This window comes from Megalops cyprinoides, chromosome 2 (assembly GCF_013368585.1).
Source record: "Megalops cyprinoides isolate fMegCyp1 chromosome 2, fMegCyp1.pri, whole genome shotgun sequence".
NCBI lineage: Eukaryota > Metazoa > Chordata > Actinopteri > Elopiformes > Megalopidae > Megalops > Megalops cyprinoides.
In genome coordinates, this window is record NC_050584.1 from 57,349,277 (window position 1) to 57,481,482 (window position 132,206).

Genomic DNA, 132,206 nt, shown 5'->3' on the forward strand with positions numbered 1-132,206 from the left:
AGCTGGGAACAGTCAGCTCAAACAGCTGCTTCACACTGATTGCTACAGAGACAGAGGAAGAACACTTACCTTCCCAAATGACCCCCTCTCCACATACACACAAACACATGCACGCACACATGCACACACAGAAGCCCTCCTATGTTAACACACACATCGCACACTCCCCTCCAAACCACATACAGATTAACACTTCACCTGTCCTACAAAAGTTGCTTTGGACAAACTTCTCACTAGCCTACACACATTTTAATTAACAGACTATTTTAAGCACAGTAATTGCATGATGTGATGATCACGCTCATCTTTGATAAGATATATGCACATATGAAACAAAACACAGAGACCAACCACGACAAACCGTTAACTATCTATCAAGAAGCTGTATGTTTTCATGTTACAAATGCCTTTTTTGCTGTTGTTTGTGACATAGGCTTACACACACTTGACCCCATTGTCAACTATATTTTTTTGTCAAATCAAACGAGAGCCAAGTGTGAACTTCTGGGGATCTAGTGACAAGAAGAAGGTTAAGTGGGTAATTAAACAGTTGCTGAAGTGGCAGATTGGTATAATTCACCATATTCATAATCACACATAGTTCACAAAAAAAAAATCATATTCAGCACACATATGCTGTCATAATGTCTTAGGTACCATTTATCAAAACCATTGTTGAATACAATCCTAATTTTTGTAAAAATGTGTCTAGTGTTAGTCAATTAGAACAGACTGTTGGACTTGTCTGATGCCCTAGTTTAATGTTCATGGGAACAAGTGCAGGATGTGTGATCTGAATTCAGCTGGATGTGTACAGACCAGGTGTTGTGCTTTTAATTTTTCAATTCAATTCAATTCATTTTTATTTGTATAGCGCTTTTTACAACACAAGTTGTCACAAAGCAGCTTTACATTGTTCCCAGGCCTGAGACCCCCTGAGAGCAAGCCTAAGGCAACAGTGGCAAGGAAAAACTCCCTATCAGGAAGAAACCTTGAGCAGAACCGGGCTCATGGGGGGGCCCCATCTGCTTCTGGCCTTTTACTACACAATGTAGTAAGTGCATTGACACCACATACATATAAATATACATATAAATCTACACACACATTTTCCCTTAAATATATTCCCTTTGGTCCTTATTTAAAACTACACCAGTACATGTACTGTACAATGCTCTTTATGGCTTGAGTATCTATTCATGCTGTTAAGTCATTTTGCATGGATGCATCAATACATCATATTATGCAGGCTATAGATCACCCTACCCTCATGGTGAATTAGTTTGTTCTGTTGTAATCTGCACTACTGAACCCGACATGCTTAAAATTCACTCATTCCTTCTTTTGAGCCTTGTATGAGAAAACTCGTATTCTGATTAATAAGGTGACTGTGAGTGACCATCAGCATTTGTGTATTTCCTTTTTTTCTGACAATGTGGCTTCATTCCTTTGGTGTGTGGAGTGAAACAAGCCCAAAATAAAAGGCATCAAAGGAAACAGACAGAGAATGTAGCACTACACAGTTTTACATAAAGTACCTTCAACTCCTACAGCTGATATCAACCTGCAAGTTATGAAACAAATACACAGACACACACACTTATACAGACACTCACACACTTTGAAGCATTATTCAACTGTGTTAAGTTCCAACTTTAAAGTCCATCTGGAAATGCAATAAAAACCCCAGCAACCTACCAGTACATTCCTTCTATGTTCATCTTTTCAAAATAGGATGAATGGAATGTTTATTCCTCTCTGTGGTTGTTGCCAAATAACTTGAGAGATAAATGGGGATTCATACAACATTTGAAAGGGAGATAACAATGTCTTAGAGAGCCACGCTAATGGTTATAACTTATGCAACAGCTCTCAGACATGTGGCAGTTATTGTCTGCTATATTTGAGGATCCACAGATAGGGGACTTCTTACATCAGGACACAATAAAATTAACTACATGAGTGAATCAGCTGTCAATGTTCTGATACAGTACAGAATGAAAAATATGAAATTTGTTGATAAACCAGGTGACTTTTTTCTACTTACACGCCACTAGAATAGCTCCCTGTAGTAATATTACAGAGCAGTAGGTCAATATTTTCAAAGTGGAAATGTAGATCTAATCTTCACATGCTGCTCACAGCAAGCAGTAAGTGATTGGATGGAAAAGGCTTTCCAGACAGTGCTTATCTGAGATATAAAAGTGCTGCAGCTTCATCGTCATTAATTTACATCAGACAAAACAATAATTTTCTAGTACTTATAACGCATACTGCGGTCATTAGTAGTCTATTTTGCATCACTGTTGTTTTTTAAACATAGAATGTTATGTTTGCTGTGTAGATATGCATAAAACAAAATCAAGAAGACAATTCCAGCAAACAGTTCCAACACCTATGGCTATGTTTTGTTTGTAGTGGTAGTAGCTCTTCAGTACTAGTAGTGGTTGTGGGTTCTCTTCTTGCAGGTTCAGCAAACATGACTGCTCATGACACTCGTCGTTGTAGCTATTTATTCAGATAATTACTTGTGTTTATTATTTCCCTACAGTTATTGTGACTAAAAGGGCCATGGCAGTACATTTTAATGTATTAAGAAAATTAAAACGATAATAAACACATTTCTGTGGATGCTTAAAAATGAATGCTTACTGGCGTATTTAATGATTTCACCGAGGAAAACAGTACAGTAATAAGGGCGATTAAATCGTCTTAAACTCACGTCACAATTCTTGAGCAGCTTTCCAAAATCTTCAGAAACGCTCAACGCAGATAAGGATCGATCGTTAAAACAACGTGTACGTATTTTGTTGTGCGCCGGGTGTCAGTCCTTTTTCCGTGCTGATAGGATATGTAGTTTTTTAGGAGAAATCTAAAATGAATTCACTGACTGTGAACACTACGAGTACCATGATGCAGCAGTGCTTCCTCTCTCTAGGAAGTTTGCCGAACGTGAAAAGCAACGTGAGTTCTTGAACTGAGGAAGGGGTGTCAGTAAAGCAAAAAAAATGTCCCATCTCACAAAGAAAAGGAAGTTAGATAAAAGTATTCAGGATAACTTATATTTCGATAGTTATGCTGATGTGACCATCCACGAAGAAATGATCGCAGACAGTGTGCGCACGAATACGTACAGAACGGGAATTTTGCGGAACAGTAGCACCATTCAGGGAAAAGTCGTTCTGGATGTTGGCGCAGGAACAGGGGTCCTCAGCATATTTTGTGTGCAAGCTGGAGCAAAAAAGGTGTACGCAGTTGAAGCAAGTTCAATCGCGGATCAAGCAACTGAAATAGTCAAACTGAATGGTATGGAAGACAGAATTGAAATCATTAAAGGTACGTTGGAGACAATCGATCTGCCAGAGCCCGTGGATGTCATTGTCAGTGAATGGATGGGGTACGCTCTGCTCCATGAATCTATGCTGAACTCTGTGCTTTTTGCGCGCGACAAATGGTTAAAACCTGGAGGCCTCATTTTACCCAATAAGGCAGAACTTTACATTGCACCAATAAATGATTTGGTGGTGGAGGATCGGTTAAATTTCTGGAGTACAGTGAAAGACCAGTACGGTGTGGACATGTCCTGTATGTCTGACTTTGCCAGAAAGTGCATCATGAACAACGATATCACCGTAAACTTAGTGACGGTAGAGGATGTGCTGTCCCACCCTTCCAAATTCGCCCAGTTAGATCTCCACACGGTGACGGAGGAGCAACTGAAACGCGTGCAAGGTAACTTCAGGTGCGAGTGTTTCGGTTCCTCCACTGTGAACGCCCTCTGCGTGTGGTTTACGGTGACTTTCCCGGGAGAAGAGAAACCCCTCGTCCTATCAACCTCCCCGTTCAACCCGGAGACTCACTGGAAGCAGGCAGTGTTGTATCTACACGAGCCTGTAGATGTGATTCAGGACACGAAGATCGAAGGAGAGATAACCATGTACCCGTCTGAGGAGAGCTCCAGACATATATGCATCCACGTGGACTACAGTATAGGAGACCTCAAAAAGAAATCCAAGACTTTTTCAATCCCTGACGGCTATACAGATGCTCAGTGAATAGTATTTTCAAAAGTGTTTTTACTCTAAATATCCATTTAAATGATGGATGGATGTGTATTGTAAAACGTTTGACAATGCAGCATTGCCCCATTAAAGAGTTATTGAACAGCAGATGATTTGGTACATTATGTTCATGAGATAGGCCTTGTGGTTATTTTTATTATTCGATACCGTGTTGGTAACTATGGTTATTGTTGTAAAAGTGTGCAATGTAAAGAAAGCGTAGATTTTCAGATTGCTAGGTTAACACTTAAACAGTTGCCTGTGCTATTTTGCCGAGAAGCCTGCTCTCTCACAATGTCATATTGTGGCCTAATTTACAGGGTATTAAAAATAATCTATCTTGTGCAATGCATTTCAGTAATGGGTTTCCATTCAATATGCACTGTCTAATGGATACCCTAAATGTTTTGTTTCTCAGACAAGTCAACAAGCTTACCTTATAGAGAAGCCATATTTTATTTAACTCTTCGTGGCACATTATAAATGTTGTCATATTAGCATATTAACTTTACCACACAGCTTGTTAACATTACTATTTAATGGATACTTTAAAGATTTTTCAGACAGTTGTGAAGAAAACAACAATCTTGCCTTATTAAAAAGCCATATTTTATTTTACTCTTTATCTCATTTCAGAAATGCTTTCATAACAGTGTGCTATCAATTGTGGCATAGTGAAGTGCATTATTGCACAATGGTGCCGAACCTGATACTCTTGAACTGTAGTGAGTAAAATGTTACTGCTAAAAACTATCAGTCACTTGTTAACATGAAGTTATACACTTACATTTTATGTACTGGCCATTGGAAGAGGCATTTGGTTCAAAATGAAACTGAAAAAATAAACATACATCTTTTTCTTGTGATAACTGATTCATATTTGCATGGAGTGGCATTTTAACTTGCAAGGGGGATTCACACAGTGAAGGCTGCCATCAATGTGCAAAATAAAGAACATTTAAATAATACAAGGTAGGAGTCAGCTCAATGTATTTGGGGTAAGAATCATAAGGCTCAGATTCTTTGCAGCTCAGTATTATTTAATTTTAGGGACAGCATGTATACAGTATGTCGCTATATTTTGTGTGTCCATAAGGAACATTTTTAGTAGACTGTCCATCATTGAAACAGCATTCCAAAAACAACAACACTGATTTTCCGTACTAAATCCTAAGTAGTGCATTTCAGTTTTCATTTGTCTATATTAAGTCAAGTAAGGGCAGATAGGGGATTTCCATTCCTCTCGGGGAAATTACTGAAATGCTGTTGTTCAAGTAGAACTGTTGGGTGCAGTGTGACACACCATTATTGGTGTACTCAGATTTTTAACATTTATACAGGGCTTGAATTAGCTCTCTGTACATACTGATTCCTCTTAGAGGTTTCTTTGTGAGACTGTCCCTGAATGTCCTGCCAGTTCAAAGCCTGTTCTCATTCAGTGTTGCCCTAGTTATCACACTTTTATATAAACATTTCATAAACATTGTATGCATTATCTGTTTGTTTGGAATGTTTTATTTATCCTGAAGCATGACTTACTGGCAAGTTTTAAGATGGATGAATTTCAGCGGTGTTGCCACAGGTGAGTGGTGGAGGGCACGTGAGACCCACAGATTTAATCGAAGTGTCAAGTAGAATATTAGCTTCAAGCAAGTACCGAACTGCGTGCTGGACTTCCTCATGTAATGAGTCTTTTACCTCAGTTAAATGTTAAACTAATTATCATTCAAGGTTTGGCTGGTTTTTAATCCTTTTTAAAAAGAATAGAAATTGCATTGAAACCCTGAAATGGGATTATTTGGCTTGTATTGCATAGTAATTGTGTGAAAATCAATTCTGCCATGCATCTGTTGAAACTTATACAAGGTTCATCTTAGAGTGAAGGTACATCTGACAAGAAGATTAATGTTAAACTTAAAGGTGCAAAGTGGGAGAGCCATTCATCCCTTGAGGACTAGCACGTAGATATATTTAATGCTGCTTCTCCCTCAGTGTTTTGTATGCAAAGTACAAATAACACAAAAAAGTCATCTACTGGTTTAAAGTACAGCTGTTGCACAAACAGGAGCGGAGAACAAATGATTGAAACATTGTAATAATGCGCATTTTCCCTTTTTTCTTTTTTTTTCTGGAGGGATAAGTTGTCACTCCAGCTAATATTTTATTGTTTCTTGTGGAAATTTTTACTCGTTGTGCAGATATTTGAAGACTTTTCAGAAATAGCTTGCTGCTGTCTCCGCATACTTAGGGCTTAGAGCAGAAGCTGATCATGAATTTGAGTAGATTCCCCACTCAATAGGGGCAGAGAAGTCTCTCAAAGCCTCTTAGAGCTGTCATAATAGTGGTTTCACCAGGCTTTTAGTCTGAGCCAGCAGAGTCGGTGAGGACAATGCCACAACAGACTTCTTTCTCATGTGATGAACCAGTTCCAGGTCAGCCAAGATCCACATGAAATAAATTCCAAATGTGATGATTGTTTCACTTACACAACAATAATTTCAACCAGGCTTCAGACTGCTGAAAATGTTTCTACTGGGGATGAGTTTGGAGACATGAGGGAGAAGGGACGGATTATTTGACGTGGACCTTGTCATCAGAGAGCTCCCACCTGGCAAAACGGCGAAGGGGAGCGACACATGTTTGCCCATGCATCAGTGGGCGGGGCATGAGAGGCTACCACGAGCAGGCAGGCCCAGGTATCTGTGGTGGCAGGAGGTGACAGAGGCAATGAAGAACTGAAAGAGTTGAATTATGGGACATGTAAGTCACCTAGATAGTGGCATCCACAAGCACATACATAATATCATATAAACATATGAACAGTCTGAATGTTTGGAATCCAAAAGTGAAGAAAATGTTGAACTGCATCCAGTACTGTGCATTTTTAAGCACAGACATAAAAGCCAACTGGTGGGATTTATAGCATTCATAACACTTAATGGTTTGATCTTGATATATTGGTAGATGAGTTCTGCCCTGTCCAAATCCCTGCTGCCTGTCTGATTGAATGGCAAAATACCATATCAGATTTGCCCTGTGCAGTGATGATGTACAGTAAGTATGACAAGAGTTATCATATGCTGCCAGACAGTTATAGTATCCAGTATGCTTTGTAGAGAGCACACTGGATGACAAATCGACAAACTGTTATTGTCAAGGCTTAATTTAGAAGACAAATTCACTGTGCTATAGTTTGGTAATTTTTGCAGAGGCAAGCTATCATTATTATCATTAATAATGTTAGTGGCATTTTAAACGGCAGATTTATTTGTTGGATTCACTTCTCAAGATTAACTTAAAATGCTTAAACTTTTCACAGTCCACAAGCACTGTGATGCACATACAGTACAGGAAGATATTGACATATGCATAAAAATACTACAAACTGAGAACTGATCTCTTTCTGATGTTAGTCTTATCATACATTTCAATCTAACATTGAATGCAGGGACATTTTATTAAACTTTGTGCTGAAACATTGAGTTGCCTTCTTCCTATGTATTTCTGTTATACTACATAAATACATTATGATGCTATAAAAAATAATGTTCATACCTGACACAATTTATGGCAGGCCCAAATTTTTCATTTACTGTAATTAAGTGACTGCAGTCTACTGATCTATTATGTACTGCTCAAATAGTTACTTATCTGTTCTAATTGATACAACAAATTCAACTTGAGACCAACCCTGTTACAAACTTGATTCAGTTTTCATACATATATCAGACCAATGATTGGTCAACAGACAGAGTTTCATTAATATTCTGTCCAGTTTTTTAACAATATTGTATGCAAGTTGAGTTGTTGGAGCAAATAGTATGGACGGACAACAAAGTAGGACAGTTGTTACTGGTGCAGAAAAGTAGATTCCAGCTCATTCCCAGAACATGCACAATCTGCACACAAGCCCAAAACATAATCAGCCAGAGGCAGGCAAGTCTGCCAGTGCTAGGTACAAATCCATAAACTGTGTGGGCCCCGTTATAATCCCTTTTCAATCATGCACTTTTTGGATTATTGTTCTATGTATTTCTTCTCATGCATTGTTTTGCTTAATATGGTATTTCAATTTCGGAAAGTCCGGTTATGGGTTTCAGGCACCTGGATGACAATCAAAGGCCCTTACAGCGCTGATTGACGTGAGTAGCTTGCGCTTACTCACAGAGTGAAAATAAACTTCAAATATGAATGCATTTCTTTGAGGAGGAGAAAGGTAGGTAAGAATATGTTTCCTTCATCTAAACGTTGCCTTGATTTCTTGCCAGATGGTAGCAATATGTAGTCAAATTGACCTAAAACGACTGTGTACCCTTTTCAGGGAGGCTTTGAGACAGTTTTGTGCAAAAACAGCAGTCAGCATCAGTTTCGTAATCCTCAATAGGTATATTACAGTAAACAAAGAAAGCTGTGGATGACTAACAGCAGACAGCAGGCCCACGTGACTGCCGGCCCATGTCAGTGGCAGTGCCAGGTATTGAACTTCTTCATAGATTTTTAGATGCATGGCTCTGCTGAGTGCAAAACAGTAAGCAGCCGTGGTGCTGAAGCCTCTCAGTCAATGGGAGAGGTGGTGATTCGGAATCGTCGCATGTGCGGTGCATTGCATTATGCTATTGACCTTGTTGCCAGATGCTCTGATCCAGGGTGACCTGCACATCTTGTGTTTCATGAATTATCCGTTAATACAGTTGAATATTTACTGAGGCAATTCAGGTGAGGTGCTTTGCTCAAGGGTACAACTGTAGCAACCTGCCTGGGATTCAAACCTGAAAGATCCTTCACATGAGTTCACTTTCCTTGCAGCTAATTGGCATTGCTGGCGCAGTTAAGAAATATTTCATGACATTTATTTGCTCTACAGTATTGGGAGATTAGCAGCCTTCGGCAAGTATTTAATCATGCATTTGATAAATAAGTAAAGGCATTTGATTAACAATTAGTAAACTGTAACTCTTACATCTGAAATTGTTCATATTGGCTATGTGAGGCAGTGTAGTACAGTGGTAAGGAGCACAGCTTCTGGATAAGAGTGTCTGCTAAACGATAATACTGTAATGTGTAGACCTGATGTCACTGTGGAGGCATGAGACATGCAAAAGGTATCCAGCAGATGTGATTAAAATGGAGTCAGGTGGATTGCAATCTCAGGAAAACCATCTCATTGACAGATGAGCTATTGTGGTTTGACCCTGTAAGTCTTCCCACTAAGAAACTATGCTCTCTTTCAATGAAACAGATTCTGTGGAGCCCAAACAGTAATTATTCAGTCTGAAATATAAAATCACTCACATTTCGCATTTCTAAGATGTTTCTAAGATGTTTAAATAAACTGATTCTCTTCTGAAAGGGGAGACTCCATTAATACAATATACCTCTGCCAGTGGCTACGTCTGATATTAATTACACAATAGCAACAACAATAATAATTTTATTGTTATTATTATTGCACTTTAATGTGAAAAACTGGTTTGAATGAATTAATAGAGGATACATATATTTAACTAAAATAAAGTGCTGAAGAGCCAAAATGGTTATGCAAATTGAATAGTGAAAACTGCAAGTGCAACTGCGAGCAAAAACTTCTAATAAAACAGGAATGTCCAGATCATGACAAAAGAAGTTATTTTAGGGGAAACCATGCTTGTTGAGAGCGTACATTACCCTTGGGCTGGCAGTGGGTCCAGGCCAGGATGCTTTTCATCCTGGTGATCATTGGTTCAGATTGGGTTATGGAGGGAAAACAGACAGCCGATGTTTGACCACACGCTGTGTGCTAAACCGGACATGCTACACAGGGCTGGTCATACAGTAGCTCATTTAGGGAGAGACAAACGAGATGGCATTATAAAAGGGAATATTACCCTGTACATCCCCATGCACATCCCCATAGGCTCACACCAAACACTTTTGTTTTACCTGATCCTAATCTATTCGGTCTTAGGTTGGCCATGAGGGGAAGAGAGGTATTCCTTGATATTCCAGGGAGCTCCCTATTTCTCCCAGTCACTTCCATTAGATCAACAGAGACTGACAGTTCTCACTGGGGATCAGCCATGGGAGCTCTTTATCACCAGCCTTTTCATAACTTTGACAAGTCTTACTAAAGACTGGTTAGGGAAACTCCCGGGCTGTCACCCATTTTTATAAGATCAAAGGGTCCTGTCAAGGAACAGTCAATCTCCCTCACCCACCATTATTTCTGCACAAGACAGTGAAGAGATACATGTTTTTTAGCATGCATTTAAAATTACACTGTGGGTGACTGGGATGCATTTGCCAAGTACTCTTATTTACATATTCATCTGTAATCAAAAAAGTTAAATAACTACTGTTTCTGTCTGTTTATCTATTTTGTATCTGTTTTTACATTGTCTACTTCGGGAATGTACAAAACTAGATCTAATTGGATCTAAACGTTTGGATGCAATCAGTATTCATAATACATTTTGCTTTCATTTTCTCCAATTAGCCTTATAAAGAGGGCACGTTTTCTACAGATATATTCTTCGGTAATCCGCTCCTACCATCGTACCGTTTTCACTCAGTTAAATAAATTTAAATTTCACTTTACAGACGGAACTGTGATGTCATGTCAAGTTGTTCAGAATTTTAAACAAAATCACTTGTTTCTTCGTCGGAAGAGGTACTATAAGTTGAAAAGGGACAGCATTCTTGTTATTTCCAGCTCGCGAACGGTAAGAAGTTTAATTGTGGGAAGTGATAGTTCATTAGCATAATATTTATTTATAGTACAATTCACTCCGATTTTAAAAAGTAGGGTGGCGTAGTTTATGAAACAAAGAGGATCAAGGTGGGAAAGGCACTTTCTCTGGGTCTAAAGTGATACCAGACTACTATACTACCGAACTTAGAGTGAAAAACGTAAATATTATGACGTTAGTTTGAGTATATTGCAGTTCTATGGCTGCATTTAAAGCGCATTCATGATGACTAAGACCTACGGCCATCGTCAGATCCGCTGAACACAACTGAGGCTGTCGAGCAGGGAAATTATGTGGAGGTGTCCAGGTTCTGAAATTGAACTTAACCTTCCTAACTACTACCAAAGTAACGGACAATCACGACTACGTTAAATTGTATGTAAAGCGCCATAGATGCACACACGCACAAGTGGTTTACAATGTCCCCATCGAAATGTATACATTTTACAGCTGATTTACTTGGTTTCATTAATATTAGAAAGATCCATTTAATCAGAGAAAAAAATTCCACAGACTAAAGTTTCCAGATACTTCCCTGTTAAAATGAATAAAACAGAAACAAAACATCACGCTAAACTGTCGATGCAGATATTGAGAACCGGGCATGAAGCCCCAGTCATATCTGTTAAGTTGATTTGGCTGACTTTATAATGGACAGGCCAGATTGGAATGAGAACTCAATGACGTGATCTTTACGCGTAGTCAGAAGACTCGCTTGGAGTGCCCCTATTTTATTTACAACTTTATGCAAAGTTAAAACCCAGGTGGGCTGATTTTGTTCTCATGTGATATTTTATTGTGTATGAATTTTGCAACATACGCGCTTTCCAGCATATTGTGCTTCGGTGCGCGAGCGTGAATGTTCGCGTGCGTGCGTATATTCCTCGGGCGCGTGCAACCTTACCTGTGTGTAGGAGAGGGGGACAGATGTGAGATCCCACCTCGCCAAGTTTAATTGTGTTCATTATAGGTTTTAAACGCGTACTTTTATTCTTCCTTTTTGTGCCCTAGACGTCAGGTGACTGCTGCACGCGAGATTATTACTACAATAAATCGTAATTCTAGAACTAAACTAATCAACATGTACGATGAATGATGTATTACATCGACATTATTACTAAAATATCATTCCAATTTACCGACCCTTTGCTACAGCCCCGTTACATATTTAGTTATAATAAGGTTAAATATATGTGACCTGAACGATGGAGTTGTCTGCTTACAAGCGTACCCAGCTATTACCATCCGTTGCATATTTGTAGGTTCAATCGCTCTGTGTGCATACAGAGTGCATTTACTGGATCACATTTTAAAATGCATTTCACCGGTCAGGACCAGAGAGTCAGTGCTGTCTTCCAAAGCGAATATTAAGCCGAAATTAAACTGGCTGCCTGTCTGCATCAGCCTGCCATTGCATTTGTTTGCCTTGTTGTTTCACCCACTGAAGTGGCGTTTGTGCCTTCGATCATTGCACTCTCGGAGAGCCGAAGAGAGAGCTGGTCGCTCCGGAGCCGGTCTCCTTGACCGCCGTCTATAAAGATGCCCCGCTTTATGTCCGGAACCGGCACGTGCTCGAGCTCGTCACATTCTTCTTTCGATTGTGATAGAATGACGCCTTGAAAGGACAGGTGAGGTCCAGAAGACTTTTCCCGCGATGCGTACCCTTGACACAAACTTTGATGTCATAACTCACAGAAAACCTATTACTACAGTGGTAATATGAAGAATTTGTAAATACGGAGAACTTCATTTAATTTGACAGGATTTATCTGGAGTTTAGCGTGTTGTACTTGTAGTCGATACTTTTATAATGACAGGTTCAATGTTTTTAACTCTGTACCATTGTATTGATTGTGCTAAATGATGTTACATACTTGCTGATGTTTAATGTCTGCAAACTAACTGAGGCAATATGCTCGCCATGTACCGTCCTCTCCGTCCATTAAGCAGCTGATGGATGTCGCTGCATTTACAGAGTGGGTGCTTTGCAATCAAGCGCTTTTAGTGGACTGTGGATTCTTGTGTTGTTATCCTCAGTGTATTTCCTTATTTTCCAGTGCTAGACTAGAATTTATACAAAAGACCACAGGGTCCTTGGATTCGTGCGCTGTTGATTAATCACGTGCCTTACAAGTACATTCCAGATGCTACTAAGTGGGTTTTCATATGCAAAGTTTTGCTTATGCGAACTGCACTGAGGCTGTAGGTTATCATTTTCTATCCATGTACTAAATACCTTCTATATATCGACAATTTTGTTTTCCGAATTTGCACGCCCTAACTGCTAAACAAACTCTTTGCGGTCACTGGCAAGATTGACAGGGTCAATTCAGGTTTCTTCCTACTGGACTTTTGATGATTTGCAATTCGCCTTCGGAACAGCGAAAGAACTTCATCTCTTATGAAAAATACACTATAGCTTTTTTAAAAAAATCTGATGTCAAAGTAGAAATTTCAGGCCTGCAAGTTAGAGAATTGTCTTTCTGTATGTGCCTCTGAAATTTTCTCCGTTGAAGACTTTTATGTAACAGTTTCTAATATTCCAGTTTTATTCTGTTACGTGTGCGTGTCGCTCTTTAATATCGTCAGTCAGTGGTGACCTCTCCCCAAGAGATATTACTGTAAATTGAGAAATTGACTGTTCGTTTGCAACAAATGTGTTTTATCTTCGTTTGTGTTCTACTCAAGATAAACATATTGGATCCTGACCTTGATGCTGCAGGGTTAATTCCGTGTTCATTGCTTTTGATACACTTGTATAGCCTACTTTTTATACAACTTACACAGTTTTAATACAAAATATGAAAATAAAGGGAAACTTCCATGTATTTTGTCAAAATAAGCGGTATGTCATAACTGGTTAATGCCTGAAAATTGTGTTTATCCTACATTAGCTGTTTTGTATTTCTGTGTAAACTGTCCAAAACATTGGCGGGGATGTCTCTGTTGACCATTTTATCGTTGTAACATCTGGTCTGGTAGGAATTCTAGCGCTCGCCGTCACACAGATGCTTAAACCGGGGGGGGGGGGGGGGGGGGGGGGGTTGTTGTCCTTCATGGGATAGTCATCAGTCCTGGATTTACTGACAGGCGATTGATCGAATTTTAATATCATCTGGGTCCTCCCGAAGGCTAAAATGACAGTGTGAAAGAGTACTGCGGAAATGGCTCCCCAATACCAATCAGTTGTTTCGGTTGTTGTCAGTGATGAGTAGGCCCTAATTGCCCAAATTCGGTCTACAGTTGGAAATCTTTTATGCAGTGCGCACTCTTTATATGTAACGGAACCAATAGGAGCAGTAATGATTCAAATAAAACAGCGCTGACCCAGCATCATGGCAGAAGTACTGACTTTTTTTTACTGGTTTCCAGGAGCATCAGCTTCATTTGCGATTTCGTTGCGATATACACTGACGAATGTACAGCAGTGTGTGTGTGTGTGTGTGTGTGTGTGTGTGTGTGTGTGTGTGTGCCCGCGCTCTCACCCCTCCGTGCGTGCGTGCGAGCCTATGCTCCTTGTGAGTATCTGCAAAGACGCAGGTGTTAATTATGGAAGAACCATTAACTGTGCAATGTCTTAGGGAATTTAAGGGGTGACGATCTGTCCACATCCAATTACACTCTCTACCAGAGATCGATTCATTTAGACATACGTTTCATTTTCCCTAAAATAAAGCTAAGTTTGAGTTTACCGAAGATAGTATGTGCAACACATATGTTCATCATATTCTCTTTGATATTATCCTCCCAAATGTTAATTCTATTCTTTACTCGACAAGTATCCAATGTACGAGGTTTCATCACAATCCACACACTTTACGTTTAAAACTCGTATTTACATACCGCAATAGATCATTGGAGTTGATAAAGCAGTGTTAGGTAAGGGCTACCTTTAGGACCCTGCGGATCACGCAAGTATTGAGGCAGAAGACTGCTTGCAATCCCTGTATTAGCTCGCATTTGGAGAAGATTGCTTATCTCCCATACATCTCTCCGTACAGTGTTAGGTTGTGGTAACTGTAGCTTGTATTTCCTGTGCTATCTCATTTGTCCTCTAAGTTTAAGTTCCAATGAGATAACGTAAAGACCGGTGTTGAACCCAGAGGATGCTCTAAAGAAATCAGGTCTGGAAGAATCTTTGTGCAGTGTGTTTCATCAAATGGACTCTCCAAATGTGTGTCTGTCAGCCCATCTACGATGAACACTAACACCTCGCGCTGAGTAGAGGAATGCGTGGAGGAAACGTGTTGAGAAAACTGTAGAGGATATTCTCGGGACGGGGGCTAATTGGCGCGATTCTCGTCCCACCTGAGTGTCTGAAACGAGTTCATATAGCCTCACGGGAAGAAAAAACATTTGCGATCTCAGGAGTTTTATTGCCTTGGTTTTGGATATGGGGAGTGACATAACGGAGATTGCTTGAAAATCAGGGGGAAGAGCACACCACGATTTAAAGTTTTACAAGAGCTTTTTGGGGGGACATGTACAATGCTGGCAATAGCATGTGGCAAGTAGAGGATTGTTGAGCAGAATCGCAAGGAACGTACTGTCGAAATTCTCCCTTTCTTCTGCCTTCGCGCTGACCCTGCGCTCCGGACAGTGATTCGGAAGTCATTTATTTTGAAGTGGTTGAAATCTCCTCCCTGATCCCGTTTCCAAGCTAGCTAGAGGGGGCACGCGGCAATTCAACGAAGATTGACATGCGTTGAGTAACAGCTTAAATCTCTTCATTTAGTCAGCTCATTAAACTCGCGCATCATCAACTTTTTGCATCCCATTTTCCCCGAACTCATCACATTGAGATTAACCCACGCATCTTAAAGAGGATCCAGTGGTCATTCCGGAACTTGTTGAACACTCACTAAGGCTGGACCTCCGTTCCGCGAACACAGAGGGAATCTCAAAATTGTAAGTTGGTGTTATATATATATATTTTTTCATCCGTTTTTAATTTGCACATTGTGTGTACCGGTGTTTATTCAGGGGGAACTCAGACGCTGGCTTTGGTTTAAATTAATGGTTAATACGCATAAATGAAAAAATACGGTTTAATTGTATGCTGCTTGTGGGGCGTTTTCCGCTAGAACTGGAGTTTTATGTTTTGTTTCAGTAATGTTTCCCGTTTCATGTTAATTCGGTTAACTCTGTGACAGGACTTCAGCTCTGTTTCTGACTGTTGAAAATGCATATTTTAAGGAGCAGTTTAAAAAGCTAGCGCGGTGTTTCTTTCGAGGACCATACACATTTAAGTTAATAGAATACCGGGTTTCTTCAGGATACAGTACAATTTAGAAGGGCACATTATATGAGAGAATTTTGCAGCGCCCTCTCGTGGGGTGATAGAAGCATTTTCTATTTTATATTTTGGTTATGCATATTTCTTTAATTAACATAATGACGAGAGCGCGAGAAACGTTATATGCAATTATATGTTGCGTCAGCAATACATAATTGAACTTTGAGGAGCACTTTCACTGACGAAATCTGACGAAAACGGACGTATCCATACTCTTGTAAAGCCTCTATTATAGCTATACTATGGGCATCATATGATTGGACTACAGTACATTGGCCGATGTGGTTCATGGTATTATTTGTTTCTGGATTTTGGGTTTCATTAATACAGAGTGATTCTCTCGGTATCACTATGTATCAAGGAGTTATAATGCTGGCTGTCTTTTTCGAGGCAATTATAACTCCGGCATTGATGCATTTAGAATAAAACTTTGTCCTTGAATATACACTGTTTGCACGTATCTACTTAGATGTATAGACACGGGACCCCCATCTTTTTCCGAAAGGTGATTTCCGATTGTATGAGGAATTTACACGGCAGTTCCATGACAGTTGGAGGGAAAAGAAAAGGTGGTTCATTCACTGTTTAACTGGAAGCTTCTGAACTGGGAACACACTGTATGCATAGGACGTTACCAGACCAACGTAGAGGACTATGCTCATCGATACTTTGAATAAATCTAATTGAGGTGCAATAACGTGATAGTAGTAATAGTACAGCTGCTCATCTTTGGTTTACACGCGTTCCTGTTATGCATGTCATAGATTTATGTAAAGTTTTTTTTTTTTTTCCTAAAAAATCAATATATCAGTTAATGACTCTGAATTAACAGGAAAAGTGCAGAATTAATTACAAAAATAAGCGTTCCTGAAAAAACGGTGTGATCAGGTTCGTTGTATATCACTGTTTACCATTGGTGCCCTGCCCATGAATAAGTCTTCACAGTCTCGTTGTGGTTACAGGGAATTGCATTTGATATCCATCTATCTTTTACAGTCATTACAACCACGATGATGCTTTGAACATATACATTCAGAGTCACAATTTCACTGAGGATGATTGTGGTAGTAGTGGTAATTGCTACTAATAACACTACCAGTTACCACTGTTGGAATACTCTTCATTGTTGATATGCTTATTTGTTTTGTTGTTTTTTTTTCTTTTCAAAAGACAATAAAAGGTCCATGATATTCACATTAGAATGTGATTTTGAATTAATCCATGTAACCGCCTCCAATGTGTTCACCAGGAATTCTTCAGTTTATGATTTTTGAATCACACCATGATGAAGTTTTCAATACTCCTGACTTGCCATAATGGTAAGCCTTGATTTATGAGGTAGTCCTTTATTTTATTTTATTTTAGCCTATTTTATTTTATTTTATTGTTCTGAACGCAAGACGGTTGATTTTCACCGAGAAGCCGACGTGAACATTCCGAGCCGCATGGCGTATGCCGTGAAAGCGGAATAACATGGTAGCCTTTTAGGAAAAAGTGTTTTAAATAATGTATAAACTTTTCCTATGTCGCGGGGAAGTGTCTGACTGGTGGCAGAGTGCCTTGGAGAGAAGAGAGAAGGAGGGAGCCTTTTTCCCGGTGTCTCTTCCCGTTCGTAGGCGTGCTTTTCTGTGTCAGTACGAAACAGCCACCCCCACCCTCCCCTGAGCGGAGTGAGCCGACAGAAAACGGTATCATAAGAGTCACCCTGTCAAAAGGGCTGGTCCCTTGCACACAAACTGCATGTGGCAGCCTCCAAATCGTGCGAGGCGCGAGTCAGAGCGCAGCTGCGGGGCGATTTGAGCGTTCCTTGGCAGCTGCGCTGAGGGGAACGCTCTATTCAGAGGTTCAGGACTTGTCTGGCTCTTACAGTCAGATTGTGTCAGGAAAGGGCTGCCATATTCGGAGTCACTGTGTGGCAAGAAACGAGTCTCTGCTTTGATTTAGTGGTCATCGTCAGCAAGACTAAATCACTGACACGGTTGTTACAGCCATATCCATTCCAATCAGTAATATAAACGTGATATATATAGACAGAGAGAGAGAGAGAGGTGGGGATAGACAGATATAGTTAGTAATGTCTTACATTGGTGACTTATTAATTCAAGGGAAGAAATTCATAGTATGATGTTTGTACAGTGCTATACTTCACAGTGTTATGGAGATGTTTGATATGACCACCACATATTTTGAGTGCATCCTGTTGGTCGAAGCATGACCATTCACGACGTGTGTATTTAAGGCCTCCAACCCTTAGGGATTCATTAAAGGCTCTCCCAGGCACCATATGAGTACAGAATGCTTGGGGCGGCTCCCCAGCATTACCCTGCCTTAACCTTTGGTTGTAAGCCACCTAAAGCAGCAAACAGCTTGTATGCATCACTGGCTGTGTGGAGAAAGAGGGTGATAGGGAGAGGATGGAGTGAGACAGGGAGAGATGGAGAGAATGAGAGAGGAAAAAGTGGGAGAGAAAGAGTAGAGGGGAAAAAGAAAGACAAAATGAGGAAATCTGAAAAGAAGTAGGAAAACAGGTTGGTTGTGAGAGAGAGAGGGAGAGCAGATTGTGAGGGTAAAAGAGGGAAGACAAATGGAGAGGGAGAGAGAAATGGAGGAGTAAGGGATAAAGTAAACAGGGTATATAAACAGATGTTTTTTTTTTTTTTTTGGAGCGTCTCAAGTGGTAGTAACTAATGCTAGCCAGGCATATCTGTCTGCTGAGTTTTAAACACTCTTCCATGCTCGAGTGACCTGGGGGAAGAAATAGAAGTGGACACAAGGGGGTGTTTCAGAACTTAAGAGAGGAGGGGAAAAAAAAATTCTTGTCCTGCAGTGCTTTCGTCCAGGTCATATATAGAGCCTGTGAAACATTTATGGCCTTTAATATAAAATGTGCTCACACATCATCTCATTGGTGGAATCCTAACCCAAAAATATATTCCCATCTATGCAGCCTGGGTCAGTGGGCAGAAAGCACACCGTGTACCTAGACCTTTGTGCTGAATCATTTGCATAATACATTAATATTAAAAGAGGCCACAGACTAAGAGGAATAGAGTTATTATTCAGAGCTGGATGTGATTGTGCATAGCAGTATCCTTCACTCCAAAACCATCCAACCCAATTCATTTCACCTTTCTGGCAGAGAATGTAACACCTTTACGGGCCACGCTGAATGAACGTTGAATGAACATGTAGTATTGTCTTTTTGTTAGTTCAACTAACAGTTGTTCAAGAGACGGTGCTCAGTGTAACTTAGATCCATAAATTTACCCCTTTTTTGCGTACCTATTAGTCTGACCCCTGTTAGCTTTGATCGATGGCAGAGGAAGCTTCTCGTTGCGGTTCGCGCAGGCTCTAAATTGACATGCAAGGGGGGGCCACATTGCCTCCGCCGTGACACCGAAATCCGGGGGCACAATAACGAGATAGTGGACTCGTGTCTAAATTGTAAAGGTGATAATGACCCAGTGCCTGTGATCTTTAATATGCCCCCGTCCTTATCTACACCTGGATCAGTGTACGCTCATTATGCTTATCTCTCCCCTCTCTTAAGCAGGCCTACCCAGAACAGCTTCCACCGAGCTGTGACGTTCTTCAGCGCATTAATATTATGTCTGGTATGTAATGGGAGACTATTAATCACATCGAGTCCTATGGCAAGAGTTCTCCTCCGTAATTGGCTCCCCCGTACCTGGAATGTCTCCTTGGCTGACGCGCCGGCATTTAACAGGGGCAAGTCCCCTCCGTTCCTTTCCCTCCATTCCCATATTCAGTGTGGTGGATCCAATCAAGGTCTCCATCCATAACTGCTGATAATGGTCATTTTGATGGATGTGACGGATTTTAATAGAATGCCATTAGACTTTCAGATTGATAAAAATATCCCTTTTCTGCCGTGGGTGTATTCATGAGCACTCTTCCATAAGGTTATATGTGTAACCCATACCAAGAGGTTGTTATTATATATATATGTTTTATACACACACACACATATGTGTATGTATAAAACACAATGCATAATACGTAGGAAGCTGGGAGGAATTTGAATTTGTTTCACATTCTCCAGATGAGGGAAGCCTAAGTTATGCTCTGCTGAGATTAATAAAATATGCACTGTTGATTTGTTTCCCATAAATAGTTACAGCATGTGAAGGAGTTAAGAAAGGCTGTATCTGTTCCCAAGCCCCGTACAGTTTTCTTTTCACAGGAGTACCTACCTTCATCTAATGAAATATTTTTTTTCCACATATGACTAAGTGCCACCACAGCAGACTCGTTTTTTTTTAACAAGTGTAATTAATCCATCCAGCTCATTGAACATTTCAAAACTTGTTTCTCTAATTTTAGTCAAAGCTTGTTCTTTGCTCATTTTTTCCTGTTTAGTTTCTTTAATGTAGTTCCACACATGCAATGTTGGAAGAAACGGCTAAATTCTATGCACAATGCAGATGATGGTCGTGGGCAAAGAAGCTGCCACTGGTGTTTCAGAGAGTAATTGATTACTTTGGAGTCAGTGTGCCTGGTCAGCAGTGCTATTGCCTTCACTTACTGATTAACCAGAGATCTTGTAGCAGCCATCAAAACTTAACTTGTTTATTTTTTTCCCCTGGTAACATTGTAAATCTGCTTCTTGTTCACTGGAAATATTGACAGGGTGTTTGTGTGAAGATATTTTATGTGGATGAAGCACAAGCCATAAGCACATTTTTTGAGCTATATATGGGGAGATCACAGTGGATGTATGGTTAAGGTGGCTGTTGAAGTTCTAACTCTTTATGCAAGCATTTGTGCAGAATTAATTTGTTACCTTGAATTGTGGGGATTTTCAAACTGGTGCTTTGTTCAGTATTTTAATATTTATTTGTATGTGCATTTGTGTGACATGTCTCTGAGAGCATGGTCTCACACAAGGATGTTAAGTGAGCTGTGCAATACTTTAAATAGATCATTTGACTTTTCCTGTTTTTATGTAATATCTTCTATTTCCCTGAGGTATACTGGTAGCATCTCTAAACACAGACTGATTTCTTGCCTCTTTGCAGAATTCAGAAAGAAATATCAGACAACAGAGTAAAAAAGGCATAAATAAGGAAAGGCACAGAAACAAATACAGTTGTTTAAAATGAAGCCAATCCATCCCTTTGAAATGCTGAGGACATTCATTGCATGTTCTAGCTGTGTCCTTGTACTTAACACAGACTGAAGTCTGTGGGCCTTATGATTCCTGTCCCTGCCCATTCAAATTATGGAACAACAGCTTCTACCATGTGCCTCAAAGAATTCCAAACATTTCACAAGGATCTTAAAAAATCCAACTGGCTATACTCAAAGCAATCTACAAGAGAGACTGGGTGAAAAATTAACTGAAGTGCTTTTTAGCTATTTCACAGGGTCTGATGAAAGCTAATTGCTAACTGATGAAAGCTTATTGGAGAACAGCTACAGTGTCAGTGATGATCAGACTGGTGTCTAATGTCTTTCAGTGCCTTGAATTCAACTCAGTAATAATAGGAAATTGAGACAAAGCCTAACATTGTGTCACTGGAACCATGTAAAGGCATAACTTAGTGAAATGTTTTGACCAAGAAGTTCCAGTGTTGAAGTCACTCCATTTTATTACATTCTATCTGTATATCAAGCCATTTTTGTGAATGAGCTCAATTTTCAATTTAAGATGCATTCAAAACTTTTATGTTGTAGTGTTTGGTAAGCACTGTATGGTTTGCATTTTAGGCTAGATAAAAGGAACTCCTCTATGGTCTTACAGGACCTCACATGTGGTTAGAGAAAGTGGAATTGGAGGTTGTAAGTCAGCTGGATCTTGTGCCATGTCTCTTTAATCTATTTTGTTTATAATCATGGCATTTAAAACACAGTGGGGTTCTTGCAAATTAATTACATGTTGTGGACATGAATACCCGAATGCGTAACATACCATCTGTGCATTTTTATTCTTATTCATCCTTTATTTACCCAGGAAGGTCAATTTAGGACTCATTACTCATCTCTCTTTTAGACTGACGAACTGGAGAAACAGGTAGGATAGGGAATGTGAGGGGTTGTGTAGCCAATCAGCTGTAGGGGGGATGATAAAATAGACAGATTGAGAGAGCCAGTTTGGGCCTTTGGCCAAGACACTGGGGTTAACACCCGTACTCTTTTGATAAGCACCATTGAATCTTTAATTATCACAGTGAGTCAAGGCCTCTGTGAAACATCTCATCTGAAAGAGAAATGTACAATTGGTGTTGGATTTTACCTCTTGAAGCTGAGAGGAGTGCATACACATTAAAGAAGTAGAGTTTTAGAGGAGGCTTCAGTTGTGTCTAGGTTTGTATGTATGTGTTTGTATGTGTCTGTGTGGGATGGGTGGGGGTCAAGGTATAGGGGGAGTACAAAAAAAAACAAATAATGTCATAAAAAAATTATACTTGCATGCCACTTTCCTGGAGGAACGTGGATATATGATATTTCTCTGTGATGTACACAAGACACCTGCCTGGGACAGCCTTACACACCTTCCCTCATTACCTTCTGTCTGCTAATTCTCACTCACTGTCAAACATTATCCCCCACCTCTGCAAGATATTCATCTCCTCTTATTGTTTCTTACAGAGCACGGGCGCAAGGTGAAAAATGATGACTGACGGGACGCGAATCTGAGACGGCTGTCACTCGTCACCCGGGCCGAGCAGGCGATTCATCAGCGTGTCATAGGCTGTCTCTCAAGGCCCTGCACTCTCCGCCCCCTCTCCCGTTATCGCCTCAGCAGCCGGGGACCTCTCGACCCGTCTGCCGAGACCGGAGAACTTTGGAGACAAGACGTAGCGCGGTCCTTAGCCAGAGCTAGCAGCCTCCCTAAAAAAAAAAAAGCAGCTGACACAGAGCTGGCATGCCGGCACGGTTCCAAAGCTCTCCGCTCAACAGAAGTTGGATTATTTTATAAGCTCGCCCCGGCTTCTCTCTCTCTCTTTTATTCGGGGAGGGGGGTAACGCATTCATAGAGCCGTTTAAGAGAGGGCACACAAAGGAAGCAGCGATGCGTCTGCCGGTGCTGTTGACACTGCAGGCCGTGTGGGCCAGCCTGTGTCACGCCATGCAGCACTACCCGGCCGCCTGGGGACACTACGACGTCTGCAAGTCACAGGTCTACACCGAGGAAGGCCTGACCTGGGATTACATGGCTTGCCAGCCGGAGGCAGCCGATATGACCAAATATCTGAAAGTGACGCTCGACCCTCCCAACATCACATGCGGAGACCCGCCCGAGACCTATTGCGCCTTGGTAAGTCTTGAATCTTCTCAAGATGTCAGGAGGCTCACCTCTGCTTGCCTTTGACTGTGTGGTGTTCCGTTGCACATGATCTTCAAAGCACTTTTAAGGTTTCAGAAACACTTAAGTGCTCACTTTACACAACATCTTCCTTCTTTCTCTCTCTCTTACAGACAAACACACACACACATGCACATACACACACATGAACATACAGACACACACTACTACGAATATGCAATGAATACAGAATAATTCTTAAATTGATCTCACTTTATTTGTATTAATTTGTAAAAATATGGGACTGATTTTCATTTAATATGCACCCATGAGAGGATGAGCTTGGGTGTAGATTGGACTGGGTAAAGGGTTTTGTTAAGTGTGTACCAAGATAAACATCCTATGTACCTTCAAGTTTTAACTGTAGCCAGAATAGCAATACTATGTCTGTGCGAAAGACCAACCTTAAGTCAAAGTTAGAGAATTTCATTTAAGCCAAAATAACATCAAAGTCATTCCAATGGAATTAATCCTATGTCTCCTTTAAAGATGAAGTGTTGCTTATGATGTCCTGCTATGGCTGCAACAACAGCAGTCATAAGACATGTATATACAGTATGGAAGATAGCCCTGTTTTACTTGAAGAGTGCATTCATAAACACGGTGTGGTGAATTACTAGAATTAGAACAGTGCCAGTAAGCATAAATAGGGAAATCCACTTGAAGCTGAGACTGTGTCGAGACAAAAGCTCCTTATTTTTGAAAAAGGGGTCAAAAGGGTCAAGTATTTCATTTCAAACTCTTCTGAATTTAGGCTTTGTACATCAGTGAAAATCACTGTTGGTTCTCAGCATTAAGTGACACAAAGACAAGAAAGAGGAATAGGTTTATGGTTGTGTGTACTGTTCCATCAAAGATTTTATCAGGACAAATGTGCTTTTAAAAATTTCAAGAGCTTTTTAGATAAATAGAGGAGGCTCCAAGAAAGTAGTTACTTGAAGAATAAAAATAGACAGCTACCATCAGTAGAGAGAGACACAGGGATGAAAATATGGAGAGTGACAGAGGGGCTAATATCTCATGTACAGGGGCTTTGAAAAGTGAATTATTCAATATGTTTGTAGCTAATGTGTTTTATTCATAGGATACATTATTCAGCCTTGCATCTCAGGAGCACTTTGAAAATTGCTGACTCTGTGATAGATTCTCAAGGTCAGGTAAAGGGCGAACTGGTATTTTTGAGGGTCAGCGCCACACATGGGTTCTTCCTCTTGGTCTCCAGGGACACTGAACATCAGATTGGTTAATCTGACCTGAAGCCGGTGTCTTTATTGGTTGGGGAAAAGTCATCCCAGTTGTCTTATAAATGAGAACCTTTTTTGACTGACAACGGAAAGGAAATTTTAGTCTTCCATCACTCACTTCTTCCCCAGTGGGCCAGTTAATTTCTTCAGTAGTACAAAATGATGTTGTTGTTATTGCTACATTGCTATTAGCACTATTTGTGTCTGTAAACACTACAACTTTTATTTCAGTATCCGCTGATATTAAACATGTATGCGCTTCCTACAGTGTTCTATGAGGTTGTGGAACTTCTTAGGTGGGGGATTTTAGAGTATTGCTTCATCTGCTCTACTTGCTTCAGATCTTGAGGTTCATTTTTGTGGATGGTTTTCTTTAGTTCAAATGACCACTAATTAACAACATTGATTTTGTGGTCAGTCTTGTGTGTTGATTTGGACATATGTGTGTGGGTATCTATATAAAAAGGAGTAAAACTTAAGATCAGTGTATAACCTGCAAGGGCATCCCACCTCTAACCTACCTGTTAAATACTAATGAAGAACCTGCTACCTTTATTTTATTTCTTTTTTATATTCTAAGAAGCAGCAAAGCTGAAACAAAGAACCATAAACTTCTCTTTTTCAGTCATTGATTTTTTTTTCTTTTTTACCCAAGTTCTCAGCAGAATAGATCAATTTTTGAGCAATTAACTGTGAAATGGCAACTAAAACAATACCAATATCCTGATTATGTCAATAACACTTTTATCATAAGTACTAAAATTATTTATTCAGGCAATTACCAAGTCCTTATGCCATGCCCTATCCGAGAATTCAATCCTTTTGAATTGATTTCTGTCCAGTGAGGCTAAGGGGGAAGCATCTCTTTATGCGGCTTCCCGTTACTTCCTGTGGTTGAGGCAGTGTCAGAAATCACTGCCGATGGACAGACAGAAAGACTGATCTCAGGTCAGCAATAAATCTCATTATCTCCGTCTCAGGCCTACAGCCGTTACACATGATAAAAATGGCACTGCATCACATGTGCAGAAAAGCCTCCCAGTTCTGTTGTGGATGACCGTTGCACAAACAGGATCATGTTTGGCTCTTAACAGTTTCCCTCCACGGTGTTAGTTTCCTTTCAGTTTGTTAGCTGCCCTTCTCAATAGCCACAACAGTTAAGTAATTACGCCGCATGGGGCTGGTGGAAGTGCCAATTAAGCCTCACAGTCAGGGGCCAGGGTGTCACGCAGGTTCAAACGTGCACCAGGCTTTCACCTGCAATCCACAGCTCGTAGACAGCTTTCACGGTGCCTACAAAGCAATAGAAATATTGGCAAATATTTTGATTTGTGGTTCAGCCTTTATGTTACACGAAGCTGACCAGGATTTCTTTATTTTAGTTATTCTTAAATAGACAGCTATATTTTAATCTCTTACTATTTTACATTTGACAAAGATGTAACCTCTCCCATGGCAACTCTGGAGATTGGATGTATTTGCTGTGAGAACCACAGTCACTTTGGTGTCCCTGCCCCCCCATGAGCAACAGAATGACCCAACCCACTGGGTCAATAAATGTAGATCGGCGGTTTGGAGGAAGAATCCCGTCTGATCGGATCCGATTCCAAGACCACCTGGGAATCTGAGGCAGAGGGGCATGTGAGGTGCTTCAGCTTTGTAAACCTCACGGATTAGCAGAGGTGTGGTCCCTGCAAAAATCATCTGCGGTTTTCATCTGCAGGCTGCCGCGGCTTCAGCGCCGACCCTGTAAGAGAGCTCCCAAGTCGGAAGCGCTTGTTTGTGTGACTGTACAGTTTTATGGCGGAGAAGTGCTGATGACGGGCGAAACGTGAGCCCCTGAGTGCTGCTATGGATTTCATAGCCAATCAAAACTAAATTAGGAAACAAAGAGATTATTAAAAAGTCCTCGGCGCACCCGGCACTCGCATAATATTATGAGACAGTCATTAAACGGGTTCCGCGGAGACTTGGATGATCGCTAACGCAACATGTTCTTAATTACGGGTTCATCTTACCATGTGGGGACACGCTGTGCCTCCCCTTTGCATGTAATGTGATTTAGATTGTTCCCCTCATTTAATTTTTTAAGCATCTAATACCAAGAATCAGAGGATTTGAGCTCTGTATGTATGAGGTTTTAAAAAATGTAAGTGTAAAAATTGTCCTTGGGTCCTTCAGTAATTCCATGAAACAGTATGGGGGGTGTGCAGATGCTGTGAGTTCTCCTTTCAAGGATTCACTGGGGAAGGAATCCAAAATTTGGGATTTTCTCAGTATAACCAGGGTCACTCCTCAGAACAATATTTCAGCCTGTTTATTAGTCATGGCTTTGTAAATAACACAAAAAAGAACACTCATTGTTCGGGTGCTTTTTCATATTTTGATATTTCATTCTGACCTTTTATAATGCCATCCCCTGATAATATTACACTGCACTCTGACTGGTATAAAATATTTCAACTCATCAGACCATACTTGAAGAACAGCTATTCCTCAAGAGGTTCTGAGTTGACATTTGAGTGAAATTAGTCTGCTTTTAGCAACAATACAGCTTGTTTCATATTTAAATATGCATTTCGATGCAGGAATAAAGATAGTTGTTTTCAGATATAGTGTTTTTTCAGACAAACAAATGGTGACATTTCATTTTAATCAAATAGTTTATTCATATTGTATTCATGTGGAAATGTACCAAATAAGCTACCAAGCAGCTTTTTCAAAACTGCTGATTTTTCAGAATAAGAGTGGACTCCAGAAAATATTTGCATTTTAACAGTATTGAAAGCTAGTTATGTATTCAATGGAAGTGCTGAACATAAGATTGCTATAAAACGTACATTATTATGTCTTATCTCATGGTCACTGTTTTTGTGGAACTGAATAAACGAACTTAGGGTTGATGAAAAGCTCAGCTGAGGCATCAGCCTTTTCATCAACTGTATTCCACTCTAAAACATCAAGTGAACGTATGGTTTTCCTTACATTCACCGGATTTTTTAGGTGAATGAAGGACAACCGTTAACAAGCTAACAATCTACCAGCCACCACAGAGGAATGTTAGGATGGTGTTGTTGTCCTGCTCATATGAAAAAGAAGACGGTGCTGATCTTCCATGTTATTCATTTACCACTGTATATATTTAGGCAGAAATCAGGACAGAAGCTTTTCTTGGAATTCCACATTCACAAAGAATGTATACAGTGTGTCTGTGTTGTATATAATGCATGCAACTGATTGTCCAACATACATCTGAGACGTATCTGTATCTATGACTGGTGTATCCCCTGCTATCAGCAGCGTGAAATACATCAGACAATTTAAGAAAGGGAACCCCCGTGAGTGATATCAAACAAATAAAGCTGTTGATGGTGGCAATGCAGCTCGTGGTCTCTGCGAAGGGGGTGCTGCTCTGTGTTTAAGTGGTAGGGCTGAGAGGTGAAGACTGCATAAGCGCAAGGCAATAGTCTGGTATTTCTTTCTTTCTTTTTTTTTTTTTTATAAAAGCTCCATTTTGAGCGCAAACTCTGTTGCCCATCTGCTCTGCCAGGTGCTGAGGAAACCCATTAACAAGGTGACAGGAAATTTCCACATTTTAATTTTAATGGCATGTCCTCACCCGGCCATGCGTGGCCACACAACCCCAGCGTCAGGCGGTGACACGGAGCTGCCAGGGCCGCGTCACACCAGAGAGATTCCTGCCACAGGCCGCCTCGCTCCACTGAAACACGGAAAGGTGCCTGCCAGGCCCCGCCAGATTGGCTGCCGGTGACATCACAGTGATGGTTTACAGGACATGCTCATTACAGAGTCCTTCCGCAGTCATTATGAGGCACACGTTATTAGCCTTTACAATAGAACGCCGGTTGGCAGAAACGTACTCAGCAACATAGATGGTTTTCGGGAATTGTGTCATATCAGGGCCTGTGTGACGCTAACTGAGCATTCAAATTTATCAGCTCCGCCACGCTGACAGGAAGTTGTTTTTCTAACATTCCTGCCGTGCGTGTCGAGCAGATATCCATCAGGGCATGGACTGGGTGCCATGCAATATATTCTGCTACAATAAGATAAGAGAGTAGTTCCTCAATTCAGTGTCCCATGATGTCCTCCAACGTGTTTTCATCAGTGTTTTTGTCCTTACTGAAATACAAGGAGATAGATATGGATGGCAGAATCAAACAGCGGAAAGAACCATTATCTTTACACATGTTGCCCTTTTTTTTCAAGGTGGAACAATATATTTGAACTTGAAATGGCAGCAAACATGAGAAGAACTGCCCTCACACAGCGCTTTTGTCCTCACCCTACATATACCTGGGGGTATATCTAATGCACAGGGGGCAGGATAGACATCCCGTGTCCAAACACTAAATCCTGTCATATTTTTGTGCAGAATTGTATTGCCTCCTAGAGCCTGACCATCACAAGACAACTCAAATGATCTCCACTTAATATTCACTATCTTGCGTAATGAAACGATGCAATTACAACAAAGCATGAAAAATATAATATTATTAAATACCACCTCTGCCCCGGATACTGTCTTCTAATTTGCATCTAGAGTTAGTTGAAATTGATTGAATAATAATGCTTTAGGTTTACAGGCTCTGAAAAAAAGGCAGGACCCAAGTGCTCTGCCATCATTATTTTTCCAATACTCCCTAATGGTGCCTTGAAGTAACTGTGACTCCTCAACCGGAAACTGATCTCCAATTACTATTATGAAGCAATCATATCGGCTTTACTCTAATGCTTAACAAATTATTCCCATTGCCACTCTAGTCACATGACACAGAGGCAGTGTATCACAAACCACTTTGCTGCCAGTTTTATTTCTGTGACACAGGAGATATTTAATGTATTTCATTTGACTAAGGTTTTTTTTTTCTCCCCTCCCTCTCTCGCTTGCTCACTTTAATACAGAATGAACCTAAATCCCCCTCCTGGTAATAGGGCTTTTGTTACATTTCACAGTTCATCACGCATGGAAAATTATTGGTTGAAACCTCTTCTGTGTACGGCTTCTAAGAATAGCTGTAATACAGTAGTAGCACTTCTAAAACAGGGCTTAGGGATTCATTGCTCTTAATTGCTGTTATTGCCTCTGGGCGTCCATCTCCTCCTGTAACAGTGCTATTATACTTTACCGCATCGGACAGAGACAAGCAATCTATCTGGATGCTTGTCAGCAAGAAAATGAATATGTCATATGTCTTACGTAACATAGCAGAATAAAAAACACACACACATAGGCACACATTTTACTGGAGGGTGGGTGACAAATTGGCAAAAGGACCATTTGATTTATTTTGGGCACCATGTTAATTCGCTCATGAAGAGATTAATACTTGCATTTTAAATAGAGATGTTGCTGATGGCATACTTCATTTAGATCAATGAGCTGAGGTCAGCGAGTGTGTTTGAGGAGACATGGTTGGGGTGCCACTCTGTGGGGATGGGATGTTTGTGTGTGTGCGTGTGTGTGTGTGTGTTTGTGTGGGGGGGGTTCAGCGAGTTCTTTGATTCTTCATTGGACCACGCATCGCTCGATCTCAGTCGCATTAACTACCCATTGGCGAAACGGCACAGGAGGAAAGATTAATGATTGTGTGTGGTTGCAGGATGTCAAAACAAACCCATTTACTAAATGGAGACAGAGAAAAACGTCTGGGTCACTTCGTCCAAGTGAAGGGAGGATCTTATTGATAAACAAATTGATTGCCTTAAATGGGCAATGGACTACAACTTGCTTGCCATGCCTGACTGAGGCAAATTCGAAAAGTAGAAATAACGAATTAACACAAGGCAGGCTGTATTTCTCCAGCCAACGAAGGGTAGAGGAATGAATGAGTCTGTTCATTTTGCAAGGCGGGGGCTGGGGTAGGGGAAAGAGAAAGTGAGCTCCCTCTGAGGAAGTGGGAGATTTAAAAGGCTGAAGAAGTCTTTCTTGGGAAGTTTGCTCGCTCTTGGCCTGCAGGCCCTCTCCGTTCCCTCAGCGGCTTCAGAGGGGAGTGAGAAAGCTCCTGCCTGATGCTGCCAGTCCTCAGACAGCCCGGGATTACAGTGACTGACAGTTCAAAAATACAGTGATCTGTTGTGTCTGGCCTGTGGAGTGCTGGGGAAATTTTAAATCAATAACAGTGCTATCGGAACTTGGAATCAAATGCAAAATAATTCCCTGGACTTCCTGTGCATAATGACATTTGCTCCTTTGATGAATTGCTAATGTGTTTTTATTATTATTATTATTATTATTACTGACATAAACTGTAACTGTAGGAGCTAAATGGAGGCCAAAACAGTGATTCTCTTCTATCAAGTCCTATTAAAGATGCAATTGTAAAATATTAGCATAATATATTACATATAATGATACATATATTTTTATAATGTATTATGCTTAGACATTTTAGAGTGTAAAACCGGACAAAAGAAGATAGATAGAGCACAGAACAGAACTGGACGCAAAGGTGGTGAGCAGAATTTTTGTCATGACTCAGTTATTGGAGAAGTGAGGCTTCATGAATCCCAGAATGGGTGGAGCTACCACATTCTGCCAGCTGCCAGTCCCTTACTTGTTTGAATGAATTGGACAGCAGAACACTTTGATTGGTTCAGACAAGTGAGCCACTGGTAAGGCACAGTAGCCCCGCCCACTCTGTGGTTCACGGAGTATTATTCTTCCATAGTCATAGTCACGAGGAAACTAGTACTGCACTTCTCTCAGCACATGTCAGTTATAGCTTAATCACACTGCGTTGGGTCCTGTCTCATCTTGTGTTCCAGTATGTGGGAGAAAGGCGCTGTATGATGTTCAGGACTGGTTTCATTGATTTGCACCTGTACTGAGAATGATACAAACATCCTTTAAACGCTCAGCTCTCTCTGTTTGAATTCCTGTATTGTAAAAGCTGCAGTAGTCGTCTTTGCCATGTGCATTTTTATTGTTACTGATAAAAACAAATTCAATGCCAAATAGGCATTATTGAGTGGAAGCACAGTAATTTAAAGCTGATATATTTTCCACTGGCTTTTTCCATGTGGATTTATAGGTTTCTGGTCACTCCTGTCAATCATTGAGTCATCACAGCTCTCAGACATAACATTTCATTATCACTGTCCATTAAAGATGGAGGAAAAATCAATTCAGTTATGTATTGCGATTCTTTTATGCGGCAATTCATGTATTGCAACACTGACTCCAAAATTGATTTTTTTATTCACTTTTAATTTATGTTTGAATTCGAGGTGGTGAAATGTTGCCGGTCCTCTATAATCCTACAGATGGTGCGCTCTAAACTATTCACACATTGGCAGACAGCACAGTATTCCAGGAGTGGTAGGACTCCCATGAAAGCCAAAGTTCCTCCATACATTCGATTTAACCCCTTCGCATGTACGGCCACACCGGTGTGATTTGCTGTTTAGCGCATATGCCAAAAACAGTGCGATTAGAACACTATATTTGAAAATTTCTAGCTAATTTTAGCTTTGAGGAAACAGCGATTTAACGTTAAAAATATAGCAACTGCTAACTGAAAATTATGAGAAGCTTAATAATGCTAATGAAAACATAACAAACCATGTAACGTAACATGCGCGCTACATAACATAAAAATAAGTTACGTGCGAAAGGGTTAAACGAGTGAATTATTTGCTAACTTTGTTTAGAAATAACAATTATGTCAGATGACATACCAGGGATACATGTTGCTCCTCCACAGTTTAAATCAAATGTATAGAGGAACTTTGGCTTACATAATTTAAGTGGTAAAGGGGAGTTGGACATGAGCCATGTTGTATGCAAACTGTGTCACGCTGAAGTTAAGTATTGTGGTAATGTGACTAACATATGGGCCCATATGTTTCTTTGAGATGGTTTCTCAGCACCATCCTGAGTTAGACAAGCCAGCGGAGAATGCTAAACCTGTTGCTAGCAGCCAACAACGAACGCTGGACACAAGTTTGAACAAGATTCCTAGCAGTTCAGATAAGGCAAAGCGCATCACAACGTCAGTTGCTCATTTTATATGCAAAGATCTGAGGCCATACGGTTTAGTGGAAAATACAGGTTTTCGTAATGATTTACACTTTAGAGCCAAGGTACATCATACCATCAAGACGCTTTTTTCTGACACAGCCTTACCCAACATCTACAACGAGATGAAGTCACAAGTTAAGGAATCACTGAGTAAAGCTGAATGAGTTGCTTTGACATGCGATGCATGGAAAAAAAATAATGTTATAAGGAGTAGGCTACATTTAATTACTCGTGTTCAATTCAGTTGTGCAGCTGTTGAATAAAGCTTTCAAGGTATAAAGCTTTAGAGGTATGACTCAACTTTTTTTACATGGTTCAAGGTTTTAAAATCATAACAAAAAATTGGAAAAAATTGTAATGTCGAATCAGGATATTTATAGAATCGCGATACTTACAGAATCGCAATACAAATCAAATCGGCACCTAGGTATCATGATAATATCGTATTGGGCAGTCCCTGGTGATTCCCATCCCTACTGTCCATGTGTATTTGCACTAATAAACAAATATACCATTTGATTTTTGTCTTACGATGGAAAAAAACATGGACCAATGGGTATAATGTAGAGGTCAGCCAAGTGGAGCACTTATGCAACACATCAAAGAGCCAAAACATTATGACCACTCACAGGGGAACTGAATAACGTTGATCATCTCCAAACAAGGGCACATGTCAAGGTGGGTAGATTAGATGGTAAGCGAACGATCAGTTCTTGTACTCAACATGTTGGATACAGGAGAAATGGGCAGGAGTAAAGACCTTAGCGAAATTGACAAGGGCCAAATTGTTATGGCCAGACGACTGGGTCAGAGCATCTCTGAAATGGCAAGGCTTGTGGGGTGCTCCCAGACAGCAGTGGTGAGTACCTACCGACAGTAGTCCGAGGAGGGACAAAACATAAACAGGCAACAGGGTGTTGGGCGCCCAAGGCTCATCAATGTGCGAGGACAACGAAGGCTACCCCTTTTGGTCTGAACAGACAGAAGGTCTACTGTGGCACAACTCACAGTGCATTGCACCCTGCTGCATATGGGGCTGCGTAGCTGCAGACCGGTCAGAGTGCCCGTGATGACCCCTGTCCACTGTCAAAAGCGTCTACAATGGGCACGTGAGTGTCGGAACTGGACCTTGGAGCGGTGGAAGAAGATCACCTGGTCCGATGAGTCCCATTTTCTTTTAGCTCACGTGGATGGCCGTGTACATGTGCGCCATTTACCTGGGGAACTGATGGCACCAGGATGCACTGTGGGAAGACGACAAGCCGGTGGAGGGAGTGTGATGCTTTGGGCAATGTTCTGCTGGGAAACCCTGGGTCCGGCCATTCATGTGGACGTCAGTTTGACATGTGCCACCTACCTAAACATCATTGCAGACCAGGTACACCCCTTCATGGCAATGGTATTCCCTGATGGCGGTGGCCTCTTTCAGCAGGATAATGCGCCCTGCCACACTGCACACATTGTTCGGGAATAGTTTCATGAAACATGATGAAGTGTGCAAGGTGCTGCCCTGGCCTCCAGATTCTGCAGATCTCAATCTGATTGAGCATCTGTGGGATGTGCTGGACCGACAAGTCCGATCCACGGCAGCTCCACCTCGCAACATGACTTGAAGGATCTGCTGCTAATGTTTTGGTACCAGATACCACAGGACACCTTCAGGGGTCTTTTAGAGTGTATGCCTCGGCGGGTAGGAGCTGTTTTGGCGGCACACGGAGGACCAACAGCTGTGATCATAATGTTTTATCGGTGTATGTAAGTGCAACATTGATCATCTCGATTGATATTTCTTTGCTCTGCCATTGTCCTTATCTAGGGCTATGTGAATTGCTCACATTGGTAAGTACCTTGCTCAAGGATACAATTTTAGTTCCTCACTGCAGATTTGAACCCTCACCCATCTGGTTCACTACCATCATAGGTCAGTGAGAGTTTATCTCCTTTCCACTCAGCTCAGTAAAATATGGTGATGTTAATTTAGAGTGTGGTGAGAGAGCTGTACTCGACTGGAGAGGGCTCAGTAATAAACCAGAGAAAGTGCAGTGGCAAGAGGAATCACTGGTCAGCACCCAAATAACTTAAATACATTTTGTTGTTTAATTAAAGAGACAATATAAGAGGCTCTCATTAATGCTAATTTGAATATAAATTTTCATTTACTGCATAAGTGAAACCACCTCAAGGCCAATATAGAGGCCCCCAAGAGCTTTCCCTTAATTAGTAAGACTCACTGATTAAGTGAGTTCGTTGGAGGGGAAAGGGGGAAAAAAATAGGCAGAAAAAATGAAACTGCCAAGGTGTAGTTACAGACCTGCTGCCCGCTGATTGGGATGTTTAACAATTTATGAGCGGCGACCGAACCTCATCTATAAACGGAGACCGCTTGAGGATGGACTGCAGTGTCTGCAGGTCTGAGTTCTGGAGGCCGAGGAGTAACACGTCCGCCATTTGAACCAACAGACTTAATCTTGTTAGTCCTCAGGATATAAAGTCTGTGTTTTCTTTTAATTAGCAGTCACTTTTATAAATTAAATTAACGGAGGCTCTAAATCAGCTTCCCCAGACTGAGGCGTTGCTCTGTTTTCTGATTGGGTGGAAAGTTTTTTCCGCATGACTGACTGACCTGTATTGTGGCAGCACTTCCCCCACCTTCTACGAAATTGCATCTGTCTTGCAAAGGTGGCGCTGGGAAGCTGAATTTGCTGAATATAATGCAGTCCCATTTTCAGTGTTTTGGTATGAAATGCGTTATGTCCTATATTTTCCCTCTACCTATTAATGCATTAAAGTCAAGTGATTTTGTTGCACAAATCTGATACTGTGGGGCAAATAAGATATTGTGGGATGTGGTTCCTCTTGAAACCCCCTCTAATTGTGATAGGAATGCATTTAATCTGTGCTCACAGAAAGCACTGTTGTCCCACATGACAGACATTGAAGGAGTGAATTACTGCCTCTGAATTTCACCTGCCTTCTCCCTTCACAATGGGCTTCACATCTCATTATGAGATTTCTTTGAGCTGTTATATCAGCTTACATTTTCACTATCCACCCCTGCTTTTTCAGCCAAAATGCTTCTGAAAACCTGGGTGACTGGGAAAAAGTAAAGTGTGCAAATTTCCATTGTAAACCCATTGTAGACTCAGGTCTGTGCAGAAGTGAGGCTCTTCCTGCAAGCTTTTATCTCATTTTGCATGAATAAATATTTTGAAAAGCTCTCTCTCTCTCTCTATCATACACACACACACACACACACACACACACACACACACACATACAGTGTTATTCTCTCTTTGCTATAAACCAGAATTGCCAGTCATGCCTACTTTACTTGAACACTCCAGAGAGACATGACATCGTTCAAGGGTGTTCACGCTTCTCAATGTGGGTTAATTTTCAAATAGGGTTAATTTACTCTCACTAAAGAGACTGTCACATGATGCCACTACTGAGTGAAAATCTAATGTGGACCCCTCCTTAGACAATAGTGTTTATTTCCTTTTAGATATGACGTAGGAATCACTGAAGTCGTTTTCTTTATTCTCTATTTAATGAATTACACCCTAACAACATTTCTAATTGGTTCTTCTAACGCAGATTTTTTTTCCCACAAGCCATTCCTCCTGTGTACTTTCAGAAGATGGAAAGCGTTTTGTGTACAGCATGTCCATGTATAGTAATGCAGTGCAATCTGCTCATTTTACATGGAGTGTTTTCTGACCCTTGGGCCTTCATTAGAGTTCCACTGGAGAGATGTGAGTGTGGCACAGGCAATTACTGTGAAATAAGTACAGAAGGGAAGCTAAAGGAAGAAAATCATTTAATGGCTCTAATCAAAATTTAATTTTGAAAGTCTTGATGTTGTTTTCCTGTCTACTTCTCTGGGCCTGGTCTGGGTGCACTTGAAATGTTTCTCAGACACTTGTAAAGTAAAATTAGTCTGTTTATGAGTCTTTATTTTTATTGATTGATCGTGAAATTTAGATGACACCATTAGCACATGCATCAGCTTGCCTTGTAGTGTGTCTTGTGGTGATGGTTTATGACTTATTGTGGTTGAAATGGCTGCCATAAAGTGTTTAACAGGGAACATGTACTTATACTGCTTCTGAATCCTGCTTCTAGTTTATATTGGGCTAAGCTCAATTACTGTAACTAAGCTTTTAAGTATGTGCTTTTGATTTACTTCTTCAGCCTGGAGTGTACTGTATATAAATGGGTACATTTCTTAAACTGTTCTCTTTAAATTTGTAGTTTTTAAATATTTTATTCAACCAATAGTACCATATTAAAGACAAAGTCAAAGGGACAGTGTTGTGAAGGAGCAGCTATGGCAACACTAGTTAGTGATGTTATCCTTTCCAAAAATGCACCTCTCAATGTACAGTATTAGAGGTTATGCTGTATATGTTTGACATCTGATAGACAGTCCCTTTCAATGAAGTGTACTCATTTTGTGGAAAATTTAAAAGCAGTATAGCTTACTGATTCTGTTCAGCTGTTTGTGTTGCATTTTGGTTTGTGGAAGATAAAGAGCCATAATTGCAAAACGTCCTTTGATAACCGATCAGTAGAAAACACATTATATTACCGTAGTGTGTTTTGGCATAAAAACGGATGACTGTTAAATTTCATCTGTCATGTCTTTTGCAAAATATTCACGATAATGTGACATAATATTCTTATTAGGCCCTACTTAAAACAGAACAGATTCACAGTTATCCTTTATTGTTACACTATGTGGTTATTTCTTTGATTTAAATGTCTGAAGAGCTCTGCAGCAGAAGAGGGATTTCATGTTAATAAAACCCCGTCGTAAAAGGAAGCAAGGATTTATGACTGCCCTTGTCATCCCCTCAACACATCAGACAGAACAATCATCAGTTCTTACTTTTAATAAATTATTGTTTCTGGTGGTTGGAATAATAAGAGATGCACATTTGTAAATTAGGAGTTTTTTTTTTTTTTTCGGGGCGTAGATATACCTCATGTTTCTCATGCCTTGCAAATTCAAAATGTAAATATTGTAGGATTACGATAGCTAACTCCAGACTTTGACTTTTTAATTGCTTGCGAGGAAAAAAAAAGTATTTAGATTAATTATTCTCTGTGTGCAATTTGTTGGATATATTATTAATGACATACTAGCAATAGACTCTGCAGCCATTAGTAGCACCTCGTGTTTTGGTGATAAAACTGACCTCAGGCATATGGGAGCTGCCCTTGAGTGTAAGCTGCTGGTACTGTTTCCATGTGGTTTTTTTTTTACTCTTCTCACATAACGCATCCAGTTAATCTTTTGTGTTTGTATTTTTTTTTTTTTAATATGCAGGAGCGCTTCCTAAATTAGAAACTCTGAAATGACGCTTTTGAGTCCAAAGAGAGGCCTATATTAAGAATTATTTCCCAAGGTCCTCTTCAGATGTACTGAGGCCTACTGAGGTGATAACAATGTCCAAGTATACTATACCTTCCACATGTGTTCTTACCCTGATTAAATAGGGACAAAAATATGAGAAAAATTATGTAGTGGGTATTTTCCTCATTTTTAATGGTATATTTTAATATTCATACCATTTCACAGTCTGTTGCAACCTCTGTAATAGACCCTCATATTTAAGATATTTATAATCTGAACTTTGTCTTTCGTCTATAAACTGGCAGTCAGTAAAGCTATAAAAGAACAGGAAAAAAAGGTCACCTAGAATTTATGTCTACATGAACAGCATGCTGACAACCCCACAGTCAGTACATTAGAATGCATTCCGCAATATCACTTTTGAATTTAATCCTATACTGATGAGTAACATATACTACTGTGCACCATATTTCTGTTTCACAGAAATTCTAGGTTTATTTCACTCATAAGTAAACAGTTAACAGATGTGTCCTATTCTGTAAGCTGGAAGGGCAATCTTACTTGTCTCTGCAATGAGTGGGTAATTGTTTGGCTGGGCAAGACTCGGATTCAATCCCTGGCATGTTACTGTGGATGACACAAACTTTCAGAATCAGGGCAAGATGTTTTCTGCTGGTGTTAAAGTTTGATTATGACATTGTGACATTTTGTAGACCTGTGAAATGTAAGTGGCAAGGTGACATCTTCAGTTCATTTTGGTATTTGACTTCTTACCCCCTCTTAAGTTGTTGGGTTGTTTTTTGTAGGGTAATATTGCCAACCATTGATGAAATTCACATGTCTGCCCATCATTAACAATACACATTTAAATAATACATTTTTAACTGAATTACATTTTTCATGAGTATGATTTTGTAGTTTTATGTAGGAGCTTGATGACATTTATGTTTCCTGTAGTGTACTTGTAGTAAATATTTATTGTATCGGGGTATTCCTAAAAAAAGTCTAATTATTCCATTCACAGCATGCAAATATATTCACCAGTATCACTCGGTATTAAGTGTAGCATAGTGGTTAAGGAGCAGGACTCGTAACCGAAAGGTTGCCGGTTCGATCCCCGCTGGGACACTGCTGCTGTACCCTTGGGCAAGGTACTTAACCCATAGTTGCCTCAGTAAATATCCAGCTGTATAAATGGATAACATTGTAAAGAACTGTAACCTATGTACGTTGCTTTGGATAAAAGCGTCTGTTAAATGAATAAATGTATTAACCCAGAAAGTACTTTCATACAATCTGCTGGTAGACTGTCATTTACTTTCTCAACACTTGTAACTTGTGACATTTCATTGGAAAAAATTTCTAGAACTACAGTTTCTAGAATTGACTCTTAATTTAGCATTGTTGGATATTTCTTTTCACAGCTGACAGAATATTACGACTCTGAAACCGCCATGAAACCAGAGTCCTTAATGATAGTTAATGCTGCTGTCTGTAAGATGTAATTCTGTGGATTTTTGTAATTCTTTTGAACTTTGTTCTGCTTTCGGAGAATGGATGAAAGTGAAACCAAGTGCCAAAGCACCATGTGGTGCTGGAACAGCTTACTCAGGAGGAAGATAAGTACAGTCTCCAAGCTGCTGTGGAATATAATTGACAGGCATTGCAGGCAAAAGGATCTCAGATGAAAGTTTTGTTAGAGTTTCTGTGCGGAAATCTGCCTGTTCTTTCAGTTTAAGCAGATACTTCTTTTTGTATCATTATTTCATATTATCCTCTTCATTATTACAAATAATTGATGATAATACAGGGCATTGCATGGGAATCAGATTCTTTAAATGAATGGCCTAATGGGCCTATACATTTCATCTCGCTAAAATACTGTTGAGTAAGCATCCTGAGTGTGGCTGTTTGGTGATGACCTCCAACCATGAAATGCTTGATTAATAAAGCTGTCTGAGTTCATTAGTCTAATGTTTAAGTCAGTCTGTTTAACAGTAAAATTAACTGAGCCGTAACTACCATAGCGGTAGAGATCAGTACTTAGCTACAGAGCGTGTTTTAGACCCTGCAATAACACAGCAATGCTGTGCAGATACTTTCGATGACTTGGGTTAAGGGTTAAGGCTGATTAATATTTATTTAATTAATATTTATTAAACAAAAAAATTTTAAATTAAAAATTTAAATTAAAAATTAAAAAAAGAAAGAATCTGTACCTGATGGTTGGTCTGGTGCTACACTTTTTGGTGCAATGTAGAATATGTACTGACAGCTGGTCTGGTCAGTTTCGCGTTATAAAACTGTGACAGAAATGAGTGACAAAAACAACCCTGTTGTCTGCTTTAGTGGATGGACTATGTCCTGCTGTGTTGGGAGAGAGAAACACCCAGCCAAAGAAATGCTGGCACAAGAGGTTTGGAGGCATGGTAAGAGGTTTCTTTTGCACTTGGTCACGAAGCTGTATGACTGAAGTGGTGTCTGTCATGTCAGTAAAATTCATATGTGTTTTCTACGTTTATAAAATAAAGATCAGAGGAGAGTAACAGTGCTCCCAACCCAAAGAAACAAATAACAAATTATTTTAGACAGACACCAGACACAACTCCATCCCAGCCAAGGCCATGTTTTGCCCTTGACGCTTTTAAGAAATGCCCATGGCCATTGCAGTTAGCATCAGCTGTCATTGAGTTTTCATATTAAGGGGGATGGAATTGAGCTACTGCCTGTTCCCCCATATGTGCCTTATCGGTCCTTATTTTCCAGCCACCACAACATAGTCATGTTGCCTTTTTCGCTATTGGTTGTAGTATAAATTAAATGTATCCTGGAAAAACTTGATAACCTACATTTTTTAAAATATATATATATGTCATTTATTTCCATTCAGCCAGTTCTGACATCTGATTACTTTTTAACATAGTTTATCATTTCCATTCTATTGCAAAAATGTATAATGCAATAATGAAAATGGGCTGAATCACAATCTTTCATGAGATTCAACAACCAAAGTTTTTTTTAAGTTCCCCAAATAGAATTTGTAAGAGCTATTTTTACAGAGAACTCCCCCCAAAATGTAAAAGGAATGAATAATGAATGTGTAGAAAGAGCACTGGATTTGAAACAGGGAGTTCTGATTCAGTAGATGTGTCTAGAAAGAAAACATTTTTGCAGTAGCCTAAGACCAAGATCGTAAGCACTCTGTATTGGACTTCTGTTTTCCGCATATACAGATGATGAGGGTAACGGGCTGTTTAATGGTGTGTACAATACTATTTTAGGTATATCAGTACATGATGTACATATCATTAAATATTAATACACTAAAAGAAAAGGTTTTAGTACATTTCCTCACTTTGCTGTATTTCTTACAATTAATTCAAACAGTGGATGCTTTCACCTGTCTGTTGCATTTGACAGAGAGCTGCCGTCTTTCAAAGAGCACAACTTAAAAAGAATCCGAAAAAAATGGTGATTATTTATTTATTTGCTTCTTTGTATAATTTTCTTTTTGCATCGAATGTCGTTATGGGTGATGCTTGGATCACACGGTGACAAGGCATGAAAATCAGGTAATGAGTCTAATCTTGGCAAAGGTGAGGAAACGGATCATAATTACACATTGTCAGTGTCTCGGTGGCGGAGGATATGACGGGACACTCGGGGTATATGAGACGAAAGGGCGCTCGTTGTTCAGGAAGAGCGACCTTTGCTACGTTTTTTCCCCCTCTCATTTCGATCTTAGGTTTTCATTTCTCTTCATCTCAAAGCTCATTGAGATCTGTGTCAGATTGTATCCCCTGCCTCTGACCCAGACAGTTACATAATAAGTGTTTATCCTCTAATTATCTTTTTTTGTTGTTTGTTTGTTTGAAAGTCCTTTAAAGTTCCATGCCAGCACCACACAGAAGAAGAGAATTCTCTTCAGTATCCTTCCGATATCTTCAGGCAAGAGTGTATTTGCTTATCACCAAAAACAGCATTACCTCTCCTCACAACTGTATACAAAAGCAATTAAAGTGATTCAGAAATAAAATCGCATTATGATTTGTCACAGGTAATAATAAACAGACAGTGTGTGCGTTGCAATTTTTTTATAGAATAGCTCACGGCATACATTTCATTTTTATAGTAAGCTTCAGCTAATGAATATTTAATATTGTGTACTTGAGGCCCCCACGAAATGCACAAGATATGGTGACTGGCAGCTACAAAACATCTTCAATAAAGCCCATCCGGACGTCTGGCAGCCTCCAGCCTGAAAATTAAAAATCCACCAGATAATAACTCCGTTATTGATTGTGACAGCTGTCACGGAGTCAGCTCTGGTTTTTAATTAATAAAGATGAATGCTCTGAATACCTATCAAAATTAGTTTTGATAGTTCTTTTTTTTAGTCTTTTGGATTGTACAAGGAGTGCTTCAAAACGTCTGACCATAAGCTCTTTCTTTTGGGAAATGTCACAGTACATTAATCCTTCTTGTCCAAAAATGTATTGTGTCCTTTAACTTCTGTTGTTGGTTTTCTTGACCCATGTACTGGCAAGACATTTCATGCTGGGTGGTCAGCAACATACAAGCTGTCCTATACTGTTCTGTAGATCAGCGCTGTGTTCAGGCTGTGGTCACTGTTCTGTACTTCAGCACTGTGTTGAGGCTGTGTCACTCCTGTAATTCAGTGCTGTGTTTAGGTTGTCTCACTGTACTGAAATATCAGTAACATGGCCAATGGAGATATTGCTTCATTCTAGTTAATTCCCTGAGGTTTAAGCAATACTGTAGAGCAGCGTTTCCTAAACCTCTCCTGGACGACCCCTTGTCCTGCATGTTTGAGATCTCTCCCTGCTCCAACACAGCTGATTTAAATGATCAGTTTGTTATTAAGCAGCTTCAGGAGTTCATAACGAGTTGATCATTTGAATCTGCTGTAGAGAGAATTGAAAATATGGTTTATCAAGGTACATAAGTATACAAAGTACAAGTATACAAAAAGTACAGGTACAAGTATACAAAACCCCTACATTTAGATATCCATAGTACTGCATTAACAATTTGGTTGTACAAAAGGCATCTGTCATTAACATAATCAGCAATAGCTTTATGCTCAAATGATTTGATTTATTTAGTCACAGAGATCATTTTGAAATTTTGTGTAAAATATAAATGAATAAATAGAGTGACATTGTGTATAACAACAAACAAAACCAACCAGACAGACACCCATCCTCCACCTTCCACCCCCCTCCCTCCCTCAAAAGTAATCAATCTCTGTAGGTAGTAAACTGAATACTTCATTCAGTCTGCAGGCATTTAAAGACAGAATAGCATTTAAAATTGTGTGGAATGTATGGCCTTGGGCTGCTCTTTCATTGTGATCTCCATGAGCACAGAACTTATTGACCCGTATTAACAATTAACTGCATTTATTAGATATTTCCATCCTTTACTTTTAATTATAGAGCAAACTTTTATGTTTAACAAATTTAGCAGTCTAAAGCACATAATTAAAACACACTTCTAGAACACTCAAATATTAACTTGTGCTTTGGTTGAAAAAAATAAAATCAGGTCTTTGATCTTAAAAGTGAATGCCGTCTTATGTTGTAGCCATTAAATTACAATTTGAGATGAAAGGAAATCAGAGGTTAGAAATAAATCATGAGGTACTTTCAGGAGATTTTTCTGTTTTAATGCACTTTTCAGAATTGCATTCAGATTACTTTCAGAACTGCATTTTTTTGCCAAAACTTCACAGGTATTGGCTGTTTTCAGCATGCTTTCATATGTTTAGGCAGGTGTAGTGAATTCACACAAATGCCTTATACATTTTCAATTGTATTAATACTTTAGTATCAACAGAAAACACAAATGTCACTACCTAAGATATACTTTCTTACTTTGAGATCTAGTATGTACAGTGAGATATGAATCATCACTACTTACTTAATCATTCTGTACTTTTTTATTACACAGTTACTGAGTATTTAACTCTAATTACTAGTGGTAATTCCTAACAAAGACTTAGAATGTTTAGAATGAATAGCATAAAGGTAGACATTAAGCTGGATAAAGGACATGACATCACATATCTAGATACTGCATCATTATAATTGCACACTGGTATGTTGATGAACAGGTAGTATTATCAGTGGAGTGGTATTAAATTAGGTTTATAGTGCGGTGGAGTCAGTATGAACTGCCACTGCATGAAATGTGAACTAATCATCAATAAGGTAATGCCAAAAATGTAATCAACTAGAAAATGTAATCAACTGGCAGACCTAGAAATAAGCATCAAAGCCACCCTCCCAACAATTACACAATTGAGTCTAAATAGCATTCTTGTCTGCTGTGGGCTCCGGCGAAACCATACCTTCAATTGCGTTGACTTCAAGCTCAGGAGGGGAACAGGCTGTTAACAAGGGTCACAACCTTTTTACTCAGACCTTTCTGAGCTGACTGTAGGCTGACAGGGCCTGACAAGACCGCCGCTGCTAAGTGGATAAATGTCAGTGCATCTAGAGGAATCATCGCAGCTGTGGAAGGGCCTACCAGGGAGCGTGGGGCAAATGGCAGCCTTCTCGGGGGAGAAGGCTGGAGTCGGGGTGTCCCAAACAAAATCCAGCAAACTGTCTGATTAGGCCCTCTCTATCCACAGAGAGTGGGTGCAGCGCAAAACCCAAACACTGTCAGTCATAAATATTTCTCCAGCTCCAGTCTCTCCTCTCCCTCCCTCCCTCTCTCTCCCCCTCTCTCCCATACTCTTCTTTCCGAGTCCCTGGAGCGCACACTCTGAACCTTGGTTACTAGGGCATGCAGCAGCAGCCTGCCAGGGAGATCTGAGCCTTCTGAAACTAATCAGATGCTCTGGAATTCCTCCGCTCGTTACACGGAGCATTTCACATTCAGAGGAAATAAAAAAGATCATAAACTCAGATCATCACTCATGATCCGGGGAGGAAACTCTCTTCCCAGTCGGGGCCCGTTTTTTTACAGCGATAGGGGCTCCGGTTTTGGGCAGACTACCGGTCTCCCTTACCCCCCTCACAATCATACACGTAGATCTATGTTAAAAATAAAGAGAATGTTGGTTTAACTTGCGGAAATACTACTGACAGCCACTCTGTATTCAATGAAAAATGATTTGTGTGCTGTTATTCCCTTCATGATTACCAACAATGAAAGTGAATAGGGGAATATGTAAAAAAGGAATCTTGTATTGTTCAGGAATTTAGCATAGCACTGTATGGATACCCTTATAAAAGACCAGCTGACTATCAATCAGTACATTTGGTTCAAATGCTCCATGTGTGCATTTTCGTACTGGTATGATGGCCCTCAGGTATACTGTAGATTGATGAAGTCCGTCTTTTGTCATGAAATAGAGTGAATGCTTTCTTTTGTTTGGTGGGTCAAATGCATGCCTTTGCATGCAAAGTGATCTTCTCAGAAAAGCGGAATGATGTAGCGATAAGTGACAGGTAGATAAATAATGGATTCTGAAATTCATTCCCTTCAACATTACATTCCCCAGCCATGGAGAGAAACCTTGTAAACAAGGACAAAAGCATGCCCAACCACATCACTGTTTCTAATTAAACACCGCAGGTAAACTAGGACTACAGGAAGTCTTCACATTTTTGAACACCCTTTAAACTTCTAAGATAGTTGAAGGACAAATGATTGCACCTCTTTACAGTGGTGTAAAACATGTTTCTTATTCATTATGAAGTATGTATTGCATATAAATGCAAGAATGCATTGATGAGTCATCAAAATGTATACCCAGAGAGCAGTTCACCTTTTTCATTTACTTCCATAAAGTGATACCTTTTATGGAAATATACCTAAAATGAGTTGCAATGACATTTACTGTTTTGCTCTGAGAACAATAAGCATCGGTCCACTCCACCTCAGGTAGCTCTTGGTGATCATATAATCAGGATTAACTGGTTATAAGTATGCTGCAACTTGTTTCCGTCACCATTATGCTGAGTTTCCAGTGAGGAAAGGGAACTGGAACTTTCAGCTTTTGTTTTTATAGGATCTGCGAAATGCTTCCTGTTCTGCTGCATTGTGAGAGTGAGACCAATGCATTGTGGGTTTTCACCAAGTCTCACAACATGGTAAATTACCATGGATCTCTTTTTCTACAGTCTGTGTAGGTTCAAATGTAGCTCACGTATTACTTTACACTGTGCTTTATGTGCTCTTTTTAAAAATTGTTTTCGGTGTTGTCTTCGTATCGTATCATTGATCCCATTTCCGCCTAGTGTCTTTCATCTTGTAAAAAAGCCCTGCCTTGGCCCAGCCTTGGACTTAATAATGTTACAAAGGCCTTGTTCTCTTGATAGGTGTGGGATATTGATTCCTTTCTACAGTTTTCTTTTTTATGATCACTAGACTTGACAATAACAATTTAAATAACCTCAACATCTCCGCCCAGTCACCTCTCTGACTAATGGTGTGATTTACTGAGATGCTTATGCAATTGTCAAAGTCACCTGGACATATCATGGTCAGTCATGAATGACCAATTAATCAAACAGATGCCAAAACTTTTAATAGATAACCAATTTTTTTTTTTCAAATACAATTAAATAGTTAATAGTTGTTTTTTTCAATGTCAGTTGTACTTTTTAAATATATGACTCAATAGACTCAGGCATTTTGATATCCCGCCTCTAATTATCAGTAGTTATGCGGTTCACTGGAATCTCCTGATTGAATTACAGCTATGCGCTGCCATATTTTCATTAAATAATAGAAGTGGAGGGGGTCTTGGCAAGGCTGCTTCAGCTCACTGCCAGCGGCTGCTTCTCTCTGTCTGGGACCCTGTACAGAGTCAGCTGGAGAGGACTGAGAATCATTCCTCATCCTCCTGTTCTCTCTGGAGTCCCTGGAGTCCCATCCACAAATACTGATCTGTGATTGTGTGTGTATGTAAGAGAGAGAGAGAGAGAGAGACAGAGAGACAGAAAGTGTGAGAAAGAGATAGAAGGAGACAGTGTGTTTGTTTTTGTTTATGTGTTGTGAAAGAGTGTGTGAGAATGTTTGCGTGCACCCAATGTGCATGTGTAACCTGTGTGTATGTGTCTGTCTCCCGTGTGTGCAAGAGTGGATGTGTGTGTGTGTGTGTGGGTGTGTGTGTGTGTGTGTGCATGTGTGTGTGTGCATGTGTGTGTGCATGCGTGTGTGTGTGTATATGTTTAAAATACCCGAGGTTGGATTTTATGGTCTTCTGCGGAAAGGCAAGGCTATTAATCTGCCCTTAAATGCTGCTTCCAGTTGTTCCGAAGCTCACATTTACATATACTATATGAGCGAGAACACAAAAACCACAGTTACAGGATTACAGCCTTTATAGCAGCAATCAACATATATTATTAATTTGGGCTGACCTGGCACGCTGCCCATTTGCTGCAGTGGATGAAATGTGTTTTGATGCTTGTCATTATCCTAATGTATCCAGTTGCTGAAATTGGAGTGAAGGAATCCGGGGACCAAGATACATCATCACCACCAGCTGGGAAAGTGAAGCAGCCAGAACCGGGCGATATTATTAGAATCCTAGATCATGCCTGATTAGAAAGCACTCCGCCCCTTGTGCACAAACATTCATGCACTTTTCATGCACATCCCGCACTCACACACATACACAATATGCCATTAAACCACTGTCTGTTTTTTTTTTTTTTTCTTACAATAAAAGCTTGTTCTTGTTGCTTGTCCCGTGAGTTAAAAAATTCAGACACTGCATTCGTGGAGATCTGTGATTAGCGTAGCATCACAGCTCTGTTGGCATATGTGAATACCATGTTAATATGGTGGAGCACGTTGGTATTGTCTGTGCAAGTACTTCATGGTCTGCAGTCGGGCCTGATAAAATGACTCAGAGAGGGAGAGGGAACCGAATATATTTGTTTCTTCAGGTTAGAGGCATCTTTTGTGGGTGGGTAGCCCTGGGAGAGGCAAACAGTTTAAAGCCACAGACTCGCTGTACACTTCGGTCACTGCTGTCAGCTCCATCGATCTCAGGCGGGAGAGTGTCAGCCTGAGCTGAAAACCAAGCACCATGCACAAGCTGGAGGCCTCCATATAGGAGACTGGGGAACAGGAAGGGGAACGCGATAGTTTACAGTTCGTCTGAAAGCATACGTCTCATTTATTCACAGCGAGCTGTGCTTTTCTGTGGATTTTCAAATTTAGCTTTGTAGCGCATGATTTACCTGTCAGATGTGTAAGATACAGAACACAACCCAAAGAAACCTTTGCTTATGGAGCATTTTTCTTGCTATGTTCTTTTTCCTCTCTCTCAAGAACATTACCATAGCACATTTAGGTAATGTTAATGAGAGAGAGGAAAGACAGTCACACAGTAAGAAAAATCTTTACATCCACATTCACACTTACCATAAAATATAACTGGGCTTTCTAATCTAATTCTGATATTTTGGCTCACAAGTGGTCTTAGATAGCCAACTTATATCCATAGCTATTAGCCATTAACTTCTAGCTATTAACTTCACTTTAGTGGCAGGCAGGTAACAATCCGTTTACACACCTACATCATATTGGATGTCAAACACACACCACATCACACAGTTGTGTCACAAAATAAAAACATGATTCCTAAAAGTATCAACGGATGTCTATTGCCGTTTGTAGAAATAAATATAGACTACTATCACAGTTCAATAAATAAATCTTCTTTCTGATTTTTCCTCTGCCCCGACTGTGAAAACAGATTTTCAGACTACGGCCCACAGAAGCCAGCAATAACACAAGAGTTTACCATGTTACACCATCTGTAGGTCCTATTTTATGCACTATAATTATTTTTCCCTTGGAAGGACCCCGTGGGGAGGATGCTTGGAGGGAGCTTGTGAGCTGCTGATTAAGGACCAATACAATAGGGTCTCCTTGACACAACGCTTACTGCACTCTCACGAGGGGCAGAGCTCAATGCTGAACAATCTGACACAGGCGCGGAACCAACACAACCAATGTGTCAGAGGTGCTAATGAAGGCCTTGAGCTCTCCTCCATCCAGATGACATCCATCAAGTCCAGCGGCGCGCCAATGTATTTCTGGACTCCAGTTCTGCCGGGCTTAGAGTTTCACTGGAAGTCGAGTTACAATACCGCTGCTCTATGCTTTGCGTCTGTCAAGCCGTCCAGCCACGATGTATAAAATGATACGTCCAGCTGAGATGCTGTGTCATGTGTTTAATTAAATATGAATATCAAGGAGGGCGGAGACACACAATGATTTTTTTCATGAGCCATAATGAAACAGTATGTTCATGTGTGAGTCTCAGCAGAGCTAGTGCATTCGCTCTGGGTGGTACACTGATTGGTGAGGACAAACCGTCATGTTTTTCATGTCACGTCATCAGATGGCCTCGAATGCTTGTGCTCTTACTTTTCTAAAGTAAAAAACAGCTAAGCACAATCAGGATCTTTCCAGAAAGGCTTTCAGCACAGAATGAAAATTTTGCTCCAGCATCTGCATGTGTTATTATAACTGCAAAGTGACTCCCTGGTCTGTGTTTAAAAAGGCCAAATATTAAAAAATCGAAGTCATCTTAACACGTTGTCATGGATTGGGGTTCAAAGCAATTCAAGACAGTTTCTCAAATTAACTTAATTTTAAAACTAATCCCTCTGGAATCACTCAAGTGTGGGCTCCATGTCCTTTGTAAAAACGGTTAAGCAGCGGCCGCCTCTGTCTAATCCATTTTTAAATGGATTGCTCTTCAAATACACAATCACTTTATCGCTTTCATTTTGAAAGCCCTTTTGGAGAAACCAATGCTGTCTTAACAACTCAAAAAAGGAACGATCAGTTCAAGACTCACATTTTTTCAGTGATGTCTCATTAGCTGGGTTCCACGACTTAATTCACCAGTATCAGAGTACTTGATTCATCTTTTATTTTTATGGAGTGGAGCTGATTAGAGAAACAGTTCCCCGTAGCCTTTTTAAGATTTTTAATGGCTGTTCATCAAGAAGAGAGACAATCAGCCCTCCAAGTGCTCTCTCCTCCCTTTGAGGACTTTGATTGTGCAGATGCAGAGTCAACAGTTGTGTGAAAGAATATTCCAACTAACACATGTTTTCATAATGTTGCTGTAACACTAGACTGTTGTTACATTTTGGCACCACTGCAGCGTCATGAAAACCGTATGACTTGGCTTGAAACTTCGTTTGGAAATAGATATCAAGTAAGCTGTGATTTTACCCCATTGGTTCCCTGTGCTAAAACGCACCAGGCAGGCATTTTGACTGCTCAGGCTACTTTTAAAATGGACAAATAAAAACTTATTGTTCTTGAGTGTAAATGCTTTAAATGCTGACAAAAAACAGCATGTTTCAAGCTCAAGTCAGTATGCCCATGTGTTGTACATACAGAATACAAAGGTTTGGAGATTTTTCCCTATTCAAAGTGTGTGTGTGTGTGTGTGTGTGTGTGGGAGGGAGGTGTCTGTGTGTGTGTCCTCATTCTTCCAGTCTTGGAGAGACAAGGACTGAAGTCGGGCACAAGCTCTATTCCCCAAAGTCATCTGTCAATCACACTTCAGATTTATCTGCAAAAAAATAGGTGAAAAATCCCCTGTGGAATGGCCAAAGAGGACCCCCTGACATCTGACAGCAGCACCAGGACTAGAATTTCAAGTGATATATTTGCACTCTAAATGCCAAAATATGTGCTAGTTGTTATTACTCTAAAAAAAAGAGTAGATAGAGAGGTAAACTGGATTTTTTGTCAACCTAATTTTGTCTATGCAAAAAAAAAGGATGACATAGAGTGTGGCTGATCTTTTGACACCTCCACCCCCACCCTGATCTAACTGTGAAGATAATGAAATTAGGCTAAATTTACACCAAACCAGATGTACACATTGGATAATAAAGATGCTGGTTGTTAATTAAAGAGCTGTTATAGATCTATGCTTGCTCAATGAAGTATAATTAAGACATAGCAATGTGACATGTACATCTAAGCCTTGATGTATTGCAGATTACATGAGGGGCCTGATTTATCAAGGTCTTTATACCAAAGGACAATTTACATGTCAGGCAACGTGCATATACACATACTGAACGAAGCATTTTGTAAGCTTTTTAATCACAGGACATTCTGTGATTTAATTGCAGGGCATTCCTGCACCAGAAAAAATGTGCAAAATTGAATTAGAAAAATTGAAAGACTAATGTTATAAAATATAATAAACTTAATCATACCAGGAATAGAAGCAGCTATATTCTGTTTCAGTTCCAAAAGGCAGATGTAAACAAATCATCTTTAAAACATGTTTATCCTTAATAAAATTTTGCTCCCTATAATGACTGCCTGTAGTACCTCCAATAATATATCTTTTACCTCTTAAACTACATCTTGAATCAAATGCAGGGGATTAAGAAATGTGGCTTATTATGCGATTTAAATGTAGTCATGGTACAGGTGTCTTAACAGTTCACTTAGTTTAAGCTTAACGAGAGGAGTTGAACTGGACTGGCTTGGCCATGTGACATCAGAGCGCTCATAAAATTCCAGATTTATACTGAGGGCCTATTTGTTAGTCCTCTTAACCAAAAGATACAGCGGTGGCACACTAATAATGTGCAGGGCCAGCTGACAGCTCACCCCTTAAGAGGTGACTTGCTGCTGCTAGCCATCTCAGGGCTATGGGTTAGGTTTCAGTTTGGGTCAAGGTGACCGTAAGTCACGCCTGTCTGGCAGGCTTTTAGGATCTATATGATTTTTTTTCTAACTTGGTGAGAGAGCAGAAGTCTAATCTCTGACTCAGTGTCAAGTCACTGGTAAATTATCACTACAAACACCCTTGCGGGAAGTCTGCAGAATGTTGTTTCTGCAGCTGTAAGGACCTGCAGGAGACGGCAAATGCATTAGCAACAGACTAGGCTGCACCGCACAAACCAAACCATGACCGATGTATGATTGAAGTGACCCAGGCCAGGTCAGTGTAGAGATGGGTTTCACGTTCCCCACATCAAAATGCTGTGTGTCTATATATCTTCATCCCTTATTCCTGGCAGCAACTATAGATGTCTGTTGTGGGGTAGTATGACATACAGTAGAATACCGCACAGAGCAATCTGTCTGTCAGGGTGGCAGGGTTTGCAATCCCAAAGTTGATTCTAATGGGAAGCAGCCGGGGAATCAGGGGAATCACAATCAAAAAGCGAAGATGCAACCATGTCTTAATTAATTATATCTGCTGGGAATCATATGGTTTTAACTGCATATACTGAATTATGAAGGGGAAAATAGGAAGAAAAATCCATTAAGCGGAAACAAATGTTCAGAGTTTTATTTGACCCAGAAAATAATGATCTCTCACTGATGTTCAGAGCTCCTGAAGACCAGACAGCAATGACTCCCAGGGTTAAGACTCCTACTTTCAGTTATTGTGGAGTGCTCTAAGGAGAGAAGTGAGGATTGAACCAGTGACCCTGTTATTACTAAGAAAGTGCATTGCTCTTTCATCTGGGAGTCACTTGCTGCCACCGCAGAGTATTGACACAAACAGAAATCCACTCCTCATAGCTTAGAAACCATCTCTGAAGCATTTCAACATACAAAGTGCATGTAAAGTTCTGATAACATTCGCATTATCCTTAAATACCCTAGGTACACCACCTGGCATTTAAACTTTTTGTTATGTGCAGATATTTGGCTACTGAATTCATCCTGAATTGCCATGGAGACTCTAGAACCTTTGATCTGAAAGGTCGGGTCAATATATAGAATATCTATGATTGATCATCGTTATCTGTCTGCAGTACAAACATGATATCCTGTCTAGGTTCTATATGTCACCCTGTTTTCAGTTTAATGTGGAGAAAAGATTAGGATGAAATGGTGCGTGGTTAAATGTTTTTAAAGGGTGTTAAATGTGCCATGCTGAAAATATGCCTTTACTTGCCAGCAAGCAACAGGGGGATCTCCAATTCATATTAGAGTTTTACTCAACGGGGTCTTCAATTGTGTTTAAAGGGTAATATAATATCATAATGTTTCTTTTTTACAAGCAAAGTGAGGTGATTCTCATGTCCCCAAACTGTTTTAAGCCTCAAGCATCGCACAAATCATGGCACTGTGCATGTCAGGGCCATAACCGCTCAAATGTACAAGTCGTCCTGCATCATAACTCCTGAGGTCAGTGGGGTAGCCCGCAGTGCAGTAAAACTCATCTATACATAAGTGGCATTAGAGTGCTATTGAATTTCTGCTGAACTGCCAACACTCACAATATTTCATCACCTCACCTTTGAGACATCTTTTTTTTTTGCCAGGCACATCTAGGCCATCAGAAGGGTCAGTATCACCACGGTAACTACGGTTTGGATAGCATCGTGAGATCCGCCCATTCCAGTGGAGGAGGAGGGGGGGCTTCGGGGGGGGGGGGGGGGCTGCGATGGGTATCATGGGCTTCAGTCTTTCTGGCCACCCCAAGCGACCCCTGCTTGACCTGCAGCAGTTTTAAAATGTAACAGTAATCCTCAATGGGATTTAGCCTGGTGTCTATCACCGACTGTAATCTGCGCCCCGGCTTCCAATATTCACGCCACACAGAGGTTAAGCCGGCACGCCTTTGTTGCGGAGCGGAGGAGGGGAATCCGCGAGGTGTTAACGTGAGCGGGGAGAGAGATTGAAACTGGCAACAGCTTCAATCACGTCCCGTGGCAGGGAGAAATCTCTCCTCACGCAGACAGGGCCTCGTACCAGACAGGAGCGATAGGTTTAACCCTTTCCATACCAGAGTAGGAAATGCTGATTTTTGTGTGTGTGTGTGTGTGTGTCCAATCCCACTCAGGGACAGAGAGCTGAATCGTGATTCCTGTCATGAGATGAGGAGGATTTTTTTTTTTTTTTTGCTTTTTTTTAAAGGTAAACAACATGAGAGAGTGATACACTATGTGCCCAAGGAGCGCAGGTTTTATGTGTGATTTCTCATTCAGTGACATCTGGAAATGTTGTCAAATAAGCCTCGCAAACAAATGTCAAATCAGGATGTCTCCAGTATGTCTACCTCTCGTCTCCCCTGGAAAGAAGAAAGATAAATGAAGCCCATTCATCAAAAATGAAAGTGGCTGTTGCATTCCCAAGATGATCCCTCTCTCAACAGTCCAGGCATATGAATTATAGACTAAGGAGAGGCATCATTAAAATCCACTTTTTTCCCCCCAATCGGGACATAAATGACACTTGCGCAGATCCGGATCTCATCGAGGCCGATTTGTTTGCAGTTAACATCTCTCAGGAAATGAATACATCTGCGCGGCTGTGGAAGGTAACGCCTGCATTTGTGAAACGTATAAATTTAAAGTCAATTGCCGTGTGGGGGTGTTTAAGAAAATGAGAAGGTGGATGCGAACCTTAGATTTCCTTTGTTTGCTGTGTTTTGATGTGTGTGCGCTGAGAGGATAAGCGTGCACCGGGGGAGAGCAGGCGAGAGGAGGGGCCGGGCAGGAGAGCGAGCAATCTGTGATCTGGGTTACAAGTCAGAAACATCTGTCACACAAAAGGATTTGTTTGATTGGTTAGGCCCATATATCAGCCATCCCTGTCAGTGGACAGTAAATTTATATTCCCTAGCCACATCCTCTATCAGTGAATCGGAAGGCAATGCCTGTCAGTCTGAAAGGCTATATCTTCCTCCTGTTAAAACTCAGCAACATAGACATATGTGCCAGGGATGGGGAAAGGTGTCTTTGGTGTCTTAGCCTGTTTTTCTGTGTAAATTTTTAGATTTAGACTAGACTGCTTTTTTGTTAGTTTTCATTGCATCCCATTTTACATTACATTATTGTCAGTTAGCAGATGCTCTTGTCCGGAGCAACCTACATGGGTTACAGTTTTATCCATTTTACTGAGGCAGTTGTGGATTAAGCACCTTGCCCAAGGGTACAACAGCAGTGCCCTATCAGGGAATCAAACCAGCGACTTTTTGGTTAGCAGTCCTGCTCCTTACCATTACACTTCACTGCTGCTTCCACCTTCTTATATGATGTTAGGACTAATTATCACTGTTGTTAACTACGTACGTGTTAGTATTATCCATTTTTAAACGTAGATAGCGGGCATTACTGCTCCAGGCGATTAGACTTGGATTTTTGGATTTTTCAGTACAGGTGCCAAGAACATCAGTTGTCAAATGAGAGGTATTGCAGAAACGACAATGTTAGTAACACAGCTGACAGAGCCAGAACAAATGAGGTGTTTCAGTTCAATCACAGCACCTCCTCCATGTGACAATTCACTCCATATGACAATTAGGCAAATCGTGTCATTTGTTATATATCGCAAATCTAAAACATTGGGAGGCTGAGCATTAGAAGAATGCTTTACAGTTTCCCCTTGAAGCCTAGCAGTATTTGTGTGAGGTGTGTGTGTGTGTGTTTGTGTGTGTTTTGGGGGACGGGGGGCAGAGAAAAACGCAAATGTTTGTGATATGACTTCTGTGGCCAGATGTTGAAATTACAGAGAAACGCTTTTGATGTGCCGGACGGCCACCAGATTAGTGCAGCCGACTGAGTTTGTGACTGAGTTCCTGCTCAGACAGGCGCTCTTCCTCACTTCATCAATGACACGGGATATTGGATTAACCTCACCTGGTTTTTTTTCTGTGGGGGAGACATCATTAGCAGCAATTTAGCATGACCTTTATGATCAAGCGACTGTCATCATCTTATGAAATACACGACTCTCATCTGATCCCTTGTCTCTGATGATCAGATTAGGATTAATAGAAACATCTTCTATAATTACAGATCCTGGTCTGCAATGGTAGTGATGTCAATTATTTTAATGTGCGCCAAACCATTAATCCCGTAATAGAGCACTCAGTGCCGTAAAATAAAACGGGAGCGTTCCCATTGATTTTCAGTGCCCGTGTTCAGCGCTTTTCCATAGGCTCGGGTTTGGAGTGACCAGAGAGGTTATTGATCGTCATAAGGTCGTATTTTGTTGTTAAATGAGTACCAGAGGAGACTCTAATGAAAGGTTCTAACCTGACCGTTAGTGTCTATCCACAAAGGCTGCCCTGTATCGGGCTGTGTGTATGTGAGTGGGTGCTTGTGTGTCTGTTTGTACTGTATCTGTGTGTGTGCGTTTGGGATGATAATCATCCTGGGTCTGTAACTGGGGATATATTATGTACTGCTCACCTCAGCCAGCCATTCAGCCTCAACAGATTTAAGCACCACACATGTTGTCCTTTGTTTTGCCTGCTGATGTAATAGATAGTAAATAACAGCACCCCTAACCTCTGCTTGTGAAGCTAGATTCCCAAACAAGACCCACACATACAGCGTTCAACCTGCAGGCACAGCTTATTCAGAGACACGCAGTCTCTGCTCTTCTGAATAGACTGGGGGGAGATCGTTGAATAGGGGTATCAATGCGACTCTCAACAAGCTGGAAGGCTAAACGGCTGGCAATGCAGCGTTTCATTTTCACCTTGCCTTGGAGGACAAGGTAAAGTAAAAGCTTATTAGCAGGAACACCCCCCCCCCCTCCTTTCACCCTGCTATCTCCTGCCTGTCTGCATCAGAGATAACTACTCCGATCACCATGACCATGAGCCCCACAAAGACACAGACACCTCTAGCCTCATCAAGTGGTGGATTATCTTGCCCTGATAAATTGGAGCAAGTATCTCAGGAAAGGTCCTTCCTTGAAGTGCTTCCCCTAGCCCACAGCTAATAGGCTAGCAGATGTCTGCATGAAGCCCCAGAGATTGTAGTACAATGTGGTCTAATGATTTGTAGCAAACAGTACAAATGTTTTTTAAAAAAGGACATGTCAGGGAAAGGGCTTGATAAATTTGAAGACCTCTAAGGGCTAAAACTTTGCAGCCGTATATACCACTTGAAACAAAAGGAAAGAGGGTTTTTTCCATTACATTTCTTCTCTATGCATCTCACAGCACATATGTATGGGAAGATGTTCAGCTTGTGTCACCCTTCATATATATAGACAAATCTGTACCAGTGGCCAGTGTGCCAAATTTGTGGTTAGATGATATATGGGCTACATATACATTATTGCCTAACATTTATTTCCACTAATCATCTACCTGAGCACAGACTGCGATGAATCAGATTTGAAATTGTATGAGTAGGGACCACTGCATAAAGTGTATACTGTCGTGTTGAGAATGCGATACCACTGTCTGACTTCTTCTGTTTACTGTGTCTGTGAGCATGCGTTCAACAGAAACCGCTCCATAAAAAATGGATGTCATGCTGGGTGTTTTATAACACCTTCTCATCTGGATCCCCTCCTACTACAGCTGGTGCACAAGCTCAACAAGCACATCAATTACAATTGCAATCACGACACGTCCTCAACCCCACTCTACGCGTGCAGAGGCCTATAGTGTTTTTACCGGGCCTCCTCCAATGAAGAGAGTCAATGTCTTTAATCAACACAGAATGAGAGTCAAAAGCTTGTTAAAAAAAGAGATAACAGCTGTATTATTGTCAACTTGTTAACCCTCTTGCGCGCTCTCTCTCTCTCTCTCTCCCTCTCTCTCCTCCAGGAAAACCCTTACATGTGCAATAACGAGTGTGATGCAAGTACAGAGGAGCTGGCACACCCCCCTGAGTTGATGTTTGATTTTGAAGGTCGAAATCCAACTACGTTCTGGCAGTCGACGTCTTGGAGGAAGTACCCCAAGCCGCTGCTGGTTAACATCACCCTGTCCTGGAACAAAACCATAGAGCTGATAGATGACATCGTAATAACATTTGAGTCCGGTCGCCCAGAGCAAATGGTGCTAGAGAAATCCCTGGACTACGGTCGAACTTGGCAGCCGTACCAGTTTTATGCCACGGACTGCCTGGACGCTTTTATCATGGAGCCCAAGACGGTCAACGACCTCACCCAGCAGACTCTGCTGGACATTATCTGCACCGAGGACTACTCCAGGGGCTATGTGTGGAAGTACGACAAAACGGTTCGCTTCGAGATCAAAGACAGGTTCGCCCTTTTCGCCGGACCCCGGCTCCACAACATGGCCTCTCTGTACGGGCAGCTGGACACCACAAAAAACTTGAGAGACTTCTTCACTATCACTGACCTCAGAATTCGGCTCCTCAGGCCTGCAACAGGAGCTACCATGGTGGACGAGAACAACTTGTCCCGCTACTTCTATGCCATATCTGACATCAAGGTGCAAGGGAGGTAAGATCATATCAGAAATCTCCACTGTCATGTTTTATCGATTTAGGCTTATCTGACACCAAACATTTGATCCATCAGAAACGACCTGTTTTTAATGCCCTGTAAGTATAAGTTTAATACCCCATGGTCAAAAAACCAGAAGAATTCTAGCAAAATGGAGTGTGTATTTGTCGCTTTCTATCTAGTTTTGGTCATAAAATGTCACTTCTGCTTCAGCTGTTCAGTGTGAGCAAAGAGATTCTCACAGATATCTCCTGCTCTGATCTACCTAGCAATTTCCCATTTTTTGTGTTTTCCATATTTTTTGTGTTGCACTTGGTTGAATGCAATTTGAAAATGCTGCAAAAAAGATTCACACAAAGTATGTCATCCATTATTTAAGGGAAAATATATACATTTACATATTTACATTTATATGTGCATATGGTTGTGTGTATTGCAAGAATAGAACACTGGTTACAGGCAGTGTGACAAACCAAGAAAAAACAAATGTATTTTTTAAAACACATAGTTAATGAGCAGTCTTCTACATTGGGTAGTGAAGGTATGAACTGTGCAAGAATGTTAAAAACTCAGCAAGGATGCAGCAGTGAATGAGGTGATAGATGGAATATCTAAGCCATGTGTGCCACAAGAGAAAAATAAGGATAGATACTGCCTGATTCAATCTTTTTTTATTATGCTTATTGTTTATGGGAGCGTGGAGAGCAGAAATATGGATTTCTTCTATCAAATCTGAAGCCTGGAAAGCATCTAAGTAATGGAATTCTTCCCGTCTAACCGTATGCCTCTTTCCTTGATATTTTTACCACTTTTTCATGGTAAATAATTGCATTAATATGCAGTGAGATTGTCTATTATACATGAATGAGGACTTTCAAACAAAAATAGTTCAGGCAAAATTTTTAACACCACAAAAAAAAAAAAAATCAAGGTACATAAAATCTGCAATTTAATGTTCTGGATCCCCAGATATGCAACACTTGTGTAATTAATTAAAGTTTAATTCAGTGGAAGCTACATTAAAAAATGTTGAAAAGCATAAGAAATATTAAACTATGGACTGATGTAAAATGCCTGAGGCAGAAATCTAAAATAGCCATTTTCATTCTTCACCTATCTGTAAGGGATAATTATGAATCTGGCCTCCCAGGGCACTGGCTGCTACCATTTCACCACAGGTATTTCCATTTAGCCTGTCTGCTTCCTGCTACACGGCCTTATTAGTGCAAAGATTTAATAACCCACGTACCTTTTTAGACCACCCTCTTTGCCAGTCAGGGAATCCCTCCTCCATTAATTTGCAGTACCTCTTTGTTGGCGGGATTCTTAATTAAAGTAATCCCTTTCAACTATATATCTTGCTTTAATTTAGAAACAAACTTGGTCTGCCATTTGTTAGCTGGCAGACGGCATAAAGGATAGCATCAAATGCATTAGGTCATGACACTTGTCTAATCAATATCCCTATATAGCATGTGGTTACTCATCATGAGAGCAACATGAATGAAAATTCACTCGTTTCCCAAATTGAGCTAACACCAGTTGGTATATGCTGAGATAACTTAAATTCATAATGCCAGGGAAGAAAGCTCTTCAGTGATTCTCAACTGAGCACTCCAAAGTTAAATTCAGCGGAGTTCAGTGGCGGATTAGAACAATTAGACTCCTGCTTAATCAGAAGGAGACTAATCTCATGACTAAAAGAGCTTGCTGCAGATTTTTTGTGATAACCACTGGGGAGGCATCAGTGAGGCAGACAGACTGAGGTATTATGGGGAACAGCACTCTGACTTTGAATGTCAGACTAAAGGAAGTGGAATTCTGAAGCAGTAACGCTAAGCATCATTTGAATATATTTGCATCCGCAGAGTCGACTGACTTACGCTCAGCGGGAGCTGAGCAGGGCGTGATAGTCGATGTGTGGAGTTGGGTTAAGTCAGGTTAAGGTGGCTTTTGGAGCAGAAGCTAAAGCTGTCATTGTTATCAATCTGTTGGTTCTCACTGCAGCCTGATGAGGTTCCTAAGAAGACCACAGTGAAAGGTTGTCAAAGCTGGGGTTAATATTGGTTGTGGTGCTGTTGAATTAGTAATATTCCAGATGTTGGTGAAATTACGCAGGCCTGGGTACATTATTTCTGGACTCAACTTAGAGTACTGCTGATGTGTTTAGTGCTCACTGCCAGCTAAGGAGATGGATGATTTAGGGTTATCCTGTGTATTTTATCCTGTGTATGTATATATCCTGTGTATTTTCTGCCTTTGACTTATCACTATGAAAGCCCTCCTCAGGGTTCCTTTTGTATTGCAGAGATGATATGTACAGGTAAAAATTCTAATCCTGAATTCAAATCTGCAAGAGAAATGTCACATTGGAGAAGAAGCAAGAGTAGTTCACGAGAATGCCATATCCTTTCTTATCCTTGCACAATAGCACTGGTTCCAACAACTTACTGCAATACCCATCTGACAGCGGCTTTTTTTGTACCAATTTCGTGTTTCACCTGTTTTACTGTGGCTTTCAGTGTGATTGTGCTCTGTATTTCTCTAAGCCTTGGCCATTACCATGGAGATGGTGAACCCAGGATGTGTTGTGTGACAGTGGAGAAATAATTTTAATGCTGCAAATGGGTAACCACATTGAACTCCCTCCCTTTCCCAACAAATCAATTTGGAATTTGGAATTGCCTCCTGTTTTGGCAAATTAAACAGAACTATCAGCAAGTGAGAAATTTTGTGTGTGTGTGTGCGTGTGTGCGTGTGTGCGTGTGTGAGATAGAGAGAGAACGAGAGAGAGAGAGAGTTTGTCCATGTGCATGTGTGTATGTGTTTGTGCAGGCAAAATATAGCGGCAAAAAGAGTCAACACAACAAATTCAGTCATTTGCATGTTGCCTGTTATCACACTGATTTGAACCAAGTATTAGCATTGGTGAGCAAAGAATTTGAATGCTACAAATCAGTGATTGACAGCCTAAGATGGCAGCAGAGTTCACTGCATCACTTACTGTGTGACTTTATATTATCAATCCTTGATATAATTTCATGTTTAGTTCTAAATATGTAACTTATCAGCAACATACAATCTGGGTAATCCCTATTTATACTCTACAGAAAGATACCAAAGCAATAGGATCATACGCTGAGAGCAATTCAACTAAGTCAAAGACATAATTCCACTTCTTGTACCTCACTCAGTAAAACATGTCATACAAAGGAATTATTAAATATTTATTTTCACATTTGGACAGCCAAGAATTTCCATGAAATTTATGTTTGAGAAACTGTGTGCAGAATTTGACCTCATACAATACAAGATTTAATTTGGTCTTGAAAATACAATTGTACATTTTTACTGAATGTATGAACATAAAATCACTACTAAAGATTAAAGGGTTTTTTTAGTTTGAATGTGCATTAGCAAATACACAAATTATCTTAGGGGTTCACATTAGTGTGCCAAAGAATACCTATCTTTGGAACAATCCATCCATCACCATCCAAAACTCAAAACTAAATTGGAACACATGGATCAAAAGTGGAATTAGCAACATTTTCGGATATTGTAGCCTATAAAATGTTTTGTCATTTGAACAAAGCTTAAAAACAAATTTAGCTTAAGAACAATGAAATATTTAAATATTTACAACTGAAAGGCTGAATTTTGTGTTAAATTATGATGTGGAACCAACATCTATTGAGAAGTTATTTATAAACACTGGAGAAAAAAATAAATAAATCGATAGGTAAGGTATATAACTATTTAATAGGAGCACAAGTAGATAATTACTCCTTGCAAAAATTATACGATAAATGGAATAAAGATCTTAACATCACAGATACAAATTTAACATGGAAAAAATGTCTGTATCTAACCAACAAAATCACCATTAATGAAAATCTGCGATTGACACAATATAAGATTATGACAAGAATATGTTATACTAAAGTTAAAATACATAAATTCGACCCCTCCTCTTCTGTTGTGTCTGTAAAATGTGGTTCTCAGGAAGACACCCTCATACATGCTTTCTGGAAATGTGAAAAAAAAGTTTGTCTTGAAATTCAGAAGTGGGTGACTAATATTTGTAAAACTGAGATTAACACCCATGCAATGCATTTTGCAGAGGATAGACAATCTGATGTACCCTATTGGCTGGCAGGTTCTGTACTCCTCCCTGGTGTATAAAAAAACTTATTTTAAAGCATTGGAAGGATGTACAGACCCCATCCATGCAGGCATGGAAGGGAATTATGAAATATTATTTAACTATAGAAAAGACAATGAGGACAGAAATAAAAGGGAACAATTTAGTAGAATATGGCATGAGATAGATATATATATGAAGCCTTATAATTAAAGGTTACAACAGAAGCGGGGACCAGGCGGGGGAACCACAGGAAGGAGAACCACATGTATGTGTATATGTGTGATTGTGAGTGTGTCTTATATGTGTGTCTCAATATATGTTAAAGCTAAGAGGTGTGGAGATGGGGCATGAGTGTGTGGGGTTTGGTCAGTGTAAAGATGTGTTGTTCTGGTGATCTAGTTGTATATGTATATCTTTTGTTGTTATTATAACCAAAACCCAGTACACATAATTATAAAAAAGCAAATGCACAAATTATACACTGTACAAAACATGGGCATACCTCTGTGCTTGAAGATTTCTTGCAAGGCGCTTTATGCAGATTATTAATGGCAAACTGAATGTTGGAGCATCTGAGTTCAGGAGTTCAGGAGTAAAATGTAAGGCACATGTAAAATGCTGACACTGAGAGTTGTGATCCCTAAAATTTGTCTCGTTATAGAACTGAACAAAATCAAACGCCAGTGCAATGTTTCATGTTGCAAAGTAGGTCAGTAAGAAAAAAGGGGGAAGAATATGTGGTAAATATTCAAAGAAGATATCTTTCAGCAAGGCATACCAAAAGTTGTTTCCTGCAACATTTAACATTTGTGTTGATTTCATAATATTCAATTATATATGGCTGCAGGACCACAGAAAATTGTAGCAGAGATCGAGCCAGGATGCTTAAAATAATATCAAAATAAGGATTTATTCATGGCATAATAGTGAATAATACAGACATCTTGGCTAAAATATATTTGTCAAGCTGTCTGTCCCTCTGCATCAGCAAAACTGAGAGTTCAGAGTAGAAGTGAAAAAAGACAGCCCTCCACATCACTCAAAGCCAATAGCCTAGTACATTCTGCTGCTCATTTTTTATCTGCCCTGAGATTTCCATGGATCAGTCTGCTCTTCATTACTTTTTAAACATTGCAAAAATCCGTGTCTAATTTTATCCTCAAAAGCCAATGAATAATTATTTTAAAAAATCAATGTTGAGCAGGCTGATATTTTTTTCCATGTAAAATGATATTAGATGGAATGAAGTACCTGACTAGTATTAGGCCCAACAGAATTCTGCATTTATCAGAGCTTATCCACATGAAATAATAACGTTACCGTCCATGACCTTCAGACGCAACTCATGATTATGGCTGAGGTCAAACGTATCGCAGCTAACGAGAGTAGGGGTAGAATGCAATGCATGCTTAGTCAAATTATAATCAATTTCAAGCTTTCAAGCTATAGTGTCATTGGAAGTACACTGAATGAGATGGGCCTGATTTCCAGGTGTTATTTCATATGGTTTCTCCATATACCAATCATCAAAAAGGGAGAAAAGCTTCCCGATTTCTTGTGCTTCTCTTTTGGAGTGAGTTCAGTATTCCTCCCAAACTCTTGTTGACTGGAGGTGGATCGGTAAATCCTTTGTATGGACCAAACAGATGGCACACTTCTCTGCTGTATTAAAATGTGTAAAGCGAAATCGTCCAATCTCCTTCCATCCACGTCCTATCTCTTAGTGAGCCAGTGTATCTCCAAAACAGCACATTGCAAGGATACCTCACATTAATATCTGTGTTCATGGCTAGAGTGGAATGATAGCAAAGTTTCCTCAAGCACATACGAGTCATAAGCACGCACAACCTGAACTTTATATTAGTATATTCACAAAAATAAGTAAATGAGTACATTCAGTAAATTTACTGAATAAATGGCATTAAATTCAATGTGATTTTCCAAAACAAAGTGTACGAAGAGTATACTTTGCTGAATCAATACTGTGATTGAAAAGTGTTTCTCTGTGCAGCGTTATTCTTTAATATAATGCTGAATTCTGGCAAATATGATTGCCATTGATCGGATTTCATTACTGTCTGCTGTTTTAGGTAAATGCTGTTGATCCCTTGTTTACAGGAGACCGTGCCTCACTGGAAATGGGTTGTTGGCTCACAGACATATTATCTAGTCCATCAACGACATTACTGTTGAATTATAAATATCAATTCAGGGTCTATTACAGTGTGTGCACAATTACATTTTTTTGTCACTTTCTCCAAGACCTATTACTCATTTTTTCCGATAATAATTCATTCATTTGCTTTAAGATCCAAAGGTAAAGATTTGTCAAATCTACTTTTTCATACAAAATTTTGGGGTTATGGTTGGGTTCATATTGTGGGTCAAAAAGTAAAAAAGCATAAGCAAAGCTGAACACGGGTTTATACAGATGTATGCACATGTACAGTGGCACATACTTACAGCACATTGAATTACAGATCTGCTGCCAGAATGTAATCTATTCTATGTCTCATGCAGCCTGCTCCTACAATTCCATACATTAATTTTGTACTGTACAGTACAACTGAAGACCGTCTGGGAAATATGGATGGAACCACTTTTCTGTAGTGCTTTGCAAAACGATTTCATACATACCCAAAGGATGGAAAAGTATCAGCTGCAAATTGCCATTATTTCTAGTTTCTTTGTCCTAGACTAAAATGAGGCCAGGGTTGAATTAAGATTGTGTTTTCAATGCCTTTTTTCCATTTTCAATGCTTCTTTGCTCTTGAGAAACCACTTGGTAAAATGTAATTGTGAGCTATGAAAATACCAGGAGGAGTCTCCAAAATTGTTTCTCCTGTCTCAAGCATGTCTCACAATGAGATGATTGGGACATGACAGGAGCTTTTTTTAAACCATAGAAATATCAATGGAGTTTCAGTTCAAAGGCATACCATACACCTGGATTCATACTCAAATGCAATTTCTCCTTACATATTTATTTATTTATTTAAGGTCTGGTCAGTATGGTATCAAGCTGTAAAATGTTTAACACATGAAAATGAACTAATGTGATCAGAGTTAGATGAATGATCATATACAGCATGGAGATTATCACCTTTTAAAAAATGAATCAACAATTTATAATTTATCTACATACAAGCTGTCCCCTTAATTATGTTTTAATAAATGGCAGAACCAGAGGCATCATAAAACTTCTGGCTACATTTGCCTGCACAAAATCAGAGCCAAGGCGTTAACGTATTCAAATGTCAGAGGAGATAAATAGGAGCACAGTTCTGAATGTAGTGTAATATTTTGAGTAATGTAATATCTCTCTGTGTTTGTTTTTTATATTTGGAAAATATGTCCATAAAGTAGTGTTATAACACTCATAACACATTTCTTATTACACAATAAGAAAAAAAAAATAGCTGCAGGACTTGCTGTCTTTTCTTTTTTTTTATTGATACATTCTGATCTGAAATGGCTGTAAAGTGATTATCATGTCATTGAGAAATTCTGCCCCGACTACATGAGACAGATAAGGTAACATACTGTGCTATGTGAGAGCAGTTAGAAAGAAGCATGCGTTGTAGTATGCAGTGATCATTCTCAGTACATTCCATGCTAAGTGAACAAAGTGCAAGATTTTGCTTGAAAATCAAATTGCTAATGAATATGAAGTGATTGAAGGGGATGACTTACATTGCTGTCTGAAAAAAAGCAATGAGTCATAAATTGCATTGTGATTAGTTTATAGGCAATTCACCTTTCAGCTCCAACATTAATGAATTTGCTAGTACTAAAATAACAGAGAAGTACATTTTGCTTTGTGAGAAGATTCTGTTTATTCTAATACATTTTATAATAAATACTATTATATATTATATTATAATTTAAATTTTTAATAAATAAAATTATTCTAAAAAAAATAATAATTTACATAATATGATTTTTTTTATTTACTGAAGATAACATAAATTATTGAAGTCCAAAAAATCCTGTTTTGTAAATATAGATTTCTTAATCATTATTCTAAAGTGATAGAAATGTAAAACTTCTGATTTGTATGACAAAATCAGAAAACAATACTGTATTGTTCAGCCATGTACAAACAGATATGTAGAGCAACTGTGTGCAGGAGTTTACACTGCAATAAATCATTTAGTTCTGAAAAGGACTATTTTTCCTGGTGTCAGTGCCGTTGTTATGCCGCTCATGCATAGGCACTGACACTTCCATTCATTTACCAATTCTTTTTTTTCTTCAGTTGTGCTACACACCTCACATAGTTTGTTCACACATTTCTCTTTCTAGCTCATTCAATCAATCCATCTCATTTTATTTAGCACGGGGAATTGTATCACCCTGGACAGGGTTTGGGGGACACAAAAAGACAACATTATTTTCATTATAACACTGATGTAATAAAATTAAAATACCATAAGACTAAATAACATTTTAGGAGAGCAGGCACTACTGTTGTTTGAGCAAGGTATAACTTATTTCTCCTTTATTGTTAAGTTATTGTTGAGTTCTGATATTGATATATGCAGCAGTTACTCTTTTTCTCAAACAAATCTTATCATTAAATCTTTCAAATTGGGTCTCATTATAACTACTGTTTGTGGAAGAAACAAATATGAAGTATTATTACAGTATGAAGATTAGTTCATACATAGTATAGCATCATATAGCTATGGTGAGTATAGATTACACTCAACAAACAAAAGGGATAACATTGACCAGGTTATTGAGCATAAACCAATATTTTCCACTTGTTGTGTGTCAGATGTAAATTTGCACCCTGAAGCAGTTGTTTAGTCAGTGTTTTACAGTTGGAACTGATTGATAGTTCCTAGAGAGTACTATGCTTGTATATTGTGAGCAAGTGGCATGCAAGCACTGATGACTGATGACTGATTGTTAATTGAAAGTGCAATGAAAATGCATACATAGCCGGAATTTTCACATCACAGTTGAAATATGTTTGCTGGTCAATAACATGAAAAATGTAAACACTAAAAAAAATGCAGCTAACTTGCTAGTGACTGGGTGCAACATTAGTACATGCTTCTTGAATGTATGCTGGAAAGAGAAACATTAAAGAAATTATTGGCAATGAGGGAAATATAGAGAGCTTTCAAATGCCAGCCAGTTTGCTGCAGTGCTCATAACATACAAGTATTCCCAGTTATCTAACATACTATCATCCAACTTTCTAAGCCAGCTACAGTCTCACCCTCTGGGGCGATACTCATTGCGTAGCCTAGTGTGAGGACTGTATTTAGCAATAAATACTATATTGATTTTAGAGAAACATTTTGTTGTTTTTGAATTTGTTTGCATTATTTATTGTCTGTTGCAATCAAATAAAGCAAACATTAAAACTTAATGTAGTCAGTCCTGTTTATATACAGATGATTTTTCTAAACGAGGCTGGGAGAGACATTTGCTCAGTTGATTTCTATACTTTAAAATCCAAGTTAACAGTGACCTGACAGCAAGGGTAAAAGAGTTTTTGATTTCTTCAGTCTGACTGTAGACCTGTTATGTGCCTGCCTTAGAGACGTCCGTTTTACCTATTGATTGGTGATAAAATGATTAATTGTTCAATCTTAATTCCCACCTGACTGAGCAGGAAGTTCCCCAGAAGTCAATCTTGTTTTTTTTTTTTTTAATTTTCTCCAGCTGGGATTGTGCTGGGGTCACGGAATGGCGGACAGATAATCTATTTGTGCTAATTCTAAGTGAATAAGTCGTTTTGCGTGCCTTCTTCTCAATGCGTCTCAATCTCTTTCCATGAACACGCGTGCTGTGCTTTGCAGATTTTCCCCAGTTTTAGATCAGCAAATTCAAATGGTCTTGTCTAGGCTGGACGTGCAGCATGTATATGTGATTTTATTTATATATCAAGATTTGACTTGATTTCATCCATGCCTCTCTATTATTTTAGGCATGCATGTGTGTGCATGTATACATATGTTTATTATTATGTTGTATATGCATATGATTGCTAGTGAATCCTGCCAAGGGTCACTGTACATTCAAGTTTATTTGTCATATGATTGTTGTGGGAAATTGTAATCTTGCCATTAAAATTCAGTTGAGATTAGTGCGCAGTTACATAGCCAATTGATTCTGGCATCTAATTTATCATTCTGTCATCTCATTTATCTACAAACAGTATTTTCTTACGTCACCCTAGCTGAGAAACCAATTGAATCTGTAAAAATTTACACTTGCCCTATCAGTTATTCTTGGCATCGGTGAAATTCCATCCCTCCAGGGAAGAAAATCTGACATCACTTCCGCCACTCTCGTTCCACCTTCTAACTCTCCCCTTCCCTGATGAAAAATAAGTATCTCTCACTCCTTAAAGTATACATGAAAAGATTTTAGGAATCTGGGCAGTTAAGAGAAAACTTTGACTTTGGAGGATTTATCTACCTACATGGGAAGGAGTGACCAGCCTGTGTAGGATTTATATTTCTGTTTTGTGATGGATAGTTTTCAACCAGTCAATCTGCTCTTCCTCCGATGCCACAAATCTTGGGGAGACATTATGTCTGTTCCTTCCTGCATTGAGATTTGAAATTCCGACCTTGACTCCTCTGTGACTTCAGCGCAGTGATTGCAACACCATCCCCTCCTCATGCCGAGTTCACTTTGATCTCCCCCACATGCATTTCCACTTCTTTACCTCTGCGCAGCTTAAATCCAATCACCAGCTGAAAAATAGCCTTTGAATTAAAGCGATAACATTTTATGAGGCATGCTTTACCTGTTTTTCTAAGTTATTGACTGAACACATTTTAGGATATTGAACAATTACCCAGCATTACATGTAGTTTTCACTCGAAAAGCATTGGTTGATTCTGTGTGTCCAGGGAATGATTCTTTGCCAAATACTCTGACTCACACAGAAAACCCTCTTGTTAGTTATTGGAACTCACAGGCTGCAGAAGTCACATACAATCAATTTTGCTGGAATGAATACAATGTACAAGAAGCTTTACTGTCTGAAATGGAAGCTGATTTGATTCTTCATCCTTCCCGCTATTCATCCTGAAGGTAAGGTTTAATATTGGAACTCAACAAGTAGGAAACGGCAACTTGGCTTCATTCACGGCAGTCTTCAGACTTGAATGTATTTATTTCCATTTGTTTTACATCTCCACAATAACCCGTATGAGGCTCATACCCCCCAGACAGCTCACACGAGGGTTCAAACCTGACAGGAACTCATCTGCAAAGATATGGATTTCGGTGTACCAAAGTGGTCAGGTCGAGGTTGAACAGTGTAGCCCGCATCCACACCGCCTTCCTCTAATTGGATATTCCCCGCACTCAAACCTCCTCAAGTGTTACACCTGTGAACCGTGAAGGTAGGGAAAAAAAAAAAAAGGAAAAAAAATTCCCAGCTCTGCGAGTTGGCAGCACTGGAGTGTAACGTGCGGTATCTAGAAGACCCAGCTGCCAGTTTCCAGGCGTCTGCATATGGCAGCCTGGCAGTGTCAGGCCGTCGCCCCCCCCCCCCTCCAGTCAGGGATTGAAGGGGCAGGTTTATTTCAGCTTGTTTGACCAGATGCATGTCATATACAGACATGTTTCCTGCCAATCACGTCTCAGCTCAGATGTTTAATTAGCTCTCATTAGAAGCTTTGCGTTTTTTTTGTAAATAATAAACGAGCGACTTGAGACGCTGCTGCACACATAAACTCTCCCCGAGGTAAAATCATAAACATGAATATCAATGTATCCTGTTGCTTCAAAAATAAATTGGCTTAAAAAAAAAATGATCTCCCCAGTCACCACCAATAAAAGCCATTTTGTGAAATATCACACAAATGAAGGCATTTGCTTTGGAGTTATTGTCCCTGAAATCCCTTTTTTGTCATTCAAAACCCTGAATTCATGTATCACTCTTGAGATTGACAGTAATATCCAACACAAATGAATGAGCACTTATTTACGGGGCCTGTTTGAAAACATGCTTTCTGTTCTTTTGTTCACTAGATTTGCTTCATTTTAACTGCAAGGTTGGCATCAAGATTCAAGAGCATGCCTTTGACATCCTCTGTCAGTGTTGTTATTGCTTTGATGTTGCTCTAGGCATTTCTCATGCAAGCAGACATGCACTAAAATACTTTCGCTGGAAAAGCTGTTACAACAGCATGTTTCGTGGGGTAAATGCAAAAAAAGGGTTTACTTGTTATATTTTTACTATATGATATTTTTTGGTTAGTGGCGCTATTGGAGACAATGAGTTTGACCAAAAAAAAAGTCAGCATTGTACAGTCTTTCATGCATTTCGGCAATATTGTTGTCTATTTTTTGTGGACAGTCCCTGCCCTACAACTACCTTACTGAGTCCTCTGCATCACTAACAGGGAAGAAACCCATTACCATATCATGCTCTAATGTCCATTGAAACTTCATCAATGGCCAGTGGCAGTGAGACCAGTCAGCACCACTACAGCTGGTGATCCTCACCAGAGTTATTAGAATTCAAACCTTATATACCTGGAGAACAGGAGAAGGGATAAGTCAATGATAAATGCACTGTGTTTCTGATTTCATTTAGAATGCTGATGAAGCCTTATTGAGGAAACATCCATCCATACATCATTTTCACATTTTTGTTTTGTTATTAATTACCAGTTGAAATTTATCAGTGAAGATTTTTGCCTTTTGCCTCTTTCCCCAGTATTTCCCTACAAATATCTGAGGCCCTGCGGGATTTCATTTCTTACGTAGAAATACACAGACATTTTGTAGGATGAAAACGAGATCTGTCTTGTCCAGGTAATGAAAAAAAGGCAGATACAGCTCTTGAATCACCTTGTACGCAATCACTGATGTGGCACTGACACACCAACATCTATTTTTTTTTTCCTTTCACTGACTCACGATTCACAAGATGACAAGTTCAAAATTATTGTGATTGTCTACATCCTGTACAAAATGAATGGTTAAACCCCCACAAAGTCTGGGATGCATTCTTTGTGCATGCAGCCTGGTGCGGAAGCAGTCTCATTCTCCTGAGCAGCTAGTCTGAAATGCACCTCAAGCAGGGTGCACTGACAGCAGAACAAAAGACAGGCAAAAAATTTGCCATACGGTAATCGTGCCCAACCACTATCCATTTTTTGTTCAAAACGGGGAGCATTAATACATATCCTATGATATGATACACCATGGCCAGCCTTTCTTTATTGATTCCTGATGCTGACTACCCCATCCCCCCCCCCGTGTTTCATGTATTCTATACCATCAATGTCTCGCAGAGGAGCTAAGCGTGGATACTAAACGTGAACATATTTATGCATGTGACCTACAAACGAACCTTCACACATTTAGAGGAATTTACTCAGCTTGGGGAAAGTGTGAGACTAATGTAGGGGTGGAAGTTTTTCCTCAGCCTCTTCTGATGGAAGGATTCTGACGTCACATGTTTGGGAAAAAGGGTGTCAGATGGAAGCTACTCCGTGGAAAAGCTCTGTCTCGGAGTCCTTGGAGATCAGTGTCTGAGGTCTCAGATTAGAGTGGTGAGTGTTCAGCCTTGCTGTGACAGATAGCAGCCTTTTGACAGGAGATTCAGCCTCAAATCTCAGAACGGCTGGATATATTCAGGTGCGCCCATCACCAGGCCCCATCTACATTCCGTTCACTCATCTAACCTTTTTTTTTCTCCTCTTCCACTCTGATCAATCTTGCATACAAACGACCGGTACTGTAGGCTCCCGGGCTAGTGCTGTCTTCCTGTCTGGAAAAATAAATAAATAAATAAAAAGAACCCTCACGCTTGAACCAGCTACATTACAAATATCACTAATTGTCTCGTTTGAGGTACGGAGAGTCGATAAGGTGGCTCTGATTTTTATCCATTGATTTTTTTATAGCATCTCGCTGTGAAATTAGCAGTGCTCACAGACATTGTAATTGAATTTTTATGCTGTGGGTTTGAGGCTTGAGACTGGGTGTGCCCTGAATGGCAAGTCTCCCACGCGGACAGTAACAGAGAAATGGAATCCTGGTAAACAGGAACAGAGCGTGGCTTGGGAGGGAAGTCGTTCCCAGCCTGAAGACAGTAAAAAGCCTTCGAGATCAGCAGATCTTATTCAGAACTATTCATCAACGGCAGCCTCCCACATTCAGGAAGATTTTGGCAGAAACAAAGCTATGTGTGCTTTCCAGGATCCTTACATCAGAACTATTAATTCCCATTGAAATTCATGTTAATGGTTTAATTTTAGGAACAGAGGGGCTATGAGGGAATTCAGTCATTTGCTGGCTCATTTGTATAATGTGCTTTATTCTCTCATTAAAATAGAATGCTTCTCATCCATTGTACTTCGATGGGCAAAAAAGAGGAACCAGTCATATTCAAAGAACCATGAGATTTTTAATTTTTTTTTTTTTTTGGAACTACATTCAACATTCATGGAGTGCCCCATTTAATTAATGGAGAGCACTTTTAGACATGTAAGAACGCTTTCTCCATCCGTTCCTGGGCCCGTTTCAAACCACATAATGTTCCTCCTTGTCACATATTCATGACTAATCCTCCCATTGACCTCACCTTCACTGCAGCTTCCATTCTCTCCTCTGATTGGCTGGGTTCTTCTTGAGGTCACGGGTGCACACACACACATTCACACATACACACACACACACAAACCCTCATCAAGTCACATCCTGTCATTCAGCATAGCCTCATGGGAAAGGGGCTGTATAGAGTCTGGCAGAATGGAAGGCAGGAGTCTCTGTGCACTTACCATGGGGATTGGTCAGCATCTTGTGCCCAGGCTCAGCACAGTGGGATTTGCTTCCAAGCTCTGATTTATGTCTTTGGCAGAAACATTTAACCTGGTGATCGGTTTGGAAAGTGTCTTTCTCAGTCTGAGAGTGCATGACCCCACCCCCCCACCACCACCACCCCACACAACTAAGAAAAAACAGTCACGTAGAGTATTCATGAATTTAAATAATTAAATTAACAGCTTCCGTATTATAGCTTGGCGTTTTTGTGGCTCTAATTGTGCTGCTAAAGCAGAGTCAAGTGCAGAGATGGTGGGGGGAGGATACCGGCACAGGGCAATGGGATGTTGGAGACTGTGAGCTGGTTGGCACATGGTGTGTGTGTGTGGCATCTGGCATTGCAGGCAGAGTCTCCTCCACATATCTGAGAGATTTGCTGATGGATTTAGTGCTTTTAATCATGAGACTTGGCTTTCGCCGCGTGGCCGATCCGGCTTCCGAGCACATAAACATGACATGGATCTCATGAGATATTGTCTTTTATCAGGTATGGGAGAAGATACTGCCATATGTCAACATGTTTACCACCACTTTTCAAAGCGGTATTCAGATCAGTGGTGGTTTAAAATAGTGTTAAACATTAAACAGCAGTCGGCGTATTCCCTTATTTTTCCGATGTGAAGGGACACGTTTTGAAGTGGCGTGCTTCGTGTTGATGTTCAAACTCGAGATTTCCTTCAGTTTTCGTATTAGAGGACATCTGGCGCATTCTGACAGTTCAGGCTGTGATCCTCAACTAGCTGATAAGCCTCCTTCATACCACTGCACTGACCACCAGGGATGTATCCAAATCACAGTTTTGAAAAAAATCAATACTGTCCCCCTGGAATAAAAAGTGCACGTGAAATTACAGTCAAACAGTAAATCCGCTACGAAGTAAATAATCCGACAAAATACGTGGGCTATGAGTTAGCATAAGCCTCGTAGCATTTCAGTTCCTGCTTTTTGTGTCGCATGTCATATAGTTTCAAAAACGGCAGCATGTTTATCTTGTGGGTGTAATGCTTGGATTGTGTATCCATCACGCATGCAGTCCAGTCCTCTTTGATAAGTTTGGTGGCGCACGCAGCATAACTTTCACAGAGGAGGAGTTTTTTTTTTTCCCCACATCATTCTGCGTGATATCTCTGATCAGCGGCGGCCACCGGGATTTATGTCTGCTGGCTTTTTTTTTTTTTTTTAAGGCTGCGTTTGTAGGAAGCATTTTTGATGCGAGTCAAGCGGCGCCTCTTTGTTTTGACGCCGCGCCGTAAATCCCAACACAGCAGAGAGAGTGTGACAGCGGGCAAAGCCGGAGGACTGCAGAACCGTCTGCGTTTTCAGACCCGCTTCCCTCATCTCGGCGTAACAGCGAAACACCACCTGACAATTCCAGAGGATGTTAGCTGCTACAGCGAGCGGGCGCGTTAAGTGTGATGTTATATAAGAAGCAACAAGAGGGAGTACCTTTTAGCTGTTTGCGTGCAGTATCACAACAACAAAAGACCTGTGCAATTATATTTTGGCTGTTATTCTGTGCAGCTTAGCCCTCTTTGTGATCTGTGCATGAAGCAGAGGTCATAAAAAGCAAATTGCTTCTCTGCCATCAAAATGACATGAACACATGCGGCTAAACTAACCAGGTAATGGTGGAAAACCCAGGCAAAACCAGAAGTCACATTCTGGTTGAGCAAGCTAACTAGTATCATTTTTAAGAAGGATTAACTACAATATTAACACTAACTTTTTTCCCCTACATGTTTCATCCCCTACCAGCTCTTGTAGAACAGTTTTGATTAATTACTTTCTTTTTTGGCAAGGATTATCTGCATCTCAGTGTCACTGCTGTCTGGCATTTTTCTTGTCTGACCTGAAACTAGACACTTCTTAGGAAGGATAAGCACGAAATGATGATACACTTACGCACGTCCTGGATAATGCACAAGCTCTCATTGTGGTCAATGAAAAACAAATACGGAGGCAAATGAGAGCTCTGGTAATGAGTTACATCATTTTTGAGAGACCTTTTTCACCAATGCATAAGAAGTGAATAGTCATGGGGCTCCCGAGTGGCTCAGTCGGTAAAAGCATTTGTTCTGAGTGTAGCCTGAGCACTACAGCCTGGGTACGAACCCGACCGAGTCACTAGCCGACAGTGACTGGGAGCTCACAGGTGGAACACATTGGCTTCATTCCACCGGGGATAGGGGTGGGTACACCAGCAGGGGCTTCGGTCCCATTAGCAACAGCGACCCCTGCTGGTCAACCGGGTGCCTGTGGTCCATGTGCCAAAGCTGCATACGAAACGTCTTCCTCCAACACATCTCTGTGCTAGCTTAGCTTGTGGACCGCAGTGTGAAAAGAAGCAGCGGCTGACATCACGCGTCTCGGAGGAGGGCACATTCTTTTCCACGCTCTCCTGGATTGACAGTGGGGGTTGTGCAACGGGACTGAACATCAATGATGACATTCCAGAAATGGGGAGAAAATGGAAAAAGAAAAAAAAGAGAAGTGAATAATGATTCCAGTTCTGAAATGTTCCTAAAAATCACAGTGTACCTCTAAGCAGATAACTAGGTATACACATACCTGTGTTTACTGTGATATTTTAATCTTATCATTTTAAACAAACAAACAAACAAGACTATCGACAACGTCGTTCTGCCTGACACAGTAGTTGAGAATAAACACAGGTGTGTGCACAGACATTATAAAGATTTTTTTTCTGGCGCTTGTTGTGGCATTTGAAGGTTGAAGCAAGACGAAAATGTGCAATGTGGTCAAATGTCACACAATAATCAGGGTCTTAAAATCCAGCTCTGAGGTGCCTGTCCGTGACTCTGATGTATTGAGCCGAGGGACCCTCCTTTATGCAATCTGTTACCTCTGGCATTAATCGAGTCGTGAAGCGGGCTCCCTGTGTTTCTCTTTAGCAGAAGAAATGCCCTCAGCCCTTAATTTCCTCTTATAAGCATTGTATGTGGCCTTAAACTACGACTACCCCTGGGGACGAGTGGGTTTTTAGATGGTTAGCCCCTCTTTGAGTACTGGGTCTGAAGCATGCATGTAATCCTCTGCTTCTACCTCTCTCCCTTTGCACTGTAACCTGCGAGAGTGCATCTCTGTGTCTCGAGCCCACGGAACCGCTGCTACCCCAAACTGATCAATGCAGGGCCTTCTTTTTTCAGCTGTTATGAGCTTTGCCCTGCAGCTGACAGTATAGATATCCATTGTACCACTTTCTTTTGCCTTAAAAAAATCACAGTTAAGAACATATGCATCTTTTACAGTCTGTGTTTTTGCTCTGTCTTTCATTAAAAAAAAAAAAAATCAAAGAGGTAATTTCACCTCGAGGTGGTACCTGCCATCCCAGGGGTCGATCTGGGTAGAGCAGACATTGATCTCCTCAACTCAGTGGAATTGACCCACTGTCTCAATTTGCCTCTCCCTCCGAGACAGAGACTGATCTTAAGTCATCATTTCAGTGTCTGAGACTTTTGCTACCCCTTTTTATTAAATATGGCATCTGAAGTACCCGCACTCACATACACATTTAAAATGATATATATATATTTTTTTACCTTTAAAAAACACAAGCTATAATTTTCATATTATCATTGGATGTTTTTGTGTTAGACCTGCCTTTACAATACTACATGTTGAGAGCTTTACTTCTAATGCACTTCAGGGGAGACCATATCACCGCAGTGTCACTGACAGTGCTGCGTTCGGGAAATAGTCATTTGACTATATCAAACCAGGTTGATAAGTCAAACATACACTTTGTCTGACTGCTGCTTGCTTTTACATCATAACTACGCATTATCTCATCCAGGCTCCACAGCATTTCACATGAATAGCCAAGGTCTTTCTTTCCCTTTATTTGCTATTATATAACATATTAAAGATGTTGACACATGGTATTTCACTGATTATAAATCAGAGTGTGCTTTATTACTCATACAATCAATTCAATACAAAACTGTTTTCAAGGCCTGCCAATGTGAGATATTAAAAATCTTGTTTGCAGTAAGACCTGACTGCTGTATGAATCATGTATTGATCTAACATAGAGCAAAAAATCTTAAATGAAGAGTCACGCCATGCTGTTATGTAGAGGTGTGAATCTTCACTCGTCTCACGATTCGATTCACTTACGATTCAAAGGGTAGCGATTCGATTGTGATTCCCGATGCATCTTGTCCACCATGTCTGTTTTTTTTTAAATGCAAGAATACAAGCCCTCAGATTTGAATTGTTTTTACTTTTCAACTTTTTGTTTAACAGCTGTTTTCAAAAATCATATAAAGTCATTTAACATAAAAATCTTTTTCAAGTAAGATTACCACAAGGTATATGTAAACAGTAACAGAAAACATTTTTTGTTTTTAGTGCATTGTAAATATATAGTACAAATAATGGTTTTACATAGAAAACAAAATTCTTTTACAGTTCTAGCAGCTACATACTTGGGGGTTTGCTAAGTTTAGCTCCAGGTGGAAGCGGGTGATTCCTCATATTTGTTGTTTCGCCGGAGTATATAATCTTGGCTCGGCAGATTTTACACACAGCATATGTTTTGTCAAGCTCTTTTTTGCCTGTATTTTCTAAACCAAAATGTGCCCAAATATCTGCTTTTGAGATATTAGGTGGGTTTTTAATCTCTGGCTGCTGGATATGTTGTTCTCCCTCCGCCATGTCTCCAATCACACCAGGCACACGTGATAAACGTAGTATCTGGGAAAGGGGTGTACTTTTTAGTTACTTAGCCTACTTTATTTACAATAAAAACAATAGGCTGGCATGTATGTTATTTAAGCCTTTCACACTTAACTTATGTTTTATGTAGCGTGCGTGTTACGTTACATGGTTTGTTATATTTTCATTAGCGTTATTAAGCTTCTTATAGTTGTTAGTTAGTATTTGCTATATTTTTTTAACGTTAAATCGCTGTGTCCTCAAAGCTAAAATTAGGTAGGATTTTTTTTCCAATCTAGTGTTCTAATCACACCGGTTTTAGTATACGCGCTAAATGGCTAATCGCACCCGTGTGACCGTACGCGTGAAAGGGTTATTTTAAAAAAATTGATTATTCTCTTTTTCTGCATCGATGCAGAATCTTTCACTTTCGCATCGCGATGCATGGTAAAAAACTATTATTTTCCCCAGCTCTACTGTTAAGCTTCAGGGTCATCTGTTTTTTTTTTCTTTTTTAATCCCACAATGGCTGTTGATTGCCAAATCAGAATTTTGACTGTGGAAATGTTACATTTTTTCCAAGTGTTCGCTCAGAAAGGTCTGTATTTTTAGACACTCTTATGATACGGCGCATTTGTTTTCCTCCATCTTTCAGATTCCCCTTATTCTGTTCACAAGGAATCACGGAACAAGTCACAAAGGCGTATGATCCAATCAGAGTAGGAGTAGATAATTAGAACAGAAATGGCTCAGGTTCCCCTTGTACCTTAGGTGTATTTTCTTGTTTGAGTTTGGAATGAGAGTTCTGGGTCGGCAGTCTGTGGCCCCTCAAGGACTATAGCCCACATACTCGCTTTGTTGAGCTTGTACTGCGAGTCTGTTTTATGAAAGAAACCGCCTGCTTTTTTTTTTTTTTTTAACATTCTGTGCAACAGGCCAGAGAAAGCATCTCAGAAAGCAATTAAGACTCTCACCACTGAGGGAAGATTTGTTTATTGTTAATGTGAGCTGAAGTGGAGAAGTACAACATTAACCTCAGACATGATGTGACTCCGAGCCATTCGTATGGGGGGAAAATTGCTGTCGCGTATGACAATGCTATAAATATGAGATGGCAAGTTGTTTCAGGGGCCGCCCTGGTTACACAGATTGCGTAATCGCTGAGTATATCCACCCCAACGATCACAAAAACCTATCATCTGCATCTGCCCTGAGGATGCCATAAAACCTTGTTAACATTTGCTTTTGTAATTTTATTTAAATGTTGCCTAACAATGCAGTCAGCACTTCTTTTTTTTTATTTGCAGGGAGATTGCTTTCAGGGTGACATGAACAAACATTTAGTTAGAGATTATTTGACCTAATTCAACGTAACTAGCTTGATTACAATAACACCTGCATGTATGATTCATTTTAATTGCCAGCCACTTAGCTCAGTTAAGGGCCACATTATCTTCATTCTGCTCAATTTGGTTAGGTTATTTATGCATTTTTATGAGCAATTACGTTCACTGTAATGGCAGTGAACTATGTGAGCAATTACTTAGTAAGTGACGTGGCCATCCATGTACCTTAATGCACTGGACTGAATCATTCAGATTGGAAAGATAGTGCACCCTGCCCCTTCTTTGTCATCTGCCAGTTGCAAAGCCACATCCAGCAAATCAACCACTAAAATACATATATTTATTAATGTTAAATTTTTCTGTGCAAGACATTAAAATAAATGTATCCTCTGAACTCCCTGGAAACTGTGATAACAGCTAAAATACCTCCTGGCGGACTTTCTCGGTGTCCAGATTTGGCTGGATCAGTCAGTCTTTGACTCAGATTCCCAGCGTGAATGTTAAAGCACCTTGACAGAGATGTCACACCAGAGAACAGCTCGAGTTTGGATTACGGCTTTCATACAGTAGCCTCTCAGGTTCTTGAATCACACACTCTTGCTAGCTACTGTTGTGTCTGAATTTATGTATGTTTAGGTAACTGTAAAATATGAAGGATCACTAACTGGAATGCAACTTTAAGTAGTGGGGAGTCTTACTTTCTATGTGAAAATAGACGATGGTGCATTGCTGAAAACTTTAAAATGACCTGATAATTACACAATTAATACCTAGATTTTTTACCCAAAGCTTTATTTATTCTGGGGAAAAACCAATATCTGTGGCTCAGTAATTACAGTATTATATATAGGTATGTATATCAAGCAACATTATTTTTAATAAAAAGGTGCAGGTGTGAATCATAAGGGTAATATTTATTCAGCTAGTTAGCTAAGTACTGAATTAGACATCTGTGAACTTTGTAAACTGTGTAAAGTGGATGCAGATGACTTTTTTTCTGTGTATATAACAAGAAATCTAGGCATATTGTGCACCTTAATAACAACATAAGGACAGCTCACATAACGTTACCTTGCATGTACTGTATACATCACTTTTCGTTGCAATTTAGTTGTTTCAACAACAGAAGGTATAGTGTTGCATCTCATTATACACATTGAGAGAAGCATACACATTTGCACAAGCTTTACCTAGAGGAGACATCAGGTTCCATTTCCCATTTTTGTTATCACATTCTGTAGGTGTTATTGATATGGATATTGTTTTTCTTATTGTTTTTCTTTCTGTATTTTTTGTTGAAAACAAGAACTCGAATTACATAAAGGATATATTTGCAAATTGGTATGTACTCCACATCAGTACTTACATATATGTATGCAGATTCATACTGATTATAGATTATGATAAGTCTGTTTCACATATACAGTGTAAATATACATTTATTTAAGAAGTTTACAGGCTGCATTAGATTGTGGAAAAGATTGTGGAAAATGTCAAGGCTGGTCTGTTGGTGCAGCTTTTAAAACTCAATTAAAACCAAGGTCAGGAAATAAGTAAAATGAAGAACAAATAGACATGAATTCCTAAAGTTACTGTTCTTTTAGAATTTGGGGGGAAAAGTAATTTCAGAAGTCATCAACATTTTCTGAGGTTTTGTGTTCATATCTTTTTTTTTTTTTTCTTAACGTACGTAGGGAATCTGCAATAATGCTGTTCGCCCCCCTCATTGCCAGTCAGAATTCCATTACTGTGGAGGTCACAGCCTCATGCTCCAGGCTAACACAGTGTAGGTTTGCATGGCAGAGCACTTCAATTTCCAAATAAATAAATAAATAAATAAATATGCCACTCTTTAACAGTATATTCCCTTTTTTTCTCCCTCTCAAGAAGTTTCGGCTTTTTGGCAGGCATTAAAAAAAGACGGGCAGAATTTTTATTTTTTATTTTGTTTGTTACTGTAAGCAAAGCAGACATTGCTTTTTTGTTTGAACATGTCTAACCTAAGAAATCTGAATACAGGGTAGATATATTAAAGTAATAATGCACAAGAGGCCATGGTAAATGAGGAACTTTGGCACAGCTCGTTGTGTTGTTGCCACCAGCCTAGCCTCGCTGACAAAAAACTGACTTTCAAAGGGTTAGTCTAGGTGCAGTCAAGACTGTGGTAAAGGATACAAGGCTACTGAGTTGTATGGTTCAGGATGATGTATTTTACCATGTGCTACAAACTGTGGAATTAGTGAGCAGCGTGTCACTTCATTAATGGCAGGTGTCAAAATCACACATTGACTGTGTGAAGCCTTGTGGAGAGACACCTTTGGTTGAAAAACCTCTTGTTGCTTCATTGGAAGATCTTTAGCTTGATGTACCCGTCTGGGAAACCTCTTGATAATGAGATGCAAATCAGCCCCTCTGGAGAATAATGACCCATCATTTATGCCATTCGTGTATACCTGCAGGGACAGCGTAGTCATTTGTCACCGAGGAGCAGTTTAGTGCATCATGCACATCAATTCCTACACGCTTGTCCATCCACGTGGTGTGGTAATAGGTTTAATAATGGTCCCATATTCGTGCTATGTGAATTTTACATGCATGGAAGAAATGAAACGCATCAGGCCACTGGTTATGCTTGTAATCACTGCCGAGCCTAAATCAAGTGTGTCCCAGATAACCAGAACGCTAGATCAAAGTCAAATGATTGGTTTAGGAGCGCTGTTCCTTAAATCTTCATATTTATCTCTGGGATCGGTCTAAGCGTCTTAAAGCTGAAAAGCTAGCCGTGACCAGATAAACAACGCCAGCTGTCACTGAACTTTCAACCAAGTCTCTTTCTTACACTGTCAAGGCATTCTGTCCTTTTCTTTTGGTGTGCAACATAACTTACATAATGCTTGTCAGAGGTATGTACATGGCATATATATATATATATATATATATATATATATATATATATATCTTCTATATGCAGTGTTTTCTGACTGTTTTTCCCCCCTCCCAAAACAGATAATTATTAATCTCTCTTGAAATGTGGCACAAAGGGTAGGAGGTCCGTTAAAACGAATTTACCTCCAGCTGTGTCTTTAATGTGCCTGTCTCACATTCACGGCAGGACACTGGTCCTCCTTTCATCCCCAGTAAAAGATAGGACCTGTAGATGCACTCCGCAAACCCCAGTACATACATTATATTAAACTGTACACAAGCTCCCACCAGGAGGGTATGGTTACTGATTACGCCAATACTCACATGACCACCTCGATGCCTCTGCCTCATATCGGTTGTGTGTGACACAGTTGTAACCTTTTGTCTCAGCACTGCAAAATCAATGATGGAGTTTTATATTTAGAACACCAACGTATTGAATGCGAGACCTCACTGTCTAATGTGTTCATTAGCATTCGTGAGAAATACATGAGTTAGTTTGCCTGACCACAGTGGGCCCCTGGCAAAATGCGCTGTCAAGATGACTGGGACACCTCTTTTTTGCTCTGTTGTAATGCTTTTGAATTGTAATGATTTATAGATAATTACATAATGGTGCTTTTCCATCACAATTGTTTATGTACATTGTTAATAACTACTTAAAAATGCATCCTTTTAGTGCATTTTTTATTAACTTTTTTTGCTATTTTGAAAAACACTGTTGCAGTGGTTAGAGGAAATCTGTTAGACATGTTCATTACTTTTCATTACAGGTTTTCACACCACTCTAAGTCTCTAAGATCTTTCTCACAAGCCTCATTATGTTTTAATTCATCATGATAAATGCTCCACTAACTCTGATCTCTGAGATTTCCACCAGTTCTGTTTCGTCCATTGACATTACAGGTGAACTGTGAATTAGACTATATATTATTTTCATTATTTTCATATTTTTAACATATTTTCATTTTGTTTTTCACCACAAATGTGATCTTTCTGCAGTTCCCCTTTCTCCACAGGGACAAATCACATATATTTCTCATATAAATATATATACATATGTATGAGAAATAGTACATCTCATTTGAAGTTAAACATAGGAAACTAGAAAACAGGCAATGCTAATGCGTGTCCCGTTAAGACGATGTAAATGGCTCAAGGTCGCTTCAGCCTTGAGGTGCATTTCTGTGTCTTTGTTCCATCGCCAAAAATTCACCGTTGCTTGGTGCCCCCCCCACACACACCCCATTTTATTCTTTATTCTTTGACAGGTGCAAGTGCAACCTTCACGCCAACAGCTGTGTCTTTGACAAAGAGAAACTGACATGCGAGTGTGAGCACAACACAACAGGCCCCGACTGCGGGAGATGCAAGAAGAATTACCAGGGCCGAGCGTGGAGCGCGGGCTCCTACCTGCCGATCCCGAAGGGGACCGCAAATATCTGTGAGTACCCTGGTTTTATGTACCGCCAGCACTGCCACTGCCACACAGTACACCGGGAAGTCCACCCACAAGCAGGGCGCTAATGGCAGCAGGGGCCGTTTAATCTAGCAGGGGATTTTTTTGTTTCTTTTTTTTTTTTGGTTCCCCCAATTTCAACAATACATCATCTCAGCCTTCTACTCCGTCCCTTTTTCATCTGTCAGGAAACAATTAGTAAATGGACGCGACCCCTTCTGCCGAAGAGGTTTTGCGAAGTCAATACGCGGTTATTCATTTCAACCCTTTTTTTTCTCTATGGTTGTTGTTTTTTTTTCTGATTTCACACAACATTTTGTGGCACAAACGGCGCCTCTTTATCCGTGTCCTAATCTTAGTGGAAAGTGGAGCCACATCTGTCATATCTCCATTTTCGGGGCAGGGGGGCTCCCCACCTTTATAAATCTAATGCAGCCAGGATCTCCAGCTCAGAGACGTCTTGCATGTGGCCCAGTGCCTTCCAGATGGCGAAAAGCGGGCACTTCTGCTCCCTAAATGCCACGTTTTCTCAGGAGCAAGACACCTTTCGTTAAATAAACGCCTACTAATATATAAATGCTTCTGCAGCAAGCACTAAGGGATGATCCAAAGTTAACAGGACAGGGAAGAATGTACCCAATCCTAAAAAATAGGGAAAAAAAAACATTCATTTTTAATTATCACATAGCATGACTTACATCATGATCGAATGAGGTCATGCACATTCATTTCCCATTTTATTTGAAAATAGTTATTTTGGACTGCACTGAACCATTCTGTGTGTTCTTTTTTCTGTTGTGTTGTTGTTCTCACAGTATTGGGGGGAGGACGCCTTGTTTTTTTCCCTCCCTGTAGCAGAAAGTTATGAGTGTCTGTGAGAGGCAGCAGGATGGAGGTTAGAGGGCTTAGCGTAGATTGACAGCACATTATTAAAAACCCCACACTTAGTCGCATCTGCACCCAGGTGATGAGGCCTGGTCCCATCACACAGCGTTATTAGGCTTTGTTCTGATAGAAATATAACGCAATAATGCTGTAAAAAAAAGTATTGATGTAATTCCCTTCTCTAAGAAAAAAAAAAAAAGAAAGCGAATGCATGTTTTTGATGGGAAAATATTCCTAACGATTTTTTCATTTCAAAACAAATCACCCAATTGCGCCAAGATGTTTTTTTTTTTTCTTGTTCACTGAGAAGATATTAAACATATGGTGCCCGTATAGTGACAAATTAGTCAAAAGTACAAATTTAATAGGAATTTAATGCATTTTTATGTTGCACATCAAGTCATCTGATACAATTAGGGCTGCAATAAATCACCTCTGCAGAGGCAATGTCTAATAATTCGAGAACAAGTGGAATTCCTGCCTTCGGAAATGAGACAAAGTGAGAGGGAATAAGAAGGGAAGGGAGAAGTGAAGCACAGGAGGGGAAATCGCTCTCTGTCACTGAGAAGGCTTCCTTTCTGCGTTATGGGAATTTTCCCCCGCAACTGTCAGAGCAGGCCGAACGAGAGGGATCAGTTCTGGAATCATCTTTGACAGTCCACTTTACAGGGGCAGTGTGGGAGCAAGTGGCAGCACTGGCGTCCCTAGTGGAGAAAGCTGGGAGGTAGTGAGTCTGGGCAACTGCAAGGGGAGGGGCGTTTTTTTTTTTTTTTTTTTTTTTTTTGCCTGTTCCTAAGCCTTTCATTTAGTGTGTCATCCACTGGTTTGTTCGGCTCTCTCTTTGGGAGCCTCCCGTTATTCTCTGTGGCCTCTCTGCCTTAAGAGAGAAACAGCCAGCGGAATCAAAATGTGTTATGACAGCTAAAGTGTAGATATAACTAGTCTGACCTCTCTAGACAGATGGCGTTTGAATAAATATGCCAGCCATAACTAGCATAGCCAATATGGCACACAGCTCTCCCTGGAGCCAGCGAGTGCACTGGTGTCAAGGGCTGTGATGTGACAGGGTCAGAGACTGTCGCTCACCTCCAGGCGCTCCACACACACTGCTGATATTTGCTGTAAAAGTCATATAAATACACGTGTCACTTCCATGGCAGTGTTGTAATTAAGTCCCCAAAATAACAGCACGGGTTACGCGAGTATATTACAGTTGTGTCACATCGTTGAATTGCCTCAGAGGTCTCAATAGTATGAAGTTAGTCACTTACAGCTTCAAAATTATCAATTGTTGTAAAGAAAAATGTAGTGTATTTAAGTGTTCGGCCATCTTTTACACAGTGAACACTGTCTTATGTAGTTGAACACATCTTTATTTAAGTAAAACTCCCTTGTCCACCGAGGATTAAAACCAATATGCAGAGCTTCAAATCTTCTAGACTGAACTTGCGAATTACCTTGGATAAAAAGCATAAAGAGGAGACATGTCCCAATGAGGATTTTTTGCAAGGATTTAATACTCCTCATTGACCTATACTTCTGTCTGTGGGGATAAGAGCTGAACATGATATAAGCTTTTATGTGACTTATTGATTTTACAGCTTTTTAACATTTAATTATTCTCTGTTACAGTATTATTTTTCCACATAAAGTAGAGCTAACAGGATCTATGAAGATTACGCTTCGAATGTGATTCATCACATGAGGATAGCCCGAAAGGAGGCTTGCAGGATTGCGAAGGTCATCTTGACTGTTTGGACACCAGGATATTTTCGGCCAGCGCACGCGCGGATACAGATAATTCAAATGTTAACTCCCACGTTTCCAACAAGGACAGGTTTCCTGAAAAAGCAGAGGCACATCTGGGATGGGGCGGGGGGGGGGTAGTAGTGGTGGTGAGAATTAAGGATTACGTGCTTTGCTATATACCGGCGGCTCACGACTCACTGTTTTTAATTAGAGCACGTGAGCAGGAATGCCAGATGTCTCGCAAATTCCCTGGCATTGTTATTCCCCCCTGGATCAACTGGTGTGATTCTGCCGCTGTAGATAACACGTATCCCCCCCACCCCCCCATTCCATGCCCACTCTTACCCATACAACTCTTCCAGCTTCACCCAGATGCATAACAATAGTCAACCATGATGTGCTTATTGGAATACCTCTTGGGGAGGGAGGAACACTCCCATACATTTGAAGAAAGACACTTTCATACCTTAGTTACTCATTACAAAGCAATGCCACAACCCTGTGTTTTCTATACATAGAGACAATCCTCCGGTTCCAGTGCTATTTTTAAATGAGAAATCCTTTAAAGAAAATTGTGTTGTTCTTGTTTTATTCCCCTCAAGCGTGATATTTCAGCCCTGAAGTATCTAATGACATATTTTCATATGAAGTCCTGGTTATGTTTTTTATCTCCCTTCTCCTTAAGCTCACACTTAGGGAGAGGTTAATGCACTTTATTTCCTGTTTAACATGACATCCTTTCGGAGTGTGATCTGGAACTGTAATTAAGACGGCCTTCTGAGCGGCCTCTTGAGCGAACACAGTACTGTGTAATTAGTGCTATCTAAAGGGCCAGGTGGCCGTTCTGCCATAGTGAGGAAAACCAGAGTTATTTCCATTATAAACATCCTTAATAATTCAGTTTGCTATTTTCTACACACAGACACCACGGGTCTTGCATTGTTTATGCCGCTCACTGTTTTTCCTGAATGCTATTTGCATTTCGCTCCATACAATCCTGATCCTGTGCTCACACCTTTGTTATCCTGGCATTCTCTTTTTGTTTTGTTTTATGCTGGAGTTATTGGCCCCATGAGACCTGGCTTGTTTACTTTGCCTTTTTCCACATCTCTCCTTCTGCAGCTGTGCCGGTAATCTCTCTTTCAAATATTTGTCTTTCCCCCCCCCCCCCCCCCCCCCCATCTCAGGATTTTCCACTCCGCGTCAATCGCATTCCGGGAATCTTAAATGTGCGTCTTAGTCTGCAGACCCACTTTAACACTTGCCACCTTCAATACAAATCTACCCCCATCCCCTTCCATACACACAGACACAGACACACACACACGCACATGCACATACACACCACTCAGAGATAGTGTCGTTATTCAGGTAAAAAAAAGGAGTTGTGTTGAATAGGAATTCCCTAAATGCAATACAAATGGTTGGAATGCATCTCACAAGTAGTGCAACAGTAAACTTTTTTCTTTTGTTTTTTAAATTCCACTCAACTATCATTGCCAGTGCTTGCTGCTTACTGAAAATACTGTATATAATGTACTGTATGGCCCTAGGATGGAGATGGCCAGAAAAATAATCTGTAGTGGTGGACTAGCATAAACACTACTGTGGGTGGTCCAGGTGGATATAACCTGAACAGGTGAGACACTCTGAAGGTCAGAACATGCTTTTATCTGAAACCAAAATGAGGCCGCCAGCCATTCCAGTTTACAGCAACAACAACCCCAAGCCTCTGCTTGAGACAAAGGTGTCCTTCCTCCGACTTATGCACGGAGTGGTTCATTGGTGGGTTGGTCTTCCATCGGGAGAAGGGGAGGTGTCGACATTCTCACGCCAGCCAATCCAACCCCCTGAAAATTTGGCAGCCCAGCTGCCAAATGCATTTACTATGTAGGCCAGGGCAAATAAGCTGTCCTCCAATTTTCTCTCACCCAGCTAGGGTTAATTATGCCCCATCAACCACTGGGAGAACCTTGAGAAATTACCTGTGAGGACGAGGTGTTTAGGGATGTGCAGGAATCTCTCTGACAACATCATGCCCTAGATTTAATGAAAAGCAACAGCTACAGTTGTTTAAACCTGACTTTTTGACAATAGTTAATATGTCATAAACATTAAAATACAATTCTAATAACAACACACAGGATTACTCTTAAAGAGGGAGGTGCCTGTGAAGAGTACCTTGCTTATATACACACATCAATACTCCTTTTGCTTCTTGCATTGTTTATGCTTCCAATATGTTTCAACTGCAACACTGAACTTCTAGGGATTTGAAATGGCGGATAATAAAATCAATGAAGTGTATGATAAACACAAATAGCATAATGCGTTCCTGCTGTATTCTGCACAATTAGATTTCTGTTATGGAGTGTAATGGACATAACTGGCAGGTGAAGGGGACTGAAAATGATGGTGATTGAAAATTAATCTAATGAAGTGCTATATGATCTTCGACAGCTGGCCCTAACTGCATGTGGTCCATTAAGAAAATAAATATATAAAGAGGCCCGGGATCATAATGATACCTGGTAAAAACACAAATAAATAAAAATGTAAATGATTTAAAGGGCATGGAAATAAAGTTAGATAAATCCATAAATGTCCAAATTTTAAAATAATAGTAATAATAATGAAACTTTGAAGCTGCTGTAGTTTACTGTGTAGGGTTTTCACTGATACCCTTGTTGATTGTTCAAAACCCAGACATTATGTAATTTCATAAAATTGTATTGGCATTTATAGTAATTTGTTTATTCAAGTGGCTGATGGGTTGGAGAAAATATGAAATGATTTTAAAGATTTTCAAGTCTTTTTTTCCATTCCATTATAGATTGTCATTAACCATTTATAATTCAGATATAAAACACTGGACACCTCTTTGTATGTAAATTTTGGATGAATATAAGAATATAACACATTTATGTATGTTGATATATGATCACCTAAAATGCACATTAAAACATAGCTCATATAAAATCAATGATAAAAAATAAATAAGTTCCATCTGCAATTATCGCTAAAGGTAAAGTAGTTATTGAAATACCAACATACACATACAAAACACATAATGCTATTCTTATGTAAATCGGTCCCATAACTCCTAATTACGTCATACTTACAGGGGTACACATAAAACCTATAATAGATAGAGGAGAGCCGAGTGATTTAGGGTTTTTTGTGTGTGCACACACCTCAGTACATTGATTTTAGCGTTTCATATTCAGTTTTAACTTCTGCACACAGGTATATCTTAAAATGTGCAGCACAGAGTTGCACACACAGTTGCACAAAGTTACATCTCCTTCCAAAATGGCTGATATATGGTTTACACATGGTGAACCATATTTATATTATTGATAACATTATATGACTAGACAAAAAGCATCTGCCACTGAATTACATCAGCTGACACTCTTTAATGATCTGAATCATCGGGTGGGTTCGTGAGGAAGTTTTCTGCTTGATGAATGTAAGCAAATATAGAAGTGAAGGTTTCAGAATAATGCATCCATTCTTCAACCAAACCCATTTCATGCTGTTTGCAGAACATAAAATTCTATTTTTCTTCAACAACATGCATTTTACTTCCACCTGTAAACAAACTGTCAATTTGCCTCTCTAACAACCATGCCATTTGTGTGAAATTTGGTGCAACATCCAATGCTGTGAAATGTAATATTCATGGAAACCAGGCTGGACATTGTTTTGGACCCTCTCTAACTAGCATGGAAACATACATATTAATATATATCATTTTCTTGCTTGCCTGTTGTTGAACCTGTACTCTAAACCCCATACATACTGTATTTTGTCTCAGACAATCCTTATATTCATGTATTTCAACTGTACAGCACGTGGTGAAATTTTCAACAAAGTCAACAGGGGCTGCCAATATTTTTGGTAGGCATTGTGTTAGCTTATCATGATTTCAACTTAAATATTTATATCATATGAACTGACGTTCTTGAATATAGTAAAAAGTGGTCAGATACGTGTCAACTGAAAAACAGGTTGAGGACAAATGTCTTTAATGATTGTCACAATTGGCCAAAAATGGATGTAACAAACTCCTGAATGCTCAAAACATGGTGTCTTCATGAATGTGGAAACATTAAACGAAGGCGGTTAATAGGGTGATAGAATCCTGTCTTCAAAAAACCCTGCCTTCATTGTCAAAGCATGCTCTTTATTATAAAAGGTGTCAAAGTAAAGGAAGGGTTTGTCATGATGAGCTCCTTTGAAGTGCTGCTCTTCTCTCGTAAAGGTGTTCACACAGGTAGCTACGTTTCAGCGCGACTAACAGTGATGTTGGCACATGAGGGGGGAACTGACAGCTCCAAAAATAGATGGACCGGTTCAGTTTTCGTTCATCTTCTGGGGAGATGCTGTTACAGCCTGCTGCCCCTTTTGAACCATCAAAGTTCCCAGAGCTTCAGAATATCCACCTCCCTCTGATAATCTTTTTGTCTTCTTTTAGTTGCCATTGGCAAATGTAGAGAGTCAAATCAAATGAAACAAAACACATATCACACATCTGTGCTGAGTTTCTATTGTTCAATTGCCTCATGGATATGGTGTCGACATCTGAAATAAACTGCTTTCTTTGCAGATTGTGTAGTTTGTTTCGGTTGTGTAGAGGTGTAATTCTGATGGTTTTTCCGGGACGTAATTAGAATTGCCCTACTGAATTTAAATGGAGGAGAAGAATTTTCAGCTCATTCATTTTGCAAGTAAAACTGGCCTACCATCCCACCTTATGTAAAAATCTGTTATAGGTTATTATCTAATTAAATATTTTAGGAGCTAACATTTCTTTTGGAATAGCTTCCTTTCTGAAGTGCAGTTTTTTTATGTGTCCACATCCACCTCAGACAGCTTTCATTTCAGCAGAAATGTCTGGAATAGGGTTTCCGCGGATTTGTTTTGCCTGTTTTGTTTCCTTGGTTTCCGTGCTCGCATCTTCGCGCTCAACAGTACGCGCTGAGAGGCTGGCTTCCTTCAGCCTCTCTCTCTCCTTTTCTTTCCCCCGAAGGTCATAAATTTGGTTCCCAACCATCCCTGTCAAGCAGGGATCAGAAAGCAAGATTAGATGATGGGGGGTGTATTGACTGCGCATGGCGGGGGGGCCGCGCTCGCATCTCTGATGGTGGTGCACGGGAGCGAAGTCGAGGGAGAAGAATTATCACGAAATCCGCAAAGCCCCCCCTGCGCTGCCGACTGAATGCCCCCGTTTGATGCAAACGGCACAGATGCCTGTGTATCTCCACTCCTCTCTCGAGATGCCAAGAAATTCCAGAGTTTGTTTGTTTGCTCGTTTATTTATTTATTTTGTGCAGAGGTCTCATAAGACCTATTGTTTGGTCTCACCACACTGTTATTATCATGATTATTATTATTATTGTTGTTTGTTTGGCAGATGCCCCGTATGCAGGGGAACTCACAAGTGTATATTGAAATACAGAGCATGAAATATCACGAGAGGCAAACATCAACGTTTCCCAATTATTAATATAATCTAATCTAAATCATATGCATTACTGAATCATAAACCATGAGTAAAAGTATTATTGACAACCAAAGCAAATCCAGATTGATCAGTGTTAATCCAAGGGAAAAAACCATAATGCTGAGGAAAAGTATATAGTTCTGGGATCATAGTTATGGCTTGGGGTAGATCATAAGTAGGTGAGTAGCCATTGTAAATCCAAAGGAGGTTAAGTGTAACAAGCTCATATTTATTTCACTTTCAGGCGCTATATTGGTGGTTATACATCTTAGCATAAACTGCTGGCCAAAAATGTATTTACCTTGATATACCATCTATTTTATGATGTAAACAATATCATAATTGTATTACATTGTGTATATAATAAATTGATATATATTAGGTATTCCTGTTAGGCATCTCTTGAACTGGAATGCCACCTGTGAAGTATTTTATAGCAATTATGTTGTTGATAACGCAATATTAAATTAAATTAATGAATTGAGCTTTTAAAATATTATTCCTCTTTATGCAACACTGTTTTGGAATCGTCAACTGTACACAGGGCTCATTTCACCATGACAGCCCCTGCACTCTTACAAGAGAAATGAGGCAAGAGAAATGCAATTCTCCTATACACTCAGCTGCAGCCAATGGCCTTTTTTCACTGCAAGTCACACTGCACACTGCAGATGAGTGGGTGCTCATTGGAGGATAGGTGCTGCTCCAGTGACATCATCCACGCAGCTCACAGGTGCCTGCCAAATCTCAGGGTGCCTGAGAGCGGTGAGATGAGTAACCTATGGCTGACCTACCAAATACACCCCTGGCAGAACACAGCAAATTTCTGTCCTAGTCACTGTCAGGCTCAGTGAACTCGTTGCTGATTGAGCCACTCAGGATGTGAATTGAACTCTAATGGGAATGAAGGAACACTACAATGAAAAACATGCCTAGCCAGATACTACTGATGCTACTAGTGTTTTATTCGTATGAGGGACAGGAGCATCATTTAATTTGATTTGCTCACGTGAGGCAAGATAGCCAGACCTACTAAAGATAACAGGAAGATTGTAGGAAAGCACAGACAGCAACAGCTATCTGAACAGAGCCATGTGTCCTATTTTACTATTCTATAGTGCCTGCTCCTACTACCTGCCTCTTCACTTCACCATTTCACATGAGGCCTTGCCTACTGTGAAGAATCAGTGAAATGCTCAACAAAAAGAGTCCCAATTATTTTAGTGTATAGTCAACCTGATTAATCAAACCCTCACCAAACCATAATATGTGTTCATATGTGTGCGATATGTGTTTTTTATATTTTATATGTATGTGTTTAATAATAATGTTTTGTTTGTCTTTTCAGGTATTCCCAATAATGTTGGTCCTGTTAGTAAGTAAATGGAAACAAAGCAAAAACATGTTGTAAAATGCTAGAGGCTTTGCTTTGCCTAAGAAGCTAAAGTCCACTTGGAATTCAATGTCCATTTCTGGGTTTGATTTCCTCAGTTGTTCATAGTAAGGGCAATCAACCAGATACAAGAGCTCTCAATGATGCTGTTTGGTGGTTAAATGTCTTGTATTTTCAAGGACGTGTAATCCAATTACATTCAAGATTCATTCAAGATAGGTATATCAATATATTTCTCATCACATGTAATGACATTTGGAGTACTATTATTTTATATACATTGTAGCAAAATGGCAAGGATATTAAAGCTCAAGACCTTTCCACAAGTACCGTGCTGCAAAGGTCACTGTAATAGAAATGACACAGTATTATCTTCTCTGGCCAGCATCCCCTGGTGCTGTGAGATGTATACTGTTACAGCTGCTGGGAGGCAGAATAAAGAAGGAGAACCACAGAAGTATTGAACAAGTCAAAGTGCATTTAAAGCCTGGACATTTTTAAATCAATCCAGCCTCCAGCTTAATCAGAACTTCCTCCTCTGGGAAAACAAACAGATGCCTCTCTCACAGTCACAAGCATTGCAGTACCCCAAAAGTACTCTCCACCTCCCAGTGGTTAGGAGTGCAGAGGCGCTGTGAGAGGGGCCTATCTCCTTCTATTTGTCTATGTATAATAGTTCTTGTTGTACCTTTTTAACGCTGTACAGAACCTGGATAAACCTCCATGTTGCAGTTTGTCTACAGTATTCCTGGCAGACAGCCTCTTTATATTATTATTTTTTTATCATAATTTTATATTTTGTATTTTTTAACAAATGTAGAATTATATTTTTGAAGGAACTTTGATACTTCAATGACTAATTGTCATTGAAAATTCAGAGTGATGAGCAGGAAGTAGCAGGAAAATAATTCCAATTTAAAAGGTCAAATTTACTTAACTTCAGCAATGAACATTGGACAAAGTGGATCTTTAAACCTAAAACCAGTGCAGTTTGTTCTCTGTGTTGTGTATGTGCATGGGCTTACATTGTACTTGTGCTGCATGATTTCCATACCACTCAACACCATCACACCTTCACGATCAGCCTATTCTGTCATGCGATTGTGTGTGTAACTCTTAATGGGGAGTCTCGGTGTAAAATATTCTTGTGTTGATTGCACAGAAAGGACACATGGCCGGACAGTCTTCACAGCTGTTGTTGACTCATTTGTCTGGGAAGGCATTTGTTTGCAGGGATGTCCCTAATCCCACAAGATGAAATATCATCCAGCTTCTTTGACCATGCTGGGGGAAAAAGAAAAGTGGAAGGGAATGCAGAACAAAATTTGCACAGCTCCAAAACTTTTCAGATTAAACGCAAAATAAAAAAGACAAAGCACACATACCAGGAAAGAGCAAAATGTCCTTGAAACAAGCATACAGCGGGTCTCGGAACAGCATACCCAGGAACATAAAATGCTGCAGTTTTCATACTGTTGTTTGAGCCCAATCAAATTCTTTATTGACTTTGTTCAATTCTATTTCAAGTTTATTAAGCCAGCTAGAATTGCCTAATGCTGCCATTAAGACAAAATTAATATAAAAAAAGGATTCTAGCTGTGCAAGATCGCATTGCATTATGGGAATGGAATTGATTAAAATCTGTCACTTCTCATTTAACTTCACTTACCTGAATTTTTCTACAAAATAATTAATAGAAAACAGCTGTGATGTGAATTGAAATTAATCAATCACTAATATAAAATTAATGCTTTTATTTATAATCAGATCCTGATTGTGTGCCACTGAAGTGTATCTAACATCCCCAGGTTACCAAATTGAAAGAAAAAATGCATGTCATTTTGAATTTTGAATTTCCATGGCTATATCTCCTCTGACTGTTGATATGACAGAGACGTGTGTCCTTTATGTGTCAGTTTGTGCTTTTTGTTTGATTCTGTCCTGTCTGTGAAAGTGAGATTCCCATTAAGGTCATTGCTTATAACCTACTCAATACCACATGACAATGGCAGTAATGTAAAGTGTTTTTCTCCGCCCCCCCAATTTTTTTAACACTCCTACTACTGCTACTCCTGGAGCTTGAACTGAGAACCCAGAGACTGCTACTTTAATCATAGTGACTGGATTGTAATGGGATTTATGACATCCTTAACGAAACAGACAAAGTGAAAAATTACAGTAACAGTGACTAATACTGACATGTCTGTTGTTTACAGCATATAAGAGGTACAAAGGAATAGGCTAATTGACACAGAATGTTAGAAGTCTCTTTATTCTCCATGATTAAAAATTCTGTCTTAAAACCTTTATAAATTCTCATCTCAGATGTTTAATTACCAGAGAGCAACACAGTTTATATTCCATGTCCTCCTGTACTGCCGCTCTTTAAAGTTTTTGACAGGATCAAGAAATATTAAATACACTTCATACAACCATCTATGCCAATGTGTCCCAACTTCAAAAACTCCACTGCCATTTCCCACAGAGCAAATGTGTTTTACATTTCTCGATGTATATTCAATACAGACATCTTACACTCCCAACCTGCCTGCTGTAATATTCAGATCCCCCCCCCCCGTGAGCACTTTGACGTGAAAGACGAAGCAGCACACACGGACAGTGGAATGTCTTGGGGTGGGGGGTTGAAGTGACTGGGGTCGTGGGGGGCATTTAGATTAGGACACGTTATTCCTGTTTTTATTATCCTTTAATGCTGCCTCTGCTTGACATGACATTGAGAAGACTCCATCTCCAGCTGTTTAGCACTGATGCTATTTCCCATAAAGGAAATAAAGAATTGTATGTAATTATGGGGTTATGCAATAAATCAGCTATCTCTATTCTGCACACTCACATTATTCATTTATTATTCTTCTTCTACCAGAAAAGTTGCTCAATTACCGTTTTAATAATCAAATTTAGTGACAAATGCACCATATATGGAAACCCAGTGTTGCAAATTAGCGCACTTCAGTTTACAAGAGCAAATCTTAGATTCGTTGTATGATTCACCATTGATGCAAAGTGAACCATGAAACTGCACAATTACATACAATGTTAAAGAGTGTTACTGGCCTTGGGATGCATCAATTGCTTGTCTTTGTCAGGCTTGGCATCACATGTTGTTATGCAAGAGAAATATGAGAAGATTAACCCAGAGATGAATGTCCACTTGTATGTGTCCACTAGTATACCCTAGCCCCCACAGAGATAATGTAGACAGTGCTTTCAATAACTCCTGATTTCTCCCGATTGCATGCAGTTCGGCCGAATGTTTCGTCCCTAGGGGTCGCTAACCGAAACCAAGGTAGGATATCTCAAACTAAACTGAAGTATTTTTGCAATTCTAATAACAAGTACTATTCTTTAGAGAAGTTTCATAGTGGGAAAGGACTTCGTTAAGAACACGACCTGAGATTTTTAGCGGGTTGGTAGAACTGGTACATATATTTTTTAACTGAATCTTACATGTACCACATTCATTTTGAAAGATTTTCACAGAAGGACAGAACCCTGTTTTCTCCAAAGACCTTCCCTTTTAGACCTTTGAAGAGAAATTAATATTCCACACAATGCACAGTACAGGGAATTTTGCACAGTCCACTACACAACACCCCCCCCCCCCCCCCCCAAGATGTGGAGGGTACCCACCAAACAGGCCACATTACACAAGCACATCCACCAATTTCAATAGCCTTTGATTGCCCCTTCCATTTTAATTAGGCACAACGCTTCTAGGGATTCTCAATTCTTGCACCATCTGACGGGGGAAAAGAGGAGATGCTATGGAGGTTTTATGTAGATTGATCTCAGGCAATCTCGAGTTAATCCAACCAGCAGCTGTGCCGTGCGAACGTCTTGCATCCACTGCCCGACTTCTTCCGTCGGTACCGCCAAGTCGATTTTCTCTGCCCCAGACGGGACAGTCATGAGATCAGGCAGGGTGTTTGACCATTGTTTCTCCCACTTCTGTTATTGGGGTTGAGAGAATAGATGCCGGCGGAGTGTTTGTATGTTGTCCTGTTGAAGCTCTGTTGTATGGTCAAGTGAGTAGGCTCAAGGAAAATGAAAATGAATACCCTTGTTGTTGCAGTGGTAGTTTTTAAGAGGACTCTTCCACGTCAGATGACAGTGTGTCCAGGCATTAGTGCTCACTCTACATGGGGCTCGTTCTCTGTACTGGGGCATCATAGAAGTATCTTACAAAAGTGATGGAGGGATGTGTCAGCATGTAACAATCGAAGAGGGGGTGAGTGTGTGTGTGTGTGTGTGTGTGTGGGTGTGTTTGTGTGTTTGTGTGGGTGGGGGGGGGTGCGTTCACATAAACCACCAGAACAGAACAGGGCCTTGGACAGACCACTTTTACGAGGGCCCAGGGTCAAAGTAATTACAAAACAAATTGTTGTGGTCAAACTCAGACTGCAGGTGAATTGAACAAACTAGATCAGTACATTCATCGATCGATGGATGTTGTTAGATTCCTGCAGTTCTCAATAATTTCATCTCAATAGTAAGTCTCTGTAGATAGGTTTTTTGAAATAGTACACCTCCATTTCATGTCTGTACATGCTCAATAACACACACTACTGAGAAAAGGGGTTATGGCACTCTGAGGAAGGCTGGCATTTGGGAAGATTATCTAGTTTCTAATGCTTCCCAACCAGTGGTACTGTTGTTTAGGATACAATTACATTGCAGCTTTTGAATCCACTGCTGGACTCATCCGCATTTTAACACTGCAGACTTGTTTGTGTCATTATTTCTTAATTCATTTTGATTTTCATTTTGATTGCTTGACTTAATCAGCACCATTCTAATGATAAGCATTTTGTGTGTGTCATTCATTAAGGAATGAATTATGAATTAAATAATTTCTTTGTATTTCTGAGAATCTCAGGATGGAGTGGACCAATGGTCTATATTGATACATGCAAATACTTTGAGATTATTTTAAGATCTTTTAATATCTTATTATAAGATTAGTAGTGATGTTATTTTTTCAGCCTTCGGTGTGACTCTCCCCTGGATTTGGCCAACATTTGTCTGTAACTTCGACCCAGCAATGTTTTTTTGTGTTACTTTTTTCACTATGCATTTGACACTGTTTTCATTCATTTCAGAGATCGCCTGATCCACCAAACAATTTTTGTGTGGGTAAAAAAGTAACACTTAGGTTTAATTGTGAGTCAAAGTTAAAGGCAAATGTTGATTAAGTGTAGGGGCATTGTGTGTGCGTTTGTGGGGGGGATTCAGGTACAAAAGAGAGTCAGTCATGCACAGCCAAGCACAGCTTGCCAGTGTCTCTTCATCAGTATACAGTCAATTACGAGGGCATTTTTTTTTTCAGTTTAATGGACACAATATATTTTTGTTTGTTTTTGTTTTGTTTTAACTCATCCAGTTGCTCCACAAGTTGCTTTGTCAACTGTCCCTTCTGTTCAAGTTGCAAACAGCAAGAGAGGTAGGAGTTCTAAGATTCATACAGTGCCCCCTATGTGATCAAAGCTCCCTCACTGTATGAATCTAGAATGAGCTGTGTGTGTGGTAGGCACCTACCCCAACCTCCCCCTTCTATTGCCTAATTCCGTCTATTATCCCACAGCCTCACTTTAGAATGTCTTTTCCCCAGTAGTCTGTGTTCCGTCATCATCATTTAGATCAGGGTAATGCAGGAATTGATATCTAGCCCGCCACTTAAAGGCAGTCCGTGGATAACTGTATTCACGCAGGAAACGAGTGAAATTCAAAATCACAAATGGAGCCTTTAGTCATAGCGCTGCTTCATTCACTTGAGTTGCTTCTCAAAAAAGGCCACTGCATATGATAAAAAAATGCTATTGTAGAGCAAAACTTATTGGTGGTGTTCTATTCCATGTGTATTTCAGATATTTATAAAATAATTATTATTACACTAGAGGCTCCACATCTTTGTAAGGTTTACATACTCAAAAGACACTGTCTTTTATACTTCCAAGGCTGGAAACCTCCTACTATCAAAACCGACGCTGTGCCCCATGACAAATACTTACCTTAAATAACAAGCGAAAACTAATATAACATCAGAGACACACTTGTGAATAGCAACATTTCATTAAGGCCAAATTGGAATGTCGATCATAACGGAGCTGATTGTTTACCGTAAATTAAGCAGGCAGAAGCATTCCCTGTTAGTAGCTACGAAGAGCAGATTGAAAATAATTGTGAATTATCAGTTAAAAGCATTTCAGTATCAGTATAAATGAAGTCACCTGTATTTGTACATTTATACATAATTTCTAGAATTGATTATAACATCTACATTTCTCTGTTGAAAATTCCAGTGTGGTAGAACATCTATCAGTTTATTCCTTGCCCATCTGTGAGGTGGGCTTAAAGTGTGCCGAAAGGCTGCTTGCTTCCCACATAATGATAGCAACCACTGTTCATTATTGACAGAGTGCCAGGCCTAATCATAACACACGTGTTTTTCTCTTTCATGGCTACAAAACTATATTCCTCATGATTCTGGAACAATGAGGCATTTAGAAGGTAAAACAGGTGCAACAGGTAGACTGTGGATGCAGTGCTTAGGTAGTTTGATAAATGTTCAATAGCGCTCAGAAGCAAGCCTGAAACAAGTCAAAGCCAGACTCTGCAGTCTCAGCTCATCAGGACAGACTGTCCAGACTGCCATTTCATTTCGAGAGAATATCCTTCAAGGAGACAGGAAATTGCATCATGCAGGCCTGACCTCAATCCCAGTCTGAACAATAAGAATCCCCCAAAAGCAAGCAGTGCCCGGCCGTTGCTTGGGGGAGGCTGTTGGGGCTTTAGGGCTCGGCCGGCTTTGCAACATGTGGCAACCGTCGCTCTCCCAAAGACAGATTTGTCAGAAGTCTCCGCTTGATCTGGGCCTGTCAGCTGTTATATGCGCTGCTTTAAGAGACTAGCATGTCGTGATCATCACGTCGCTGTGCCTAGCCACAGGAAATCAGTCTGACACCAGCCCTGGGATCAGATACATAGAAACCCTACCCAAACAGGTTACGAGAGTGGGCTTCCTGCATTTCTCCCCAACACACTGTCTACAACAGAATTGTCTCTAACTGCGAGATTTACACAATGTTGAATTAATCTAAATAAATTGCTATGTTCATCTGTAAATCTTTCAGAAATAATCTACAGATTTTTATATTGACACAATCATGTTAATTTATAATATATTAACAGTCAAAATGATGGTCATGCATATTAGGATTCATAGGTGTTTGAAAGTTCTAGCTCCTTGCAATCCATTGTCTCTCATTCAATCGGAACATTTGGTCTAGCGGCACCTGCAAGATCAACATTCCAAAAATCAAATAATCTAGATGTAAATTTCAAACTGCGTGGTATGTACATGCCTTGCCAAGGTTGAAAATTACATCCTGTAGTTATTTAAACTATTTTTTATATATTTAATTTCGTACTGTTTTCATGTAAAACTGCCTTTGTGTTGTTCTGGACCTCTTGTCCCCCGTTTTCCCCTAACCATTGTCATGTGCTTGACGCAAAAGCTTTCAACAACATGCTGACCATGAGTACAAGGTGATCTGACATCTAATACCGCTGCCTGTCTCCGTGCGGACTTGAGTCATCTCTCGTTGTGTCGAGCTCATCTCTCCATCCTAACCACGCATGCGATGGTGCTCTCCTACCTTGCTGCCCAGTGTACACGTCACGTACACCTCTCTGTTCTTCTTTGCAAGATTGCGAATGCTTCGGCCACTCCAACCGGTGCAGCTACATCGAGCTGCTAAACACGGTCATTTGCGTGAGCTGTAAGCACAACACTAGAGGGCAGCACTGCCAGTTGTGCAAGCTTGGCTACTACAGAAACGTCTCAGCAGAGCTGAACGATGAGAATGTTTGCATAGGTCAGTCTCATCACCAGAATCAACATCACATCTCATGCCCCCCCCCCCCCCCCCCGCCCTCTCTGGTCATCTGACAGCTGTCTGTCTGATTCATCTTCTGCTGTCTCATTGTCCTATCTTCTCTGTACATATCATCCATGTAAGTTGCCTTGATCCATTTCATTAACACAGTCGTTTCGATGCGACCAATATTCATCTGTTCTTCACTTTTAAGAGAATGGGAAGGTTCACTAAAACTTCACATTTTCATTTGCTGCACTTCACAAATTCAAATATATGACCATGAGCGGCAGTGTGGCATTAGGCATGTACCCTTGGGCAAGGTACTTAACCCACAACTGCCTCAATAAATATCCAGCTGTATAAATGGATAACATATAAAACTGTAACCTATGTAAGTCACTCTGGATAAGAGTGTCTGCTAAATGATGGTAATGTAATATATATTTTGTTTTGGCAAAATAGGCTGAATATTTTACTTCAGAGGGATAACCATTTAAAATTGTATTATAAGATAGCTCTGGTGCAGCAAGGCAAGTACCACTTTTGGAGTTTGTTTCAAAAGCCACTTTCCGGAACATTCTCAGTCACAGTGACATCACCTGTGGCAGGAATCTCAGTGACTCAACCTGTGAGCAGACAGTGTGTTGACTGATGCTTTACTTTGCCTGAAGAGATATCTCCCCTCGCAAGTATTCCCAGGGTGTTGAGATAAAAAGTCACACCTCCAGAAAGTGCCATGCCTTGCGTACGTCTCTCTGCCAGTGTTGGGCTGGAGCGAGAGAGTGCTCTGAAATCCCATCACGTGTATCTGTTGTAACTGTCACAGAAGGCATGTGACCACCATACCATTACATTTGATGGCATGCAAGGAAACCTGATTATGCCACAAATGCTAATTAACATAAAGATTTTAAACCGTGAAACCCAGTTTTAACTACTCAGATTTTGTCTTGATTGTCTTGAGAAAATCATTAGTGTACTTCCTTCTGAAAACTACACACAGACACACACACGCACACACACACACACACACACACACACACACACACACACACACACACACACACACACGCACACACACACACACACACACACACATACACAAGGGATGAAATCTATCATAACCCACCAGAATGTCTTCACACATTCCTATCTGTGTGTATATGTTTCATTTTTTCTCTGTCTGTACTCCAGTTCCCATTCTCCTGTCAAAATGTTTAAGTCAGAAACATTCAAAAAGAAGAGAGGTTGTTTTGCAAAAGATGGTAACCTACTATAATGTCTTGGTTTTCATTTCTCAGGAAACCGCATTGCAGTGAAATTGGTGCTGAGCCTTTATGCACATAGACATGTTTATGAGCAACCCAATGCTAATTAATTGTAAACCTAGGGCTGAAACCGGAGGCCAGATTTAATCTAACCACAAGGTGCTTGCATAAATTTAAAAGTTGACAAATGGCATTGTGTGTAGATTGAAATTGGAGGTGGAAAAAAATAGCATACAGACAAAGCATACAGCCAGCTGCCATTATTTTGGTGTATTTGTTCCCTATTGTGTTAAATCTTTATTTAGACTTATCCGTGAAACTTTGTCATAACAGCTGTTGAGTTTGAAGATGTTAGAAAGACATCTCCAGTGAGTGTAGTCTCTGACAGAACCTGGGAGCGCACAGGAAACAGTCAGGCTTTCTCCCACTTTGCATAGGGAGGGCTACTTATTCTTTAACCTGAGCAAGAGTTCTGAGCTCCACCAATCAGGAAGCAAGGTGTGAGGAGGGGGCCTTCCTTACTGTGTCATTTCCTCTCAGTAAGCTTTCCTCTCTCATATCCATAAACTTAATTGGACAGATGCCAGTAGAGATAAACTTTTGCTTTAATGGCCTGGCTTTCCTGCAGACCTCATTTCTTCAGTACTGATTTTTTTTCCTCATAACTTTCACAGCCGTTTGAGTTTTATTACTGTCAGTTTGAAAAAGTAAAGACAATGACAAAAACTACCACAGTATGGGAATGAGGAATAAAATCTATGGTTTTATTTCTTTGCATTCCAGTACATTTCCTTCATAAACAATTTATTTTTTGGTAATTAAATCCCTACTCTATTCATATCATTGTAAAATGCACTTTGAATTTCATTCTTTCTTTATATTAAGTACAATTTTGTATTCTATCACAAATAAACACACACACCCTTTTGCAAGTGTGTGACAGCCAAGGTTATGTAGTTTATACAGAATACCTGCCACATCCAGTGTGTTAAATATCATTGCATTGTGTCAATATTATTGTTAATGGCAGATAAGGGAAATTCACTGTGTGCAAAAATAGCTCTATTTCAAAAACCAATATTTATTTGGATATAATGAGTGAAATACTTCATAACATTAGATTCAGTATAATTATGATCATGTTGGTTACCATCTTTAGCAAAACCACTAATATCTAATGTTTTGTACATGTTTTCGTTTTGTTTTGATATCGAAAAAAAATGATAGATCAGAACTTAGAATTAGTTTTCCAATGTTAACATAATGTGTACTACGCTCTAATGTATTCATTTCCAATTAACACATTTCTACCCATACTTCAAAGTGCATCTCATTCTGTTTGAAATGGTAGCATTTTTGAGTAAAAGTGGTTCAGGATTTTGCTCTTCTCATATTTTTTGTCTTATTTAGATCCACACAAATAAGAAATCAGAGCTCTTTGAACCAGCAAGCTTCCGTAGGAAACAGTAGCCATTATTCATAAGTGCTTTTAAATCACTAACCCATAAACTAGTCTCCAGTGTCTATGTGTATGTGTCTTGTTTCTACAGACTGTAATTGTAATCCCTTTGGCTCAGACAGTGATCGCTGTAATGGCACAGGATTTTGTAAATGTAAGAAGGGAACAACAGGGGCTAAGTGCCACGAGTGTCTTCCGGGATATTTGTGGGACAATGGCTGCAAATGTAAGTAGAACCGCTCCCTTGCAGTGCCTGTGCCCGCACTCTCTCTCTGGTTGTATCTACTGAAAGCAGCTTTGCCAGGTTTGCCACGACTGCTTTACATTCCCATACCGGCATAAAACTGACCCCCAGTGTTTAATCCCCATTAACCCGCCTGAAAATTGTTTGTTTTATAATATTTTTCCTCTTCTCTAAGATTTCATAGAGTTTATAGTAGGCCCCTGCACTACAAAGCTTTTTAAGGTTTCATTTGCTTTGTTCAGAACTAGGCAATAAGCTCTGCATGCAGTCTTTTTTTTTTAGCGGAAGTATTCAGCAGTTTGATTGTAGGGACAGCACACCAGCTGACCAAATATTTACTGCCTGCAGCATGCAGTCAATGACTGGCAACAGCAGGATTATGTATGCAGCGGCCAAGTCTGTTTTGCTCCCTTTGCCATGATGTCTAAAAAGGTGCAAATGCCAGAGCTTCAACAATGGCTGGTATTTAAAATGCTATCATTAAATTAACAACATTAACAACATGTCATCTGTGTGATCACCATGTTTTATGTTAAGCGGCAGAAAGCACACCTGAGGCTTCAACATCAGGTTTGTATGGGCGTTCTGTGTCAATGCAAAGGATAGCATATGGTTTACAGGATAATAGATGCAATACAGTTAACATTAAGTTTTTGTTTTATTTTTTTTTCTGTTTGAGAATGGCTGTCAGGATATCACCAGACTCTGTTTTGAAATTCAGTTTTTTCTCGTGAGGACGTTTAAATTGATTGATGACCCTGGGTACAGTAGCTATGGTTGAGACTGATGGAAAGGTACATTTCCATCTCGAGAAAAAAATGAAAACCTACCTGCCCATTAGCACCATTCTGACACACTGGCCAAAATGGATTGCAAACAGTGCTGCTTAACTGACTGTTGACAATGAAGAGGTCTGATGTCAAAGTCAGTATGCCAGTGCCAGCGTATCCATTCAAGTGCGCTTGAAGGGACTCCCCAGAAGCCCACTCACCCTGAGTACCAATAAGACTTTTAATGAGACCAATCATGTTGACATTTTCCCAGAGGACCATGGGTACCAAGATAATCCTTCACAAAGAAAGAGGAAAACACTAAAGTCTAGAATATACTGAAAACATTGCTTTCTGGTTGATAATGTTATGATGAATTATGTTAATTATATTTAGCTCTGATATATTTTCACAATTATTGGGTGAATAAAGAAATAGCCAATAACTGCCATGTGGGTAGTATCGTTCAGAAATCTACTACAGTTTTGACAAACACTTGTTCAGCTTGTTTTAAGGGCAGCTATTGCAGTAGCCAGCATGTAGCTATCGTAGGCTGTGATCAAACAGGAGCATGGTCATGTTCAGGAAGCAAGCTGTCATAAAATAGGGATGCCTCATTGGCTTTGTTCAATGTACACGTGTATGTTATTGATCCCCATTCTTGGCCAGATGAGCTGTTTGACCAAATGCAAACTTCACAAAGTTACAAGCTGTGGGAAGTGATTAAATAGACTCATTCATGAAAGGCTGAAGTACATAAAGCCATGGTTTGTTGTTGATTGTTATTCAAGTAGTTAAAAGTATAAAATTTGACTAATGATGTACTACCAAGTAAGTATCAGGTTCATTTTGAAGGTATGTATACCTCTTGATTTCATGATGTCATGTTATACATAATAACATACATATCTGTATGTTATTCAACAATGGAAATACTTTTGGGGGCAGACAAAATGCAAACACACATACAAAGAATGAACACATGCCTGACTTATTGCTATCATGGTTATCACATTGACAAGTTATTGCACTTCAGATTCTTTTTCCTCCCATCAGATGTGTGGCGTAGGGTTGGTTGAGTATGAACGATGCAGGAAAAATATTCATGAGTTCTTTTAACCTCAATTTTCTTGGGCTTCGCCCTATGATAATGCTTTGCTGCTTGGTAGACATAATCCCACCAAAGCCCGCGCAGTGAGAGGAACGGTCTGTCCTCTGCACCCACGCCACTTGTTTTGCTTGGCCCTCGATTGCTAAAGGAGAGGTTGCGAAATCAAGGCAACACAATCTTAAAGCCAGTCTGATCTTGTCCGTGCAAAATCGGATCAATATGAAACGTATCACTTCACATTCAGAAACCCTGTAATGCTCGTCCTATGACTGATGGGCAAGAATAGAATGAGGAAAAAAAGCGGTATGAAGAGAAATTGCTCCTCTTTGAACATTGCATTTTTCTATTACCTTTGATTTTCAGTGCATGCGATGGCTTTGAGTTTAGATCTGTTTATTGCCAATTATAAAGAGTCTACAGAGATCCAGGGTCCAGTGTGGGCTGTGACAGAGGAAAGCTGAAAATGTGCAAATGATCCTAGCAAATTATAAGAAAATGATTTTTTTTTGTCTGCTTGTTGCATTTTCATTTTAGTTCATCAGTTGTTGCCTGTTACTGTAAAACTTTTACTTTGCCACAATACATTAAAGAAACAAACAAAAAAATGAGTAAGGGAGTAAGGAGCATGTGGTAAGTGGTAAGGCAAGTCTGATGGATACAACACAATTGCAGGCTTACTGTAAATTAGCTGTTTAATTCAGTCTACACCTACACACTTAACATTCCACATTACATAATTGGTAGTTTATGCATAGCCCAGTTAATAAGAAATAGTCAGTAGTAATAGTATTAGTAATAGTAATAGTCCAGGTAATAATAAAAAAACAAGCATGGTTTTACCCACAGTGATTTTCAATAAACAGTAAAATCATTTTCATAGGGACAAATACAATTAAGCACAGGTCACTCTCAGATATCTGCTGTTAATGCCACGTCATGCTGCTAATTGGAACTAATGAGAGCTTCTTCATGCTGGTGATGGGAGCGCAAACAATGGCTGAATAATGATTGGTGACTCATTCTAACAGGCATGATGGTGCTTTCAAAAGCAAATGTTGATACTGCCAAATTCATAAAACAAATGACCTTGTTTTGTATCCCCTTGCTTAATGTCCCAGTACCCCGTATGTGACATCTTTTAAAACAAACTGCTCGGCATGGGCCACCGGTTTAAATGTTAAATTGACAAATTGATGTCACAGAAAAATCTGGTTGCTTTGATCCTCTCTATCTCTCTCTCTCAATATATATATATATATACATATGTGTGTGTGTGTGTGTGTGTGTGTGTAAAAGGTGCGTTAGTTTAGTACAGGAAGAGAGAAGTGATTACTTATAAAACCATACATTTACTACAAGAATGCAGATAGACATTAACAAAAGTACAGTAGATTGTACTTACATAGCAGATGTTCTGCGTTCATTCACCAGAGATGCATGCTTAAAACAAGTTATCAAGCAATTTTATGCTGCACACATTAAAGTAATTAGCACAGTTTGATGAATCTAATGCTAAATGCTTTTGCCCTCTTATTAGGATCCCGCTGACTAAGATATGCATACTGTAGTCGAATTGCATTAAGAAATCATAGATAACAGCTTCCACACTAGGGTCCTAATTTCATCAGCTGCTCCCAGGACACAAATGAGGACAGAATACATCACACTGGCAGGATTGCCATTCTTCTAAAATCCTGCAACACATTTCAAATGCACATTTCATATACTGTAAGTATACGTAGTGTACAGTGTGACCAGATTCAATGCTGGGGTGCATACATAATACCCTTGGTGTCGAAAGCAATTGTAACATGGACCCATAAACCCCTTAGACAAGATTATAACGCTATAGACTCAGGTGCTAACTAGAAACCCAAGTGCTAACCTAAGAGTTTACTTTCAGTGCCAGATCTGAAGCAATGTTGCTTTTGCTCATTTAAAAATACACATTTAACAAATTGAATAGAAGAAACAAATGCACACATAATTTAGCATGGCAAAAGTGGTACAACAGCAGCACTGAGTGAAAGAACCATTAGAACTCTTTGTGGTGTCAGCATTGTGCACAAAATATCTTCAATGAGAATAGGACAAGATGCCTCCAACACTTTGCTCTGGGGCAAATGCTGGAAAAACACATTTAGAATGAAAATGTCCTTCTTAAGCAGATTTTCAATCTATAGTTGATCTTCTGTGCCAGTGCTTTTCAGATGAAGTACATGTTTTAAAAATAAGCAAAAGCAAAGTGTTCCCCTTACTAATTTTAGCTAACAAAGGTACGTTGCTCTTCACCAATGACCTTCTGTTTCATTAATGTGCAAATGCCATCCTCACCACTGGCCATAGAACTACCATACTTGGGAAACTGCATTTTTTTTTCTATCTTCTCCGATCAGTCAGCATAAGGCTCTGAAAGAGCACTAACGGGAATTCATCTGTATGCAGATAAGAATATGCAATTAAAACTCAAATCTCTCGTCAAATAATCTTCACTCTCTCAATGGCAGCACCTACTCTGTTCGTTCCTTGATAAATATTATTCCTCATAGCAAAAGTAAACCTAATAAATCTCACAATTTATTTTCTTTGTGGGGTCTATTTACGCTGGGGAAATTGTAAACGTGACAGATCGAAAATTGCCACCTTGCGCATTTCAGTCCACATTGAGTTCTATTATTGTTCCGAGATACCCCATAAAGTAAAAAAAAAAAAAAAACAGATATGTAATTCCCCTAATTTCAAAAGAGAACTGGAAATTACGTTTTGGAGTTAATACCCTCACATGCTGGGCATTGACAGGATTCATTTTTGTAATGATTTGAGCATGTGAAGATGAATCTGAAATTGGTACAATATTCATGGCCAGAAATCTGACACCTTTGATGGGGGTGCATTGTGTGCCTTGAATATTATGAAATATGATAAGTGGCACCGAAGCATTCTTTCATTGAGTGACAGAATTTCAATACTTCCTCCATTCTAGTAATCTACTTGATGCGAACACTGTCATGTGTTAAAAATAGGCGCCCACAATCACAATCCGCCTAACCCATCATGTATCACAGAGGCCTCCATCACAAAATTCACAGACAGACGGGGAGAAAGAGCAGAGAGCGAATGCAAAGTGAAAATGCCCTGCTTCTGAAGGGCCTACATTGAGAGCCTTGTGTGAGTACCCATGTTTCCTGTGTGAGGAACCCAAGAGGCCAGAGAGCTCTTTCCAGGGAAATGAGTCATGTCTCTGCTTCACCTGCGCTCAGCAGTCGCACGGTGACAATACAGGGATACAAAATGGGGGCGGGGCTAGCGGGGCAGGTGTGAGTGTGGCTGCGCCCTAACACGACACCCGATCCCTCACCTTTCCCCCGCCGTCTCACCCCTGCACGGCACTCCACGCGGGAGGCCCCGTTGCAACAACACAGAGGTCAATAACGTATCCATCAGAGTGCTCAACATTGAAGCCGGCCCACATCTTAAGCTCGTCACAGCCTACGTTAGCTGTTTTCAGCCTCGTGTGTTACTTCCTTTAAATGTTACCTTTCTGATTTCGTCCTCCTCACTAACACTTTGATAACAGGCCATATTGATGTTCCGCTTTGGGAAATCGATACCGCCCACTCCAGCATAGTTTGCTGCTTACTGCAAATCTCAGAACTAGTCTGGTGTAATTCTACACATCCACATGTAGAGACCCAGTCTCTCAGTGTGTTAGCATTAAGCATTATCTAGTTGGTAAAAATGACACATTCATCCAGTCCTAAAATCCATTTTAAGGCATTAGCTATGTAGATTTTAGTGGTAACAGTTTACAGCATTTATATTCAATCTGTGTTCTGCTTCATAGATACACTCAGTAATTCCTTCCTCAAAAATGTCAGTTTTGCAAAAGATAATAGAAGATAAGAACTAACAAAAAAAGAAAATTGATATGAAATTATGCAAGTCTTGTCTATAACTTCATTAAATCAAAACACTGAAGGTAAAACATTATTTTACTTGCATATCATTTTAATTAAATCATTTGATTGCTTTTTTTGGCTTTTCAAGAGATGGCCGTGTTTTAGGTTTCTCTGCCAATAAGCATTCCCTTAATAATTCAATCTTTCTGAAAACGACCTCCGTTGTTAATGAATGAATCTATTATTCCCATAGCCACAACTCAATCTTCTTGTTTCTTTCCTGTCTACCTATCAATGAGTGCCTCAGTACAACAGACAAGGGCCTTGTTCAGTAAATTGTGATTTTAAAATGTAATCTTAAATGTGCCTCAGTCATATCTGAAAGCAAAATATACAGTGGGGATCCTTTGATTGTCTGCATACCACCTGGGAAATATCAGCGTTCAGTCCTGTGTCTCCCAGTAGTCAGTGAGTATCAAAATTCTACAACAACCTCCATCTGCACCAGAAATTTGGCAAGCACAATGAGACCTGCTCTGCAGCAAGGCTTGCCATTGCACTAGAGGGTGCTCATAAAGCATTATCGATACTCTCCTTTCCACATCTCAAATATATATATTTATTGTGTTTGACGGGAAAACTCCCCTGTTTGTCTTTAATGCATACATTAAAATTAAATAAACTCAGTTTTATTTTCAGAAAGATAGTGTTCATTTGTTATTTAAAGCCACTTACCTTTTAGATTTAAGAACTGGAACACATTCTCTTTGAGATTTTGTTGTTTTTTTTATTTGTCTTTTTTCTGTGAATTCAGAATGAGAAAACAAGGTATTCAGTTTAAGATGAAGTCAGTGTTTCACAGATAAGTCCCATTGTACAGGTATGTTCAGCCGGGCCGAATCAATTCCTTGTTAGTGTTGCTTTAGCAGGCTTGTGAAAATACCTCCTATGATCTTGTTCAGAAAGAGGTGTTTCTCAGTGTATAATGTGAAAAGACCTACACCAGTAGATTTGCAATTTGAAGCAAACAGCCGCTGAACACACAGGAGAATGGACAGTTTTTCTTTGCGCACTGCAAGAATGAGTAGTTCAGCAAGCTGAAACTGTGATTGAACTTGATGTTCTCCAAACGTGTGCACCCTGATTTTCCCTCTGTCAGTTTCCTCGATAATGTAGTTCACTCTGCATGGCTAGTTTTTCTTTTTCTCTACCAATCTTACCTTGATCTTCAGGTTGGACAAAAAATAGCCCTCCAAGACTTTTGCCCCATTAGTATAATAAACAGCTGAACAGCGAAGCCTATGCTCGGATACAAAGCCAATGTTAGATCTCAGGGTGATATTTATCATGAGTTTTTCACTAATTCAACAGCTTTTCTTCTCATCAAGGAAAAAAACAAAGAAGCTCTTTTTCTTTTTTTGGTTTGTTTTTTTTTGTGTGTGTGCTTTGTTCTGTTTGCCTACAGCTTGCTTGACAGCTTGTTTGCAGTGGGAATAATACTGGCCTTGGTCTTCCCACTGCTAAATATATTTTGTTTCGAATCATTCTTGACTGATAAAAAAATAACTACGAGCAGGGGAATTTCCTACAGTGCCATGATTGAATGAATGGCATGACGTGTTTGTGCGATTTGTTTGAGCTTGTGGAAGGAAAATGACGCATAGCAAATGGGATTTCCTTGAAGCCATTTATTAAACTAATACGAATAATCAAATGACCGGGTCCAAAACAAAGCCTCCAGTTTGTAAATAATTGCAGAAAAAAATGATCAAGTGCAAATGCGCTGCAGATGAATTCCTGTAAAAAATGTGCTCACAACTTTGAAGTCTGCAGACAAGCTTTTTGGACGGAGAGGCTACAGGCACAGTCTTAGTACTGTGATTTGTCTCAAAAATTGCTCCATGAAGATCCCATTCGTTATGTCCTAGAAGAAGATGGAACTGTCTTTTAGACAGGCCATTAAGATGCAACTTCATCTCTATCAACATCATTTTAATTAAGCTCTTATGTTCTGTGGCACTAAGAAGTGAGTGTTCATGACTTTGCTGTAACAAAGATTCAAACATTATGCGCTACAGTGTCACACCTTACCTTGTTGGTTGCAAACCCATAGTTACACCTCCTCCTTGACAGGTTGCTAGTACCAATAAGGCCTTGGGCAGGTTATCCGAAATCTTCACCTCGCAATTTCCTAAGATGTCGATAATAATGTGAAGATTGAGAGTGACATGTACCTTTCACTCTTTTATTATTTTTTGATATGAAGAGTTTTCACCCCTCTCAGCTTGGGAATCATCTGAGTTCATAAAGTTCTCGTAGCTGGAAGAGTCTGGGCAAAAAATAAACTGGTGTGTTTATTGCAAAACACTTTTTCACTCTGAGTCAAGCATCACTTATCAATATATATTTTTGATTGAGGTTCCCATGTGACACTTGATCATTTCGGTGATGCAGTTATTATATTGTAATATTATAATGAAGCTATATTATATCATAATGAGGCTTTCTGTGACAATGTGCATGTCACATATTCCTGTCAGAAATGTTTAGTGTAATTAAGTGAGGTTACAGTAAGAGGCTTAAATTAGTGGAGGCAGGATGATGTCAGAGGACTGCAGTGACAGTCGCGTGGTTGAGTCTGAGTTCTCACCTCTCTCCCCCTCCCCCTGCCCCCCCCTCCTTGCCTGCTCTGCTTGAACCCCCCCCCCCCCCCCCCCCCCCCCTCCTCCTGCAGCACGGGTGTGTGACGACGAGCTGCTTCGCTGTCAGAACGGCGGCGTGTGCCACAACAACCTTCGGTGCCAGTGCCCCGCCGGCTTCACCGGACTGCTGTGCGAGAAGCCGCGCTGCGACAGCGAGGCTGGCGGCTGCCGGGACGCCGACTCGGGCCAGGCCGCCCTCCCCCTGCTGCCCACCCCCTTGCTGCTGCTCCCACCTCTCGCCCTCGTCCTTCTGTGGGGCGGCTGCTGGCCCGCGACGCTCTGAGGCCCGGAGAGAGAGAAAACTCCTCCAAAAACTACAGGCTTAACAAGCAGTCCACCCGATCCAAGACAAAGGCTGTCAATAAGGAATGTGCCAGAATGAAAGCAAAACTTTTAATTTGAAACAAACCGAGAAAAAAAAAAAAAGAGAAACAAATTATTGAAATGAAAAATAAATACATAAAAAAACAGATATATTTAAGGAAATAACTGAACATTTGCTTCATAATGCCGACAAAGTCAATGGAAACCAGTGAACTAAGCCATACCAGATACCATTCCCCAAGAGAGGACCGACTGCTTTTCCTCAACCTCGCCACGGCAACGGCAGCTGCGACAACTCAATGGCGATCACAAACAATGCCAGCTGCAGACCCGCACACTGGTGCTTTTGAATAATATGTTGGCTGGATAGCTTTGGGCTAATCTGACATGGAGCAATGTAGAACTGTCCAGTTTGTGTGGACCGACACTGAAACAAAAACTCAAGCATTCTTTGCTGTCAGTGCATTGTGGATATAAGGAAATCCATCCTGACTGGCACGTCTAACCTGCCATAGTTCTTGCCCCACATCTTTCTCCCCCTTGCCCCCCTCCCCCGCCCAACCCCCGCCCAACCCCCGCCCTCCCCCACCCCTCTTACCTGTGCTTTTGTGAACGTTACTCTGTAACCCTTGTTGGTTGAAAGATTTTTTGTCCAATGTTAGTGACGCACATGTGTATTAGCCCTGCCCCCCCCCAAAAGCAAAGGGAACGACCCCCTGTTCTTGTTTTATCTTAGAAGCACTGCATCAGTAGAGATCATCAGCAAAGATGCTAGTGTCCACATGAGCAGAAGTGCTTAGAAAAAAAATCAGTGTATTTAATTTTTTGTATTAAAAAATGAGTTATTTTCTTGACAAAGCAAAATCATGTAATGCATATACATTTTTGTATTATTGCCGATACGTGTTAAAAGGCAACTTGTTAATATATTTAATCATGAAAAGAAAGTACAAAAGAAATGTTTTATTTTTATTTTATTTTGGTTGTGCAGAGCTCCCTCTGTATTGGCAACGTGCTGGCATCAAAGAATATCAGTTTACATATATACTAAAGTGTAATAAGATTCCACCAAAGGACATTTAATTGTTTTCTTGTTGCTTTAACACTGGAAACTTTAAGTGAATAAAATATATTGAGAAAAAAAGTTTTTTTGCTTGTTTTTTTGTTTTGTACATTGCTATAAATGATATAATTTGATTATAAAATTTAATATAATGAACATCATAATGTACTGATTCAGTCCTTTACAAACAATATGTATATGTTCTTCCAATTCTCTCTTCTCTGTGTAAAAATGTGTATAAAACATAATTTTATATATATATTATATACATGAAAATTATATGCACAAAGCCAGTGCGTGTTACTATATGGCTGTCATGCATCAGCTCAGTAAGTGCTACTTACAGGTGTATGCAAAGTGCTTTTAGATCCTCCAAAGGTGCTACATAAATGTAAGCCATTATTATCACTATTGTTTTCCATTCAAGCGTTCATTGCATTTGTTTGGTAATCTAAGTAATCTAAGTCAACACTGTTGTGCAGGTGTTAAGGACCTGATCTTAAAACCGGAAGGTAACATGGTTGATTCCCAGGTGGGGCACTGCTGTTCAACCTGTGCTTAAATCCTACAGTAAATATGCAGTACAGATGAATAATATGTACAACTGTGCAAATGCAACATGTACTGTAAGTGATGTAAATTGCCCCAAATAAGGGTGCCCCACCATGCAATCAAATAAATTAAGGAAAAGTACATTGACAGACAAAAGAAATGACTTTCCTGAAAGACATCTCCTTAAACATGGGTATTAGGGATGTATTTAGGATAACACAATACCCAGTGCATACATACAGCAAAACATTACTGTCATATCTTGTCCTGTTTTATTTTAATAACACTTCACACCTTCTTGGCATGCTGTCACACAAGCTCCCGGGTTGCCGTGGTAGCGCATCCACACAGTGCTTACAGCAGTTCAGATGCTCCCAGGTTACTGCTCACGCACCAACTGTTGTCATTTGTGTCCAAAGGTTCTCAATGGGATTGACTGGGGACTGTTGTCCGACTCATAATTTCAGTCCTCTTCTGCTCACACCATTCCTCCACATCATCATTTGAATGCTGGTGCAGTGATGTGGCAGTATCCTGTTATGTCATGCTTACCAGATTCACAAATATTTCAGGAAAGGCTTCCAATCAACTTCAGTTCAAGTCAGCAAGTGTTGTTCAGGTATGCATTTATATATGCAGTAAGTGATTTGTCTTAACTGCTGGTGTTCATACTGGCAAGGATTATGCTTGTAACAATGTAAACATGTTTGTCAAGTAGCTAAAATATGCCCAGGCACTTTAAGAAAAATAAATATATTTTTCATATGCTGTGCACAAAAAAATTCCAGTGGGGCCCCTCTTTCAGTTAAAAAACACAAATTAATTAAACATTCTCGCTTTAATTAAGATTATAATTATTATTTTCTCGTTGTTTGTCAGTTAAGCATATTCCAACAGAAAAAAATATGCAGCTTGTAATATTTAATAACACTCCAATACTGATTGACACCTACAAAAGAAACAAGGAGAAAACACAGAGAAGAATACTGCTAGAATGCCAGTGATTATTCTCAAAATTTTATCCAACTCTGTTCTGTGACATTACTGCTGTTTTTAAAAAATGGATGCAAACTTTGTGCACTTCTGAATATGGGCATAATTTGTAAAATGTTAGGAAATGCGATGTGTTTCATTGGTATTTATGTGCTATTTGTCTTGAATTCAATCCGGTAAAGATTTGTTTCAGTGGAATGCATCGTCAGAGGGGCAAAATTAAATATTAACAGATATTGACTTCTTGCTGAGAGGCTGTGTTCAAAGTTTATACAGTATAGTAGGTCTTGTCAGCCGGTGGACAGTTCATCCATAATGGGAATGTGAATTCAAAATTCTAAACTCACATTCTGCAGAAATATTTTTTTTAATCTCAGTATTTTTTATTGGAGGTTTATCATTCAGGAAATTGTGTTAAATATTTCATCAGGTGCAGGTATGTGCTTATGCATATGATGAGGTGTCATAGAACAACACAGGATATGAACCAGAAACATGTTTTTTCGTCATTGTCAGTGCATTCATTTTAACTATAATGTCATGACCACCTCTATTAGTTCTTGCATTCAAAAGTTCTTGTTTCTGTGTCTAGTGTAATTGATGGCAAAATTGACCAAGTTGAATGATGTGAAAACTGGAACCTCGTTCTGAAAGAAAACATTAGAGGGAGGGTAATGTACTGGAAAAACAGAACGGACAGGTGGCGCGATCGTTCTAATGTTCATCCCCAAATTCAGATGTCGAGAAAAATGTGCCACAAAATTTTCTTCATTTCACGGTGTACAGTTTGTTTCCAGTGTTTCTCATGAAGGCAAAGTCCCACCCAAACCAGATACTGTAAAAAAAGAGGCCTTCTGATGAGTGGAAATTATGCAGTCATACCCCCAAAGGATCTGCAGTTTCTATTAAAGGTATAAAAAGTCTGTTGAGTATTAGATGCGTTTACGGATCTTTAAATTAAAGTTAATGAACATTTTTTTTTTAAATGAGGATGTTTCCAGGGAGTGACTGATGAAAAGGGGGTAATATGTGGAAAGGAGTGGATTGGCAGAGTTCCAGTACACGCTCTGATTAAATTATTTCGCTGTCTGTGGAGGCCTTGGTGCAGCCGTGAGCCAGGAAATCATTTTCAGATTCCACAAAGGTTCTTGAATACCAGACCTGCTAGTGCAATACACTCCTACCCTTCTCCAACCCTCACATCACACGGGCACACACACACGCACACACATACGTGCACACACGCACACACACGCACACGCACGCACACACACACACACACACACACACACCAGGTAGCATATGGTGGAATAGATTACATGCAATTAATGTTCTTTCTTTTACTAAAATTAAAAACCTGGTCGTCTTTTGCCCATATTTTCCTCAGAGAGTGCACTTGTCTGGCTTGATTTTCTTGGTGAACTTCAATGAGTCTCTGTAATTGACTTGAACACACCACATGGCAGGTGCAAGCACAATGCCCCAAAAATGTGTAAATTCTAAAAAAAATGAATGTCAAGGCACAGGAGCTAATTCCAATGCTGTGACGGACCTTCTGAATGAACAATACGATACACCTTTGAGACAGAATAACATGTCCTCAAAGGCATTCCTTTAATACTGCTTTTTAATTGATGTATTCCAAGAGCTACCAGTTACCATTTTGCATTCATCAAGGTGGTGCATTCGTGTCCATCTCAAAAAATACAAAATAAAATGTGAAAAAGGGTGTTTTTGTCACGCAATTCTATCACTGTCTTTGCAAAAAATTATTTTCTTTTGATTTTTTTTAAGTGTAAATGTTGTTCAGCAAGTGAGAATTAAATGTGTTGCCTTTAAAATACACTTTAATTGTCTTCATATGAGTAAAAATGGGATTCATAGTGGTCTTTTCCACATCTATAAATCTATGTATCTTTTCTCAAAATACCTTTTTTTGCTTCAATCCTGAACTAAGACACTGTTTTCTCTTCACTTGTTTTGATAAAAACTACAAAGAGAACAGAATGCACCACATCCAGACGGAATAATCTCACTCTGATGGGTTCGTGGGTATTGGCACAATGATGTGATGTGCATATCCATGGGGGTGATTATTTCTGCTGGTGAACATTGCAAATACTACAGTGAAACACCTCCAACTGTCTATGCTGTTGCTAAGACCAAGACAAACATACACCAGTGTTATCAAACAGACAATGACAGCGTGTTCATTAAATTCTGCCTCAGAATATGTCTTCCATGAATATTTTCTTTTGAGGAGCAGCAACAAATTCAAATCATCTGCCTCATTTGTTCTATAATTTGTTTGGATCCTAATTTGCAAAACACAACTCAGAAAAGGCTGCCCGGGTATGGGAGGGAATGTACCTTATTAACTCTGTGTACCAGCAAGAGGAATGTGTCTTATTAACACACAAGAATGGTAATAGATACATATTTTTATCATGACACAAAGCAGTTGTACTCTGGATTATTCTCTTTATCTGGGAGAAAGGGCTGACCGTGCCAAGGCGGCAAGGATTACGGCGGTCCAAACCTTTTCCCCTGAGTGGGGTTTCAACAATAGTTCAGGGGTCCTGCTGTGTCAAAGACATTGTTCTCAGTTGGGTTCCCCTGGCACGTTTTTATGGACCCCATCAATTTCGATGTTTGTCAAGGTTCCTCTCCATGGTGCTATTTTTAACTGCATATTCCACCCCAGTGTCAGTCCGCATGCTGGGGAGGAGAATTAAAATAGACGCATGTTGTTCTGAGAGAAAAAAAAATCTCATCCCAAATCCCTCACCTTCAAAAGGCGGCTACTTGCATCCACAGAATATTTTCCCGAGCTCAACCAAATAACCAAAAAAATCATCCCCATCGTAATGCAAAAAATATACAATACCAGTCAAAGGTTTGGACACAACTTTTATTCTTTTTTTTTACCACTTTCCACATTTTAGAATAATAGTAAAGACATCAAAACTATGAAATAACACAATGGAATTATGCACTGAATAAAAAAAGTGTAAAAAACAAAACTTTCTTATATTTTAGATTCTTTAGTAGCCAAAAAATATTTTTAAAACCATTTTTTAAGAAATTCATACATTGGCATCAACCTCACTATTTATATTTGTCTAAGAAACAAATTTCAAGCAAGCATAAGTCTTTAGATCAAAATGTTTTTAATGCATGTTTCCCATTATCTTAACCAGGTGTATCCAAACTTTTTACTGGTACTGTACGTACAACAAGTACGTACAAGTGCGTACGTAAAACAAAACCCAAATGGCTTCTTTGTTTTATCAGTAAATTTGCAAGAACTTCTGTCACTTTCCAAGCCTGTGATGATACTGACAGTGAAATGAAAGATGTGCTTTTGTAACTATTTGTTGCACAGATTGTCCAGTTCAGTTAAAATCAGAACTTCTTCATGGTGATTATTTTGCTTGTTTTATGTATTTATTTATTTATTTGCTTGTATATGTGTTGAAATTCAGATGTTGTGAAATGAAATGCACAGTGAATATGCTGTGGACGTAGAGATAATTGGAAAAAGCCTTTCAGTTTGGTTTTTGCTTTACCACTCGTGGAATCAGTACATTCTCCACAGTTTTGTTTTGTGTCTGACGAAGACACCTATCGAAAAGTTATAAAACTGCCACCACCTTGTTGTTTTTTGGTATGAAAGACACTGCTGCGAAAGTACCTGAAATATATTGAAGCCCTGCCAGCTCAGGGAGGGTGGTGCTGTGTTGACTGGATGAAGGAGCGCGGTGGGACTCGCGGTGTTCTGATTCTGCACGCGTGGGGTTATGTATAAAGAGTCCCGGGATCTCTGAATCATGGCTCTCCAAGCCGCGGCGCTAGACAGGAAAAGACATCCTGCAGCCTCACAGGAAATCGACTTGGTACAAGAGCAAACGTAGCACACGCACAATCTTTCTTGGCATATGCGTATTGATTCGTGACCTTGGTCAACATTCTGTTTTACTGCATTATCGCGATGCTGTTCAGTGAGCAAATCAATGAGAGGAGTGAACCGGAGAGTGCAGAAATTGATTTGTTTTTCTTTTTGAGCAGTTGTCTTTATTTTTCAAGCATTCCCGCACTGCCTCTGCTTTGATTTGACGTTAGCTGGCGCGTGGCTCACGTGTTATGTGGAGACAAAAAAAAAAAAAGAGTCTTGAATTCGTACTGGAGTCTGCGAACACAGCATTAACCATTTTTCCTTGGTTTATTATTATGCCAGTAGGAGTTCAGCCATCTTATGTTACTGTTAACTGTATGGAAATTAACAAATGAAACAGCTTATTTTTATGTACTACATTCATACGAATAATTGTGGGAGCTGGAAGAATATGCTAACTGCTAAAACTTTTACCGATGACCTAAATTTATCCTGTTAAGGTGTTGCATCAGCATTATGTAGGTAATATCAATGGTTTGGTGACTAATGAATGTATTCAAGGTACCATTTTTCAAAGTAACAGACTTCTTCTGAGAGTAGGACACCCGAGACTATCTGAGAATGTTGCCACGGCGAAATGTCTTGTAGTGTGATTAAGTGTTACGTGCCAAGCTCTTTCACCATACTGAATTATACAGCTGTCGTAAAATATTTCCTCAGGGAAGCAGTATGGTCATTTGCCCAAGTTTTAGGGAGATTTTCTTTTTTCTGTACATTCTGAAACACTTTTACATAGATCACCCACTCGGCATTCATGAACAACCATTAAGGAAGACTGCTTTAAATACTTCTTAAGTTCAACACCGGGTACCAGGTCCAGTAATGGACACAGAAGTTGGACAGAGGTAGTTATACTTCGCAACTGGTAACTTATTATTACAAATTTATCAAAAACAGATGAATGAATTCTGGGGGGGGGAAAAAAAAAGCAATAAGAAAGAGGTGGATCCCTGATGTCTTGTGAGTCCGTGACTTCCTGTGAACCTGCTGCACTAACCCCCAAAGTGTGTGATTTGACCCAAGGGAAATAACATGGAAAAAAAACACAGCTTCGAATGACATGGTTAGTGAAAAAAGGGGAATCACTCTGTAAATAGCAACGCTCGTGATCTTTTAATAGCAAGCAGGTTTAGTGTGCCGCAATTAACGTGTGTTGCACTTGTTTTACATGCAGTCGGGTGCGAACTCCCGCCCATGGCACTTCGCATTGCACTTGGCACTTCGCAGAGCAGTGTGAGATTCCACGGGAGTGAAAGCATATGGAAGTGTACTATGGGAATCTACGTCTGAAACACTGCAGTGTGGTGTAGTCCTCACGTGCCCTGGATCAAGCCCCTACATAAGGGCATCTGTCCACAAAGCACATAAATATTATTCCAATCTGAGTGAGCTATACTTGTCAAAGGTCACCTGCTGTTTTCACCCCTGTTTCCACACAGGATATAGCTTCCATATTACCATTACATTGCATTACAGTACACTACTGTCATTTGGCAGGTGCTCTTATCCAGAATGACTTACACAGTGCATCTAATAAAATGGCATGAAAAGTTGCACAAACAGGACACCAATAACCACACACGAACAAGCATCAGTGCTAACCACAGTGCTGAGATCACAAATTTGTGTCAAGATTGTCAAGTAAAAAACAATATGAACACCTACAGGACTATATCATTCCAAATATAATACAATGCACAGCACGCATGCAAGTAAAACTCCACATGCCCAGCAGGACTCTGAAATATACTTCCACATACAATACCAGTCAAAAGTTTGGACACAGCTACTCATAGAAGGGTTTTTCTATATTTTTACTATTTTCCGCATTTTAGAATAATAGTAAAGGCATCAAAACTATGAAATAACACAAATGGAATTTTGCAGTGATCAAAAATCAAAAACTATCTTTAGATTCTTCAAAGTAGCCAAAAATATTTTTAGAAATAATTTTTTTGGGAAATAAATTCATACATAGGCATAAACTTCACTATTTATATTTCTAAGAAACAAATTTCAGCTCCCTGGTTCTTTTTTTCAGATTTGGCTGATAAGGATCTCATCTCATGCCATACCTAGTCAACTGGTACCTGGTACTGTATATAATGTAATGCATTAAAAAGAGACAACTTGGGTAGGGGAGTTGAGGTGTAGTCTGTGGAGGTGGGTCTTCAGTCTGCAATGAAAGATGGCAAGCGTTTACCAATGGTGATCCTCATGGCATTGCTTGAGCATTGGGCTATGGCTCACTACGACATACATTGGCTTTGGTTTCACAACAGGAGTAAGTTAGTACCTAACTGACCTCTTGTAAGACTTCTCGATAACTACTCTTAGCATAGTGATGCACTGGGTAAGAGCGCCTGCTAAATGATGTAATGTAATGTAATGTAACAGGAGGAAGCCAATCAGGAAAATCCAGACAGTCAGTGACAGCGGTGCTTCTCTTCAAAAGAAAATCATGTTGCGTTTTTATCGCAACGCGTCACCATGAGCTTATGAGATGAGTCACATTTTCTGGTCGGCCTCATTTGCAGGTCGCCATATAGTTGGCTAAAAACAGAAATGACCACATCTTTCAGGAAATTATTATCAAGGTCAGACATTTGTAAGATTGTGATTTGTTCAATTAAACACATTTGTTCTATTTTAGCTGCACTTAGTAGTATTGTGGGAGAATAACTGTGGTAACATTGCGTTGTTAACTTTCAATTACTTGAACTTCCCCCAGTGTGTCTGGCTCATTAGACAGAAACAAAGAGCAGAGTGACAATTACACTGAAATTAAGTGGTACCAGAGCTGTACAGTAAAGAGCTACAGCTACCTCTGTAATGAGCATGAATAAAAAATAAAAAATCAGTTTTGACTGCATTTATTTTAAGAATGATAAATATACACAAGAAACTTGTGTCTGAAGACACAGCTCTTCTGCTCTCACCTGAAACAGTAATGCCCAAAGCAATTACTTATGCCTTAAACTTTGTTTTCCTTAAAAGAATCAAATGGTTTAATGTACTCGTATCTCTACCAGCTTGGTTGTACCTTGTCTGGCCAGCCATTGAAACCTGATCATCCAGGGCTTTTAATATTTTTTGACTCCTTATACGGCTTTTTGCTTGTGTTGTATTTGTAAACTGCCTTACTTGTAAATTGCTTTGGTTAAAAACGTCTGCCTAATGAATAAATGTAAATGTAAATATAACTTCCACCTTAAATGGTAAAAGTCAATGTGCACAGAATATAAAGTTCATCTGAGCAAATGGAGTAAACTACTGATTATTTTTGACTACATGAAATAAACTAGACAGAGCTATGCTCAAGTCAGCATGGCTGCTGTTTCACAGTGTCGCCTAGCTGCGATCCATGGAGAGGATCCTCTGCACTCTCAGCTTGTTTTAATTACTTTGTTGTTGGGGGGTGCAACACATCAGAAATGGATATTTTAATTGGCATCATGTTGGCAAAAATGTGATTACGGCTCCACAGCTCTGGGAGAAAGAAAGATGGTACTTTTCCTACCGGTGAGAGAGATTACAGGTGCTTTTTCGGTAGCATCCCTCACAGGCTTTATGAGGGCTGAGGGGATATCAGCAAGACAGAGAATAGCTTAACAGGAAGGGGCAGGAGTCATGCAGGAGGGTCACCAAGTGCATTCTAGATGAATAATATGAAAGCCAATTAGTCTTGCCCCCTGAGCCATTGCACTTCAATTGGAATAAAAATCTTTCTGTTTCCACCTCCTCGTACTTTCCCCCACTTTTTTATTGGGTATGTGTGGCTATTTTCACCTGGACTCAATCTCAATCTTCAGCCGTCATCCACCTCATCACTCTGCTCTAGGTGACAAACACCCTCCTTTTCATATCAGCGCCATGGACAGGGGCCATCCTCTAATAGCAACACCTTCTGGTCGGGTTGTTTAATGTAGCCTTAATCATGAAATGTACTGTAACCGCACTTCCGGCTCTGCCCTTAGAAGACAGCTACATTAGTTTTTCATGTGAACAGCCACATCCACTTCAACCAAGACACAACCCAAACCCAACCCAGAGCATGAGTGTGTTGACCAGTTATGGCACGATATGAGATCGTTATCAGCCAAATCTGTAAAAAGCACGGAAGAGCTACGGTACCAGTCAAAAGTTTGGACTCACCTAATTAAGGTAATGGGAAACATGCATTCAAAGACATTTTGATCTAAAGACTTATGCTTAAATGCTTGAAATTTGTCTCTTAGACAAATATAATTTGTGAAGATGATGCCTACATATGAATTTCTTTTCAAAAATAAAATATTTTTTTTAAATATTTCTTGGCTACTTTGAAGAATGTAAACTATAGGACAGTTTTGATTTGTTCAACACTTTTTTGGTCACTGCATAATTCCATTCCATAATTTCATAGTCTTGATATCTTTATTACTATTCAGAAATGTATAAAATAGTAAAAAAATAATAATAAAAGCCCTTATATGAGTAGGTGTGTCCAAACTTTTGACTGATTCTGACTTCTGTATTTAAGGCTGTACCACATGTGTGAATTAGTATCAGGGGAACATCATTGGTGCTATAAAGGGTGTGAAGTTATTATTAATTAGTGCATAGGTACTACCCAACAAACCAGTGTAGTCGAATAATGTTCTTCATGCTGGACTTGAATCATCATTGTTTTACCCAACTACCAGTCTCTGTGTGCATGCAAGCCCCCCCCCCAGCCGAACCCCAGCCGCAAACTGCAATGTATACACAATCTCCCTGAGCACATAATGCCCACGTTCCATCAGCATACCGCTTCTGTTTATCAGGCCTGACAGCTGTGTGCACTTTGGGAGCGCAAACAATCCAACGCATTGCTAGACACAGTAAACCCAGGACCGGTGCGACATATACAGAGAGGCATGCCAACGTGTTCCATCTGTCGGAAATGCCTTTCGTGCAGTTCAGTCCCATGTGACGTTTATTTACTTTTACAGACCGCGGGCTGGGGAATGAGTATTTAGGGATATCCACAGCCATAAAAGAGGAGAATAATTATTTATTAGTATTTACCATGCAATGATTGCAATCTGTTTGCTTGACAGTCACTGCCATTTTTCCTCATGTGAGCTTTCAGGAGTTGCTGAGCATAGTTCTTTCGTCTCAACTACTGTCAGTGAATATGAAGTACACCTACATTCCAAACGCACTCAGCTGCCGTAGTGGGTGAGTGTAATCTTTTGAATACGTTCTGCATAAGGCTCTAGTCCAAAGTCGACAAAGGCACAGACACTGTTGATAACAGCGACATTGGCTATAAAGCAGCACTTAGTTCATCTTAATTTTAATAGGTTTAATAGGTTTACCTATTAATTTTAATGTTAATTTGAATGTTGGGTATTTCTTTTTGTGTCTTTTTTATTTTTTTAATCTGTATGCACATTATAATAGCAATTTTGCAAATATGTCGCATCATGAATATTTGACATAAATCCTTAGGTAGATTAAGTTTGACATTTTTTATGCAGCTATGAACTATTCAGGAATATGTTGCAATGACTGTAACTAATGTAACAAATAGTAGGTTGAAAATAAGCTTTAACATAAAATTACAATGAACTAGTCAATGAACTTAAATGAACTTCAGAACTGTATCTGCAGTAGAGGTCTGTGAATTTCACCATTTAAATGATTTGAGGTGAGGAGACCTCTCACCCCAACTCGCAAGGGGTCTTTGGGCAAAACCAGGGTGTGATGTTATGCATTTTGGCAATGTATTTTAGCAATCTGTCATTTAATCTTTCAGCTTGGCCAGAACTACATTTATCTAGTCCTGCATTTAACCACACAACATAAAGTGCCACAGCTGTAGCTAACAGTACAATTTTTCAATTATTTGTTTTTTAGGTAAATCCTATAGATAGGGATTGATTCTTATCATCACCTGGCTAGCTCCAGAAACGTATCTGGAGGCTTAATAGCATGAGCTGGCTACTGCCTGTTTTAAAGCAAATAAGCCAGTGTTGCATTCTTGCTGTAAATGATGAGGTCAGGGCTTGTTGTCTGTGACTACTGAGGAGGACCTTTATTATTATATGAGGTATTTAGTAAACATTACCATGCCTGCCTAAAAGTCACAACACTATTCACCAGCATTTCTGGATCCCCCCCCCACAAGTTAATGAAGCCTGCCGACACTAAGTCGGTGCTCCAGGTTTTATTTGTTTTACGTTTTGATTGAGCATGAGACTCAGCTAATTGGTTTCAAATATAAAAATGTGTCTCTCAAGTCTTTCATTTAGAGGGAGGACAAAAATGCATATGCTTTGTGTATCTGAGTTTAACCTGACGCTTCAAGCACTGTCTCAAAACTGGATAAATATTCAAAGTAAACACCTTTGACATTTCCTTGTAATGTCTTCGCCATCCTCAGTTATGGTGTGTTACAGAAAATTACACTATGTGATGAGATGAATAGGAGAATGTTTCAGGACTGGGTTTAAATTACAGGTCTAGGCAGATACGGTCAGAGGACAGCCATTAGCCAACATTCCAACATCATTTCTTTATTCTGAGAACAAAACACTGTCTCTAACTCAGCCTTTACGGTTCCCTTATTGCCATCTCTACCTCTTAATAAGAGAAAATAAGGACACTATTATCACACAGAATGTGGTGCCACAAGCCTAATTAGGATATTTTTATAAACGCACAGGCAACCATTAAATTTCCAGAGGGTGAAAGAGAGGCTGTTTCTGGCTTCTTCCCTCATTTTCATTTGGCAAGATCTTGTGCCTTTAGATAAAGGGCAGCTCTGTTATTTCACAGGAGATATATGCTCCAGGCGGTTGGCAAAAAAACATATATACCAATATGTAACCTCAAACCAAAATTAACATATCAATTATTACTTTTTTCAAAGAGATTTTTTTTGTTTTTGGATGAGTACAGCTTATGTAAAACAAAATCCACAAGAATGTAAACTACGTGGACTTTTTAAAATCTGCTGAAATGAGTAACCGTTTACTCAAACTGCCTAAGAACAGATTGAAGTTTTACATCTTTTCCTTTTCTTATGAGCTACTGCAACTTGTAACCTATATTAACCTACCTCTCCGTTTCTTCTTGAGCTCATCCTCAAGAGGCAGGCAGGTGCATGAGTGGTAAAATTATTCTTGGCATTTGCACGCAGTCTTCTGTTGTGCTTGAAAATGCAGCGTCCTGGGACCGCAATATAAATACAGGGAACTCCACTATAGTGCAGCATGTGTCAGCTCTCTGGCTTCTGAAGTCTTAAACAGAATACCTCAGTCCTTTGGAGGGGGATGCGGACACCCAGAGCATTAATAAGACACAACGTAAGCCTGAATGTGTGACTTTAACTGCATCACTTGAACAGTTGGTTCCCGCTGCGCTGGTGGAGTCTCCAAACAAAGTTCAGCACACGGACACATCCATAGGGTATTAAAAATTACTGACTGGAGTACAATTATTTCAGTGCATCAGCATCCAGGTTGTATGAAGTTGCTGTTGTACCTGCATATGGTGACTAGCCTGTCTCTAAAATTGGAGCATAGCTGCAGCAGTAGATATAAAATGGTTCAGAAGCTTGATTTCTAACCAGCAGTTGCAGGTTCAAATGATTCCTGGAGTACTACACATCAATGACGTTCCAGGTGTATAAATTTAAAATAGAGGCTACGTACCATAAATGATAAGTGGCCTTGATTAATGATGTTAATGATGTCTATTGAGTAAATAATTCACGTTATAATGACTGTCTGGAAACACAGATGGCAAAAATAAAGAACCAATAAAAAAACACAAGTAAGTTAGCTGGCCAATAGACTGGAATTTAAATCCATTTTAGTACACAGAAGTGTGTGCCTTATATAAACCTATATCTGTCCAAGGAGGTCCTAGTTCAGGTGTAGCTTTTCATAGGAAATAACTAAGGCTTAATATGACAGTCGGAACATACATTGAAAAATTACTCCTTCTTTCATGATTTTTAAGCTGTTTTTTTCAGAATATGCCTTTTTAAAAAAAAGAAAAAACAATAGTGAGCAGGAAATAAAGAGGTACTGAACATGCCAACAGAATGGCTTGACTTTATATTGAAAGAATTAAATTAAAAATGTACTTGCGAGATCATGATGACAGTAGGTTACATAGAACGAATTCTGATGAAATTTTTAAGCATAATGTTCAAATTAAGGTGCCATTCAACTGGATGAAGCTGATATGATTTGCAGTGACTGACTGCAATGAATGTTACACTATCAGCCGGTATTTCTCGGCTAGAGGATTTTAGAAGGTAAGAATCTTACCCAAGAGTATCTAAAGCCTGCAGGGCAACTGTGGCCTAGCAGGTATTTTAACCTGACCCTACTTAGAGCTTGCACAGGAAATGAGTCAGTGCTGACCCACATACAAATTGACATGCACATATAGACACACAAAATGTGCAGCGTCAAACCCTGTTGATCATCTTTGTGACTCTTAGAGGCTGTTTGCTTTTATAGATGTTCGTATGTCATTTCATTTACCTGCAGACATTTTTAGGGCAATGCTGTCCAGTCCTGCCCATCATCCCAAATGTGTTGGACAAGCTGTCATTGTCCTCTTTTGCAGTCTCACCAGGTCTTGCCTGGCAGTGAAAAAGCACACTGAGTGATAGGTGAACATGAGACAGGAGAGGAGAACTCGGACAGGCTTAGGGCTTGGCATGGCTGACAGTGTGCTAGAAGGACGTGCTCAGAAAGATCAAAGCAACCCTTAATCAACCACGTAGAGCTTTGAGAACAAATCTAAAAGGTCTATTTAACACACGGAAAGAGCAAAGAGGGGGATTTCATTCGCAATAAATGCTCTCTAATTAGATGTAATGGGAATATTTGCATATGACCTTTTTTGCACGTTTTTGGTAAGGGAATAGCGTTCTGCTTGTGCATACATATGGAAAAAAAGAGTTGATTAAAAAGGCATTCGGTGCCCCTGTTGGCGGGTGTGCACACAGAGGGGGAATTGGGAAACGGTTCACCTGGTAAATTGGTGTCAGCATGGGTCGGCCCAGCGGTGCATGCTGAAGTACCCCCCCCCCCCCCCCAAACCCCTAACCCCCCATGCAAGCTTTCCCCTGGCGGCTTCCATTAGGTGTGATACCCCAGCACTCCACTCTTCCTCTCCCGCCAATCCTGTCCAGCCCTCCTCCTGCTGCTCACTGTATTCATCCCTCGCTCTAGAGTGCCCCACCGTGAAAAACCTGATCCAGCTAATTACCCCCCCCCCCACTCCACCTCCCCTTCCTCCCTCTTTTATAATTTGGCTGAAGACCACCATGTCACCAAACGGATCTCGGCGATGTGAAAAATGACGTTTCCAGCTCGGGACAGGGAGGATGGTCAAGTTAATGAATGGCTGCCAGATGTCCCTTATTAGGTTAATGCGCTTTCCCCTCCCCATCCCCCCTCCGGCGGGAGGCCCCGCTCGCGGGTGAAAATACGGCCGAGACGCAGGAAAATGCACGTTTCTGGGGGGGAGGTGGGGGCTGGCAGTTTTACTGTATAAGCAATCTAAACCCATTTCAGGCTTTATTAGCGTGGCGACACTTTGGGCTAACCTCATGAAACGGCGGGACGTGGCATCTGTGGGTTTTTTACAGGGGGTGCCAGCGCACAAAGCGGGTTGTCGCAGGCGCTGAGCTGGCGGCTTAACCGACGACAGCTGACCCGCGCGCTGACCCGGTTCGCTTTCTCCCGTTCGACAGGATCGGCTGCAGCCAGCTGCCCTGACAGGGGGGCCTGGCCCAGGTTTAGTGCGACTCCTCAGAAATCTGGAGTGATGGACGGGCTCTGGGAAGCCTCGCTGTGTGCGCCGAGACTTCTTCTTTTCTCTCTCTCTCTCCTTTTTTTAATGAATCCGGCTACACTGTAATTGCCTCATTTATTATCATTGCTACTCTGCATGAGTAATTGCAGGGAACACACTCTGATATCACGAGGGCCTTTTTAAACACTCAGATTATGCTAAATATGGTAATTAATTGTGCTTAATTTATTAGATTGTCATTTTAAAGGCCCATGGCGTCTTTTTATGTTTGTCCTTTATTGCCGGGGTCTTGTTCCTATCAAAGTTTTTTTTTGGAATTTAGCTCTAGAAGCTCATCAGTTGAGCTTTTTTGGTGTGCTCTGTGTCTCTCGGACTCTTTTGGCTCTGAGTCATACCATACCATCAAGGCACATTCACTGAGCACATTCTGATTTGTTCTCCATTTGTCTTTGTTTTGGAGCCTACAGCTGCTTCTGGAAATCTTCCAGCTTTTGGAGGTTAATTGTCCCACCTACCTACAGTATATCATTGTTCACATCTACCTGGTTATCAGAAAGACATGCTGAGGGGAGACAGGAGGATGTTGATGTTAATATTTTCATATTCTGGCATCGAGTTCCAACAATAGTCAAATAACCTTTTTTTTTTCACATTATACTCTTAAACTGCTTTTATCTGTACATATACTGATTAAGATTAATTTTGTTTCATAATTTGCATTTGTACCCTCAAGTTATCAAATATAATACCATGACACTAGAACTGTGGAATGTAGAAGAAGGATAGTTGTTTTTTGAGAGAGAGAGAGAGAGAGAGAGAGAGAGAGAGGATATACACAATTATGGCATTGCCAGCTAGACACAAGGTAAGTAAAATAATCACCACCGCCTAAATTCCTTCCTCTCCTCATTAGCTGTGTATAGACTAAAGTGTGTAGAGCTGTAAAGAAGGTCATCTCAGTGGGGAAAGGATTGCAGCAGGAATTACATAAACACTGGATGGATACAACTTTAAAGAAACAAAGTGACCTCATAAAGCGCCGGGGCTGAGGAACAGCGTGGTGGCTCTGCACAGAAGAGCTGACGACATCACATTCCAGGAAAGACAAATGAAAGTGGAATATACCTGGAGGCGGTCGGGGACGTTCCGAGAGGGACGGCGGTCGGCCGGGGAGCGTTTCCTAACACAGAGCCCCGAATTAATGCGTCCCAAGTCTCCATTCTACTCCCTCCACCGAACAGAAAGCGCATACAGAGGAACGGAGGCAATAGCTGCAGCTGCTCAGATTCGTCGTCTCACCTGAACGCTACTCTCAGTCTCTCCCGCCTAGATCAGGTGCTTCAAATATTCATGTGGAATTAAGATTGTAAGAGGTTACTGCCTCCTTGGATGCCGAGTGTGAGAAGCGGTACAGTAATTCCTTGCCATTTTTCTGAGGCAAGGGTTAAACTCAAAGATGAGAACCTCAAGCTTTTAGTGTTGCCATCCATCCCAGAGTGCAATGCAGCACCAGTCAGACCGGCCAAGCACCAGCACCCGCTCCCCCCCGCCCCCGACCCCAAACACATTTTCTATGCATCGCACAAACAGCACGCATAAATAAAAGATACGCTGCTAGCTCCTGGCGCCTGGAGTAAAACCGTTATCTGCTATTTAAACATGCGGGGAGAGAAAGTGGTGCGTGGAGCCAGCTCAGCTCCACCGTACACAAACAAATCCAGATGTGATGCACAACAGCAAGCTCTGTTTGGGGTCTGGATCACCCCCCCCCCCCACTCCCCCCCATTCCTCCTGGATAAACATGCATCTTGTCACCGTTCCCAAAATGTGGAGCTCATCGTTTTTTTTTCACCCCTTTACAATTCAGGTTGGCACACAGGGTCAGTGCGAGTCCTAATTTCTGCTGCAGAGGGATGTACAACTTGTGGGACGCCAGTGCATTGTGTGGCCATTACCCACAATCCATCTTGTTAATCGTTAAGAGCTGGTGAGAGAAGCAATGTGTACTCTTTAAGCGCTCTAACCACAAGGCCGCTGCGATGCAGTAGCATTCTGTATCGGCAGGCGAGCGTTTATTTTCTGGGGGAGATATCCCTGCAGATAACAGAAAGCAGATGAGAGAGGGGAGAGAGAGAGAGCGAGAGAGAGCGAGAGACATGAGCGCGGAGGACAACTGTCACACTCGTTGTAGTGCCTGACTGGTACACGGCGAGCTACGGCAGTCAGTCATTTCTCTATCCACTGCCACACACTTATCTTATCAAGTTCAAGTACCCCTGAGATGAGAGACTCTGTCAGTGCAATATACACTTCCCTGTGGCAGGGAGACGATTCTATCTGCCTGCCAAGTTGCGCCGCACATGTTTCAAACTCGGGGGTCGTTCGGAAAAGCGAGTGCCGCCTATTAGAGAAAGGCGCTGCTACGAGTGTGGGTTTTGAATAGCGCTCACGAGGTCAGGTGGGGACTGTCTGGTAATAGCCGGAGCAGCTGGGATCAAGGCACAAGCGCAGGTGCTGATTTAAGCCCTGTCACACAGAGAGTAGGGGACACTAAAAAGCGCAGCCTCATACTGCGTAGGAGTAGGTGTGCCTCCAGTCGAAACGTGGTTTGGATTTATTGAGTAATTTGTTTATGCGGAAAGGTATAACATGGTGTATCTGCTTAGCTGACACCTTCGTCGAGAGTGACCTACGTAACTTACAGTTCATTAATTCATACAGCTGGATATGTACCGAAGGAATTCGTGTTAAGTACCTTCCTCAAAGGTAAGACAGCACAGCCCTACAGGAAACCTCTGGGTTAGGAGCCCAGAGTCCCAAACTGGGGAAACACACTGCTCCCCACCAAACTGGCTGAAGATGGATAAAACATTTATAGAGATCACCCCAGTGCAGTGCAGCCTCTCTCTGTGAGGAAAGGTGGGTGCTTCGTATGCATCTGTAAGTGACTCTGAGGGGGTTGTTTCCCTCGATGGCCAGA

The 132,206-nt window shown here is 40.1% G+C and overlaps 2 protein-coding genes across 2 annotated transcripts; both read left to right on the forward strand.

Moving 5' to 3' along the window:
* The first annotated feature begins 2,969 nt into the window (after nt 1-2,969).
* On the forward strand, nt 2,970-4,197 carry prmt6 (protein arginine methyltransferase 6). The gene has a single exon (XM_036522462.1). The coding sequence runs from the start codon at nt 3,009-3,011 to the stop codon at nt 4,053-4,055; it is 1,047 nt and encodes a 348-aa protein (XP_036378355.1). The 5' UTR covers nt 2,970-3,008; the 3' UTR covers nt 4,056-4,197.
* Nucleotides 4,198-15,292: 11,095 nt separating this feature from the next.
* ntng1a (netrin g1a) lies at nt 15,293-113,409 on the forward strand. Its single transcript, XM_036522536.1, has 7 exons — nt 15,293-15,694; nt 22,695-23,364; nt 57,633-58,276; nt 83,458-83,642; nt 100,870-101,076; nt 103,898-104,032; nt 112,565-113,409. The coding sequence occupies exons 2-7, from the start codon at nt 23,119-23,121 to the stop codon at nt 112,813-112,815; spliced, it is 1,668 nt and encodes a 555-aa protein (XP_036378429.1). The 5' UTR covers nt 15,293-15,694; nt 22,695-23,118; the 3' UTR covers nt 112,816-113,409.
* Nucleotides 113,410-132,206: the final 18,797 nt, after the last annotated feature.

Coding starts and splice junctions, on each gene's coding strand:
- prmt6 (XM_036522462.1), top strand. CDS start 3,009: ATGTCCCATCTCACAAAGAAAAGGAAGTTAGATAAAAGTATTCAGGAT.
- ntng1a (XM_036522536.1), top strand. CDS start 23,119: ATGCGTCTGCCGGTGCTGTTGACACTGCAGGCCGTGTGGGCCAGCCTG. Junction 83,643..100,869: donor AAATATCTGTGAGTACCCTG/GTTTTATGTACC, acceptor CTTGCTGCCCAG/TGTACACGTCACGTACACCT. Junction 101,077..103,897: donor CGATGAGAATGTTTGCATAG/GTCAGTCTCATC, acceptor TTGTTTCTACAG/ACTGTAATTGTAATCCCTTT.